General features: G+C 34.0%; 1 protein-coding gene across 2 annotated transcripts; it reads right to left on the reverse strand.

Moving 5' to 3' along the window:
- Positions 1–41349: 41349 nt before the first annotated feature.
- MESR3 (misexpression suppressor of ras 3) lies at positions 41350–116687 on the reverse strand. Of its 2 annotated transcripts, none has more exons than XM_035366588.2 (3): positions 116519–116687; positions 55760–56725; positions 41350–46185 (listed from the first exon to the last, which is right to left on the reverse strand). In XM_035366588.2, the coding sequence occupies exons 2-3, from the start codon at positions 56558–56560 to the stop codon at positions 46051–46053; spliced, it is 936 nt and encodes a 311-aa protein (XP_035222479.1). In that variant the 5' UTR covers positions 56561–56725; positions 116519–116687; the 3' UTR covers positions 41350–46050. The 2 variants fall into 2 exon arrangements, with proteins under 2 accessions (XP_035222479.1, XP_035222478.1); XM_035366587.2 differs by lacking the exon at positions 116519–116687 and adding an exon at positions 92994–93233.
- Between the last annotated feature and the right edge of the window lie 27492 nt (positions 116688–144179).

Genomic DNA, 144179 nt, shown 5'->3' on the forward strand with positions numbered 1-144179 from the left:
CCAAGAATAATTCACTTGGCGAACTTCTTAATTTATAGCAACCTATTTTTCTTTCTTTCTTTCTTTTCTTTTTTTTTTCTTTTTTTTTTCATTGTACACGAGCGGAAAAAAGGTCATCGTTCATACTTTCAAATAATTTTTAACAAAATGCGTAAACACATTTTCGTTATTATTGCTTATAACAAACATCCCAAATTTCAAAACGCGCCATTTTAATAATTCACACATATCTTAGCAAATTTTGAATAAAAACTGCAAATTTTGGTAGTTAGGCTTAGAAATACATCTACTTTAAGATGATAGTAAAAATTTTATAGGTTAAATTTCAAAATTATTTTCGAAAAATTTATAAAAATTATTTTAAAATACAAATTTTAAAAATAAATCGTAAAAAATGGTTGAATTTTATTTGGAATGAACCTGATGTGAAAGGAAGAATCAAAAAAGTTTAATAAAAAAATGACATATTAATAAATATATACCAAATTCAATTAACACGGAAGAGCTAAAATTTGAGAGCTAATTTTTTAAAAACGACGCGTGCGATTTTTGCAAAACTTAGTTTGGCGTAATTTGAGTCGTAGAATCGAAATATGGAAAAAAATGGCATGTTATCTTAGAAAAAGTCCGATTTTGTGCCAAAATCGCTATCTTAGTACAACGCTATAGTATATAAATCTAATTTATATCTTAAGTCGTGCTTTCGATACATGGAAAACTAAAGTTAAATTTCGACAATTGGTCCAATAGAACAGGAGATAGCGAACTGTCCCCCCCCCTTTTTTTTTTCGTGTGTGTGTGTGTGCAAGGTGTGTCTGTTGTAATTTAGAGAAGCATACAAAGTAGATGCTGTAATAGGAAAATGAAAATTATTGCCTTGAGTGCACTGTTTATTAGTAAACACAATGCTTGAGAATAAATCAGTTGAGTATGAGTATGTTATATGAATTGTTTCCCATAATTGGATCTGAAAGTGTAATATATAATTTTTGTTAATTTGTTTAATTCTATGATAATGCTGATATTCAGGAAATGAAGTGGATCAATTCGATCTGACATGCAATATCATGTCTGATATGATCAGTCATAAAAACATCATATCAGACGAAATCTGCAAACATTTTCACCTTTCGTTTACTCTTAAATATCATAATCCTTCCTTTACCCAGCTATCTGGTAGTTTTCTAAAGCTTTTCATGCAAATTTTATTTTAATTTCAATATACACAATGTTTTTAAGCAGTGGCGATAGGGGTTGCCTATCATGTCTCATTACAAGGCTTAAAAATATTACTATTTGACAAGAAACTTACTAACTGAAAGTTAGTAACTTATTCTAATACCAAATCAGAAGGCAAATAACAAAAATCAGCGTTTTATTTTCAAATTTTCACAGGACTAGTTTCGATGGTTTTACCGAACCACCATCGTTAGCTGCAAAAGGGCAAATGAACGAGATAGGATATAATGATCAGATAAGAAAGCCTGGACAGAAAATAAGCTAGTGGCGCCATCTGTTGGTGAAACCAGAACTAAAACATAATTCCTTTAAAGGCCGAAGGCAAAGATGGATTGGAATTAGGATCTTAACTAGAACAGAAAGAGTTGAGTGTAAAATGCCTCTAGAAAATCCAGTTCTCCAATGGAAGATGGTTTTTGAATAATTTTGGCTGCAGAAAAAATGAAAGTCTGATTTTCGAACCAACAGTGCTGGGCAACAGAAGACTTCTGTGTTTCCTTTTTTCTAGCATATGCCTCATGTTCGTTGACGCGAAATTTTAAGGCTCTCTTAGTTTCGCCAATGTAAATTAAACCACACTGGCAAGGAATCCTATAAATACCCCAGGAATTCATATCCGGAATGGGGTCCTTGAGTATGGAACTCGGAATTTTATTGATGGGAGAATAAACGACCCGAAAATTCATTTGTGCTTTTGCAGCTGACGATGGTGGTTCGGTAAAACCATCGAAACTAGTCCTGTGAAAATTTGAAAATATAACGCTGATTTTTTTTTGTTTGCCTTCTGGATTAGTATTTGTTAGGCCTGTTATTGTGTCTTAATTAGTAACTTATTGTTACTATTATTATTATTATTACTACTATTATTACTATTATTATTATTACTACTATTATTACTATTATTATTATTATTATTATTATTATTATTATTATTATTACTATTAATATTATTTATTATTACTGTTATTATTGTTGTTAGTCCAAAGGGATTTGAGTCCCGAAGGACTATTACTTTCGTTTTGGCATTTTGCGTCGGACTCCTATAAATGTCGGTTCACTTTTCAAACTGTTGCCACAAAATCTTAGAATCCTGCATTATATTTAAAGAAAAATCTGCATAAATGTATGTATATTTCTCGCATTGTGATACAACAACGGTATCTAGAGCCATCCAGTTTTGAATGAGGTAATCCTACTGCAAATATGGGCATCTGAAATTCTAAATTTGAAATTTGGAATTTGTTTTATGATCGATTTCATATTTTGTAAAATTTTAACGAATTTTTGAGTAACGAACTCGACGATTTAAAAGCGAGCGATGGCAACACAAAAAAAACCTTTTTATCTCCAGCGCGTCGAACTCTGTATCGGAAATTCTAAAGATATGTTAATTTTAAAATTATTTTGCGACATTGCTATTGAACTGAATTCTATGGTTCAAGTGCAAAGAACATGATATTCAATAAATAAAGGTAACACACAAAATGTTAAAAAAAAGGCTCTTTGGACGTAATTTAAAATCTGAAAAAAAACATTTCAGAATTTTTGTTGTTGTTGTTGTTATTATTATTATATTTCCAGTTCCTTTCTATGGTTAATGTCGCTGCGTATGGCTTCCTTTACACGTACTACGAAGTGAAAGGCACTGAAGCTGTACCTCCATACTTCATGGCTACAAGTAGAGAAACGTATTTCTTAATGGTTAATTATCACTCTTTAATAGCAACTGTGAGTTTGATATGTGCTGCTACCATAAGTCCCACAAACAATGCAGCACTCTTGGGGAGCCTATTTGTAAGTAACTTTTTTTTTTTTTTTCTTTTTTTAAATTTCTGTCTTTCCCCAACTTATTGAAATTTCATGCACTAGTTTGTAGAATCCAGGTGGGTTATCTTCTATCTGTATACTGGAGTAGCAGGAAACTACACAGAAGAAGGGTTCAAACCCTTTATTAACTCTTTAAAATTGACAATGAGTCAACTCGACGCTAACAAACTTCGCCTCTGCTTGGGTGGTAACTGAAAGTCAGATAATTGAAATTAAAAGTTGAAATGCTTAACAAGTGATAAACTAGCCTACAGGGCTCAGCGAGATCCCGAACTTCATCAACCCCCTTCTAAGTGGCAGCAAAGCAATGCAATTAAGCCACTTGAACCAGCAATGAGCAAACGTACCTACGGCAGAGACGGGCAGCTACAGCCTAACTCTCTCTTTTACCTACCGAAACTCGGCTTTTAACTACTTCCTTCAACGTAGAAAATTTGCTTGCGTTCACGCCCGATACAACATTTAACTATTCTGACAATTAGGGGATTGAAGGCTTATAGGAAAGTTTCAAATAAAACTTTAAATTATTAGTTAAAATAAATATAAGTCCCTACAAGGTCATTAAATAGTTAAACGTCATTATTTAATTAATTGAATGATGTTTAATTAATTAATCAATTCAGTAATTAATTAAATGTAGTTCGATTCATTAAATAATGGCGTTTAATTTGCTAAGCGTCATTATTTAATTAATTGAATGATATTTAATTCTTTAATTAATTAAATGTGATTATTTAATTAAATTCTTAATTAATATACAAAATTTTAATTAACAATTTAATAAAGATCGAAAATATAATATTATGGATTGATACGCCAACAGTATGGTGTTTCATTAATGTAAGTTCCAAAGGATATAAGTTTAAAAAGTTTTTAATTTTTTTTTTTAACTGAGGGCGGGGGAGGTTTAAAAACAAAGAAATTATTATGTATGTTCGATAAAAATGGGATTTATATTCAGTGAAACCTCCTTTATCCGAACTAATCAGAGCGCAGTCATAAATGTTTTTACCTGATAATCCGCAGTGACCACTTTCGGCAGTCAAAGGGATGCTAATAAGAGTTAAGTATAATAGCTAGCTTCCGATTCACGGAGGTTGGATTAACCGGACCCTGTCTAAAAAAAATATTAATTTATTGAAATTTATTGAGAAAGCAGGAAAAAAACACTGTCACGAAACCATCAGTGTAAAACTAAGCCTCCCACAGAAAATACGGAAAAGAAAAGAAAAATCTGGGGTAACGGCTATGATAGCAGATAATGTCACAGTGTCTGGGAATCCTATTTATCCGCAACAGTACGTAATTTAATCGTACTTAAGTATTGTATTGCAGCAGTGTACTATAAAGTATTATATTGAAGTTGTGTTGATGTAAGAGTATTACTATTGATGAAGAACATATGAATATTGTAGAATAATAAATTAAAAGTTGTAAATTACTTTTTACTCGATTTTGAACTCGGGTTATGGTTCTTTAATGCCATTTACAATTTAATTTATTCATTTCCTAATGATGTTGTTCCGTTATTTTTGGCGTCCCCAATACCAATTTAATTTAGGTAACCAATTGAAGTTATTTCCCAGATTAAACTGACTGAAAATACAAGCAAATTGTCAACAATAATTTTCTGTTAATTATAATATGGGGTATTCCTCTTCCGCATGTTTCTTTTTAACTGCGATTGGTTTAAACGTGATTTCGAGTTAAATATGGACGTCGTTCCCAGTGTTACTTCAATTCCTCGGAAGTTAAATGTGGATTATATTTACACATCTACACTACAAAGCAATCAGATATCTTTCATTTAAAACGATGAAAAAGCATTCAGTAACAACTACGTAGCTGCATCATTTTATGAGTAGCATATCAACTGATGAAGATTCGTATCTGCAACAAAATATGACTGCAAATTGGAAAAGTAATTTTTTTATTGTTGCATTATTTTAGCCTATTACGTTTTTACGTAAAATGTTAGGTTATTTTTCATTTTTAAATGATTTTTATTATTGCTTTTATTAAAATATTTGCTAAAAAATGTACTCTTTAGTATACTCCAAAATCATAACTTTAAACCTTAAACTACCCTTCAAGCATCCTTTTCACATGTACTCTGCTAAAGATGTATATGCGGTGGATATTTATAACTGCCACTTCCTTATGTTTAGTAACGAACTTGTCGACTTGATGTCTTATGTTGTCAACAGCATTAGTAGTTCTAACGGGAAAATATAACTCACACGTGGATATGAAAGCGTTTATATATATTGAGCCCAGCATTACATCAAAGTAAAATGTATCTGTAATATGAAGTAGTGAAAATTTTCATGCAGTGAAAAATCTGTAGTGTTAGAGTAGATCTTTCTCACTAAATTATTAGTATAAATTTCCTGCCGTCAAATTTGTTGAATTATCTTTCGACCTCTCAGATTGCTATCTTTTATTAGTGATTAAATAAAAAAGGAACTAATTCCTTAGACATTTTAAAAAATTATGAAAATGAACCAGTTGTCACATGAGAATGCGATCTGAATAAAAATTCCTGTCATGAATTTGGACCTTTTTTCCGAAGGGAGGAAGCAATAAAAAATTTTAATTCCTGATTTCGCCGATAGGCGCAATGCATTGTCACTGAACTTCCCTCCTTTATGCCTTACAAATCTTTCATTACACAGCGTTTACTTTCAATATAACCCCCCAGCACTAGAGCGAAAAAGCTTTTGTTTTGGCTGATCGTTGTTCGTAGTGGCAGATCGTCGTTGGCGAGTCCCGTGCAAACCGTGTGACAGCACTTATGGGAACTCTCTTAACATAATCAACAAATGGTGTCAGCAATGCTCCAGAAATTTCAAGAATAATCTACCAACGATTCTAGCCCTTGTTTACCTCAAATTCATCTATGCTGCAGATTTTGCATGATGTGTTGCATTTATATCCGTTATAAGCTACAACCAAGTGTACCCATAAGCTGGAGGCATTATGAACACTTTAAAAGTCTATGATGAACTTCAATGAATTTTAAGCATCTTCTGTCCAGATAAAGCATACTCTCCATGACCCAAAAGTGTTAATCCCCACAACTATCCAATATGGGGAAAGAACATTTGACAAGAGTGCACAGACAACCTTTCGAGTCCATGTGATACTGTCTCAAGACATTCGACATCCATTGGCTTATTCTTTTTTTACCATTCATATGCTACTAATGTCTGAGAAATTTGCCCTGCAACAACACAGCGCTACACAGAAATGCTACCCGAAAATCATACTGTCATGTTTGAAAGAACAAGATCTAATTAGGGCCCACTCATGTAGCAGTCCTTGTGATGCAGTTTCTTGTGAAAAGTTTCCTCCTAAGCTAATTATTAAGAATATCTTACTGTCTGACCTCCTCGACCGACGGACTTGATGTCCTTTTGATGGACTTTTCTAATTGTGAGGTTATCTGAAGCCTTGGTATAAAACAATCGCCAACTATTCTTAAGCATAACTTAAAGATGTTATTCATCGCCAAATCTCTTCCACAAGTCCGGATATGCTCAACGCATCGGTAATCGTGTGATCACACGCTTGAAAAATGTCATTTCTTGTGGTGAGGCACTACTCGTTAGTGAGAAACCTTGTGCAATGAAACAAACCTCATACGACAGCGGGTTCACGTTTTGTGAATTTTTAAAACTTCTAGTGACTTTTGGCGCGCTGTGTAAATAGAATATTTAAATGTGTAACCATTTCCATTCATGCTTTTGATCTTTTACAGCTATTCATTTTTGACATCATCCAGTTCATCTTTGTAACTTTGTCTGCCATCACTGTCATCTTGTTATACGAAGATCCGATATTTAAAACTACCTTTAAAGATGGATTAGCCATGAAGAAATTTCTAGGGGTGAGTTGTAAAATAATGAGGAAAAAAAGAATTACGTTGAAATTTTTCATTTGTTTTCCTGAAAATGGTCTTCGTATTACGTTTATGTTGTAAATTCTTAGTACGCCTACACAGAACATTTATCAAGTTTTGAAACTAATTTTTTTTCAAGCAATCTGCCAGTTATAATTTGGTTGTCTACCAAACTACAATTGGTGTAAATGCTTACCGGTTAGACTAGACTAGAAGAGAAATGCCCCGGTTGCTTACCGGTTGCTTTCTCTAAGATGTTGTCTACTCAGGGAAAAAAAGAACCCTTAAATCAAAGTTTTATAAGATTTCATTTTCTACACTTGAAATCTACTGTATTTCACAGACTTGATAAAAAAAATCTACGATCAGTTCAATTGAAATCGTTAGTAGTAATTACGATTTGCAAATAGTAATCTGAGGGAAGAATTCGTGTTTTGTTTATGATTAATTAAAGAAATAATAATCGTCTCCAGGGGTAAGCAAAATTTCGCTCTCACCGACAAGAACATCGGTTTCAAATGAGAGCAAGTACTTGCAAAATAACACGTTGTGAATCCCGTGTCGGTAATTATCACAGGGCACAAAAATTTATTTTATGATTAAAATATTGAGTAAAATCTGAAGCAGTCAACCGATCGCCATTAGTCAGGAATGGTTTTGGGCTGCCGTAGAAACTTTCTACTGTTTTGCATAAAATCTGAATTCAGAATTCCATTTTACAAACTCAAACCATAAAAATAATTTGTAATTTTAGTTATACCGATTATGTTCCTAACTTAAGCCTAATAAAAAATTAGCTTTAGGTCATTCTTATGAAAGCAAAATATATAGATGCTATAGCCCAAAATAAAAGTAATTATTAATCATTATAATTCTTAGTATGGCTTTGTACTTTTTATATTTAACGTATTTATTTGAAAAGAAGACCGCCTCGAATATAAGACTCTTGTTGTAACTTTAGAATAAATTTTAAGAAATCAAATTATCAGTAAAAATGAGTGCATGGTTCTCAATAGAATTCATTTAAGTCTGATTAGAATGATGCGTTATCTACCTCATTAAGTACAATATGTTACTGTGGTACAGAAATAAAAATTAAGAGAATTTAGTGTGGATATTGTTATTACTAATTTGTTTTTAGTGACCAGTATAGTAAATGAAGATGATATCGTCCAGCTAGGCACGACTATCAAAAATCGCGATAGTTATGTAGTTTAAATATATACGAAAATTACCTTCTAGAGTCTAACTAGTCTAGTCTTCTAGTAAACTACTCTTCAAAGTAGGAAACAAGAAAAATCAACTGTGTCCTCGAGGGATTCAAACCACGTATTTTCCGATTACTAGTCGAACATGCTACAACTGTACCTACATATGCTATAAACTAACTCAATGGTATACCACTTCGTGGTAGTTTTAATGGTATACCACTGTCTGTAGTACCACTGTCTTAATGTAGACTGTAGTACCACTGTCTTAATGGTATATCACGAAATGTTATACCATTAAGACATTCAGAGAAAAAGATGAAAATCCGTTATACTTTCCCCTACTGAAAGGCTGACTGGGGAGAGAGAACACCCAATCGCCACATCTAGATGGTGACCAGTTATCGACCACTACATTTCTTTTAATTGGACGCCGTTTGTAAAGCTCTTAGAAATTTTAAGGAGCCATAAAATATTGGAAATAATCTATGCTTTGTTTGACGATTAAAATCTTTCCTTTCATGCTGCAAACTGAGCTAAATCGCACCGCCACCTGAATGGTGCTCAAGGCTGTTGCCAATAGCGTTCCTTGCCACAAGGATTTTTGTGGGCTTGGGTTGACTACGTCAGACAAGTGAGCGGAAGCAACAACAACTACTATCATTTATTAAAATTCCCGTTTATAAGACCCTGCCAAATTTTAGAACTCAAATATAAGAAACAATGAAGGTTTCATTTTCAAGCAAGTTCGGTATTTTATTTTTACTTAAAAATAAATAAATAAAATAAATGCAAGCCGAAATAAAAGAAATATCAGTCTGCTTCTGCAGACTTTACTTTCGTAAAATATAAAGTTAAGCAGTTCAAACTTATACAGTTTTGTTTTGAGATTACATTTCTGCTAATAGAATCTACAATACAGTAATACCCATACCCTCAGAAGACGAGAAGAAGAGATAGAACTAAATCTTTAAGGGCTATATTCTGTGAATAATAAATGAAAGTTTTATCGAGTAACTTTTCAGCAAAATAAATTGATCAGATGGCCAGGAGAGCGTAATGGCAGGCCACACATTCAGTTGATCAATGTTAAACGAATTTTGCGTACTGCGCATGCTCAGAAGAGAATTTGGGGCTATTATGAACTCAGCCTTCATTACTGTACAGGTTTAGAAACTGCGGTATCTTAAGAGAACGTATGAGCAGTTTTACGGCTGAACAACGTCATTTCTAAAAGGCACAATTTTAAAAGAAGATAAATGCGGTGTATGGTTGATATTCTGTTATCTGAGCGTAAAACAGTTCAGGGTTTTAAAACATGTTACTCAGTAAGTAAGTTGCTTCATTAATTAAGGTGTAAATATCGATTGTAAACTACGCAAATTTTCGTTTAAGAAAGATTACAAAACAGGAAACATTACAAGATATATTTAGCTGAATGTATATTGATTATATTTCTGAGGGAAAAAAGTAACCGATTTACTATACGTTCCATTTGTTCTACTTTCACAAATTAAGGAATAAATCCAGTTTAAATTACTGAAAAAAAGTCAAAGAAATTATTATCATGGTTATGAGCAAAATAAACCACAATGAAATGAAAAAGAAGCAACAATTAAGCACAAACAAATTTCCGTAGTACTACAATGAGATACATTCCTCTGACTTCATAGATCACGTGACTTATGTATACCTTTTGTAAACAGACAATGCAGATGACCTCAGAGATCACGTGACTTATGTACAGCTAATGCAAACAAGCAATGTCATTCTTCCTCCTCTTCTCTTCCGGAATGTATCTCATTGTAAACAGTCGATAAGACCTACATGACGAACAGGCTTGTGTAGGGTTGCTTATGTTTAGTCGCCAGTATTTTCTTCCAAGCCAACGGTACAACACTGAGCATGCGCAGTAAGCGAAATTCGTTAACATTGATCAACTCAATGTGCGGTTTGCCATTACGCGTCCGGAGATATTCACAGGCCTGTTGACATTCAAATTTTTTCTTCTGAAAGACTCCTTGAAATTTTAGACATCATCAAGATAATTTGGACATCATCAAGGTAATTTGGAAACCTCGCATAAAAATAATATGCTTGATCAATAAATTATTAACGTAAAATTAAAAATCTATATATCATTCTATCCTCATAACTCCATCACATGTCTAGTTGAGGTGAAATTTTGCTTAGTAGCTCCTTATGTCTGAATGGAAAACATGAGCTACATAATTTGCGGTTATATTAATTAATTAAACAGAATTTAAATTGCATGTTCCTTTGTGAGTTTAAATCTGAATACCAAAGTACTTAAAACTTCACAGAAATTTTATAAAAAGCTCCACAGAAATCGTAGTGCGATGTTCACAGGTAACACAAGCTGTAGCCGCATGAGGAGATATTCTCACAGTACAAAGAAATCTTATTTTTAAAACTTTTTGCTAATTTCATTGCACACTTTGACAAAAATGAGAAGTTTAAAATATTTTCCAAGACTGTGCTAGACATTCGCAAGATATTTTTTGATTCTGTTTGCAACTGTGGAAAAAATATACAGGATTCTAGAAACTTTTAGCGGAATTAAGGTGATGAGGCGATCATAAAATTTATGCGCAATTTGATGATAACGAATGTTATTATCATTCATTACTCATCAAATTACATCAATCTTTTTTGGGGGGCCACCAGCGGCCGAGGGGTAACGTCGCTGAACACTGATAGATAGTTCGGTCTGGGATTCGAATTCTGCCGAACGGATTGACTGCATGGCGTTTTCGTAGTTTATAAGGTATTTCTCCCCGCCTTCTTAGAGGAGCCTTCGTGGTGTAGTGGTCTGCACGCTCAGCGCGCAATTGAGAGGTCTGTGGTTCGATTCCCGGCGAGGGCGTTGCTCATTGTCTCCTGCATTCAAAAAATACCTAATGTCTCTATAGTGGCGCCCGAATTAAAAGGGTGTTGGATGATGATTCTTCTCACGCAGGATTTGACGATTGGGTCCCCTAAAAGCCCCATGGGCCCTTTAAAAGGGGGAGCATATAAGGTATTTCTCCCGCCTTCTTGGCGTGCCTTCATGGTGTGGTGATCTGCACGCTCAACGCGTAATTGAGAGGCCCGCGATTCGACTTTCGGCGAAGGCGTTGCTAATTTTTCATCTTTCCTGTTTACAAAAAGTACCTAATGTCTGTATCTCTGCTTACAAAAAATACCTAATGTCTCTTCCCCTAAAAAGATAGCCCTCGAGTACTTTATCAACCAAACAAGCTGTTTTGGTCAACACCTATAAAAGCATGATGCAATTCTGAAAATGTACAGGACGATTCAGCTCACTTTTTTCCATATTCAGAGGAGGAATAGCCCCCCACAAAAACAAATCGGAATTATAGAGCAATACAAGATGTGAAATGTAATCTTCGTGCGGTAAATGACGTTGTTCAGCCGTAAAACTGCTCATACGTTCTCTTAAGATACCGCAGTTTCTAAACCTGCTCAGTAATGAAGGCTGAGTTCGTGAGCGTGGAAATGGCCAATGTAAAGTTCACAGCAGCGGCCTCGCGTACGAAGCAGCTGCCTACGAAGAACCAGTCTTTTGTGTGACAATACCAGAGAAAGTAGCTGACGAGAGGAGTATCAGACCACCAAATGTTTGCACGGTTGTAGAGGTTATATTACACTGGTTTTATTTAGCGGTTTGTCAGGAGTCGGGAACGATGGGCACACACTCTAGAAGAGAATGTGTCAGGGGTATATTACACTCCGAACACGTGAGGTTGGCCTTTCCAACCCTCCTTCGCTGCAAGATACCTACTTATGCTTGTGTAATATGTCCTTCTCAAAAGTTTGTACTCGCTAAGCTAAATAACCCTCTGTATTTTCCCATCGAATGTCATAGTAAAGTATCGCAAAATATACATACATAAACATTTATGCATTTTTTCCTCTTTTCGAAGAATCACCTCATCATTTTTTGAACGCGGTTTTGCCGTGCGCGCAAACCCTTTGTTCAGCAAGGATTTACTGTACGTATGCCCGGGGCTGGTAGACTCAACGCGAGACACGTCCTCGAGTTGGGACATGGTTAGCGCTTTCATCTGGTATTAGTTTTACGATTTTCGTAGGCTCAGTTCTCGTTTGGGATGGCTCTTTTTCGAATCCAGACGACGCTAATTCCTCAGAACTTTCTAACGATGAATCTTCTAATTCGAGAAGAATTCGAAATTTTCGAGTTCGCGATGAATCCTCCAATCAGCTCAGCAGCAATACAGAAAATTAAAATCACAATCGAATAGAGAAGAAGATGTTTTGCCAAATGTGTCAGCAGATGGCAGCATTTGCTTCATCAATTTTCGTCACATAATATATCATTTAAATTTATCGCCTTAGATTTGAACCAACTGGAGAAGCTCCATCTTTGAGCTTCTACATACGCCAGGACCCTAAGGGAAACTCATTTAGGAATCTGAAAAGAGCAGGAGCAGTGCATCTCCCGCTGCATGCCAGAATAGCCAACAAAGTATCAAAGTATCATAGAATTCCATGATTTGGGATGAAAAATTTAAGGGCTAAACGCCAAGAGAAGATCCAGCGCACGTTCTCCCCGGATAATAACAATGTTCGCGTAAATTTTATGAGTTTTTAATTTATTTAAAATATGACTATACAAATTATCGAATACATAATAATAATAGAAATAATATTAAGTAATGATACCAACGAATTGGATTTTTCAAATTTAAAATTCTTGCGATTCTTGCGAAATACAGTGCGATTATTTTGCTGCTCTTCTCGGCCATACATTGAACGGCCGATAGGTTTTGTAGAATTATTTAACTTTTCACTGCCTGAACAATTTTCTTCTTTCATTTTTAATACACAAAAATTAACTTCAGCAGTCTCTTATAAAATAAATATAGCTCTTATGCTAGATTTTAAAAAGCTTTATTTACTTCATAACTTCATGTTCCATTGCAGAATAAAAATTTATGAGCCCCATTTTAATAAATCAAAATTTTTTTTCTTATATTTTGACAAAAAGGGGCTTCTCGAAATGGGATGTTGCGTTAGACAGCTAATGGCTGATCACTTTTCATAGTGTTACCATCAAATATCATTTTAAAGAAAGTAAATACTGAAGAATCTGCATGTATGCATGTACGTTCCTCACATAGTGAAAAAACGATGGTACATAGAGCCATCCAGTTTTGATAAACGTAGTCTTGCATGCGTGCATGTGCACTTGGAAGCTCGAATTTGTTTTATTATTTATTTCAGATTTTGTTAAACTTTAATTAATTTTTGATTAATAAATTCAACGATTTTAGAGCGAACAGTGATAATATTGTACGGAATAAAATATTTTTATCTCCAGGACGCGAGACTGTATTTTATATTTATTAGTCCAAAGGGATTTGAATCCCGAAGGACTATTAGTTTCGTTTTGGCATTTTGCGTCGGACTCATAAATGTCGGTTCACTTTTCAAACTGTTGCCACAAAATGTTAGAGTCCTGCATTATATTTGAAGAAATTAAATAATGAAAAATCTGCATAAATGTATGTATATTTCTCGTATTGTGATAAAACAACGGTACATAGAGTCATCGAATTTTGAATAACGTAATCCTCCAACGAATATGAGCATGTGGAAGACCAAATTTGAAATTTGAAATTTGTTTTAGGATCGATTTCCTATTTTTTAAAACTTTGACGAATTTTTGATTAACAAACTCAAGGATTTCAAAGCGAGCAATGGCAACGTTGTGCAGAAAAAACATTTTTATCTCCAGCGCGTGAGTCTCTGTATCGGAAATTCTAAAGATATGCTCGTTTTAAAACTATTTTGCGATATTGCTGTTGCACTGAATCTTATGGTTTAAGTGCGAGGAACATGATATTTAATAAAGAAAGGTAACACACAAAATATTAAAAAACGCGCCTTTGGACGTAACTTAAAATCTGAAACATTTCAGATTTTTTTCTTTCAATTTTAATTAATAGACTCCAGTTCTATGAAACGAAGGTTACTGAGTAATAAACTAAGCGATTTAAAAGCAACAAACGCAGTCCTAAGAACTTTTTTTTCTACTTTTTAACGTGATTGATTTAAATAAATATGCCTAATTAGAAGTACCGATGAGATGTCTAATTAGAAGTACGCAATATTTTTATGAAATTATACTAATTGACTCATTAACATCATTATATACTTTTCTTTTTTATGATTACTATTTTATGCCTCTGGCTGCGCCAGGGGCTACTTTTTAGAAATAATATAGCGAATATAAAAATATGTATGGCAACCACTAACACACTATCGGGAATTCCAAAGGTATGCTCTTTTTAAAAATTTTGTTATTTTACTGTTGTTTGTGGCGTAATTTCGAAGAAAACGATGCTATAATAAAAATAAAAAAATAAGGGGGCAGGTTTAGCAGGAGTAAGTGCAAGAGCAGAGCGGTAGGCTGCGAGCTCAGCAAGAACGTAGAAAACCTTAACAAACGCGATCGTTAAAATCTGAAACTTTTCAGATTGTATTTTATTTTTTAAGTTATGCTTAAAATCCTTTGTTCTAAGTCTTTTTTTTTTTTTTTTTTCCCTCCTTTTTCTTCTTTAGGTATGCGGGATTATCCTTGGCTGTTTACATGTAGTTAGTGCAATTTATGACATTGCTGTTTTCTTATATGTGAGAAAACAAAATAAGTTATCTGCTTTAAATAGCTGATAACTTCTCTAAGAGAATTTCCTTTCTCACGTATAGCAAAGACTGCACGATAAAACGCCAAAAAAATTTTCTCCTTCAGTGAGGTAGGAGCGAATTATGTTTAAATAAAGATAATTTTTTTACTTACATGTGTTATTAATCAATTGTGTAGACTGAAATAAAAATTACTGGATATAAATATAAATTCTTTGCATGATTAATATGCAATATAGCTTCAAATTTTCAGGCTAAATGTGACCACTTAGAAAAGTTAGAATCAATCGGTTATCTCTACCGCCTTTTTTTTTCCTCAATGTGCCGTCTGGATAAATTTATCTCTATTAACTAAAAAATGAATAATCTGCATGTGAGTTCATTGCTCTGTAAAATGACAGTGACAAACTAGAGCCATCAAATTTTGAACTTCCGTAGTTCTGCACCCGAACTTGTGCACATCTAAGGCTTAATTTAGAATTTCAAATTCCTATTTTCTTGATGTTATATTTTGTACGAACTGAGTTTGTTATCCAACTCAGCAATTTAAAAGTGATGTGTTGCCACTGCCTGCAATAAAATACTTTTGTCTTCCACGCAACAGTGTGTTGTCATTTGGCGAAGCGTAAAATATTTAATTTTGTCCCTCTTAATATGTTTATTATTAGTAAACTAAGCAATTTAAGAACAATAAAAGTAATTCTTAACTTTTTGTTTAATTTTTATGCTCTGTGACTTAAATAAAAATGAATTTAATTAACGATAATCTAATTAATTTTTATCAAAAGTTTTGAAGAATTGGTTAAAACTTTTACAATTAGTAGAGTGAAAGGAACTAAAAGTTATAGGAACTTATTTAAAATAAATGATAATATAGATTTTTTTCATCATTTCAACGGAAATGATGAAATATAAGTAAGCAAAGCTGAGATCGGATTTGTGTTTAACAAATTACTGTCTAGATGGCAGCACTAAATTCGTTCCTGGGAAACGATGTACAATAACCGCCCTTGTTGAACACACTAGTTAATGAAATCAGCCTCATATTATGCTCAGTTTTCTTGAAACCAAAACAAATGCATTCAGTCGACAGAAAAGCTGCTAATTCATATTCGCAGCTAATAAAACTTATACTAAAAAAAATTTTAGTTCATAATACACAAAATCACCACTAGATGACAGCACTAGTCTTCTGCTTACCTGCGCGATTCAATGATTTTATATTAGGTTTAGCGATAGTTTATTCATTTCATAGTAATAATGAATACTGATTGGACGTTTAGAAAGGCAGAAACGTGTATTCGAACTTACTGGTAAGCACGTAAGCGGCAGTTTTTAGTAACAGTTATTTCAGGTACTTCATAATCAGACCTTTTTCCCAGATAAGAAACAGATGTTTTCATAAAAGCGTATTCTAATTTTGAATTCATTTAAGGTAACAAAAACTTTCACATTTTCGTTTTAAACTATATTTTAATTAAATACGTAAAAGAAATAATATGCATCTAAAAACAGTTAAAATTACACGGAAGATCTCAGATAAACCTCACTTTGCTGCTTCTTTTCTTTTATCTCCGATAAAAAAAATTTTAAAAAAAGTACCATTTCTTGCGTAACGCTAATGACACAGGCACTTACATAAAGACTTTAGCCAATAAAAACTTCAATTTGAGAACCGAACCTTTTATTAGCCAATGGGGATTAAATGTGAACCAAACCCAAATCATTCTGCACCAAGCTTTCATCTTAGACACGTCGCATTCCTGCTTTTACTTACTCCATTACCTTACGCTCATCAATTGCATTGCATAATCATAACGATGTAATAAGGTGTAAATATGATCTAAACTGAGGGCACAGATTGCACCCATTATGATGTGTAGTTCGTGTTATGAATGTGCTTCCCAAAGTTATTTTAGGTTCAGTCTGGGACGGTACAGTAAATCATCACAGGTAAGTTATTTTAGGTTAATTGAATATGGCAAAGCTCAAGAACGGCTACGCCTAAGGAAAGAGATGGCTTCATAGAGAATTTCGCAAAAGTCGCCTAACGAAGCTGGATCGTATTTGTATAACATATGGGGAAAAGTTGGATCGTATTGACATTACATATGGGAAAAGTTACAAAAAACCAAACAAGCAGACAACCCGTCTACCTGGGATCCAACCCGGCTTGAACTTCCAGGATTCAGCGGTTTTAACCGCTGGTGGGGCCGTGTTTCTCGAGAGTAAAAAATAAATAAATAACAAATGAAATCGGCCAAAACTGCAGCTATGTCTTGAATTATTACATCTTTTACAAACCAGTAGAAATAAATAGGCGCAGTAAGCACGCGTTAAAAATTATAGCGGTACCATAAACATTTAAGAAAGGAGCAGCAGCATTCGTTAGCAAGTTTGCTGCAGCAAGGAGTGAGAGGGAATGCGACACGTCTAACATGAAAGTCGTTTCAGAATTATTTAGTTTTGGTTTAGCTTTATTTTGTATGGTTAATAATAACGTTCTAAAATTATTATTGGCTGAAACCTTGTGTAAGTATTTATAATGACATGGTTATGAGAGAATCGCATGACATGAATTCATTTCGTAAAACTGCAGTTTAGAGAGATTGTTGCAAACAATTATTATTTTTAGAACAGAAAGAGGAAATAACCAATCTAAAATACAGAGTTAAGGAATTATTGTAAATTAAATTAGAATTTTATTTTAATTAGTTTTATCTTACTTTCATACATACGGTTTCTTCACTATTTATTAAAGATATATTACGAGATAAAGATATTTAATAACATAACCCTCAACTCGACAAAACTTAATTTCATGTTCGTATTGTATCATATGTTTTTCATAATTTTCTGTTTAAATTACATTTCATGAGTTGAATTTTTTTTAAATATTGTTTGAGACCGTAGGAGTTTATAATGTGAAGCCTCTGCTAACAAACCCACCCCATTAACAGATAACTTCTCAATCTCCGGGCTTTCAAAGTAGGACATCAGTGTCCTTCAGTTTAGTAGACACTTCCTAATAGGATTCTTGGTATCCGCTAACAGAAGATTCGACTATAATTGATGTGTTTATTGATTTTTATTTATACGTAATGATTGCCTTTAATTTTTTAATCGCTGGGACCAGTGGATTGCAATCATGAATAGCGTTTAACTGTAAAATGCTTGTATGTTCATAGACAGCAATGCCGAATGTAATCTCCCTACTGTTGCAAACTACGTATTCATAGATGTCTCTTTAAATCAGCGGTCGTCAACCCTTAGAACTTCATGGGCCACTACATATATAATTTTATATTTGGCGGACCACTAATATGAATTTTAAGAAAAGGTAAATACATTTATACAAAAATAATCAGCAAACTACACATATTTCGTTCACATAGAAAAAAATTACATGAAAAGTAAAAAAATTTTACCTCCTTGTACAGGAAGCTTCACATTTCCATATCACCGAAAAGGAACTTCACAAAAAGCAAGAACAAACGGCAAAAGCAAAGCAATATCAATAAACTGATAGTGTTATGCCGCTAATTTTTAATTATTGCAAACCGTATGTGTAAAATGTAATCTCCCTACTGTTGCAAACTACGTATTCATAGATGTCTCTTTAAATCAGCGGTCGTCAACCCTTAGAACTTCATGGGCCACTACATATATAATTTTATATTTGGCGGACCACTAATATGAATTTTAAGAAAAGGTAAATACATTTATACAAAAATAATCAGCAAACTACACATATTTCGTTCACATAGAAAAAAATTACATGAAAAGTAAAAAAATTTTACCTCCTTGTACAGGAAGCTTCACATTTCCATATCACCGAAAAGGAACTTCACAAAAAGCAAGAACAAACGGCAAAAGCAAAGCAATATCAATAAACTGATAGTGTTATGCCGCTAATTTTTAATTATTGCAAACCGAATAATCATCCCTTACTCAGCAATGGCGCCATCCATCAACAGTTAAACAAAACAAAAGTGGAAATTTCCAGTGATGCAATTATAAACAAAAACGCAGAGAGTTCTCAAAAATCCATCAAGTTTGCCCATTGATACGGAGAAAAACTGTGTTATTAACGACTACAATAGCATATGTTTGTAATTCAAAAAGAAAGAGAATTCCAGTTCGCGCTAATAGTGATAACAGCAGCATATCCATGAATGCCAACTCTCACTTTCAAATGTCGCTAGATACACCTGCAAGTCGCTAGATTCAGAAGGAATTTCGCTAAAAGTAGTAGCTAAAATTTTTAAAAAATGTATAATCCATATTCCATAACGGGTTTTGTAACTCGTCATTTTTTAAACTGAATCTTTATAGAAATATAAATAATGTCCCAAATTTTTGCGAACCAAACGTTATCACGTACCACTAGTGGTCCGTGCAACAATTAAAAAAATAACTTAATAAAACAATACACCATATTATAACAATATGCAAAAACGACAATGCAATGAAATAAATTTAAATGTTGCAGAAATTTATATCAATATTTATTTCTAATGTTTACTTCCGTGTACGAAGTAAAGGAAGTATGTTAATCGTGAAAATTTTTCGGGTATCATATTTCGGTGGAAATATCCATTTTGATCGCTCCGGATTCCATTTTGAACATTGTTTTGCGGGACATCTGTACCTACGGACAGAATAAAGGACTCTTTTTCTAAAATGGATTAAAAATGCATTCAAAAGAGATTTAACGATTAGTCGTAGAACGCTCCATCTTCTTACCCCGGGCTTTCTTTTTTTTTTTTTTTTTTTTCTTTTTGAATGATTGGGTCGTAGTTATATATTTCCAGTTATAGAAGTGTTTTAAACGATTAAAATATTCATGTTTTGCAATGTCAAATTAAAAACAAAAATTAATGTTGTACAAATAAAGAAATCTAACATTTGATGCAGTCTCCCGTTTCCTATACCTATATTTGAGGAAGTTTTATACTCATTATCAAAAAATAAAATTAGAAGATAAGTTAACTCGGGTTATTTAATTTCCAAAATTTGGCAACTTTTTATGTCATTTTCATTTTGTTTTACAGAATGGGTTGACTGAGTTAAAATAATTACAGAAAAGTAGTTTAAATGAAGTACAGCAAAAAATGTGTATAATTTAATAGGCAGTACAAGGAAGTCATGTGGTGTCTGCAAAGGATTTTTTTTAAATGTATTTATAAATATTAAGAACACGATAGGAGGCTAAAAAAGAGAAAGGGGTTCATTTAGTTTTTTTTTTTTTTTTTTTTTTTTTTTTTTTTTTTTTTTTTTTTTTCATCCTACTTTTCATCACGGTGAAGACAAAAATGCATTTTTATGTAAAATAACATAGTGAGGTGGAAGAAAATAAAGTCAATCATTAAAATGTCGCTGAAATATCACTAGAATTGTCCCACATTTTGTACACGGTGGCGCAATTTTAATTTCAATATCTGCGAAGCGCTTTTGCAAGTAAATTTGTTTTGCTAAAGGTGAAATTTTGAATCTTACTCTCATTTTAATAGAATGTTTCATTTGTAAAAATCCAAGCTGCTGATATCTAGATGCAGAAAGGTTTAAAAGGTAAATTAAGATCAAATACACAATTTTCATAAAATCAAAAACTGCTTTAAAGTGCTTAAAACAAATTAAATCCTGATGTGTAGCATCGTATTGCTAGAAGACGATGCAATATAATTTTTGGGAGCGGGGAAAAAAAGAAGAAAATGGTTGCTATTGTTCCTTTTGACACCAGATGGCAGCACCAATAAAACAACAGTTTAAAATGCTAAATTGCAAAAAATACAAAAATTAAAACTGTAATGGTAAAAAACTGTCACAGTAAATTGTAAAATTGTTAGGAATAGTTCAGTGTTCAAATGTTACCTCAAACCATACAGATATAATTCCTGCCGTCCGATGCGGCCGCATCATGTTGTACTGTACTATGCACGTCTAACATCCAGTGCCACCAGAGCTCGGCTCCTGTACTTTTCAATTTTTAAGATAAATTACAGTTCTAGCCGGAGCACACCGAAGCCCTAAATAAGATGAGCTCCGGTACTTCCTTTTATAAAACTGAACCATAATTTAGAGGAGAAAAAATTTAGAACTCCTACCGTTTTAGTTTAACAATAAGCAGACTTTGCAATACTCTATTTCCCTAGAAATAAGAACTCATGAGAACATGAGACGTTCTAGTAAAATCCCCTCACTCACCTGCGGAAACCTTTCCCTTTAAGAAGGGCAATAAATTTGGGGGAGTTTGTTTAGGAACGCGTGAATTTCTCGCCATGCCATCGTAGCTACTGTAGTGTTGTCGATGCTTACAGTTAGTTATCCTCGCAGGAAGGAAAATTTGTGTTCTTTAAATGTGCGTTAAGTGACAGCGAGTACAATAAGAGTGTTTACTGAGATAAACTCCTCAAGCACGTCCTATACATCGTCTTCCCAGAGTATCCATTAATGGGGGGGGGGAAGCGTAACCACCTACTTTACATTCATCCTTAAGAATCAGATTTAGGACTCATTTTACCCCTGACACACATCTGCTTGATGGCTATAATTATATCAGCAGAGATCCGCGGTCAAAGAGAACGTTCTCTCTCACCAAGATTCCCCTCATTTTTTGTTTCCACCCACTCATACCCTCATTCTGTTTCGCCCTGGAATTTTCATCAGCTATACTTTAAATATATTTAATTTTTTTATGATATTTAATTTTTGTTATGTTAAAAGAACTTCCCCCCCCTCTATGATCAGAGCTTAAATTGGGCCGGAGCCCACCGGATCTTAGTTTTTGTTATAAATCATAATTCTAACCGGAACGCACCGGAGCCCTGAATAAGAAGGCTGCGGCACATTTTTTTATGTAATTGAATAACAATTTCAGCAGATATTTTATATCGAAAATTTTATTTTAACAATAAAATTATATTAAAAATTGCTTATTAAAGTTCAATTTATCTCTTTACATTTTATTTAATTTTAATTATTTAATTATTTCAATCTTTAATTATTTCAATGAGTAATAATTAATTATCTAATAATTATCAATTAAATTATGATTAATTAATTATATAATACATATTGATTAAATAACAATTTATAAGCATTAATTAAATAGCTATTAATTAAAGCCCTAAATAAGATGAGCTCCGGTACTTCTTTTTATAAAACTGAAAATAGCCCTAAATAAGATGAGCTCCAAACCAAAAATTGATTTTAATTAATTACTATTTAATTTTTAAATTATTAATGAGTTTAATAGTCATTTTATTTATTTATTTACTCTTGTTCCTCTATGCTGACGGTCTTCCATAGGGCCCGGCACTTCTAATCTTAGAAATTAAGCCCTGCTAACATCTGATAGAATTCCGAAAATTAAACTAATAATTCACAAATATTATGAACTTGCAATATGTATTTTATCAGTGCAGAATCACTTCTTGCATTTAAAAATATCAAAATCTTAGGAATAAGGAAAAAAAATCTGATGTGGACACCACATGACTTCCTTGTACGGCCTATCAAATTATACACATTTTTTGCTGCATATCATTTAAACTTATTCCCCCGAATTTCATTAGAGACATATTTCTCATTCAATTAATTCAGTTCTCACTTCGCGGTAAAGGGAAAATACATAAAAACCCAAAACATCTTAACAATTTAAAAATTTAAAAATTGTAAAAAACAGAAAAATCATAAAACACCACATACAGTTAAAACAGTTTTAAAAAATTTTTTACAGCTAAAATTATAGTTTCTATGCAAAAAAAAAAAAAAAAAAAAAAAAGCAATGCGGCCAGCTTACAAGAAGGCAGATTTTTCGGTGTACAAAACTGAAAGTTTACTTTGTTCCTACTCGGCAAAAAAACATTGAAGGTGTAGAAACTGACTTAATTCACTATTCTACAAAAGCGTTTCAGATATAAACAAATAATGGCTACGTTAGGCTTAATAGCACTTAAACAACTTTTTTATCGTTGATAATTCTGCAACTATTGCATGCAGATTAACTAAAGGCATAAAAACCTTACTCAGAACATAAGAACAACGTAATTCAATCACTTTTAAAGCAAAAAATACACTATTTACCAATAAATAAGAATAAAATAAGAAAATAACTGAGCTCACCGAACCGGGTAACAGAGGGGATATATATATATATATGTGTGTATTTTTCATGCGACCGGTTGCAACCAAAAATTGAGGCGCTCAACTACATGTTATAGCAGTCCCATATACAAAATTTCAACGTTCTGAGACTACATACGTACGTACCTACAGACATCAGAAAAAAATCTGTTCTGAATGCATTTTAAATCAATTTTGTAGTCCGTTTTTGATAAAAAGAATCCGTTATTCTGTTCGTTCATGCAGATGTCACGCAAAAACCTTCAAATGAATTCGAGAGCGGTTAAAATGAATATTTTCGTTGAAATATGATACCCGAAATTTTTCGCGATTAAACTACTTCCTTTACTTCGTTAAGAGAGGCCGTAATTGGTTGCCGATTAAATGTGACGTTCACGTTAGTGTTTCAAAATGGTAGTTCTCTCGTAGTGGCGTAGCTAGCATAACCGGCGCGCGGGATACTATACCTTTCTGGCGGCCCTTCCCAGAAAAACATATACTAATGTAATATATAGAATATACTCGTAATAAGAATATAATACAAAAATAAAAGATTACAGTACCTAGCTTAAAATATTCTAAAATATATTACGAATAGTCACTGCAAGTACTCTTCTACAAAATACTGTACTGTTTTTCGAGATATCTAGGGACACAGGCTCTGGTTAGACTTTAAATTTGAGACAAAAGAATCTTGTTAAAAAATTAAGACTGGAATTGGATTCGGAAATCTGTCTGTCAGTAGAAAAATCGAACATACGGTCATCTAGAATAAGTTAAATATGTTATTTATTTTACATACTTATTTAATTTTTTTTAAAGTACAATTTTCAAACAATTTAAAAGTTAATATATACAGTGGTTGGACAAAAATATGGAAACACCTTTAAAAAAAACATGTTTCTTTGCTTAGGATGGTGTAGGAAACCCGTTGGCATCCAAAACAACTTGCAGTCTTCTCGGAATGGATAAATACAGCTCCTGTATGTTTGCCAAGGGAATATTATACCATTCTTCCTACAAAACGGTGGCAAGTTCAGATAACGATGTTGGCGGTGGATAACGAGAACGCACTTTCCGTTCCAATGTAGACCACAAAGGTTCGATAATATTCAGGTCTAGTGACTGTGGTGGCCAGGGGAGATGGGACAACTCATCATCGTGCTCAGAAAACCAGTCCTGGACAATGTGAGCTGTGTGAACAGGGGCTTTGTCGTCTTGGAAGACACCATCACCATCGGGGAACAAAGTTTGTACCATGGGATGAACTTGATCGGCCAAAATGTTCACATAAGTCTTGGCAGTCATGTGCCCTGACACAGTTATCATGGGGCTAGCAGAGAACCACGATATGGCTGCCCAAACCATAACAGAACCCCGCCATGTTTCCCTCTTGGCAACAAGCAGTCTGTATTATAGGCTTGAGATGGCATTCTCCAGACGTAAACTCGGCCAGAAGTGGGAAACAATGTGAAAGAAGACTCGTCAGACCATATTACTCGCTTCCACTGCTCTATAGTCCAGGCTTTATGACTTAAACACCACCATTTCCTGTTACGGGCATTAGCATCACTGATGAGTGGCTTCTCAATTGCAGCACGGCCAGCAATTCCCTGTTTATCAAGCTCCCTTCTAATTGTTTTGGTACTCACAGGGTTCGGTAACACAACATTCATTTCAGCAGTAACTTTTGCAGCTGTGGTCTTCTTATTTTTCGTCACAATTGCCCTTAATGATCGTCTGTCACGATCACTCAGGACACACTTTCGTCCGCGCTGTGATTTAGCAGATTATGTTTTCCCGCTTTTCAAATATGCGGAATAAATCTTCGATACAGTACCTCTTGAAACACTAAACACCTCGGCTACCTTGCTTACGGAAGCACCTACCATACGTGCTCCAACAATTTGCCCACGTTCGAAGTCTGTTAACTCTGACATAATGCAATGACAACCTCACATAACAGTACTCCGACAACAACTGAACTGTTTAGCACATTTACGAAGTTGTATAAGTGGCGTCAGTAGTCAAAAACGCCAGCGCCACCTACATATTTCATTAAAATCAATCTTTCTTTTCAAACATGCATTTCACAAGGTGTTTCCATATTTTTGTCCATCCACAGTATAACGTCGTTATATTTAATAAAAATATAATATTATATTATAATAAATGAATACAATTAATTACTATGTATATATTTTTCTTGCCTTTGATGAAGCAAATTTATCAATTACTTCATCAAAGTCGATCATTTCAAATTTTTCTCTTTTTATACTTAAAAATGCTAGGTCACTTTGGCCAGTGGTCGGCAAACTTATTAGCCAAAGAGCCAAATATGAACATTACAATAATTTTTTAAAAAATTGGGAGCCAAATCTGCTTGTTTAATAAACATTTATTACGCTAAATAAAACTAAATTTAATACTTAATAAATATTTATTAATGCGAACAATGTGCTTGCATCTCCCTGGAAAGTTTGAGTAAGTCAGGTTTGTATGTTGTTGTTTATAATTTTAGGCATGATTCCAAGTTCTCATCAATAAGACGACTTCTCAGTTTACTCTTGATAATGTTCATGCTTGAAAAAGATTGTTCACATATATATGTAGAACCAAACATAAAGAGTTGCTGAGTATAACATAATATAAATGTAAGATTATACAGAAGAAGTCAATATATGCCTAAGTGCATAATAATGAAGAAAACTTAGCGAAGGGGTATAATGCTATCGTTATTGTCCAGCTTACTGAAAAAAACATGGCTGACACTTTTAGTAGCGAGATTGAAATTAATTAGAAAATAATATTTAAACCGCGCTACACCTTGAAGAAAGGTAGTTAGGACAGAAATAAAAGTAAATGAGAGTACTAAATAAGCCTAGCGTGGTCTTCGTCCGAACAGAATTGAAGCACTGGGTATTTTTAAACTGAAAGTCAACAATAACAATTTCTGGACTTAATAAAGATTCCCATGCATTCTTCGGTCTCTTTCATAAACACACTAACAGCAACACCACGTCATCACGTGATTTGCTGCGGTGGAGTATCCGTCGACGGGAGCTGTGAGAAAAAAGGGCACGGAACTTTGACGGAACGTGGTTATCACATAACAATTTCAGACGCATTACACTGTTCACTGAATAATGGAATCGTCAAGTTAATGTTAAAAAGTAAAAAGCATATCAAAGATTTATATAGCTATAATTTCAGCCTCCGAATAAATCAAGGTCGAAGGGTTATAATATGAGACTGTACTGTTTGTTATTGTTTTAAAATAAAAAGCGGGAGCTATACATGCATTTCGTTTAAAAAAAAAATTTCTCTATTTTAGAAGAATAAAGTGGTTAGAAAGAACGCTTTGTATATGGAGATATTTTATTGATGTTCTGCAAGCATAAACATTCATTACACATTTTATCAGACAAATCAAGAAAATAAATAATTAATTATATTACAATAATTATTAATTTAAAATACATTTTCCAGAAATCGATCAAAATAAAAGCTGAAATTTTCCGGAAAATCTTGTTTGGAGACAATTTGGCGCGCCTCTGCGAACGGCGCTCGGGGCATCATACACCCCTTGCCCCCCGTCGCTACGCCACTGCCTGCATGCAATAATTGTGGAATTATTAACAATTTAAAACTTTTTTAAGTGCGTTTAAGCCTAATTTTTGATTATCATGGCCGCCATGTTTGTTTACATTTGAAACTTATGGAATAGTGGATTTGTTGCCAATTTAGAGAAATTAAAATTTACAACAAAGTAACGTCCTCTTTTATTATTGCGAATTAATTATGATTAATTCACTGTGAAATTAAGTTATTAACTTGTTTTTGCGTTGAAACTGTAATTTTAATTGTAAAAATTGTTTTTTTAATCGTTTTAACTGTACTTGTTGTTTTATATGTCTTTCAAATTTTAATGAAAATATTTTGAATTTCTATCTATTTTTGCCTTGCCGCGAAGTGAATTAATTAGTAGCGCATGCGCGTTACGTAAGTGGCACTGAATCGTCTGTGAAAAACTTTCCTTTTTATTTGTTTAATTTCTTTTATATATCGTTTTAGATTTATTATAGTATTTGAACAGAACTTGTGGTTATTCTTCAGATGATATAATTTTTGTGCACTCTGAGTTGAGCACTCTGAGTTGTGCACTCTGAGAATGAGATGTAATACTGTTAAGTGAACCTAGCGCCGAAGTGTCGCTATGGTAAAAAAATATAGTGAACTTTAAAGAGCGCATTTATTCTATTGTCGTTTATGCGCTATCGACGATGTAGATTTAATTCAAAATTCGTTAACTGTTAATTCAATATGTTTAAATGAAATGCAGGAAAATTGCGTATAATTTAATATTCCATACAAGGAAGTCATGTGGTGTACACATCATATTTTTTTTTAGTGCCTGACATGGCGTATACCTCATAATTTGCATGATTATACAACCATTTTCTTTGCCAATTACTGTATACATCACTAGTAAGAGTTACATAAAGTATTTCATTAAATAATTTAAATATGTTTTATTTCCATAGTCCCCGTTTGTTATCTTTCGAATGAAATATAAGTTAAACCAGGTTCTTGAATCTTCCCCTTCGCTGAAAAAAAGTAAAATTAAACAGAAGAATCTAAAGAATTCTCACTGGTTTTATAACAAATCTTAATTAAAACCAAACTAACGCAATTAAATTGTTTATCGATTTCTATAATGTACAAGAGGAAAAAATTAGACAGTTCTATATTGATCGATTGACGAAATTGCGTTTTTCATGTCTCGAAAGCGCGACTTAGGATATATATTTGATTTATATGTGCACTATCCTAATATAGGTATTTTGACACAAAATCGGACGTTTTTTGAAATGGCATGCCAATTTTTTTCCATATTTCGATTCTACTAATCAAATTATGCCAAAGTTTCATGTTTTGTAAAAATCGCACCAGTAGTTCTTAAAAAATTAGCTCTCAAAAATTTAGCTCCTCGATGTTAATTGAATTTGATATATATTGTTGCGTGCGTACGGGTTTGTTATGAAATGAATGCACAAGTCCGATGAAAAATGAACAAAAATTTATTATTATCACAACAAAAATGCTTAAATTTTCTCAAATTATCATGCAGTATTACAATATCTCACAGTAGTTTTCTTTTAACTACTCAAATGTCCAATAGAACGTAATTCAAAACAGCTAAAGAACGCTAATCCGCGAATTCGCTACAATCAACAACAGTAGTTTTCTAAACAACAACAAACTAAGCAACTACTACAAACTGAGATGTTTTCCTCCTTTTATAAGCTTTTAAAATCACGCGCTAGAATTTTCCAGTACTTTCTCGAAATCAAAAAGAGATATTTATTTATTTAACGCACGCGCTCTTGTATTTTTAATTTTTCCGGCTTAGCTTTCTTTTAATATTCGTCACGCGCTGCACTGCGCGAGAAATAAAACCATTTAATTTATAATTGAACTAACATTAGCTTTTTAAATACCAAATTCGTAACACTGCCCCCTTCCCAAGGACTGCACGTCCCGGGCAGTACAATCCCTGGACAGGAAGCTAAACTTACAACTGTGGCATAAATGAATAATAAGCATTTCATTACAATAATAAACAACATGAACAATAAATGCAATACAAAAAAACAAATCAAATGCTATCAAATACAAATCAAATACACATTTAAAAACAAAATGGACCATGGTCTTATACTATTTACAATTATTTACATTATGTACTATGGCCATAGTAATGAGCTAACCTGTCGTAATGAACGACTTTAGGTTTAGAGTTCGAAGACTTACGAATCCGAACCACGACGTCATTCAGCCTGTTTAGGACTGTGTACGGCCCATCCCAAGGTGACTGTAATAAAGTCCTTTCCGTCGAGTCGGATTCCACAACCACACCTTGTCTCCTTCGTGGAATTGATGTTCAGTAGCTCTTGTGTCGTATCGGGTCTTCATCTTCTCGTCGCCAAGTTGACTCGCTCTCGTGCAAAATTGTGCATCACTTCAAATCGGCCCTGGAGATCTTGAATATATTCCTCAGACGATGAAGGAGCATCCGGAGAGCGGCCAAACAATAGATCACAAGGCAGACGAAGGTCACGGCCGAAGAGCATCTGTGATGGAGAATAGCTGGTAGTCTTGAGTTTCTTTTCGACCCTGGTATGATTTCGGCTGTTTCTCGAGCTGGTTCTTTCGGACAAAGCGTCGGCATTTCCAGGTGAGGATCCCTTCTTAGGATGGATAGTCATGTCTTCAGATCCTGAAAGCAGTTTGTTGTTTTTCAAGTCTAAGGAAAAATTGTATTTCCTTAAAAAGTCCAATCCGAGTATGCATGGATCTGTAATATCCGCCACATATGCCGTGTGATGGTAGGCGGCACTTCCAAACGTGATGTTTACGTTTAACTTCCCAGTTATGTCGATCTTGTCACCAGACGCAGTCTGAAGGGTAACACAGGATGGCGTCCAAATAAGTTTATCTTTAAACTGTTCAGCTAAATCTTTCCTAATGATGGTAACATTAGCTCCTGTGTCAATGATCATACTGCAAGGAACTCCATCGATATTCCCATTGATGGACAGTCCGTTATTGTTGCCACTCACTGTATAAATTTTAAGAGCTTTAAAACAAGGTTTTTCACTATCTGGCAACCTCCGTTCCTCGATATGGTCACTAATTTGTTTACTGCGTTGTTGCTGGGAAATGGTCTTATTTTCCGTACCTCGGGGTCTGCACTTTCTTCGTATGTGGCCTTCAACTCCGCAGTTCCAGCACTTTAGAATTAGTTTCTTTTCACTTCTGTTCCGTCTCAAGCCACTGACTTGTCTGGTAAAATCATCTGCTTTATATTCCGTACCCTGGGGTGTTCTGCAATTCCGTCTTAGGTGACCTTCACTACCACATCTCCAACACCTTAGAGCCACTTTCTTCTCGCTCCTACTCCGTATCAAATCTTCGACTTGTCTGGCTAAATCATCTAAACGAGCCATCAGTTGATCCACTGGCTCATGGACTCGCACAGCTCTAACTGGGTAGCGGTCTCGACGAGTGGCTTGCTGGGCTGCCTCAAATTTCATGGCGTACACTAGAGCACTTTTTAAATCTTTTACATCCGCCATTCGTAGAGCTTTCTGTATTTCAGTATCTCGAATGCCGTCGATAAAGTATTGCAAGGACAGGATTTCCCTTGTTTCTGTCGGGCATTCCGAAAAGGCGAGATGGGACAGCCTTTCAACATCCGCGGCGAGCTCCTGAAGTGTTTCGGTAGGCTTCTGTTGACGAGATTTTAATTGGAGCCTGCTGTAGTCTTTTAAACACTTCTCCCCAAAGCGCAACTCCAAGGCGCCGGACAGAGCTTCGAAATCTAACCTTTTGTTTTCGGGAAGAGTCTGAAGGATATCCGCTGCGTCAGCTCTTAGAGAAGCGGCGAGATGACAGGCCTTAGCTTGGGAATCCCATCCATTCGCATCCGCCACGATAGAAAATTGTGTCTTATACACCTGCCAGGAGGTCTTCCCATCATATGTGGATAGCTTCAGAGGTGGACGAGCAGGCATTGGTAAGAATTTAAAATCATCACTCCTGCTCCCTGCCGACGCTACGAATTTCTTTAAAGTATCCATTTCTTTGGCAACTGCAGAAACTCTCTCATCAATTTGTTCTTTTACAGAAGAAACTCTTTCTTCTATTTCTTCTTTCACCGAAGAAACTCTTTCTTCAATATGTCCAACTTTATTTTCAACTGCGTCAATTCTGCCTTCCATAGCTTCAAATTTATTTTCTATTATGCAAGTAATTTCTCTTTTCATTTCTTCTTGACCAGCTTGAACGGCTTTCATTTCGTCCTTAACGGATTCCTGGCCCAATTTCATTTCTTCCTTAACGGATTCCTGGCCCAATTTAATTTCTTCCTTAAATGATGCTTGGCCAGCTTCCATCTTTTCTTGGAATGCAGCAAAAGCACTAATGAGCTGTGTCAATTGTTCTTCCATCGCTCTTGTTATTGGCATTCAAACCCCACTCCTGACACCAAAAATTGTTGCGTGCGTACGGGTTTGTTATGAAATGAATGCACAAGTCCGATGAAAAATGAACAAAAATTTATTATTATCACAACAAAAATGCTTAAATTTTCTCAAATTATCATGCAGTATTACAATATCTCACAGTAGTTTTCTTTTAACTACTCAAATGTCCAATAGAACGTAATTCAAAACAGCTAAAGAACGCTAATCCGCGAATTCGCTACAATCAACAACAGTAGTTTTCTAAACAACAACAAACTAAGCAACTACTACAAACTGAGATGTTTTCCTCCTTTTATAAGCTTTTAAAATCACGCGCTAGAATTTTCCAGTACTTTCTCGAAATCAAAAAGAGATATTTATTTATTTAACGCACGCGCTCTTGTATTTTTAATTTTTCCGGCTTAGCTTTCTTTTAATATTCGTCACGCGCTGCACTGCGCGAGAAATAAAACCATTTAATTTATAATTGAACTAACATTAGCTTTTTAAATACCAAATTCGTAACAATATTTATTAATTTCTGTTTTTTTTTTTTTTTTTTTTTTTTAAGCTTGCTTGATTCCTTTTTGCAGAATTCGAAATTTAGACTTAATTCAAATATAATTCGCAGATTTTTTATGATTTTGTTTTAAAATATTTTGCATAAATTTTTGGAAAAACCTTTTTGTATTATAACCTATAAAACTTTTAACATCATCTTAGAGTACATGTATTTGTAGGCACACCTGCAAAAAATAGAGATTTTATTCAAAATTTTTAAAGATATATACATGAATTTACATGTTGAAGTTTTTGAAATTTGGCATCTTGTTTTTGAGCGATAATCAGGACAATGTGTTTACGCAGTTTGTTCCTTTTTCTCCCGTTCGTCTGCAATGAAAATAAGAAAAGGAAAATAGGTTGCTATAAATTAAGAAGTTCGCCGAGTAAATTATTTTTGGCAAAAACTGAAAAAAGTAAGCCAAGATAAATGTTTAAAAATTTCTCCGCAAATTTCGCACCAAATTTTACAAAATTTGATATTTAGGTATGAATTGAGTCGTAAAATCGAAATATGGAAAAAACGTGGCATGTTATTTCAGGAAAAGTACGATTTTTTTGTCAGAATACCTATGTTAGAATCATGCTATATATAAATCTAATATACATCCTAACTCGCGCTTTCGAGACATGAAAAACGCAATTTGTATTTCGTCAATTAGCCGAGTAGAACGGAGGTTTAGAACTGTCTCCTCCTCCTTTTTTTTCGCAGTGTGGTCATGCTGAAGATAATTAAAAATGCCTCATATTCACGTGACAGCGTAAGTTTTAAATAAAGTGATCATATCATAACAGACATTTGCTAAATGAAAGTGCAAGACAATGATCCAGTGAGTGACTTTTAAAAAAGACATAAAATCTAAAATTTAAAGTTAAAAATTTTCAAATTTTAGTTCTGATTTTAGTTCCTGCTTCTGATTTTATATTTTTAAGAAAGCAGAGCTAAAAATAAATAAATAAAAATTTACGCATTTTAAGTATTACAGTTTTGATTAACAAACTCAACGATTTCTAAGCGAGCAATGGCGACACTGCACAGAAAAAAAAAAAAAAAAAAAAAAAAAAAAAAATTATCTCCAGCGCTCGAGACTGTGTATCGGAAGTTGTAAAGATATGCTCCTTTTAAAGTTATTTTGCGATATTGCTGTTGAATTGAATTTTATGGTTTAAGTGCGAAGAACATAATATTTCATAAATAAAGGTAACCCACAAAACGTTAAAAAGCCGCTCCTTTCGACGTAATGTAAAAAGTTTTCTTTTTTTTTTTTTTAATAATGTATTCATTTTAATTTTTTTTATAATTTTCAATGAACTTTTTTTTTTAATTGGTGGCATTTTAGATTTTTTTATAATTTTCAATGAATTTTTTTTTTTTTTTTTTTTTTTTTTTTAAGTGTCAGACTCTCTTTGATTGCCCACCTCTCGTTTGAAACAGAAAGTGGGAGAAAATGTTCATTTTACTGTCTCTTCTCCCCGTTGCTAAAGCTAAGCATTTTCCCTCTTTTCTTTTTCTGCGTAACTTTTCCCGCCAAAAATGCATTTGACTGGGATTCTAAGCTTGACACACGTGTTATAAGGGGGTGGAAGAATGATGACAACAGACGCCCGGAAACGCGCTTCGTAAGTCGCGTGAGAAACTCGTGAATCCTTTTGACGAAAACGGAAATTTCCGGCCCAACTGCTGCCGCATAAGTAAGACAACAAAGAGTAGGGTGGCAAGGAAACAGATGGGGAATATATATAGTTTTTTTTAAGTGGGGAAAATGAAGCAGTTGGCTTCTGAAATCATGATGCGGAAAGTTAGTGCGTTTTTTAAAGTTGATATTATATATCTGTTAGTTTTAAAGCATTAGGGTAAGATAATATAATATACAGACACTCATGCCTCCATCCACTGGGTTAAGTGGTCCACACGGCACAAGTGTACTATCGAACCAAGGGCGCTTAGGTATAGAGTACGCAGGAAGGGCGGGAAGGTGTTCTTTCCTCAATTTTAAAAGCAAAATTTTTCATTAATAAAAAACATCGTCGAAGTTAAATGCTAATGTTTTAATAAACAAAAAATTGGCGATATTTTATATAGGTAACTGAATGAATCACTGATAATTATTTTTGAATCTTAATCAACTGCTCCAAGGAATTTTTAAATAATTAGTTAAATAATTTTTATAATATATATTTTATAATAACCAAGAGTCTGTGTCCTAAAAATTTGAGAAGGTAGAATGATAGCAATAATTGTATGGAATCCATGCAAAAAGAATTCAGATTTGAGTAACTTTTCTTGTATAATAAACACTCTAACGATTAAAAGACTTGTAGACAGGCATGGCCGAATTGAATATAACTTTTATTGGTGGCTACGAATTAATCGCATGTCACATTTTAGATATTGGCATCGTTAGCATCACGACAAAGTGAAAGGAGCGAAGTAGCATCTTGACTGCAGAAGAGCTGAAGGTAAAAGTAGACAGTTATCCAATATGGAGGCTCAGCAAGAGGAAGATTTGGTTTAGGTTACAATGGTTTCAGTTGTCGAAATTTTGAGTTTAGGTTCCGAGTGAGTCACGTCATCAGCCTTACGTAAGCCATGTGACATACTTAAATCGAGAAATGGTGCAGTCAGAAAAGTTATTACTAATTTTAGAATACAGAGAGGAAATACCCAAATTAAAAATGAGGAATAAAGAAGCTATTACTAAATTAAATTATGAAGCTGATTTACGTATTTGTTATTTTACATTCATACATACTATATACCGCTATCAAAATAAGCTGAATATATTCTAAAAACAACAATAACTGAGCTACAAATCAAATACTCATTTACCAGTATATCAACAGTTTCTCAGTACTATAATATTTCAGCATTATATTCCCAGTACTACAATATTTGAGCACTGCTGGCGTAAACTGTAATATTGGAAAAACACTTTTCCCTTTGAAAGTGATTAAAAGTTATTATAGTTAAATATCTGAAAGTGATTAAAAGTTATTAAAGTAATCTTTGTTAAAATTACTTAAATTATAGAAAATCTAGCTCTAAAATACACTGACTACCAATAAGTATTTTGGACACCTGTGATAAAAAAGAAAAACTAACTTTATTCAAAATCAATAGTTGGTAGAGCCTCTACAAGAGGTAATTACAGCGTGGACCCTCCGGAGCATACTTTTCACACGTCTTTGTATGACAGCTAGTGGTATTTTCTTCCACTCGGCTTGAAGAAGACATAGAAGTTCTTTCACCGATTTTGCACGGGTAGTGCACCCCTGAATTCGGCGATACAACTCGTCCCAGAGGTTCTCGATAGGGTTCAGGTCTGGACTCTGGGCAGGCCAGTCCATTCGATGAACTCCATTGGCACCATACCAAGCCTTGGTTAACGTCGAAACATAACAACTGGCATTGTCGTCCTGAAAGTAACACGGGTCCAACCCGTAAAACTGCCATAACGTAGGAAGCACATTGCCATCCAAAATAGTGCAGTAGGTCCCAGCCCATACCAGGAGAAACACCCTCAGACCATAATTCCACCTCCGCCGAACTTGACTGTTGCACAATGCATGCTGGCAGGAGACGTTCTCCAGGTAGACGCCAGACCCAGACCCTGCCATCCGAACGGTAAAGGGTGAACCTTGATTCGTCACTCCAAAGAACCCGTTTCCACTGATCTACGGTCCAATTTCGATGTGCTTTGCACCACATTAACCGAGCAGTGCGGTTGGACTTTGTGATCAACGGCTTATGGGCAGCAGCACGACCATGAAAACCAAGCAGATGTGCTTCCTTACGGATGGTATTCATTGAAACAATACTGCCTGTTGCATCCTCTCTTGCCTGTTGATGCTTGTTGATACTTCTCGCGGATGAGGGCCATCGGTTGGGTCATCTCTGGACAGCACTCGTCGGTCTGTATCTCCCAGTTTCGTTAGTCTGCCGACTCGGGGAACATTCCGACAATAACCGCTCACCTTACACTTCTTAATCACATAGGCCACTGTCGATTTTGGGTACTTCAGATCACTAGATATGTCCCTTAAGGATCGGCCACATTTGTGATACCCGATAATTATACCTTTCTCGAAACCAGAGAGTCCCGAACTGCGAAGCATCTTGCATGCGACTAAAGCCGTTGCTGTTTCTTACACGATATATACCGGCGGAGTCCGTGACGTACCTTAGGACCGCAGATATCGTCATTTGCATAGGTGTCCAAATACTTATTGGCAGTCAGTGTACAATACATTAGGAAAAATAGATCTAAGTGACATTATAAATATATTGGTGGAATATAAATGCCATAATAAATAATAAGAAGAAGAATTTAGTTAAACTTTTTCTGGTTGTTCGTTATTTTTAAATTCCAATTAATTATCTTGACTACATTATAAACGTTTCTGAATTAAATGAAATTGTAAAAAGACAGTATTATGTTAAGTTTTAATATCTTTAAATTCGTTCTAGTTAAGTATATTTCCTTTAATTTTTTAAGCCATGAATTTCGAGATGCTAGAAATTTTTCAGAAAGCAAAATTATATCTACTCCTCTGAATTTCAGTTTTAGGTGTAACATTTTAATCAATAGCTACAGTAATAAAAAGTACGAAACTAAAATATCTTCTTTTTCCTCTTTAATTAATCGTATTATTCAGGTTATTTAAAGTTTCTGTTCCAGTTGTTCAAAACGTTCAAGATTTACATCATAGTGCTATTAATTAAGTCAACGAATAAGAAAATGCAAGCATGTTTTAAAAGGGAAGGAGATGAACAAATAAATCAAAAGGTATTATTTTATCATATGGTGTATATGTGAACGTGCAGCGAAGCATGATGTGTGTTGTATTTAAAAACAACCCACACTTTAGAGTTCCGTATCTAATAAGTTTCCCTTAAAAAGTAACCCATAAAGAAATTCCTTCTACTTCTTCGACAGGAAACCCTCGCGTACACTGCGTTGAAGTCGACCAGCCAATTAACTGCCAAATGTTGACAAACTTAATTTTATATCGAATTTTGCCCAGATTTAAAGAACTCCTTTGAATAACTTTGAAGCGTACGGGTTCTTGAATATTTTAAATATCACTTCTGATTTTTGACCCACAGATGTCTGAGACTTGGTTTATTTGATTATAGCAAAGAACGCTAGGGTTATCTAAGAAGAGGGATATCTTCATAGAGAATTTTCTAAGGGAAACTGGCTCGTATCCATTTTACATATGGAAAAAACCACGAAAATGTCCACGCAGACTGGCAATTTATGAGGGTCTCAAGGAACAATCGGCAGTCATCTTATAAGATTATACATCATAACAAGACGATGAAGAATAAGATTATTACTTAATTTTGGCCGAGGAAATGTGAAGGTCCAGAGTTCGAATCCCAGCAAGGAACTGCACATTTTTCACGTCTCAAACATGAAAAAAAGAAAAAAAAAGAAAAAGAAAAAGAAAGAAAATGACTCTAAGTGACACCTGAACTAAAAAGTAGGTGAACGATAATTCGTCACCTCCAGGATTTGGTGACTACGTCCCATCATCCCTAGTCTCCCTTTAAAAGGGGAAAAATATAAAGTATTTTATCCCTCTTTTCCGCATCCTTTCGTTGTGTAACTGGAAGCACACTCGACGAGTATTCGGAAGGTCTGGAGTTCGAATCTCGGTGATGGCATTGCACATGTCTCCAGCATTAAAAAAAAAAAAAAAAAAAAAAAAAAAAACTAATGACTCTAGCAGATAAAAATATTTATTGCGAAAAAATTAATACGCTAGTACATCAAATAGTGAAACGCGAAAGTATTGAATGAGTTTTAAATCGTAGATCTTGCATATTCACAGTGTGGTTACAATTATAGTGACCCTACTCAGACCCCTCTAGAACCTGCTCTACTTATTGAATTTTGACTAAATTTGGTATATATGTTATATGGATGATGGGGAAACTATTTTTGCAATAAAAAAATTTCATAATCATCTTCTTTAAACCATTCTTCGACATGGACGCTTCTTGCAATCTCTTTAAAAGACGATATTCAGGCAATGCAACTAAGCTATAGCTGCCGTTCTGATAAAAGTTTTATCAAAAATTCTCGATCTTTCTTCTGTAAGGGAATGATAAACGATGACAAAGGCACACATGATGATTTTATGGCTCTAACTGCAAGTCTCTTTATAGGTTTGAATGATTTGCATAAGGAATTTTTGAATATTGCCATGCCATCTGGTGGTCAAAATTTGAACTATTTTTATTGCAGAAATCTTTTCCCCATAGTCCATATAACGTATATACCAAGTTTCACCAAAATCCCATAGGCAGAACGGGTTCTACAGGGGTCTGTTTAGGGTCACTTTAATTATAACCACCCTATACCTGTAATTAAAAAGCTTATTCTGCAGTTTTGTGGAGGTTTTTCCCTCGTGTAACGTGGATAGAAGGCAGTTCCTCTAAGAAATTCCTCTATGAAGTCATCCCTTCTCTTTTAGTCCATAAGCAAATAAATCAATAATAACTTTTACCATAAAAAAATCGTGCCTCATTTTAAAAAGATGTCAGAAGTTCTGTAGAATATTTACAGAATATTTTACTAGAATATTTTACAGTCAATATATCCCTCGAATGGAGGAACGTTTCAAATAAACCAATATGATTTACAGCATTTTCATTTAATTGCCAAATTATTAATAATTTGCATTTGGCTTGGAATTTTATCCTATGAATTTTCTTTTTACAAGTAAAGTAATGCTGTATGTGTGCGGAGCGTCATATAAGCTTGTGATATCTTCCCACGGATGTCACAAAACTGCTTCTATTTCCCCCCCCCCGTTTTATTTTTCCTCCGAAAAAAAAAAAAAACGCAGATTCAGTGGTTGGTGTAAACAAGGATAAATGTGTCTTTTGCATTTATTTCCTACGTAGTATGATATTACAGTTTCATAATCAACAATCCGTGAACAATGAAAAAGGTTGTTTTCCTCTTTCTGTAATTCTTAGGCAAGATGATGCGAGGGATTACATATCATTTATTTCATGTTCAGCTACAGATTTATTGCTCAATCTGTATGCATTGTTAACTGACTCGCATTCTAAATTCAACAAGCTATCGAACCTATAAAACTTAGCATTAATTAAATATAAACCTCATCGAAGACTGCTTATGAAATTAAAAAGAATTGTAAAGACCTTTATTTTGTACTAATCAATTAATTTTATTTTAAGAAACTTTCCTTTCCCTTCTGGTTTCAATTTCTTGACAGAATTCAGACTTAAATAATATATATGCAAAATATCAATGAGTTCGAAAAATAGTATTTAACTAGCAGAATTGAAGCCGTTAGTAGTAGAAGTGTAGTAGGCGGGTTTACGTCGAGAACGAGTTTATGCCGCGAGTTTGCATGTAGCTCTGTAGTTGAAATATTTGTGCTAACCACTTACTTTTAAATTAATTGATATTTTAGACTCGGCTTAGCTGTGTGCATTCGATAATTGTGATTTAGATTGAAGTAGGAGTCAGTCGTGTAGTTGAAATTTCATTCATTCTTGATTGTACATACTGTTTTGTGTTTAAGTTACTTCCACGCATGTGGTGGTTACTTTCTGTGCACTGAATGTGCGCAAGCTCTGTTCAGTTTAGTTAAAATTAAAAGGATTTTCGTCGGTAGTTATCTGCTTTTCAAGATATAGCGAGAATTCGCTATCTCGTCTTCAGTAGGATCTACATTTTATACTCCCTAAAAGAATAAGACTCTACAGAATAAATTGACATTTACCAAGAAAAGACTACACGGTACATTTAGCCAAAAAAAGAAATCTATATCTTCGGTTCTACTGGGCCTACCAGCGGCCGAGCGGTAAAGTCGCTGAACACTGGTAGTTCGGTCCGAGATTCGAATCCCGCGAACGGGCTGGCTGCATGGACTTTTTGTAGCTTTCCCCGTGTGTAACGTGCATACGAGTCAGTTTCCCTTAGAAAGTCCTTCCCTTAGGCAGATAGCCCTAGTGTACTTTGCCATAATCTTAATAAACCAAACCAAACAAACTACTAGGCCGATTGACGAAATTCAAATTGCGTTTTTGATGTCTAGAAAGCGCGACTTAGGATATGTATTAGATTTATACATAGCATTGTTCTAACGTAGGTATTTTGACACAAAATTGGACTTTTTCTGAAATAACATACAATTTGTTTTTCATATTTCGATTTTAAGACTCAAATTATGCCTGAATATTGAATTTTGTAAAATTTGGTGCGAAATTTACGGAGAAATTCAAAACTTTATCTTGGCGAATTTTTTTTTCACTTTGTGTGAAGAATAATTCATTTGGCGAACTAATTAAACGAATTTCACTTGGAATAATTCACTTGGCGAACTAATTAAACGAATTTCACTTGGAATAATTCACTTGGCGAACTAATTAAACTAATTTCACTTGGAATAATTCACTTAAAGATCTAATTAAACTAATTTCACTTGAAATAATTCACTTGGAGAACTAATTAAACTAATTCCATGCTTAGAAATACATTTACTTTAAGATGATGGTAAACATTTTATAGATATAATTCAAACTTTTTTCGAAAAATTTATAAAAATTATTTAAAAATACAAATTTTTTTAAATAAATCATCAAAAATGGACGAGTTTTATTTGGAATGAACTTAAATTTTGAAATGTGAAAGGAAAAATAAAATACGTTTAATAAAAAAGAGATATTAATAATTATATACCAAACTCAATTAACACTGAGGAGCTAAAATTTTGAAAGCTAATTTTTTTAAAAACTACTTGTGCAATTATTAGAAAACTTTGGCATAATTTGAATCGTAAAATCGAAATATGGGGAAAAAAATTGTTATTTCAGAAAAAGTTGGATTTTGTGTCAGAATATCTTTATTAGACATATCCTAAGTCGCGCTTTCCAGACATCAAAAATGCAAGTGGAATTTCGTCAATCGGCCGAGTAGAACGGGAGATCCATGGAACTTCCCCTTTTCTTTTTTGGCGCACTCTACTTACCTTCTTTAGGTGGTGGTGTATTTAATTATGGCAAAGCACACTAGGTCTATCTGCCTAAGGGGAGGGATGCCTTCGTGGAGGACTTTCTAAGGGAAAATGGCTCGTATACACGTTACACATGGGGAAAACCACGAAAACGCCCATGCAGCCAGCCCGTTCGCGGGATTCGAACCTCGGACCGAACTACCAGTGTTCAGCGACTTTACAGCTCGGCCGCTGGTGGGCCTTTTAGGCTTCAAAAAGAACTGCAGTTATATTATATATATATATAATATGTAACTGCAGTTCTTTTTGAACGTGAAAAATCAATTTGCCTTCACATAGATTCGAAAACGGATTTTGCAGTGAGATGACTGTGATATCCTTACACTTACCCCTATTTACAGGCGGACTGGGCAGAGAGACACACAGTCGACGAAATGTCGTCAACAACGAATTCCAGTCCATCACATTTTAGTTCGGGCGGCACTGTGCAAACTATTATTCTTTTCGCATGATGAAGCATAAAAAAATCATCAACGACATCTATGGGATTATTAAATGGACGTGCTAACCATTTGCATTATAAATGTATGCGAGGTGGAATGCAATAATTCGTTTCAAAATAAAATGATGATGATTTCTTGAAACTATTCAAACATCTGCCCTGTTTGCTGAGTTTTATATTTGTTTCAATCTATATAGTATATGTTAGATCGTTTTAAGCAATAAAAAAGAGACATGTTTATCGAATTACGAAATAAAAACATTCAAATAATATACAAATTCTTTATTATAAAGAAACTATTTACAATAGACAACAGACTCACAGCTGATAATTCTAGACCAATGGTAACTTGAATATTTCAAGTTATGGCGCATCAGGCATACGGCTTGAAATCTGAATCACCACATTCTATAAAATAAATGTAAATACAATATATTTTCTCTCAGGAAAAACTGAGTTTAAATATCACATTCCTTAACAAATGTTAACGTCAAAGCATCGGAATGTAATCTTAGCACCATGTCATAAAAACATAGAACCTATTTTCATTATTCAACAGTCAGTCATATTTCAGTCTTACACAATTTGATACATGATTATTCGCATGAAACATTTATTTGTCTCTGCGAATAGGTATTGCCATTCAATTCTAATTCACAAATAAAATTCTTCAGCAGACGATATATATAAAAACACGGGTAGTTTTACATACATTGCTACATTAGTTCCAAGCTTCGCTTTGTAAAAAACATCCGTTCCGTGAAATTTGAGGCTACATATTTTAGAATTAAATTCTTTTTCACACTTTATTCTAAAAATGTATTGTTAACGTTTATTAAAGCAGGATTAATTACATTTCAACTTGCCATTTTTATAAGTAAAAGAATTTTTTGAAAGAAGATATCGGTTTGGTAATGTTCACAAGCTTATATTTTTTTAATTTACAATTACTTCTAGCACCATTTGACTTAGCACATTCTAAATTTAGAAACGCTGTTTACCAATGTTAAATTTAATAACACTACATTCAGCATTTCATTAAAAAATGTAATACTTTTTCCCTAATCACTATTCTATCATAGTATTAAGATCTCGGAGCCTAGCATTCATATGTACGAAAATATATGATACTAATAATAGTATTTAGAAATGGGATTACTGAACATTTCACGATTATATAAAGTAGGAATAGTGTTATATACAGAATTACGCAAAGGAAGCTATTGGAAATGTTTTCAGATATTTATTTTCAGGGGGGTGAATATACAATCAGTTTTATGATTCTAGAATAATGATAATGTAAAATTAGTTTGTTACTAAATAAATAAAAATAAAATAGAAATATGAATAAAATAACTATTTAACTACCAATATAAAATAACTTGAATAGGAATGGCCATAAAAATTGGCTAAGTATAAAGTACAATTTTGAATGGTTTTTCACTCTAATACCACAGACTATACTTTTCAGACACTTTATTAATTACCATAAATACAAAATCACAAGACACTCTTACATAATATTCTGAATTATTTCAAGATTATCTCACACATCAAAGACAATTCGAGAATATCTCAGTTTTATTTCAAAATTCGAAAAAGCAACTTTTGATTATTTAAAATTTTTACGAGCAATTCTTAATACTTTTTACATTTTTCAGGATGTTCTCGAAATTTAACTTTACAACATCTCACTGCTCTAATGTAAAAAATCGCAAAATAAATAAAATTTCTATTGAGAAAGGAGAAATATGAAATTATCATTATAATGTTTACTAGTGTTCAAGATTATTAAATTAATTATTTAACACTAGCAAATCAATTATTTCCATTGAAAACTTCAATTCCAAAAATACCATTTAGCCCTTCTATTACGTCTTTTTTTTTTTTAGAAATTCGTTTAAAGGCACGAAAATTTAAAACACAAACACTGTTGAGAGAAAATAGCTCTGTTTCAATTGTATATACATCTCTGTATACAGAGAATCACATTCAAGATAACCATACAGCGCTTTCTATATGGGCCTTAGAAAATTTAATTTTTTTTTTGGGGGGGGGGGTCTTTGTTGAAAGCAAACGAAATTTATGACTAAACATCACGCTTTTTCAAAGTTCAACAATATGAATGGTTACAAGTTTCCAGCCACACAGTAACCTTAGCTTGCAAAATAGTGTATGGTAAAAATTCTCATACTAATGCTGAAGATGATGCCATTACATTAGGGTCAATACAATCACGAGTGGAGCAAGAGGTGAGAAACTCCTTTCCCTACAAAATTACGATATACGAGCAGAAATATTATGCAGCTTCGTATTATCAATAAAGAATACAAAAAGTTACTGTCTGACTTTGGCTGATATTAATGATCGTATGAGTTAAAAAAAAAAAAAAGAAAAGAAAAAGAAAGAAGAAGAGTTTCTGTTAGAGATTTAAGGTATAATTTACTTTAGAAGATGCACTGAAAACGAGCAAAGGTCAAAACTAGCTTGAAATCCGTAGTAGTATAATGGGTTTTATCGTTTAATGTTTCTTTGTTCGTATGGCAACGCTCCTTTCTTCATAGAATACCTAAACGAGTTTCTTTTGCTTCCCAATGGAAAGCAACTTTTGTCTCATCCACCTATTCTCTGACGGTTTTGTAAATGAATTTATTTAAAAAAAATATCGATAAATGTATAAAATCAATTAGTATAGGCTAAAACTAACTTCCATTTTTCAAAATTATTTTGCTTTAAAACTTTTATTCATGCTTATATATTATGACAGGCTTTCAAATTTTGTCTCCCATTAATATATTTCAGAATTTTCGTTCATTAAGAAGATCTAATAATTGCCTGTGCCCACAACGCCCCGATCTAGGGCCTCAGATTTTAGTAAGCCACCACATCACCCTAAACCTCTTTATAATCTAGATCAGCGGTTCTCAACCTTTAGAATAACGCGTACTATCCAAATAAAAAATTGAAAAACTTTAATACCATCACTACATTTTACAATGATTATTTTTCAATTTCTCAATAGAAATTAAATATATATATATATATATTGTCATTTGCACAACCTATTGGCTATTTGTATTAAATACGCACACAGAAAAAAGTATTAAGATTAAAAGTTGGTTACCATTTTAATTACGAAAATTTAAGTTATAATAGGTTAATTCTAAAATTTAGTATGAAATGTGGACTTGTTTAAGAGAGATCAATTCCTTTATGTCTGGTCTTATTTCACTTAGCTTTAACCGTAAATTAGGCTCCACTTTTAATTTTGTTCTGTACTTATTTTTGAAATACAACATGGAAGAAAATCCTTGTTCACACAAACAGGTTGTGCGAAAAGCCAATAAAAATTCAATAGCTTTATTTGAAATGCCTTTAAATTCTCTTTTTTGGTTCGGCCAGAAGTTAACAAGTGTGTTATTTTTGAAATCTTCAGTAAGAGTTCGATCACATTTTTATCAATTGTTCTTTTTCTTCAGAAGATTTTTGGATATATAGTTAAAAATACTTTGTTTCTTTGCATACTACCTACTTTTCTCTTGCGTACCACCAATGGTACGCGTACCACCGGTTGAGAATCACTAATCTAAATCTTCTCACAGTGAGACAAAAGAAAATGAGAGCTAACGCTCCTTGAAAGAGCGCTGCGGTTAACATCCTATGCTGCAGGCGCCATTTAATAAATGCAAAAAAAAAAAAAAAAAAAAAAAAAAAAAAAGAGAGAGTGAGAGAGAGAGAGAGAGAGAACTATATTGTCGCTGTTAATGCAATATATGGCATATGAAATAAAGCTGCTTTACACGAGGCAAAGGAAAAGAACATATCTGTTATGTATTATAAACATAACGGATTATCACTGCGCATGCTGGAATTCACGCTCACATTTCTCTTTTACATATGACGTGTTAGAGGCTAGATTATATCAATTTCCATTAAATGCCGCCGTTAACTCTTCAAGTCACGTGCCCTGTTCGGATAACTTGCAAACAGGAAACTTACGGGAATATGTGCTTCCAGCATCTCAAATATTTTCATACTGCTACAACAAGACTTATTAAAAATTTTCAGTATTTTCAGTTTTAAAAAAGTGATTATCCTAGACCCTTTTTCTTGAAATAAAACAAAAATTAATTTTTTTTAAACATAAAAATTGGCAATTTTCGACCTATCGCAGTATTTTACTCATAGCAATGATGCGTTAAGCGAAACTTCCACAAAATACTTATGGCCATGGAACCTAAAAAACATACGTTTCCAAGAAACACTCATATAAAAGCTGCTATTATTATTGCACTTCATGGCATTTTAGCCTGTTTCTCATATTTTCAATGTTTAATAATCAGAAAATATTTGAGTAAATAATATTTTATACTAATATCATTTTATTTCGAATTCATTTAAAAGCATGATTGCGTAAATGATATATCACATACTGTCTGCATAAAATTTTATTATAAAAATTTTAAAATGCTTTCCTTAAATTAGATTTACTTATCTGTACAGCAAATACTATTTAAAAGAACACGGAAATATTTAAAAAAATACTATCATAAAAGCATTACTTCTTTTCTTACTCTTTAATAGCCAAATTTGGAACACGACTTAATGTTTTTCACAAATTACAAAAAAAAAATGACCAGAGGAGCAATGACTTAATCAAATTAGTCCCAGTAAGTTCAAGAAAGTTCAACTTTCTGCGAATCGTACAAGGCTGAGAACCGTCTCGCTTCAAAAAGATTTATTTTCAGAAAGTTTCCCTTAAAGAAATAATTAACTCTTGATATCTACACTTCAGCTACTCTATCAATAGATTTTCCAGATGCACAAGTTTTGGCGAATCTGCTTGCAAGAGTAAAACTACCGAAGCATAAAAATCCACAGTTTCGCCACAAGTTAAATGCATATTGACTGGCCATTATGTCTTGACGTTCAGTCTCGTTTCAGAAACATCAAATGGCCCGTCGCTTATTACGAACTGACACGCTCACCAGGAGACACAAGAGTTGCTATTGAGAAGAGCTTTTTCTTATCGTCCAGAGCAACACTGGTAACGTGCTGGAAACAGCATGGCGTGGAAATGTCACATTTTCTAGGTTGTTTCACCTGAAAAAAAAAAAAAAAAAAACGCACATATTAGATGGAAGAAATAACACGTCAGTTTTCGAGAGAAGTAGCACTAAGCTTTGAAGTTTGACATTAAGCAAAATTTAACCTCGTACAGCAGTTGGTTTCATAGAAAAGGTGTATGCACAGTGTTAAATAGAGTTTGGCATGAATCCACTCTTTTTCATACAGTTAAAATATCCAAAGAATTTTTTTTACATGTAATGTTTGAAACTGCGATATTATATTTATGAAAGTACTCTCTGTAATATGTTTTCTCCTTAAAAAAGAAGGGTTCTCAATTTTTTACATCATCAACAACAATCTAATGTTAAATTAAAACAAACATATTGCATGATAAATACTCAAAAGCATGCAGCAAAAACAGTTAAGCTATGTCTCTTATATACACGTAGATAGTAGTTATACACAGACTGGTCAAAATATCGAGTGACCAGTTATTTTTTTAACATAATCCAGTCTTGACATAACAGCTAGGAATTGTTTGTACAAGGTACTGTGATCTTGAGAAGAATAGTTATTGCCGGAGTTAGTGTGAAAATGGATAAAATCTGAACGACTCAGAACCGTGCATGATCGAAGGTGCAAGAAGACCCGGTTCGAAAACTCTGAAATGGCTAATTCCACGCTTTCCTCGTGTAACAGTATTTTGGATGTTTAGAAAATGGTAGCTAAAGAAAAAACTTCAAGCAATAAGGACAATTCTGGCTAGGAATGCAGGCGAAGGAAAGAGGTGAAAGTCGGGTTGTTACAAACCGTTCCCAGTGATAGGAATCTAGCAACACCATAAACTGCAGTCAAATATATTTCACGCGTACCATAAAGCATATCCGAACGCACAACGCGATGAACTTTGCAATAGAAAGGTGTTAACAGCAAGAAATCCTCAAGGATGGCTATGTTTTCATAGATAAACAGAAAATCACGATGCTCTAGTATTTGAATAGGTGTTACTGTGGGCCCAACAGCACTAAAACTGGACTCTTGAAGACTGGTAAAAAGTTGCTTGGTCCGATGCTTGGTTTCCTATTCCATCGTGCAGAGATTTCAAAGTCCAAATATGGCGTAAACAGGACAAATTCACAAACTCCTCTTCTAATGAAAATTCTTCACGCTGGTGGCCGTTGAATTATAGTTAGATCAATATTTTCCTGAAATACGGCCAGTCTGTTTATATATCTTAAAACAGCTGTCAGGGTCACAGTTTACCTCAATACTGTTGCCAACCACCTACACTCATTTATAACTAAGACGTTCCTTTTCCCCGGCGTTCGACTTGAAGTGGACAAACCTTGGCGTTCTGTCTAAGACCTGTACTTAGACTCGGCTCCCTGGGGTACATAAATTATCTTCACAGAATAAGTGCCACCAATTCTTCGGCAGTCCGTTCAGGTTTGGAAGTCTGTTTCAAGTCTACCTAGTCTAGTCTGTTTCAAGCTGTGTGATCAATACATATTCGATTCTGTAAAGATTATCCTTGAAAGTTCACATCCGTTAGTCAACTCAGGAGGACTGACGTTGTCTTTGTTTTTTGGTGACCAGAGAGTGCCTGGTCGCCCTGTCTTGTGCTCACAAACCTGACTTTTTCGTTGTCTCCCGAAGTTGATCTTCCGTAGAGGTTGAGGAGTCACTCCATATAAAAGACTATTTTAAAGCCTAGATCAATGCACTGTGATGCGAGTCCTGATGCACTGATGTGAGTGCACCCCTAGTGCACTGTGATGTCCACTTTCAGCAGAAAATGAGTTTTGCCACCATGGACGACTGATTTCTCATTGGTTTGAAGAACATGACTCGGATTTCATATAAATTCCATCCCCAGCTCAGTTCTTTGACATTTATAGAAAAATGTAAAAGCACTTCAAAACTTGAAAACGCAACCATCCGATATGAGATTAGAGCTCCTATTGTATAAGAATAAAATAATATTCCTAAGCAACGATTTCAGTGTGTTCCTGAGTCCATGATTAGACAAATGTCGATTGTGATCAAAACTTAAGTTGCACCTTTGTGTTACTAGGAGGTATCTCAGTGTACCTCCTACTATAATTTCCATACCTATATGAGACCAAAATTAATTGCTCACTTAAAGGAAAAAGGGGTTCGAGGAAACAATATCAGAACAGCTGAAAAAATTTTTTCAAGAGTGAAGTAACGAAAAAAAATACATGTCTTACCTACCGCACTTTCAGAAGCTGTTCAACACGCGCATGAATATGTAATTTATGTTTCTATTTTGTTTGTAAAATTGTAAACATTGTAAAGTTCCATTATGCTAATCTAACCAGTTATTCTGATTTAGATCTTTACTGCCACTTCTCCTGTCCGCTTTCTACCAGGATGTAAATATATAACTATATTGAGAGTATTTAATGTGCGGTTTTCGGATCGTAAGAGCATGTTTCTGCCTTTCGAGATCACGTTAGTAGGTTTCTGCTACTCAGATAAGATTATTCGGCTTTGCGTTATAGCTGCCATCATTTTTAATCGTTATGCCGGTGAGATATTTTTTAGATAACTTCAGGTTAAATCGAATGTATATAGTCTTGCACTACTAGGTTTAGTTTATATTTGAATTTTGACTGTTACTTTAAGTTATATCGCCACAAGTGGTATTTGATTTATAAGCACGAGAAGTGGTTTTTGTTCAAGTTCTGATTTAATAAGAAGTTTGTTTTTAAACTTTTTTTTTTTTTTTTTTTGAATTTTTTTTTCAGACACAACGGCCATTCGCTCTAAGTCTGTTAGAAATTTCGATAATTTATGCTACCAAAAAACACCAAATTCGGTAATATACTATATGCATATCATTATTGTGACTTATAATTTTGTAGAGTTGACATTTAAAAATATTATGGCAAATATGAAATTACACTTTAGCTTAATATATTTCCTAATCTGCATTTACCTATTCTCGAACAATTAACGTAAGTTCAAACTGTTACTTACTGTAAACGTTTGGCCCTGTAAAACGTCTGTTTTTGACATTCTCAGTTTCTAGAAATCATCTATTATATAAGAAATCATACAAACAACTATTTCGAAAAAGCAAATTTCAAATCCATATACAAAAAAAAAAAAAAAAAAAAAAAAAAAAAAAAAAAGCACTAACACATGAGACTATCATCGTTTTTTCTTTATCTTTCTTCATTTTACTTCTTAATATTTCTCATTTGTGCGTTTACTCGTCTGTTATTTATTTCTCAGCGTGGTACAAGAAAAAACAGTGGAAAGACACTTTTAACCTCCTTTTTTTCCACTTGAAGGCTTCTATTGTTCTTATATTAATGTACAAATAAAGTTTATACCCGGTTGAACAGTTACAACTAGCTGTAATTATTCCTGTACGCGGAAAATTAATGACTTTAGACATTTTCAAGTACTGTGGGCTATCAAAATTTCAAAAGCTTTCTTATTTGCTGAAAATAAAAAAATGCATTTCTGGGAAGACCTTTCAATCTAACAGGGGAGTGGCACGAAAGGTTGGAAGTAAAACGCGAATGTATTTTATTAACGGACTAAGAAAGCACACAAAAGAATAGAATCTAAATCGGTATTTCTTCAATAATTGAAAAGCACACTCTTTCTCTTGAACAAATATTTAACATTCAAAATCTCTACCTTGACATTTCTCTGCCATACAGTGAAATGAATCATTTTTATGAAACTATTAATAAATCTTAACGTTAATAATTACTAACTTACACAATGCAACTCCCCAATCTGCTATATAAATATTCTCTTTTAATTTATACTTAACCCAAGCAATCTTCATCGTGCAGATGTCACCGCAGATCACATTTGTTGCTTCAAACGGTCAAATGTGTTCGGACATGAGAAGTCTGGATGTCAGGATAATATACACTGAAGAGCCAAAACATTATAACACCTATTCAGTGACGCGTTGCGCGACCTTTGGCCTGCAAAACAGCTGCAACTCGCCTTAGTATGGATGCCACAAGTTCTTGGTAGAAGAATGGAGACAGGTTGTACAAAATGTGTAAGCATCGGTTACGCAAAGTCGAGATATTCCGACTTGGTGGAGGTGTTTGAGCTCTGAAGCTGCCGCTCCATTGACATCCCAAATGTGCTCTATCGGGTTGAGATCCGGCGAGTTAGGTGTCCAGAACATTAATTTGAATTCATTCTTATGCTCTTCGAACCACTCCAACACAATTCGAGCCTTGTGTCATAGGGTGTTGTCTGTGGGAAGATTCCATTTCCAGTTGGGAAGAGAGACGCAATGTAAGGATGCAATTGATCTGCAATTAAGTTCAGATAGTCCTCTGCTTTCATGGTCTGTTCTACTATAACTAAGGTCCCAGAGCTGCCTATGTGAACGTCCTCCAACGCATAATACCACCAGCAGCAGCCTATGTATGACATGCTGTTACAGGGGTGGAGCAACTGTTCGCCTGGAAGTCAGCGTATCTTGACACGACCATCGACTGATGAATGAGAATTCGCGATTCATCTGATCAAGCAACTGTCTTCCACTTATCCATGGTCCATTCTCGATGTTCTCGAGCTCACTGTAGGCGTAGTTGACAATGACGGTTGGTCAATAGAGGAACACGAAGGGGACGTTTGCTGCGCAGTCCCATATCTAACGCTGTCCGCTGAACTGTGCGTTCCGTAACACTTGCACTTTGTCATACATTGTATTGGGCTGTCAGCTGAACCACTGTCTGGCGCCGATTTTGCTGTATCAAGCGGGACAGTCTCCGACGTCTTTTTTCTTTGATGATACGTGGACGTCCAACATCTTGCTTCTACTGCTGGTTTAACCGCCATTTATCCACTTTGCACAAATACTAACAACGGCAGATTGTGAACAACTTACCAGTCGTGCAGTTACGGAGATATTTGTTCCTAGTCTTCGGGCTATTACAGTCTGCCCTCTATAAAATTCGCTAATGTCAGCAGCCTTTCCCATCACTCGCAAAAGTAAGTGCAAGAATAATTCCTTACCTTCTCCAGCAGCAGTTAAATATCATTCCCACTTAATCATGTGTCCTCCACATTATCAAGACGAGTGAAAAATGTGGGGATGGTCATAATGTTCTGGCTCGACAGTGTACTTGATTCTTTATGCTCCTTAAATTATTCTTGAAAAACTTATGCGATGTGGCAGAACGCGTTATCTTCTAAATTTACTTCCACTAACAAATTATTTCGAATGTACATAATCCATACCACAGTCCGAAGTTTCATATTAACGTCTACACTTATTACTGTGCTTAAGTTTCTCCAATACAACACACCTAGAGCATCAGGAGCTCTTTGTTAGTTTACATTCTTCTCATGCAGCAACATAATAGCATTCGTTCCTCATATACATCGTGCATAATATTCCATGGCTGTCCAGATATATGTGTACAAAGTAACTCTTTAATATTTACATAGGTATTGGCGTTTACGACAACTGACAAGAGTTGCCGTGGGCACTCAGGTACTGTGTCTTTCGACTTCCAAACAAAGCCTTATGCGGCTTTTATTTTCGAAACGTTGGTCGTAGGAATATACAGTTACAAAAATGTTTTAAATAAAATAAAATGTTATGAATTATGAAATCTAACTATTTATACGCCTCTCCCCGTAATGCGTGCAGTTATATTAACTGACAAAATTATTTAAAAGTTGAGGACATATTCGGAATTCGTACACAGATTGAAGAGTGAAATGTTTGCGTTTATATTTAACCTAAAAATTAAATATCAGTTTAGAGAAAAGTTTCTGAGGTAAATGACGAGCATTGCTATGCATATTGTAGTAAAATTATTAATCAATAATATTTGTTTTTTCAAAAGAGAGTGACACTCACAGAATCTTAAAGAACTCAAGTTCTAAAAAGTAGCGGCAGGTTTCAGTACTGTCACTTAGCCAACTTGAAACATTATTTTTATACATTAAAAATAAAACATACAGTGGAGCCTCGAGAGACGAGCACCTCTATATACGAGTAGTTCGAGATACGAGGAAAGTATGAGCGAAAATCTTTTCTCTAAATACAAGCATTGACTCGAGTAACGAACAATGAACCAGGCTGTTGGTGTGCGTGGCGGTGATCTTTGATCTACATGTTTGTGCGCTGGTGAGTCAATTGTTTATTGCATTTAACGTGAAAACAATTACTTCAGGATGCCTCCCAAGAAGATTGTTGCCGCAGATAGTCCATGATCGTTGAAATTAAGAAAGAAATCATAGATAAACAAGCGTGGTCTAAGAATGACGGAATCGGCGAAGACTTACGGCCTTTCGATATCGACGATTTGCACTATTCTGAAGAAGCAGGAAGAAATTAAGACACTTGATGTAGCCAAAGGAACTACCGTTACTTCCAAGCACCGTCCAAAACTCTTAGATGACGTTAAGAAGCTGTTGGTGTGGATTAACGAGAAGCAGTTAAAAGGTCGGTGTCGGAAGCTTTCATTTGTTGGAAGCTATCATAAAGGTAAACTACAGTTATATTATTTACCAGTATAATTTATTAGAAAAACTGATTTTTATGTTGATATTTTTGGGTGTGCGGAACGGATTAACTGGATTTTCATTATTTTCAGTGGGGAAGTTTGTTTCTAGATACGAGAAATTAGCTATACGAGCTCAATGCTGGAACGAATTAAACTCGGATCACGAGGTTCCACTGTATTTCTAGTTTAAAGAATTTTTGTATGACTTTTAGATTAGGATTCTAAAGTTATAAAACTGAATGAGAATATTAATAACATATTGCTAGCATTTGTATACTCAGAACCTACCAGGAAAATGAACCACAAAAATTTTAATTAATTTATTAATTACAACCTCCCACGGTAAACTGAAAATGATATCAAAATCCCAAATTTCAAAAATAATTTTTTGTCGCACAAGAGTCAAACTTTTTGTGACTTAGTTCTTATAACGAGTTTAAAACTTTCCTAAATATAAGGACCGTCTAAAAGGTTACTACTCGTAATTTTTTAAAAATTGATTTTTTTATATTTAAGAATGCCGATATATGAATATATGCGTAATTTAAAACACTCATGTAAATGAAAATACACTCTTTTGCAAAAAAATCGAAGCACAATGAAGGAAGTGATTGTTTCTGACGAAATTGAATATGTGTATAGCTCATACACACATAATAAAGTGATTAAAAAATCAAGGTCATAGTACCTATTCACGGCTCACAATCACCCATTGAGTGTTCAAATCAGTAGCTGGTCGAACCAACGGCGGCGGCATTGCATGCTTGAATTCCTCGAGGCAAGGAGTGGTAGAGGTTCCTAATGTCATCCTGCGACATATTCTGCCAGGCATTCATCAGTTGTCGCTCCATATCTGCGATATTTTGTGGTGCCCGAATCTGGCGGCCTACCATGTCCCAGACATGCTGGATTGGTGAAAGGTCTGGTGACCTTGCTGGCCAATGAAGAGTATCAACCACACGGAGGCAATCCAGAGGTATGCGAGCGGTATGTGACCTGGCATTATCTTCTTGGAAAATGACCCCAGGATGCGTGCCATGAAGGGTAATGCAACCGGCCGCTAGATGGTATGAACATATCGTTGAGCTGTTAAAGATGTACCAGAGAATGACCAAAAATGACTTATTGTCATAAGAAATAGCGCTACACACCACCACACTAGGGGTTATGGCTGTATGCCTTTGTACAACAAAGGCTGATTGTGACCGTTGGCCTCGTCCTCTCCAGACGCGAACACGGTGGTCATCTGCTTCAAGAGTGAAGCGGGATTCATCGCTAAACGCTATACGATGCCAGTCTGATGCCAGCCATGATGATCGGCTGCGATACCACTCCAGACGACTCCGCCGATGTTGGAGTCAAAGGCAAACATCTTGAAGAATTCTGTAAGCGTAACTCCGCCTCAGACAAGCGTCATGAGATGGTGGACGTAGTACGTTGAATAGTCGACAATGATACCGTTGCAGCGGTTTGGGCCTGACGAACAAGCATCCTATCTTGCCTCGCATGTGCTCCTTGGTCTTCCAGAGCCTTCATTTCGTCGGCAATTTCCTTGTAGCAACCATTGCTGCCAACATCTTTGCACAGCAGTGTCTGTACGCTGCAGGTGGTGGCCTATTGCTCGGTATGACCACCCAACTTCACGCAACCATACAATGCGACTACGTTCGAAGTCGTTTAGTTGTCTGTAAGGTCTTCGATATCGTCGTAATAGCACCTTTATTTGTTTCTTTAACGGAATTACAATGGCAGCAACAAAAAAAGATAAACTTTCCGCCTCTGTTACTGGTTTTATACTTCGCGAATGGCGCACTAGAAATTCGCGCTATATGGCAATTCCTGTTCATTTGCCTTCAAACTTTGTTCTTTTGCATGTTCGATCAAGATGTTTTTGCATACCAAATTTCGTCACGATCGCAAAAGTCCTTCATGGTGCTTCGATTTTTTTGCAAAAGAGTATATATGTCTAGGAACAACGGTTGTGAAAATAACTGCTGCATAAGACCTTTTGTGAACGCGGTGCATAGCCTCTTAATCAGATGGATTTCTTATACTCTGCATTGCCATATATTTTGCGCAGGATCCACCGTTACAATTATCCGCACGATTTAGGGAACAACAGGCCTTTTCGTTTCTTTCGTATTAGATATGAGATACCTATAACTGAGATCACACAAATGAATCCTGGTTGCCTAAAAGCGTGATAGTTATTTATGATTTTTCCTCTTTCAAATCAGTGTTGGTAGGTTTTTGCCAGGGTTAATTTTAAGCTTCCCATAAGCTTTCCCATTTAGTAAATGCTCAAGAGCAAAATAGTAGGTTTACTTGGTTCTTGTAATAAATATATTACTGATTCCATCCATAACTTCTGCAACCAAACTGACAAACATATATACTCATGACCTTGAAAAAGTTGTTTAAATAATTAATAACGCATTCCCTTTTATCTGGAAAGACTAACAATGCTTTGATTCTTCCAAGCAAACTGCATGCCATCCATATGAAAATTATGATTATACGAATCGCATAGCAATTTCTTCAAGAAAATTTAAGCATGATTTCATGAACCTCCCCTCCCCCAATGCAGCTTTCTGGATTTAGGTATGGGTATATGACATTCTGTTCATAGTTCTATGTGATTTATGGGAATCAGTACTGAAATTTTCATCAGAAACTGTACATCCTAAGAAACTTTCGTCCACTGAGCTTCTGCCCTGAAGATCTGAAGAGGTTCGTAATAAGTGTGAATATATTCCTGCAATCTATGGCACACATTCTACCGACATTTATGAAATTTCTTGGGCTATAAACTAAAAACATAATAACAATCTTCAGAACAAATAGGACACGAAAAAAAAAAAAAGAAAAAGAAAGAGAGAGGGAGAGAGAATTATCTGGTTAGAAATACTCTAATTGAATAAATTGCTTTGATTTACGTCATTTTTACACCTTCTTGTTCATAATTAACTTCACTTTTGCAAATTTACGTAAATGTAAAGAGAAATGGTTTCCCCTCTTTCATTAACAGAATTTAGACTGCTTAAACCCCAAAATCTCAAATTAATGTTTTCTGTACTTACTTTTTCTTTTTTCTTCACAGACTTCTGCTTCTTCTTTTTTTGTTTTGGAACAGAAAGGCAGATATTCAAAGGATCCGCCGTTAGCTGTTCTATTTCGTGTAGGAACTTCTCGGCTGCCTCTAAGACGTCAAAACTAAGTCCAGCCATTTTCCTGTGGTCGCTGGATAGGTACATGGTGTGGAACGTGCTACTTTCCTCAGCTTTGTAGTTCGAAAGATTATCTATAACGTCTTTCCACAACACAAAACCAGAACCTTTTTCTGCCAACACAATTTGAAGCATTCTCTTGTTTCGGGCGCGGGTATCACCTTTGTCCAAGAGGAGAACTGGAATTCCAGTCCTTGCTAATTCCCATTCTTTAGGTTTCTGGTTGCTGTCCGCGGATGTGAAATATAAATTAGCCAGACAGCGGCACACAGAGACATGAGTCTTATGGCTACGAAAAAATACCTCGACTTGCATAATGTCTTGCTCCGATAATTCTCCGCTCTCGAAAACACAACTGTTTTCATCGTAATCTTCATATTCTTCATTTGCATCTTCTAGTCGGCCATCAAAGGAACCCTTCGTTACGGAATCTCCCGATTCCGATGAAATGTGAAAGTTATCAATTTGGCTGTTGAGACATCGCAAGGAATCGTATTTTTCCATAATGAATTTCACGGCATATTTTTCGTTGTTTGAGTTCTTAGTCACGATCTGTGGGTCGGAGTAGATCTGTTCCGGTTTTTCTTGGTAGTTTTTGACGTTCCCGTTTTTGCAAGTTTGGTAAATGACTTCATTTGTTTTGTAGTGTTCCATTCCTGACAGAAATTAAGATATAATGAGATATCTGTAAAAACACACAAAGAAGTTAGAGAACACTGCTTAGCATCTCAGCTGCTTTTCTATCCAGTAATATAATTTGGAAAGTCTTAAGACACATGCGCACATCTTTCGAACGTTTGCCTTGAGATATTAAAAAATCTGCAAGAAAAAACAAAACAAGAGGTTACTCAAAAATTTACATTACATAACTTTAATAAGTATAATATTGTAAAAAAAAATAATCTGCATTTTAAGCGAAAATAATGAAGTAAAACACATCACCAACACGTTATACATAAAAAAGTTCAGCAAACATAGTTTATGCAAAATACAAACTTATTCACAAGCCTATTAATGTATTAACACATTAAGTTGAAATTTCAGCTTTTAGTTTGATTATGTAACAGCAAACTATAGAGTAGATCAAGTTTTTAACAGCATATCGAAAAATTTGATATTACAGATTCCTGTACGACATAACTGTTTATAAGACTTTTCTCTAATGAACCATCTGATGTGCATACCACATAATTTCCTTGTATGGCGTATTAAATTATACTTTTTGGGGGGGGGGGGGGCTGTACTTCATTTCAATTTATTTCCTCTAATTTCATTAAAGATATATTTCTCATTCAATCAATTCAGTTCTCACTTCGCGGCAAGGAAAATATACATGAAATCTAAAAACCTCTTCATTAAAAATTGTACAATACAAGAAAAACCTAAAACACCAAATAGTTAAAAGCAGTTAAAAAAAAAAAAAAAACATTCTTACAATTAAAATTAAGAGTTTTATACGTAAAAAATAAGCAGTTCGGCCAACGGACAGAAAAACAAAAATTCACAAAATTGAAAGTTAACTTTTCGTCCCACTGTGACGCTGAAGTTGGTGCACCAACTGACTTAATTCACTATTCTACTAAGAGTTTCAAATGTAAACAAATGACAGCTTCTTATGTTCTTTCCATTTAAACTTATAAACTGTTGATAATGCTACAACTATTGCATGCAGATTAACTAAAGGCATAAAAATGTTAACCGGAACATAAGAACAACATAATTCAACCACTTTTAAGGCAAAAAATGCACAATCTACAAACATATATGAATAAAAAAAACTGAGCTTACGGAGTCGGGTAACAGATTTGGAATATATACGTTTGGTGCGGCGGATTGCAACGAAAAAGAAGTGCACAACTAGATGTTATAGCACTCCCATGTACAAAATTTTAAGGTTCTACGGCTATTCGTTTTTGAGTTATGCGAGATACGTACAAATATCTCTCTTTCGCAGGTAAAAATTTCAAATTTCATTTTCTTTTTAAAAAACTAGCAGAAATACAAATGTAATTTGGCATTAAGGTTGAATTTCGGCTATTCGCGCGAATGTGTTTAAAATCAATGGCGAAGTAAACTTGAACCTAATTGCTTTTAAAGCTTAAACTGGCGTTTGTGGCTTGCATCTTAGTTCTATAACAAAAACAAAGTGTTTTGTTTATAAAGGGCGTCCCATAAAGAAGACAACTTTTGAAATGCACACTAATACTGTTCTAGTAAGTTGCCAGTACTGATCGTTACACGATTTTCATCTGTTACCTTTGTACTTAGTAGTCATAAAACGCCGAACATAGAATGGTTGTCACTCGCTTCACGATGGAACAGTGTGTTATCATAGTGGAAAACTTCTTACAAATGTTGTGAAGTTGTGCAGAGACAGTTCGCAATCTCCGTGGAATGTTTGGTCAACGTAATGCAGCGAAGAAGTCTATTGTTATCAAACTGATAGCTAAATCTGAGAAAAACCCGTTCGGTTGTGGACATTAAACCCTCAGAATATCCTGGTTTTAGTCGTCTTGCGGAAAACATCACCATCGTGAGTGATAATGTTGCTGTAAGTACGTTGACTAGTTACGAGAAAAGTTGCCTGGCCAGCTGATTCCTCGCAAGAGTGACGTGAATTGCCCACCCAGATCTTGTGATTTGACATCATGTGATTTCTTTCCGTGAGGGTATTTGAAATCTCGTGCATACGCCAGAAGATCACTTCCAGAGATCAAGGCCGAGATTCAACATATAATTTCAAAACTACAGGTACAAAGTACGCCGGAAAGTTACAGCAAATTTCATCGGAAAAGCGAGAATGTGCCTGTAGAGTTGTAGAGTCATTAGAGTAATATCAAATTCCATACATAATCACAGGTATCATACACTGCTAAACTATGTAAATTACTTAATTCCATCGCACTCAAAGTTGCGTTTTTTTATGAAACGCTCAATCGCTTCGAGTTATTCCTTTTTATGGCCGTTTAAAAGAGAGTCTTCTTTAGTCATCATCAAAAATGGCTCGAAAGCCAATACATTCGCATAAAATTTAATAAGTAAAATGTATTAAATAAATTTCCGCCAGCGCTTGGTGCAGCTACATAAATTTAACCTTCGTGACCAAGCACTTTCGCATTCATCGGATAACAATATCCTTTCCACGTGTGGCAAAAAAAAAAAAAAAAAAAAAAAAAAAAAAAAAGAAAAGAGCTCCATTCCGGTTTTGCAAATGAAACCCATTTCATGAGAGATTAAATTTGCACAGCATTGTTGCGTACACCTAGAAATTACAATGCAGAACAGGCCGGTCAGCCGTCATGACCATTGTTCACCACCGACTCCCTTGAAGAACTATTTGCTTTTCGCGGGACCACGCCCAGATGGGAGCAGTTCGAGACCGGTGGTGGAAGACATGTTATTTGCATTTAAAAAATTCTTTTTATTTCTCTTCTGCAGACAGTGCACTTTTTTAAGATAAATGGCAGGGGATAATGAAATGCAAATTTTTGTACTGTTACTTTAACGAAAAAGTGTTCCTTTTTTGTATCTTGTTCATGAGGTGTAAATATTCTTAAAATGCAAAGATACTGTAAAGCATGGGTTCTCAACCGATGGTAGGCGTATCACTGGTGGTACGCAAGAGAAAACAGGTGGTACGCAAAGAAGGAAAGTATTTTTAACTATTAAATTCAAAAATTAAAGCCCCAACACTCTGATTGAGTTTTTTCTCTAACACTCGTAAATTTATGCGATCTGAGCTTTGTTCAAGAGTGGTGGTGGTAGTGGCATTTTAAAATGGTGGTACTGAAGGTTTTCATTCTTTTTTTAGATGGTACGCGTTAGTCAAAAGGTTGAGAAAAACCGCTATAATATATTTTCTCCCTCCTTTCGGCATGCCTTCGTGGTGTAACAGTAGCCCACTCGCCGCGTATTCTACAGGTCCAGGTTCGAGTTCCGGCGAGGGCAATGGTCATTTTTCCCGTTTCCTCTTTCAGAAACTCCTAATGGCTTTGCAGTGTCGTCTGAACAAAAACGTGGTGGATAATAATTCGCCACCACCAGGATCTGTTGACTGGGTCTCCTAATCCCCAGTCGCCCTTCAAAAGAGGGTGTATATAGGGTATTTCATCCTTCCTTCCAACACGCTTTCGCGGTGCAACGGTACCACACTCTTCGCGTATTCGAGAGGTCCAGGTTCGTGTCCCGCGACGATATTGCATATTTCTCTCCCCCTCCCCTCCTGCTTAAAAAAAAAAAAAAAAAAAAAACTAACGCCTCTGCTGTACAATAGATATGATCTTTCCCGTTATAATATATACCAGAAAATTTTCTTTAGACTGTTCATCAACTTCATACTTCGAGCCAGAAAACGTACGTCCATCATCAGCTCATTTCTAAATTTTTTTTAAAATAAGAAATGCATGTTTTAACGTCAGTTTATTTTAGATCAGAAAGAAGGAAATAGAATAACACATTTATTATATATAGAATAACATTTTTATTGATAAGTTCATCATTTAAAAGCTTTTTATTGGCAAGAGCACCGTTGTACGAGATAAGAACGATACATTTAGTTTAACGTTAACCAACTTGGAAACGGTGACTTTTTTATACAAAACTGTTCGGAGCAAGTTGTTTTATAACGAAAAAATTCAAAAGTTGACTTAAACTTATGTTATTTGAGCATATATTTCGAAAATTCTTAATTTAAGTTCGGTGCGACTATAAATCGCTAAATGTCAGCTACCATAGTTACGAAGTTTCAGCATTTAAAATTAGATTGAATATCATTTTAAGAAAATCTGAATATATTGACAACATTTAACCTCAACCCGACGGTATTTCATAAAAATCATGCTTTTAGAAGAGACAGAAATCGCTTCTTGAAGACGAAAGGATGCATGTAAATCTCCGTAGTATGCTGTTCGAAGAAGATGGGTCATAAGCCAATCTCTTATGAAATGCATGCAGTTTTTCTGTAAAACCATTACCAATCTAAGTCTAAATGTTGCCTAATTATTTAAATCTGAAATTAAGGTCCTTCGTAATCATGCATTTATAAAAATAAATCCTTTTCGTCAGTGACTCGTGATTTCTTTCCTTCCAGGAGCAGAAATATCCGAATACTATGCCAACTTCGCTTGAAATGCAAACAATTTTCTGTGCAACTATCGTTAATATGAACTCGAATTTGCGTCTGAGGTGCTTATATTAAAAAAAGGGGGGCAGGGACAATTATTTCAGTTGACGCAATTTTTAACTCTTTTCTTCTTTTATGTCACTTTTCAAGAATTCACCTGAGAACCTATGAGAGTTCTTAAAAATTACGCAGACTTTTGTTAAACGACATAGCTTTGCGGTGTTTATCATTTTCAGTTTGAGGATTTCGTGTTCTGGTAAAGTATCAAACGTCGTAAGCAAGCAATTTAAGAAAATAAATGCACAATTCGATCTTCAAAAATTAATCCTCCCCCCCCTTTTTTTTTTTTTTTTTTGAATAAATTCCTAGTTCTGCAGACGGAGTTAATTTAATATAAAATAATGTCACATCAAATTTTTCTATGACTTTGCAATTTTGAACAGGCCGTTTTTTAACATGAAAGTTTTATGATTGATATGTATTTTTTGACGATTCACTTTTTAAACTAGTAGATTTACTGTAATTGTTTCGTAGGTTAAACTAATTTTTAATCCAAAGGGACAATTTGCCCAGAAGGACTATTAATTTCGTTTTGGCATTTTTTGTCGATTCACGATAAGCGTTGTTTCACATTTCAAATTGTTACAACCAAATATTATCACCCTGTATTATATTTGAAGCAATTAAATAATGAAGAATCTGCATCAATGTGTGTATTTTTCTCGCATTGTGATAAAACAAAGGTACCTAAAGCCATCAAAATTTGAATAACGTAATCTTCCATAGAATATAGGCATGTGGAAGCCCTAATTTGAATTTGAAATTTGTTTTATTATCAATTTCATATTTTGAAACACTTCAACGAATTTTTGATTCAATAACTAAACGATTTCAAAGCGAGCAATGGCAACACAGTACGGAAAAAAAATTGTTTATCTCCAGCGCGCGAGACTGTATCCAAGATTCTAAAAATAGGCTCATTTATAAATTATTTTGCGGTATTGCTGTTGAACTGAAGTTTATGGCTTAAGTGCAAAGAACATGATATTTAATAAATAAAGGTAACACACAAAAACGCCCCTTTGGACGTAATTTAAAATCTGAAACCTTTCAGATTTCTTTATTTTTTATTTTACTTATTTATTTACTACTGATTAAAGGGTCTAGCGTTTCACCAAATTTCGAACGCAGGACAAACAATCATAAACTATGCTTTTTGCCTTACAAATTTTAAGGTTTAATCGTTAAAACTTTCAGCTCGAAGGAAGATAAACTAAACACTGTTGCGCAAAATAAATAAATTAAATAAAAGGATGGACAGGCAAAGACAATAAAAGAACGAAACACCTTTAATATTTCTTTCTATTTTAGAAGAAAACCAAAAAAAAAAAAAAAAGAAAAGAAAAGAAAAGAAAAGAAAGAAACAGAAAGAGAAGGAAAATTTTATAAGAAAAAGTATTGAAAAAGAATTTACAAACAAGTAATTTTTGATGCCTCATGTAAGTAAGGTATAAATTATAAGTACACCAAACTTGTCGAATGCGAAGTTTTAAAATTTGGGATCACATCAGAGTTCTTCGTTCCAGTTTGGAACATTTCTGCGATAATTCCTTACTTTTTTCGCCATATTTACGAATTGTTCGGTTAATGAAGGGAAAGAGGCACATTACAGAGATTCATCTTTCCGTTTCTTGCCGTGGGAATGAGGTTCATTGCGTGCTGCATGCCAAAGATTTTACGGAAAGGAAGAGCACAAAACATGCAATCCAAACGTTATTAATGAATGTCAACAACCGCGGGAAGTTTACAGTTTATCATTCTCGTTATGCGCTGCTTATTCCTGAGAAATTTACTAAGAAGAATAACATGAAACGTACATTTTCCTTCTTCGCAACGCTCCAATGTTCAAGTATATAAACCCAAGATTTTTTTTCCAGCGAAATACGTTATAAATTTATCAAGATATTTTTGCCTCAAAATATAAACTGAAGAATTTGCATTTATTAATTTCACCAGTAAATTTTATATGTATAATTCTGCTTCTTCAGACACTACAACATGTACAGAGGATTACAATGAAATGGCAAGATTAATTAATGCGAAGACATACTATAATAAGACGTAATGTTAATTTTGAAGTCAAGTTTAACTTCTAAATTAATATTTGTTCAGCATGTTATTATATCTTAACCCGTAATGTCTTATTTAGTATCAAACTACATTTAATGTTAACTAAGGATGAATTATGAAAGTTAATATCCGAATGTTAATATTTCTTTCTATTTTAGAAGATGTCTAAATTTGCTATAGTTGTAAAGATTATTTTAGCTAACACGTTTTTGCTTATATTAAAATCTGTCCTGTTTTTCTACCCTTATGCGCGCTTCCACCAGAGTATGTAAACGACAGAAGCTTTAAACTGGAGTAAAAATCAAAGTTCAGAGAATAATTGCTAGCACTTTAAAGAAAACTATTTTTTAAACTATTATTTAAAGAAATTTATTTATTTTAGGTGTGCTCATTCAGTGCTCTGAGACTTTAGCAGAAGCCGGGAGACAAAACGTCGTCTGTCAGGCTTGAAATTTAGGCTAGTTTTAGTTTAAGGAGAAATCAGTTTAGTCTTACGCAATTACAATGGTTAAGTTGTAAAGGATTACTTCAAGGTGAATAATTATATAAGTAACTAGCGTAAACTTTACTCGTAAGAAACGATTAAACAGTTTGGTTATGCCAATCAATTTCACATCTCAATTTATCTTTATGAATTAAACTTATTATTTTTATGCATTCATGAAAATAAGATATGGCTATATTTAAAAAGAACGTTTGCCCCAGATGAACATTACCACAGAATAAAATCTAAAATTTGTAAATGTTTAATTAAAATCAATTTTAAATAAAATTACTGCACCAGGCGAAAAGGAAAACATGCAAATGCAACCTGATATGAAAATAGGATCTTTTCGGCTATAAGACAACAAACACCAAACAATTTCCTATGGAATGATATCCCCAATATTGCCTGTTGGCTGCCGTTACATTAAATTTGTTTTTCTTCCTGCCTATCTTATAACAGTTTTCTTGTTTACATAGTAATAATATAGTAAAGAACAGAAGGGCATCTTCCAAAGGAAAGGGATGCCTTTGTGTAACACTTCCTAAGGGAAACTGGCACATATTGATATAACACACAGGAGAACCATGAAGCCTAGGAGAACCATGAAACCTAACTATGTAGCTAACCCATCTTCCTGGGTTTGAACCCAGGTCGAACTACCAGTACTCAGCAATCATATTTAGTCAACCATTTTTCGAAGTATCAAGCTGGCGGATATACATTTAAAAAAAAAAAATGTTTGGTGCATGCTGCCCTATTATGGAAGCTTCCAAATCTTTCATAAACATGAATTTTGAACATTTAAACCAATGTTATAAAACAACGCTGTTCCAAAACAAAATAAATAAAACATATAAAATTAATAAATAAAAAAAACTGAAAGGTTTCAGATTTTAAATTACGTCCAAAGAGGCATTTTTTTAACGTTTTGCGTGTTACCTTTATTTATTTACTATCATGCTCTTTGCACTTAAACCATAAAACTCAGTTCAACAGCAACGTCGCAAAATAAAATTTTAAAATGAGCGTATCTTAAGAATTTCCCATACACAGTTCCGTGCGCTTTTGGAGTTAAAAAGGTTTTTTCCCCTCCCGTAGAGTGTTTCCATTACTCGTTATTAAATCGCTGAGTTCATTAATCAAAAATTAGTTAAAGTTTTACAAAATATGAAACCGATAAAACAAATTCCAAATTTCAAATTTGGTCTTCCAGATGCCCATATTCGCAGTAGGGTTACGTCATTCAAAATTGGATGGCTCTAGGTACCGTCGTTTTATCACAATGGAAGAAACATGCATGCATACATTTATGCAGATTCTTCATTATTTAATTTCTTCCAATATAATACAGGGGGATAGTATTTGGTGGCAACAGTTTGAAAAGTGAAACGGACATTCAGAGCAATTCAACGCAAAATCCCAAAACGAAAACAATAGTCCTTCAGGGACAAAGCCCCTTTGGTCTTTTTTAAAAAATCATAATTTTAAACTTCTTTCATTTCTAATTTAATCCTTTTACAAATACATCAATAATTCTTTAACAACTGTAACAAAAAGAATTATTCTTGACCCCAAAACAAATGACCACAAATGCTGCATGACTAAGCTATACGTCGGTGGTAAGACTGACTCAGTTGAAACAACAAAAGGTAAACAAACTCTTTAGTGCAGAAATGCTGCAATTTTCAGCGAACACGAAAATTTTTATTAGATATTATTCGACACTATAACCTAATTCTTTAATTTTTTTTTTTTTTTTTTTTTTTTTTTTTTTTTTAAGAAAACACCCAAAGAAAATCTTTGAGTCCAATTACATCAGATTAGCTTCCACGAAATTCGATTGATTACTTTCACCTTCACCACAGCAATACTTTAAAATGAATGTCTACAAACTTTGAAGTCAAAAGCGAATGATCGACACAATTTATTAGTATTCAAAGAAAGTTTTCACTGTGAATCTTCATTTTAAAGTCTTATACAGTGGATAACAAACTAAACCTTACATTAAACCAATTTAAATCAAAGTAAAATACATTTTTGTTGCAATTTTAAAATAAACTTGACTATAGGCAAAAGTTTATGTTCTATTTATTAATTTACACATGGGTATTTCAAGTTTATTTATTTACACGGGTGTATCAAATGGTGAAACACAGCCGATAAACCAATACTGCTGGTAATTACGGAAGATAATAATCACTACCTTTCTGAATAAACAGCTTTTTTTTTTCCCCCAGCTTAAAAGGGCGTTAGTCCAGATGAATTATTTGTCTCGAAAAGGGATTTTGTGTCGTCCACTATAAACGCCTGTATCGCTTTTCAAACTGTTGCCACTAAATATTATCGCCCTGCATTATTTTTAAAAAAGAAATTAAATAATGAAGAATCTGCATGTGTGTATGTATGTATGTTCCTCGCACTATAAAAAAAGGTAGTATCTAGGGCCCTAAAATTTTGAATAGCGTAGTCCTCCACCCAAACATGTCCACCTGGACTTACTAAGAAAATTGAACAGTGATGCGATTAACTGAGAAAAAACTGAAAAGGATAAAATAATATATGCCTACACTTAACGCGGCATCGGGAATTCTAAACATATACTGCTTAATTTTGTAATTTCGCTGCATGGCATAAAAGCGAAGGAAATGATGATTAATAATAAAGCCAAAAAATAAAACAAAGGGTTAGTGTAGGCATAACAACAGACTGGTGATTTTGCGACCTCAAGCGAGAGCGTAAAACCTTTCACATTTTTAGCCCAAAGGACGTTAGCCCAGAAGGGCTATTAATTTCGTTTTGGAATTTTGCGTCGATTGATTTTTTGCGTTGATTCACTTTTCAAATACTCGCCACCAACTATTACATCCCTTGTATTATATTTAAAGAAATTAAATAATGAAGATTCTGCATAAATGTATCTTTGTTTTTCGCATTGTGATAAAACAACGGTACCTACAGCCACCCAATTTTGAATAATGTACTTTTCCATCCGAATATGGGCATCTGGAAACCCAAATTTGAAATTTGGAATTTGTTTTATGATCGATTTCATATTTTGTAAAACTTTAACAAATTTTTGATTAACAAACTCAACTATTTCAAAGCGAGAAATGGCAACACTGTGCGGGGAAAAAAAACCTTTTTTATCTTCAACGCGCGAAACTGTGTATCGGAGATTCTAAAGATATGCTCATTTTAAAATTATTTTGCGATATTGCTGTTGAACTGAATTTTATGTTTAAGAGCGAAGAACAGGATATTTAATAAATAACGGTAACACACAAAACGTTAAAAAAACTCCCTTAGGGCGTAATATAAAATCTGACAGCAATCAGTTTTTTTTTTTTTTTTTTTTTTTTTTTTTTTGTAGCTATTGGTATAATCATCCACTTGACCAAGAGACACATGAACCCCTTTAACACGGTTTCCATAACGATATATGACACTGTTATGTGCTCTAGAAAGCAGGACTGACTACTAAATTACGCTGCCTTGGATTCAGCATACTGGTTGGGAGTATGCACAGAATAAAAAATAACCATTTTTCCACGACTGTGATAAGAAATGATAATACAGTCAATACATCGTTATCCGCGTGGGTTAGGTTGTTTCAGTGTTCCACAGATGATGAGATGACATGGATACACAAAATGACGAGTTCGGTAAAAAATTTGTCATTTATGCACAAACTGACTACTTTCAAATGAAATAACAATAATAGAAATATGGCAGCAGAAATCATTTAATTAAGTATGCTACTGGGTTAAATAATGAAAATAAACGTAAATATATGGACGGCTACAAAAGCGACAAAATTAACGTCGTTTTTTTCTTTTTTCCCCAAAATCTTAGCACAACTATTCGTACAGCTCCAGTAAATTTTATACACCTCACTCTGTTCCCATGAGAAACCACAGAAAGCAATAAGTTAACTATCCCACGAGAGAAAAAATTTCATATAAAGCTTTTTTTTAATTGAGATAATAATTGGGGAGGATTTCATATTTTCAGGAAGGGGGAGGGAATACGGACAGCATTTTACTTAGCTGTTAATTATTTAGTTTCAGCTATGAATATAGAAAATACGCTTAATCAGGTTTTGGTACTTACTAACGTTTTCTTTATCTTTTCGTTGCTTAATTTATAAGAAACATATAACATAATTAATATATATTTAAACATATATTATCATATATATGTTTAATTACATTAAACATATTATTATTATAGAAACATATTATTAAAAAATATGTTAAATCGAAATAAATGTATATGGTTTTTTTTTTCCCCCTTAATTTGAGAAAATAAGGTGGCAAAATGATCTTCTAACGATGAAAGTGCATCCATGGAGCAAAAAAGTTTGAGAACATTGCTCTAACGTTTATCCTTCGTTCGGAATCACAATCAGCTCTCTCCTAGTTCCTCCGCAGTCAACTCTTGATCATGGCATAAGATCATTTCTTCAATATTTCTTTATTCACTACTTCAAAATCTACATTTCCATACTGCAAATATGAGCTACTACCGTGTTCATATTTCAAATCCCATGTCTGATGGCCATGACTTGCATTAAAACACCTCAAATACGAAAGGCTCCACTATTCAAAGCACAGAATCTACGAAACAGATGAACCGCCACATTTTTAATTGGCACATGGCCATTTTGCAGATTTCGATACCCGTGCCCAGGAGCATTCTGCCCCGAGCTCTAAAATACAAGCGAAGAATGGAAGTCAGGCAGTAAACAAACGCATGTGTCAGCTATAAATATACGAAAATAAAACGATAAATAAGCGAGTAAAAATAAGTTACACAAAATTTTAGTATCAGCGGCGAAAAGAGCAAAATTTTAGAGCTAAATTTTGTAATTTATTTCAGTTTTTCTTAAACGCCGATAAGTAGGTATTACTGTATTATGTCTAAATGTAAAAACTCCACTGGATTAAACCACCAGCTGATCAGATGTTTAGGACTACGGACCGCTTGAAGTCTAACTGACTTCGGAAGAATAACTTCGCACAGAATATCTCCTAGAAAATGGCTCCTAATTACGTTAGACGCGATGGTGACCAACGCTTTTAGTAGTAAAGAATAAACAAGGCGAACTTTCTGATTTTTCGACTTGAACTCCTTGCTTCCTTGAATGGAAAGCTCCTAATATTGACGATTTCAAAGATATACGATATCCACCGCACACACATACATACTTATACTTTTTGCCCATAATGCTAAAAATATTTAAGATAATGCATGGAGCCCTAGTCCAAAAATATTATGTCTACAGATATATCATTCTTATCAGTAAACAGCAGCGATACTATCATTAGCCGTGCTGCTTCGAGTAAACATTTTTTTTCGGTAGATCTGTTTACTTTGTCCAAAGAATAAGCATAAAATGCAACTCCGTTCTTTCGTTTACAAAACATCGCCTTACTGTTCATCTGCCCACTTTGCCTCTATTGAGTGATGAGTCAATTAAATATCGACAGATTAGATCTAAGATAGCAGTTTCACTCAAAAAGAATCAGTCTTCAAAAGAACACAGGCCGTTAATTATTCGACTCGGAAAAAAAAAAATATCGAATAGTCCATTTCTGTATTTAAAAATGCTTACACTGTTTTAAGATGTTTTTATTAATTTAAAATATACTTGCAAGAAAGACTGTGAAAGTTAGAAAATGATACAATAAAAAATAAAAATGAAAGTGACAAATCACTTATAACTTTCTAGTTTTAATGTCACTGCTATAATATAAAAGTTTTCTCGAATTTTCTCATAATGCAAGAATCTCGAAATAATTTTCAGAATTCGTTACGAATTATTAAAGCTCACGACATTTTAATCAGTTACTTATATCACGCATTTAATAATTCAAAAATAACCATTACTGCTGTTTTCTGCATGGTATACTGATATTTCCTCGCATTTATACTTCTGCATTTATACTGATATTAATAGATTCTCCTATTAATTTCGCAGAATTTCGTCTACGTTTTCACAACAGTTCTTCATTTGCATGGAAAATATTAGTTACGCTATTCAGCAAAAAAGACTACAATTTGTTTTCCGAATTTCTAGCTTTACTCTCAGCAGCTAGATTATGTATCTATATATGTCTGTAATGAAAACAAATTTTAATAAAGTACTGATGTAAGAGCACTGAGACGTAAAAAAGCATAAATACTGATGGCGAAGCACGTAGATAGCGTATTGAAGAGGAATAATTCTGATTGAGTAGAATGCTAAAATATTGAATCTGAAATGACTAAGAAACTTGGCAGCAGAGTAAAATTAAATATTCACTTTGATTTCAATTGATATTTGTGGCAACAATTCACCTGGCACTCTAATTGCACCTATCCAAGAACATTCAAATGTTTGATAAAATTGCGACAGAAGATATAAATTAAAGTTACATAATTTATATTATAAAACTCTTAAGAAAGTCCAAAAAGAATTCTTAAAATTAAGTCTAAAAAGCAGAGACAAATAAATTGTAATTTCGTCTTAATGAAAGCCCTAACCAATTCTTTCTCCAGGAAAGGCGTAACCGAAAGCAATTTACATGTACTCCTTTTTTTGGAGAAAGAATTCGTTAGGGACTTCATTAAAAAAAATTATAATTTTTCATTTTAGTTCCGACTTTTTCTTTTTAATGCATACAGGCCGAATACTTTTGGCACTACTTGCCGGTGCATTCGATTCAAATGGAAGTACGACATGCAATAATTAGCATTAGTTTTTCTTTCGACAAGCGATTAAAATGGAAATACGACATGCGATAATTTTTTTTTCTCTCTCATTTAAACTGAAAGTGATTTCTTCTTAATTTTTAGTTTTAACTCAAAGGAGTTTTCAACTCGAAGTAATAATTATATAGACTCATAGTAATAATTTCTTTCAAATCATTCTTTGTTTTTTTTTCCTATTAAAATTAGAAAATGATTTCTTAGTTAATTTTTGAAGAGAATAACTGATTGTACCTTGTTTTGTTTCAAATCGTTTTCTCTTTGCTTTTCATGAATTTTTCATAAATTTTAAAGGATAACTAAATTTTATTACCTCGTCTATGCTAGACAGTCTACAAGTTTCCTCGGTAGCCACATCCCCCCCAAAAAAAAACTATATTTTTACCCGTGGAAGTCCAAAGACTGCAGAACCTTTAGCACTGAAACAGAAAGAAAACAAAAGGGGATGCAGGAGGCAAAAAGAAAAAGACGAAAAAAAAAAAAGAAAAGAGAGGAAGAAAAATTCTGAAACTGCAATGAACGAAGAATTAATTGTCAGAAAAAGAGTGCAGATAAGGTAAAATTTCAACATCCATCCCATGGATTTTCCAAGGTATGCTTGCGATATACAGCCTGGCATTGTAGAATTACAACCCTTTATTGTGTAATGCTAGCTTTTCAGCATGCAATATTAGATGAACAATTACTAATTAACTATCAAGCGAATCAGAGGTAAAAGATGAGCCACGTCTCAGAGAGCTGCAATGAACTAAATCGACCGCAGACCGCCAAATTGACAACATAATCTTCTTCGGGTGGAGATCAAATTTCGGAAAGGATGAAGAAGGTTCACCCATGTCTAGCTATTGGCGCTGACCTTCTTCCGTTGTCATATAAAATGCCTTTTGCTTGATACAAAACGATCCGGTTTAAAAATAGGTCACTGTTACAACGGGAGCGGCGATGAACACACTTTAGAATATTTCTACATTAAGCTGCTGTGTTTAACTCGTTATATATTTAATCTTTTGAGCTATTTTTTAGCTATATTTTTACCCGTGGAATTTCAAAGACCCTAACGTTTTTCACAAAGATAGTTCCAGACAACTGTGTGTGACATTTCAAGCTCCTTGGCTAAATCTAGATGGTTACTTTTCGGATTATCTAGAACAAGTTTCTTTCAATGACTGTTATCAAGATTCGATAGCAATTGATTAAATGAGGCAATTTCAAGATTATATCTTCAATTGTAAGCTTCAGATATAAACCATCTTTGCATTATTCGCTCTTAAGATGCAATGTCATCAAACACTATGAATATATTGGCCTATGATTGGAATATATTGGCAACTATGAATAACTGGCTTAGGCTTCAATTTTAACACCAGAAAGGCAAAAAATCAAAAGTTGTGTTCCTTTTATTTTGAAAATTTTTTCATAGTAAGTGTGAGGAAACGAAGCAAAGAAATCAACATTTTAGGAAAAACTTCGGCAAAATCGAGCAGTGATGAGATGAAACCTGATTATGAAAATCTGCAAAATGATACAAATTGTGATTAAAAAAATCCAAGCATCGCAGAAACTACGAAAACATTCTTAATGATAGTATGCATATTCTGTTAACGTGCATTACAAATTTATTCCTACAATGAAAAATTTCGGTAGTAGATACCACTGTTTGAAATGACCACTTAGTACCCCCATTTGTGTCAAACAATGAAAATTAACTTTATGCATGTCTTAACTAGAGTAACACCGACTTGGGAAACCACCAGTATGCTCGATGGGCTTATTATAACAAGGGGCAATACTTAAAAAAAATATATATGAATGCAAAATGAGAATATGTCGCTCTCATTAATCCAAGGAAATTTTACCACTATTACATCAATAAGATTATTATGTAATAGGGAGGAGAATTACTAATAAGGGAAAGGAAAAAATATAGTATAACGAATACAAGCGCAATCTCGAAGCACGTTTCTAAAACATGCATATGCTTAAGGTTATACAGATATATATTCTGCATCTTTTTTTTGCCCGAAGAAGAGTCTAATTAAATACAGTTGTAGCAAAAATACGTTTTCCAGGAAAATCCTGAATAATAAATTTTCATATAATTCCAGTGAATGTAAATTTTATATTTCAATAACTGCACAGATTTCTTGAAATTTTCTTTTGAATGAGTGAAAAAAAATGATTCGGTTTATTATGATGGACTGAATAATATCAATAAAAATTAGATTTGCTGCTTTTAAATTTTTCAGCATTTTCCAAAATCGATGCAAACAAATCCAGAATTTTTCTGACTAATGGTAACAGAAGAAACAGTTGATAGAAGTAAACATTTATTCCTACCAAATGAGTTACCCGATTCCAATAATCAGTTATGCTGAACCTAGGCTTCGCTTACTGAGAATTTCTTAGACATTACGCTATCTGAAGCCAAAAAAAGTTCTTTTGGGTCTCGGATTTATTTGCTATGAACAATTACTATTAACAATTCAGTTATCTACGGCTGATAACTAGCTTAGGATTATTTTAACCATAAATCGTGTGATCTGACACTGAGTGTGCGCGTGACTGAGAACTTGTCTTAATATTTCAAACACAATTTGTCCCGAAGAAGTGAAATGACATGAAAGCCTAAGGCTGGTATCACATATCCATTTATTTCTGACGAAAAAATGTTTCATATAATATTTCTACCTGTTTTTACCACTAAAAGAAAGACACAAAGGAAAGTTTTTCCTCTTTGCGAAGGACAAAAAATTGCAAGTTGTTCGTTTTCAACGACAAATCAGCTATCAGCATCGAATCCCTCGTCATCTATATTGGAGAAGCAATTTCCCTTTTACGTTGGAACCCCAAAACGATATGCGGGAATTGGATGTTTCATATCGTGTGACAAAACAGCTGCCAATTAGTAATAATGTTAGTAATGTTATCACCGTTCTAAAGAGTCGTTCTTCCGAAATGTTTTGAACGTGTAATATAACCTTAAACGATCCAAGAGTTCTACTGACAACTACTATGAAGTCTGACGTATTTCTTCTTTTATTGTAAGATTTCATCTGTCTAAATAGAACAAGTTTGATGCAGCTACGTAACAAAACGGAAATAATTATTGATAACTGAACACTTGACTCCCTTTCATAAATCCCATACTGAAATTTACGTCATTATATTTCATGATAGTTTTATTTAACGACAAAACTTGGTCCAGTTGCATAAAAATGTACAAGTTCAATAACAGGATAAGCCACGAGATTCCTATTTAGTCTCGTCTAAAACAATCCATTAGTACAAAACATTTGGGAATGCTGAACTACCAGATTTTCGATATCAATGGACCGTAGTATAATACAGTACAAAAATCCTCCAATACAATTAAAATACAAAAGCAAACCCTTAAGGCTCTTTCTAAACATGTAGAAGCAATCAATTAGTTAATTAAATAATACCAGAAAAATTCTTAACCTGATAACACATGTTTCTAGAAATAAAAGCAGTCAATATATCCAGAACCTTTTTTTTTTTTTTTTTTTTTTTTTTTTTTTTTTTTTGTTTCGTGTTCGAATGCCGATGAAAGCGTGGATATTTTTAAGTATATAGTGTTTTTGTGGCATGTGGAAACCTAAAATACTGTTTAGTTGAAAGCCTTGTTGAGAATATAGTTATATGGAAAGAGGGAATGAGATCGTGCTAAAATATTTTCCATCATACCGTGCATGAAAGTAGGCACATTCGTACTGCCATCTACAACGTGCCCAAAGCCTATGCCAACGAAAGGCAAAACCCTTGGCCACGTCTGAAATTCGTCGATCTGATCCGATATGGCTGAGTTTCAGATCAGGAGGATTAGAAATAACAAAAAAAAATTTTTTTTTTTTCCTGTTCGTGTTTTTAAAATTATAATTTTCGCCAACATCGATAACAACTATCTAAACTAATATTCCTTTAACTTCGATAATTGGAAATATTTCCTGTCATTTTAATCATAGCGATTAAGAATTTTTTTTTTTTTTTTTTTTTTCTTCTTTTATAAATGCAGTTGAAATGGCAATAAAAAATGATTCAGGAAATGTAATGGAAACAGAGCTTAATTCGACATATTTAATATGCATTAAAAAAAAGGAATGGAAATAACAATGCCGCATTTTTCAACGCGTTTGCCTTAGTTCGAGTTTCTTTTGTCCAGTTCCTTCAACTTGCCATTGCCTTCCTCCAGCCCCTAGCAACGGAATAGTGACCACTAACAAAAGCTGCAAACCTCAGGCGTTGGACTTGTATCACAAATCGAGGCCATTACACAATGCACCGAAATGTCCTTAACATCTCTTTACGCTGGATTGCACGCTTCACTGTCTTTCTATTATTGGTTTACGGAATTGACTTTTCATTAAAAAGTGTTTTTTTCCATTTTTCCCATTCGCGACAGATCACGTATTATCTTACTGTTAACATTTAAAAAATACAGGCACTGTGAAATAATGGCTTAGATTCTGAGACTGGATTAAATGCTTATGCGGAAAATTCTACTGGAAGTTTAGGTAGGATTTTCCGAAAACTATGAATAGCAAAGGTATGAGCAATTGTTTAGTTGGTTAGTGCTGAATTCGGTGTCTAACAAGCACCGTCTGGCAAGAATACTGAATGTGATGGTGGTGCCATCAATTTTCTTATAAAGTGCTGCGAATAAACACAGAACCCGCAGCCACAAGTAAACGCTCTTACCAGTTATGCCATCCAAAAGCAGTTTTGTTGAACTTAGAATTCATATCCGTTAACAGATACCAGCGCAAACTCATGTATCTGAAGACCTGTCGTGCTGGACCTAAGATTCACTTGCTGTAAACAGATGCTATTACCAACTGAACTTCCCAAACTAGTTCATCAGAAGCCAGTATTCGCTTGAAGTAAACAGTTGTTCCTACCAACTGAGATACCCGAGGCCAATAATCTGTCATGCTGAACCTAGAGTTCGCTTTACCAAGACTTACCAAGAAGCTGCCAGACATTCATTACGCTAACTGACGACAAAAAATAGTTCTGTTGAATCTAGGATTTATCTGCCATGAATAATTATTCTTATCAGGAGTTATCCACGGAGTGTCCGCTATGACTGAAAACTCGTTCCTGTTATTTTAACAGAATTTGTCCCAACATATGAAATGACATGAAAGCCGAATACGATCTAAGAATTCTTCTGACAACCACCATGAAGTCTAATAACATCTTTCTTATACTTTTTTTTATTGAATGATTTCTTCCGTCTAAATAGGGCAAGTCTGATGCAGCTAAGTAACAAAATTGAACTAATTATTCATAATTTAGTCAGTTAGTCGGCAAAAAAGTTTGTGTGAGTTTGCTGAATACCGATTCAAATGATTTACAGGAAACTAAAATACCGACGTTATAAATGCGACTTCTGGAGAAACTACGAGTACAAACTTTGCAGCTTGTGTGAATCATCCATAGGACCACCTTTAAGTGCGCGAATCATTTTCTGTTGCTAGAATAGCGCGAGTTTCGAGTCATCTATCAAACGAAAACTAAGAGGTTAACGCAAACTGCATTTGCATTTAAAAGCTAGAAATAAATTAAAGGGAAAATAGAAAGCGATACTGAAATTCATTACAAACAGAAAATCCGAGGTGAAAGTAAACACCACTGTTCTTCTACCACAGTCATGCAAGATTATACTCCAAAGATCTGTAGAACAAGACGCCAGGTGCATTAACCTGCAACGCTTCTGTCGAGTCTTTTCTGACGGGAAATGGCCATACTTCAAAACATGTTCATCAAGCCGTGAGTTAAAAATCCTCTTCCTGAAAGCGGTTTGTTGCTCATGCTTGTTAAGTACCAGACGGATCTTGTCTGGGCAGAGTACTTCAGGTTGATAATTCATACGAAGAACGAGGATCATTTTGTACGTAACAAAAATAGTTTTAGGTGACTAAGATAATACAAGATAGTTACAAGAAATTACAGCAAGGAATACAGTGGGCTACGTGCATTGTTAAGAAGTATAAGAAAGAATTCATCACCTTTATGAACATTAACAATTCGTAAAGCGGGAATTCTTAAAATATAATTATTAATTCGATTTTTGCCTTCAAAATGGCACTGCCTCACAAGAATATGTATGCTAAAGACGACGGTTTCTGCGTTGGTAGGAAAAAAAATCTATGCAAATCACAATATTCCTTTAACTTATTTTTTATTTATTTATTTTAGAGAGATTAATTCGTAATTCTGAGATCTGGTATTGAAAGAGTTCGTAAAGTATGAGTGTAGTTAATTCGGTAGAGCATTCATCTGCAGACGCAAGCAAAAGATTCACCTTCTGAGCAAAGAAAAACAGGGTTCAGGGTGACTGCATATGGGGTGAGTACTTTTTAAGCGAAAACTGAGTACGGATTATTTTCATATATAAAATTTGTTATTTTATTATTAGAACGGTCGAAAAATATTTCCAGAGTATTTATTTCAACACAGATTTTATAATTATACAGCGTGCTCACATATCAGCCATTGCACGGCCTTTACTTTAGTTTAGGGGTAGTTCTGACTGCTATACCGAAAGGCCCGGGTTCGAATCCCGGAGAAGGCATGGTTGTAACGGTTTGTCCCTTCATAGGAGGTAACGTTGGCCGCCTGTTAGGTGTCTCCGTAATAAAATGGCCACCACTTCTGACCTTAGGAGTGGCCAATGCAGTTATAGACAAGTGCCCGCCATTGAAGAAAAATGTCGCGAGGTTCATTTCCCCCCCCCCGCCCATTTAATGCCATTCAGTGATATTCCTTTGCGATTTACTAATGTGTAACATTCCTCAATATATAACTTTGTTACATTTGGTATGCAGAAAATATTTTTACCCTAGTAATTTATAAATTTTCAAATGTTAAAAATATTTTAATAATACTTACATGTAGTTTAAGATCATAAACTAAAAGCCATACAAAAAAAAAAAAAAAAAAAAATATTTGGACTGGAAATACTTTTAATTTATGTAAATAACGTATGCCATTACAGTACGCCACTGTTTTCCAGAACACAAATTCTGTAAGATACTATGAATAATAAATACTTTTTGAAAACATTTTTCACTAATCAAAACTTTTCACAAGCTACATCACAGTACACAAGAGTCAATCTATTAACATCAGAAGCATTTTCCTAGATTGATATTTAATTTTTAGTTACGTACAACTTTAAATATTTCGTCCTTCAGTTTGTATACTACACTTAAATTTTCAGAACATAATCTCAAACTTTAAAATTTAATATTTTGGTCAATTTTCGTCGTATAGAAGTCCAACACCTTATTTTATTTTTTGGAATCAGCATAAACCTTTAAAAAGCAAAACTACAAAGATCGTAAGATTGTGTAAGCCAGATTTATTAATTTTTACAGAATTGTCTGTTTAATTAAAAAAAAAATTCAAAACATGATTATTTTTGCTACTTTAAACGTTTTGGTAATCGGAAGTATATGTCTCTGATCAAAAGGTTGAGATAATAATATAGCTGCTTAAGGACTTAACACAGTGAACAAGCAAGTAGATAAAAGTACATAAATACGACTAGTTTTTTTGGAACACATCTAACAGAAGCATGACAGTCGTCATTTCTGAAAGTAAGCAAACACTTTGATGGCGTTAATTTCTGATTAAAATTCTCTGTGTTTCGTGGGAACGAATCTCTATCTTTAAGACAGAAAAGTATTCAGCAGTATTTCTAGATACCTGAATTTAATAGTTATCGAAGTACCACCAGTAAATACTCTTGCTTCAAATGCAGCAAGCTCGCATGCAAAGTTCTTTTCTTATCAAATAAAATAAATAATAATAAACGCTCTTTCAATTACTGAAAGATTTGCTGTTTCAGTTCCTGAAAGGTCTCTGAAATAATACAAATTTAACATAGAAGAACTAACAGAAAATAACTGATGAAGAAATGCCAGGTATTAAATGAAATACAATGTATATATAGATCTTTTTTTTAAACCTATAACAGCCGGATACTTACTTCTCAGGAACTGGTCAGAAGTGGTCCAGCTTATCTCTCACTTACTCGTCGTATTATTGAGAACGTTGCCCAAGTGCACCACAGAAAAAAAAACGATATTGCATTCACAAAAAGGGGAAATATACAACTACAAACTTCCAACCCTTCTCCGGGATTCCAGCCCGGGCCCAATTTTATGGCAACCCGCTCGCTTAACCGCCACACCTACCAGGGCAGTACACACTGAAGGTAAAATGTAGATATATCAAATCCAATAGCAAAAAATACAAACAAGAAAGCTATAAAGTTATCACGTATACTTGCAACTCAGAATGTTTTCAGTACTGACGAAGGCTTGAAGTCAAAATTCCTTTTTTAAAACCCAATTTTTAAAGCGTCTTTCAGCAACTTAAATGCAAAACAAAGGAACATGCAGAGCAGTATATTAAACAAAACAGAACAGAAAAGAAAATGACGGGAAGGACGAATGCGACATACACGATCCATCCATAGCTAAATGTATAAAATCACTAAACATTCCGCTCCAAGTGCGATTTTATACTTAGCAAGTCAAACGGGCTGGCACTCTCATGATTTTCCTTGCGTGTAACGCGATTACGATCTAATTTCCCTTACAAAGTCCTACATAACGGTATCCCTATCAAGGCAAATATACGATCTATGATCATTATATTTAGCAACAGTTCCTCAAAAATGCTGCATTACACTCTGTGTGAATGTACACCCGACAAACAATTAAAAAGAATGATTTCGCAGGTTTCCGACATCGACAATTTTTGCAAAACTCCGTTCGCAATACCGAAAATAGCTGATGCATGGCGGAAATGCGAATTCACAGAATAACTTTCTACAAACAAAAGGACATAAAATTAGCAAGAATATGAACGGTAACTATTTTTTCTCGTTTCGTCACTATATACCACATTATTAGCATAAAAAAAAACCACAATTCATATCCGGTAAATTCATGATGCTGACAATATTTGTGGAACAAAACGTCTCTGTTTGAGTAAAATGAGTTTTGACGAAACGGCTAAAAGGTGTCGCTCGTGTCGGGCGCACTTTTACGTCGTCATTTTCCAATTCTCTTTGAGTCACGTCCAAAATGAATGAAAGCGATCACGTCCGATAATGACGTCACCAAACATGTAAACAAAGTGCTGATGTAATCATAACGGAAACAATTTTTCCTTTTATGAGCAGATATTTCGCATCAGCGACTACAGTTACTCGAAAACAGGATACAGGATTACAGTTTCCTTTTAAAATTATAATTCTCAGTTTTGCTTTTGGATAATTGTATAACCGTAATTTTATTTATTAATTTTAATGATAGAAAAGGTTTCTATAACTATGAATTCCTTTCACAACAAACATGACAGCTACATTTTCATTAATTCAGGAATTTTCAAACCAAGTTTCATACAACCAGTTACAAGTAACCATCTCATAATACCCTACAACCTAATACGACAAAAGTAATTTTAAAATGGAATTTACTTGTGTATTATATTTCGTCGCACATTATTTTCATTAATCATATGTTTGCTCGTTTTAATACAGAGCCAAACGATTTTGTAGCAAATTACGTTCAATATGCAAATTAGAAATTCCTTTAATAATTGAATGAAGCTGCAAATTATCAGAAAAATTTTCGTTTGAATTAAATCAAACATATTTGTTTTATAAAAGGTGAAAAAAATAGTGAGAAAAAATTCACTGCTTTTAAAGCGCTCAGTTTGTAAAGGAATTTGTTATAATTTGAAAGCTAAATTATACAAAACATTTATGTCACACTTATTACCTTCCTCTTCATGAATTTAAAGACCATCAACACATAATGAATTCAAAACAAATATCAGCGTAATCTAACGTACAGGTAGAAAACCGACGGCAATTATGAAAATGAAAAATAAAGAAATAACCATACCCTTTAACATTAAGATTGTAGTACCCAGTGTAAAATACGAGTACTTTCAAAGGCACCATAAAATAAAATTTAGCTTAAGAATTATTCTGTATTATTATGATACGCAACTACATCTAATGGGCAAAATTTTCTATTTCAAAATTATCCAATCTCAACATTACAAAAATCTTATGCCATATCCAACTGATGTTTCCGGACCCCCTAGTTCTCCTTGCAGATTAAAAATTTTTAATTGGCTCTTTTAACTGAATGCGTCTATGCTCGGCGGCTTATCTGGTAAACTTTCATTCACTTCCAGGCCAACAAGAAGCTATTTTTAAAGTACAGTAAAACTGTTTCGATAGTAAAAAATACAAATATTGTCATTTTATATTAACTGACTATTACTAAGTAATTAGTCTTTACTTAAAATACTATGTTTACAGAAAATTATAAAAGCAAAATTTACAACTGAAAAGAAAATGTATAAAAACGTTTCAGTATGAATGAAATCAGTTCATTCTTTTTAAACAACCAATTCGTAAATAATTTGTTTATTGCCAAACTAGGAAACAGAAACTTTTGACACTTCAGTTAGTACGCATACGTATGGCGTCATGATTTAAATTTAATGTGATATACAACTTATTCTTAATATCGATAAAAGAATTAACGTGTCAATAACATATCGTGTCAGTTATTCTAACCTGAAACAAAAAAGTTACCAACAGCAAGTATTGATATAAAATGCTGATATTAACGAAATATTTTCGACATACAATGACGTCACATGCAAAGTTTCTTCAACGTCAGAATGTGATCTTATATAATAATAATATGCTTAATGTTTGGTAGTGTGATTTTTATTTAATATTTTATAAAACTTACAAATTTTTGATTAATAGATTCTGCGAGCAGTGGCAAGATTTTCCGAAATAAAGCATTTTTATCTCCAGCGCGCGAGACTGTTGCCACTCGGAAAAATGAGAGCGAGAATTAGCGTGTTCATAGTTTTTAATTAAATTCTCGATTGATTAAAGTCATACCAAAATGAGAATGGTCGAAATGGCTCCTCACGAGTTTTTGGTATCCGGGAGGTACCTCTCTAGAAACTCAGCACCTCGGTGTTCCAGTGGAGATATTTTTACAAACAGACGCGCTCAGATTTTAATAGTACAGATTATTATTGTATTTATGTAAAGATTCACTTTATTTTCCTATATTATATTTTAACAATCGAAAAATATCTATGCGCTGAAAGACAATCAAAAAAAGTGTTTTGAAAGAGGAAACTTTCGATACATATTCAAATATAGGTGTACAAAATAATTTTTTTTCTGAAATACTTTCGACTTTCCAAATATATTTATACAAAACATTCAAAAATTTTATTATGTGTCGAACTTTTATTATAGTATGCGTAGCATAAAATCCTGGAAAAGTATCGAATGCAGCGCAGTTTAAAATCTATAAATAAATAATAGGATATTTTAAAACTAAATCAGTAACTATTTGTACTTAAAGATAAATTCAAATTGATTCGCTAAATATCTTAAGGTATAAAACTTGCATTTTTCCTACATTTCCTTTAAACTTATTTCCTCGAATTTCATTACAGGTACATTTCTCATTTAATTAATTCAGTTCTCACTTCGCGGCAAGGCAAAAATACATAAAACCTCAAAAAATTTTAATTAAATATTATTGTAAAATACAGAAAAATATAAACCATCAGACACAGCTAAAAGTTAAAAAATAATTTTTTGAATAAAAATTAGAGTTTCTACGGGGAAAAAAAGGAATTCGGCCAGTGGGCAGGAAGACAGATTTTTCGGTGCATAAAATCGGAAGTTTACTGGTCGCACGCGGCAAAAAGACACTGAAACTGGTGTACAAGCTGACTTAATTCACTATTCTACTAAGAGTTTAAAATGTAAACAGATGGCAGCTTCATTAGGCATTGTACCACTTAAACAACTTTTTAAATTGTTTATAATTCTACAACTACTGCATGCGTATTAACTAAAGGCATAAAAACTTTAACCGAACATAGGGACAACATAATTCAATCACTTTTAAAGCAAAAAATGCACAATTTACCAACATATAAGAACAAAAAAACTGAGTTCACCGAGTCGGGCAAGAGATTGGGTATACATATATATTCGATTGATGCAGTCGTGTTCAACCGAAAAAGAAGGTGCACAACTACATGTTATAGCAGTCCCATATACAAAATTTCAACGTTCCGAGGATACTCATTTTTGAGGTATGCGAGATATACGTACGTACGAACAGACATAACGAAAAAAAATTTTCTGAATCATTTTAAATCCATTTTACAATCCTTTTTTTCAAAATGAGTCCTTCATTCTGTCCGTACATACAGATCTCACGTAAAAACATCTTTAAATTGGATTCGAGAATCAAAAATGGATATTTTCGTTGAAATATGATACCCGAAATTTTTCGTTATTACAGTACTTTCTTTACTTCGCACAAGGAAATAAAGAAGGATGCAGCTTTGTTAATTTACGTCTTACTGGCTGAATTTACCAGTATTTACGACTTCAAACCTACAGTCTTGAAAATCAGTTCATAAATTCATTCTACTTATTTATTTTTTAATCAAGGTTGGAAAATCAGTGTTTAGAAAAAAATAAGTTTTTATCTTATAGACAGAACGAAAGATATACAAAATAAAAAATTACTAATAAATATTCAAAGCAAATGACATCATTAGGAAGCAGAAATACCCATCCACATTGACTGCCGAATCTTAAAATAAAGCAAAAATTTTTTAAACCTGTCTAGTACGAGACATGATGATTATGGAAAATATACCACAGGATAAATAACAGTTTCCGAACCTGTCAAATTAATCTTATCCATGTACCTCGAAGCGGTGATACCAGACAGCTACGGGTGTTTCGAACTTTTTACTAGTTTATCTAAGTACAGGCTGCAGAATCTAATCAATAACAAGAATTTCCAATTCAACATATGCCGGAAATATAGCTTTTAAACGTTATGCATATCAACTGAATCATTTTTTAATCCCTGTTGAACTAAGTACGGTTATTTGTTATGGCCTATCCACACACAAGCCAGAAAATAATCATGGGTTTTTATGCCGTTGTTGGTAGTTTATGTTAGATTAACTGATTAAGGCAAAGCACACAAAGGTTTAATTAAGGGAAAGCACACATGTCTAAGGAAATCCAAACGGCTGATAGATACCCTAGTAGATCTGTTTATGAAAACTGTCAAAGTGAAAGGGACTATCATGCACGCTACATGCAGGGAAAACCATACATAAAATTTCTACTCATCCAGCCCATTCGCTTTGATCTGAACACGAGATTCAGACCATTAGTATTATGTGACTAATATTCTTGATATCCAGATCAAGCCCATGAACTCATCGTGGCCATATGACAAAATGTTGCGAATGTCTTGGGCATTTTATAAATTGGAATACCAGTAAGTCCATTCAATCTTGATGGACAGTCTATTTCGGAAGACAAATCCAAGGGTCTCACTGTAGACTCATTAGGTTTTTTTGAAGCAGAAGACGTGAAAAATGTGCAATGCCCTAGGCGGGACTCGAACCTGGGCCTCTCGAATACGCGCCGAGTGTGCTTCCGTTACACTATGCAAAGCATACTGGAAGGAGGAAGAAAATACTTTACATCCCTTGTTCCTCCATCATCAACTTCTCGAAAGGACTTTCGACAGCATTTTAAGCGCCCAGCGTCACAAATATATATTTGTTAGTCATTCTATTGCGTTAACACCAATGTTATAAACAGTAGCGTTAAAATTTTACCTCACTGCTTTGTATTGTATTCATCAATTATGAAAGCTTTTAAAAAAACATTAATTTCTATTTTTAAACGTTTAAAATGCGTAGTTTGACTTGCTCAGACACAGAGCGAAGTATCGCTGTGACTGAAACCACTACAGTGACTTGAAAAGGTTCAAAACAACGTTTTTATTTAACAGAACTAAAAAGCAAATGCGTTTCTCGTCCTCAAAGTCTTCTCGCCTCTCGTCCAATAACCACTTATAGCGATGTAACTAAAATGACAATCGAATTATAATTAAAACGTGGTAGTCATAACCACACAATTAAGTTTAAATCAAAGTTGGCTCAAAACTCTTAACTAAATTACAGTTACAGCAATAACGCAAAGCCGAATAATTACAGATTTACCGGAGATGGCAAAACTTAACCCTTTAACTGTCAAGTTATTTTGATGATTTGGGTACACAAATTGTCAAATTTTTTTATTGCAAAAACCAAATGTTTAGTACAAAATAAAATATACTTAAGTAGTTAAAAATTGATATTTTGACGTACATGGGTAAAATTTTTAAAGTTTTGTAGCCACTGCATATTTGCTTTGAGGCGGCTGCCACTCAACATGGCAGTTGCAAAGTTCGCTTCTAGTGGAGCATTATTTTCTAAAAAAAAAAAAAAAAAAAAAAAAAATTAATTATTTTCTAAAACATAAATAAATATAAGTGAATACCTATTAGTAGTTCAGTAATTCAGTCTTGTGTGGTACAACTGGAAACACTTTTCCAAGCACAAACCAACTCCACAATCACTACACCAGAATCGTGATTCCTTCCTTATCTTTTCCCCATTTTTATCCTTTTTCGAACAACACACTTTGCACTGTCTTGTAGGCTCACGTTTCGCAGGAGTAAGAGGAAAATGGGATATAAAATGTCGTTCAGTAAGACGGGCAGGGTTATCTATTGTAGGTGGTCTGCCAACATTCTTTTGTTCAGAAGCTGCATCATCATATTTATGTAAAAGCTCTTCTACAACTTGGATTCGAAATTCTAAAAATGTAATACGTTTCCCAACTACAATTTTATAGAGCAAATATGAGTTTCAGAGTACCTTGTCTAGTAAATGTAAAAATATCTTTTTTATAATATTTTTTCTGACGTTTTCGGATTGTTGGATGAAAGGATATTTCCTGATCACAGTCATCTACACCACCCATAGTTAGACCGTAATTAGAAACAATCTTCGGCTTGAGTATATCTCCATTTTTTTATTTTTGAGGCTGACCATGGAAGTATCATGAATACTGCTCATCAAACACACATCCTTCACCTTCGGTTGAAGAATCTAAATCATCTATACAACGTTTCAAAGAACTGGAGGCTATTTTACAACAAAAAGACCCCATGCACCTTGAACCAAATAACCTCTAACCTTTGAAATCTTCAGTAAAGTGCTGTCATCTATTGAACTGAGCGCACATTAACTTTTCCCGAGATACAGATGGGTTTGACAAAGAGATGAAGCCGAAATAAACGTCTCCCGATATATATTCGGGTATAACAATACGATGCACTCAAAATAAAAAATACCCCGAGTAATACTCGGGCGTGACATTTTCGAACACCAGTGCTGTACCCGAGATTATCTCGGGCATGACAGTTAAAAGGTTAAGTGGCCTCGAGAGGCAGAAATACGCTACAAAATCCTCCGCTTAAATACTGTCTAAATCATTTACATTTCTGGCGAAGAAACGGAAAAGAGAATTTATGGTAAAGGCTGAAATTATAAATAACTGGTTAATGCAAAATAGCAGTAACCTTATAAGCGACATTTTATTTATTTTACTACTATTTAAATAAATAACTTTAGCATTATTTTACAACTATAACGCAGGAATGCCTTTTCTAAAGAAATTTTACATACAAAACAAATTTCTTATTAAAAAAAAAAAAAGTCTTCTTTGGAGAATTACAGAAAAATAAACCAATGTCACATTAGATAGTATTATTATCAAAACAATCCTTCCATGAAATATTAAAACAATAGACATTCCCATATGCAAAAAAAAAAAAGGGGAGGATACCTGTGTGCAAATGCGTACGAGAAATAAATAAATAAAAAGAATATTTAACAAAAGGCTTGAGAGAGACATGCACAATAACACTATAAAAACACCATGATTACAATTCTCGTCACTTAATTTGTTCGCCGCACGAAAGATAATTGGTCATTAGTATTCCCGTTTCATTACTCTACTACAACTTTTCCCCAGGCTAATCTCGGACGTCATAAGACAGAAATGTTTTTAATAGTCTTCAGGCTGATGGGAAAGGCGAGCCACTGCGCTAAGCAAACGATAATACATTTTATTATTATCTCGGCTGTTTTATCATGTAATTCAGTACGCAGCTTAATACATAATGCACGCGCTTTCGATATAAATAACTTGGTGTTTACATAACAAACGCTGCAAAGCCGCATCTGTATTTTTCGCGCGTCATTTCGTCAGAGTGCCATGGTTAAGAATTATCTTACAATTTCATTAATAAACATTGGACAAAAGAGCTGCGACCTAGGATTCTCGTCTCATACTTGAAAGGATTTTTTTTAATTACTTAAAAATGGATGCATGTTTTTTATTTACTTCCACCGGTGGTTTAAATTCTGCCATATAATTGCACGTAGTCCCGGAAATGCCATATTTTATAACAACTATTCTCGTGAGTTTAATGCCTAAATACATATTAAAAATCATATTGCCCTACGGCGTGCAGCGTATTTGACTGTAGCTCCGAGGCATGCACCCGATGACACTGAGACTGGAGTCGAGTCATCCCACTCCAGTTTCATTGTCATCGAGTGCATGATACAGTACGATCGTAGCATGGCTTGGGATTCTATTGATTCCCAAAATCTATACCAATTGTTCTACACAAGTTTTTTTTTCGGGGGGGGGGGGAATTTCAATTACCACTCTTTCTCACCCCTAGTTTTAATGGGAGGTTTCTAGCAGCAGCTTTTGGCAAACAGTTGCGCTCAGTGAACTGTTTCACATACGCAGTTCTCAATATTTTATGAAGCTGGGGAACAAAATTGAGCTGGTAGCTCTGTTTTGCGTTGGACAGAAAGAAAAAGAAACCAATCAGACGAACGTTCTGCCTTTGCAAAACATATTTCTGGAAGATCTGCCGCCCAGACGGGAAAATTGTTAGTGACTCTGCTGCCGTACTGAAGGACCCGGGTTCGAATCCCATAGAAGGCATGGATGTAAAAGCGTCTGTCCTTTCATAAGAGAAAACAGTGGCCGCCTATTAGTTGCCTCCAGAATTAAATGTCCATCGCTTCTTGGTGGTGGCCAAAGCCTAAAACGGCTAGTGCCCATTAAAAAAAAAAAAAAAACTTCTGGAAGATCTTTTGTATTTCTATGAAGAGCGAGTTTGTCGGAAAAATTTCTTACTCCGTTTCATGTCGATAGATCTTGATCAGGTATTAAAACTTTTTTGATTCAAATGGTGTATTCTGAACACTGTCAAGTCGTTGCCATTTGTAGTTTACAGAATATCCGGTTCCGGAGTCCAGTAATTCATGTTAATTTTTCTTGTTCTATACCCTCTTCTCTCGCAATCACCTTTTTTTTTATCAGATTCGTATGTTTGAATCTTGATAATTTTTACAAGATTCTCTTCCTAGATTCTTCATGTTTATCGCTTGTCCACTTCTGTGGCAACTCTGCACTGATTTGCATAAAACTGACATTTACGAAGTAAGTATATTATCAGTAAATCTTGTAACTGCAGAAGAATATGAAAATGCTCTAAATAAAAATATTATTTTCAAATGGTTCATTTAACTGCACTGATAAGAAATGTACTGTATTATTCTGGAAGATAAATGAAAGATGTTATGTCACATGCATGGATTACGTGTGATTTCTTTCATTCAGATGAGATTTTATACCATCCTGAAAATGACTCTTTCTTTTGTTAATAATAATAATTGTCAATGAAATGGTTTACTTTGTTAACTCCTATTTACCCTGGGTTATAAACTTACACGATATCAGAGTCATATCATTTACTATGATACCATTGGTATGATATCATAGTAATAAATCTTGTCCATTATCGTTTGGCAGATTCACAGGAATTTGCTTCAAAATAATAATAATAGTCCTAAAACTTTGTAAACGCGCTGTGTTAATAAGCTGTCATAACTTTAGCATATAATGACACAGATTCGAATACATAGTAGATGACTGTGTTAAGGACTGCGTTTACTAAAGGTCAATTCTTTTTTTTTTCCCTTTCACATGCAAAAAAATGAGCTAAGCGCGCGTTTTTTTCACATAGACGGAAATACAGCAGAATTCCTTAATTAAGCAGTTCTTGAAGACAAGTCTATAAAAAGAAAAGAAATTAGCTGAATCAATGAATCATGTCGTTTTTCTTCCTCTTCCGCCTCGTGCCGCTATCAGGACCACACTTGAATGCTGAGAAATCGTAGAGAGATAGTATCAACGCCACTATGTCAACACACCGTGATCAGCTTTTATCAATGCACCGAACAGATGCAAAATATGATAAAAATTGGTCGAACACAAAACTGTGCCACTGCTTCGGAATCAGATGGAACTGTCATCACGATCGAACAATGCTTCAATGATGATGATTCTAAATTGCCATCTACGCCGGAACAAGACACTAGACACCTTAACGACATTTAATAAATGAGCATTTTTATGATCCCAGCACTCTGACCCTCTTTTCTTCTTTAAAGGAATGAACCATTTACGAGCTTTTAAACTCTACTCTCTCAACAAGTCTGGCCTTAATAACAGTTGCGCTATGTTAAACTGTAAAATAATTCATTTCTCTATGAAACTCGTTTTACTTCGCATTCGCTTTATTCTAATATATTTTATGCCCAACAGCGCCCACGTCGCAGAGCCAGTGAACACTGGTAGTTCGACTTGGAATCAAATCCAACAGAAAACACTAAGGCGTGGATTTTTCATCATTTTTAACACGAATCCTTAGAAACTCTCGCAGAACTTCCATATCTAACATGAGCCAGTTTCCCTTAGGAAGTTTTCTACAAAGGCTTCCCTCTCCATAGGCGTATGGTTCTCGTGAACTTTGGCATTGTCAAAACACTCTTCTAGTTTCATACAAAATTTTAGTGATTATCATTCATGCTTTGCACGGGAGCGAATTCCTCGATTTATGACATTCAGATAAACAACCTCGCAACAATGCAACATCAAGTTTTTGCATATAAGGAATGAGCGCCATATGAATACTCAAATTCCACAGTTCTTTAAAAAAAAATGGGGGGAAGCGCCAGTCTTCCAGCTTTTTTTTTTTTTTTTTTTTTTTCATCACTCGAACGTTTCGAACCCTAATCTAAAACATCTGAGTATAAAAAGTTGTGGTCTGAGGTATAAAGACACTACTCTCAGAGCATCTGCGCTATTTTACAAAAACCTGGCCTTTATTGAAAAGTTCAAAGAAAAGTTTGATAAAAAGCATCAAAATCGGCATATACTATAAAAATATTTGACGCATTCTCTTAGAAAAATGAATGATGTTACCTCCGGATTATAACACCTCTTGACAAACGAGCAACATGCACTAAAATTCGTAATAACACCGGAAGAGTGTGCCTTCATAACACTGGCCATTTATCAATGGAAGCGTAGGCAAAACAGCAATTTAAGATTGGTGTAGATTTTGAATAAAATTCTGTCGACATCAAAAGTGATCGATCCCTCTTCTTCAGCAGAAGATTAAAATTTTTCTTTCGTGCGTTTTCTCTTTCAGTTACACTTTAAAAGTTATTAGTAACGGCCATCGTAAAGAAAAGATTATGAAAGAATTACTCCATAAAGTTCGTGTCTCTTAGTTCAAATCCCAACCGAAATTGTTACAATTTAATTTTCACTTAGATTATATAAAAGGCCTTAAAATCAGCTTATGAAAGAATTATTTAAAGGAAAAAACAAAAAAGAAAATTGTTTCATAGAAAGATTTGATCGTTCAGCGAAATAATTTACAGATGTTCCGTGTGGTGATATAATTACTGTCTAGTTAGGTGATATGCTATTCAGTTTACTACTTATCTCCTACCTACAGACCACGATGCCGCTGAGTTAAAAACCGTTTTGATACAGACATGGAAGACAGCAAATTTTTACCAACTCTATGAATCTTTTCTCCTCAAAATGTACTGATCAAAGTTTATTTCTGGGAGTGGTTTCAATAAAAGAAACTCCAGGACAGCAGTCTTTAACTAAAACTGCCCGCCGGCCACATGTATGATCTGAAAACAGCTGACGGGCCAGAACATTTCTTAACAAAATTATAAAATTTTTATAAATAAAATTTTAAACTTCGTTTGCTACCCATTTTTCACAACATATGTAAAGAACAATAATAATATCGTAAAGGAAAAATAAAAATTAAAACTTTTATTTTATTTTGTTTTATATCTGAAATCTAAACTTGGTTACACTTTTTAATTTATATGTATTGACTGCTAACTCCATTTATAAATTTTCAGATGCGTTATTCACGTTACTTTTTAATTATGATGAAACCAATGTAAATTCCGAGTTTAAGTAATTAAAATCTTGAAATACCGAAGGGCCCGGGTTCGAATACCGCAGAAGGCATGAACATTTGTGAATTTATAGTGTCTGCGCAGCATGGGGCACTCCATAGCCATCGAGCCGGATTCTCCTCTCCAGCTGGTGGAGGTAGGGAAAGAGAGCTGGGAGACTCTCGGAACTGCCTTCCCCCCTCGGAACTCGGTTTGAGAGACCCTTGGAACTCGGCTTTCTCTCTAAACTAGGGGGAAACTGAGCTAAAGTCGAGCTGTCTCCTATATGGTGATAATGGCTCTTGCCAACGACAGGCGGATTTGATTTCTTGCCACGATGAAAGTCGTAACAAGTATTTCTAACACTGTATTTGCAACAAATTCATAATTAAAATGTCCGTCAATTTGCCTAGACCACTGCTCTAGGGCATGTTTAGATGATTCCTTTCAGATTATATCCGATAAAATTCTTGCGTTTTATTTTTTCAGTTCTAATAATGTTCCGATAATGTTTCATACATGTAAACAAATGATAAATAAGACATCACCACACAGTTACTATCATAATTTAGGCTCCTCAGATAACGAATTTCTTTCATAATGGCTCCGACGAAATAAAAAAACGTTAGTCTATTTTGAAGTCTTCGGTAGTTGATTTGAAGTCAGAAACCGCGGAATAGAAACTAACGGATCAAAAACAAGAAATAGCGAAGAAAAAACCTTACATAGAAAAATGTTTTGCGATGGCTTTAGAAATAAGCAAAATTTTATATCACATAAATAAACATAGTATGTGATTAATGTCTTTTATATGCTATTTTATTTTATTTTATTTTATTTTTCGGCTGGGTGGAGAGAAAATTAAATGTTCATTTTATGTCCTAGTGCACATTATTAGTGTTCAGCTGTAATATTATACATAGTCATAAATGCGTTACAAATAAGTTGCATTCTCTACGTTGCAAATAAGTTGCGTTCTCTATGTTGCAAATAAATTGCGGATTACAGCTATGAAAAAAAAACCTTTTTTCCTACCTTAAAATTAAAAAGAGTCGATATAGTACACAGTTCCAATTCTCTGAATAAAGCATTCAAAAGTTAATGAACTCCTATAAATTTTTCAGAATGATTCTATTAATATATTTCCACCCAAACGGGATATTGGTTGGTGACGTTGACTGCCGCACCGATACGCTCGAGCTCGAACAGAGAAGGCATGAATGTTTGCAAGCGTATAGTGTCTATGCGGCAAGGATGCAGTCAAAATACAATACGAGTCGAAAGTCCTCTGGATAAGTTGGTGGTAGGGAAAAAGGAGTTTGGGGGCCCTGAAACCGTCCCTCCACACCGAGCCTTCAAAACGGGGGCCAAAGCTTAACAATTAGCTAGGTTCAGCAATACCTCAATCACTTGAAGTACTGAGATCACCTGAAGTACTGGATACTCAATCACTAGAAGTAATTGTAGAAGTACTGGGTGACTAAGTATACTAATAACATGTTTCAAGAGAAACAATTTCATTTTGATTCTTTTATATTTATCTCGAAATACTTTTCAATTAATAATGAATTAACTGAGAAAGAGGTACGATTATATAAATATTACTCCATTCGGAAATGTAATACGATTACATTTATTTTTTTGATATTTCCTCAGTGCTGTAAAAGAGATACCATAATTATTCTCAAATCCTCGCCTTTTTGTTTTTACTAATTTCGCCTCTTAATAATCGAGAGATGAAAGCTGAAAAATGAAAAATACATAATTCTATAATAATATTAAATGTTTTAATTAGTTATATCATGAATAAAATACATTTTGATTTTAGTCAATCAGAATTTTTTTTTTTTTTTTTTTTTTTTTTTAATATTCTTAAGAGCTGTATCTATTGGTTTTAAATAGCTTAGTTTGCTAATCAATCACAGACAAATTAAATTTCAAAGATAAATACTTTACATATTTCCGAATGGCAACAGTCTCGCATGAGAAATTAAACAACACAAACACGTGTTTCCGAGATAACCGTTTAAGGCTAGCTAATGAGTAAAACGTATTAAAACTCACGCTAAGAAAACTTTTGCGGCTCATTCTTTTCGCTACCGCAACTCTCTAACAGTCTTTATAACTAATTTCGCACCCATAACAAAATAGAATAAAATAAAAATTAATCTACCAAATATTTGTGACAAGTAACAACACTTTTAAACGTAAAATAATATGGTAAAAACTAATTTGAATACATAAATTTTTAGAAAAAATGTGTTTTACTCTACCTGTAGAAGCAGAAAAAAAGAAAATCTCCACGGGATTTACAGTTATCCAATGGTGTAAAAATTAAAAACAATCCAGTATTCCAAAATTAGCTGTTAATCCGTAACTTCAAAACCTCAAGTTCAATCATAATCCAGAGATCACAAAAAGAAATAAAAATATCTCCACGTTTAATCAACGCAACAACGCGAGTTGTACGAAAAACAACCACTTCCTTCAGCGTCCGACGCTTATTTGAAAACTGCGTAGGGTTGCTGCGATATTCGGAAACTGTTTGGCGAGGTAACTCGAAGTAGCCAATCAGAATTTGTCGCAGAAACGGAGATTCCTACTGTCTTTTACCGAATTTTTATCGGAGGAGTAGAAACGTAAAACACTAGTTATCCGGATTAAATCGTATACCAGACTGTCGGAAAAATTTTTTTTTTTAATGATGCTGCTGTCTTTTCTCTTGCTTTATTTAAACAAAAATTACACAAATGAAAGGAACAGACGTATTTTAATACAGATTCCATTTTTTTTCTTTATACCCGAAATCGCTAATATCCCAACTCCACTTACCGATAAGTTTGGTTTCCGCTTTACTATCATATCAGTATGTTAACCATATTAGTTTTGCCCTTCATTCTCATAACAATGCAACAACAATCCTTTTCGGATGTATAATAATATTATGCTTCATCCTTACTGAAGGTAATGCGAGAATAAAAATCATGCACACTCACAACCAAATCCCTCCCCCACCCCCAAAAAAAATCTGAAAAGATTTAGATTTTAACTTCGCACCAGAGGATTTGTTAAGGCTTTTTATGCTCTCATTGAGTTCGCAGTTTATGTATCCGCTCCTGAACTCACTCCTACTGACGCGACTTCTTTTGTCTTTTTAACTTTATTATTAAACTTTTTTTTTTTTTTCATTTTCTTCTCATTTACGCCACATTATTCAAGTGGAAAATAACATTGTTAGAAATAGAATATCTTTAGAATTCCTGGTATAGAGTTATGTTTTGCTTCACATTCTTTTTTCCAGAAAGGCTATTACTTTCGGATTTCAGTTTTGAGTAGAATCACATTTATTGCCTGTTTCACTTTTCAAATAACTAGCCGCTTTATAACTATAAAAAGAGAACTATATATATAACTTTTTAATAAATTCAACTCAGTTTCTCAGTTGTAATTTCGCAGCCAGTAATTAATAAATGAGATAAAGAACTAGATTTATTTCTTTGAAATCGCTCAGTTTGTTAACCAGTAACAGGCAGATTAAATTTAAAAGCAAAATTAAAGCTCTTTCGCTTCGCCACATGGCAACGAACTGTTGCATAGAAATTACAAATATTTTATATCGAATATCTTTTGAATATTCGATAGTGTTTAATTTATTTGTTTCTTTTAATACTTTTTTTTTTTTTTTTTAACTTCCTTATTCGAAGTAAAGGAAGTATTGTAATCGTGAGAGCACCATATTTCAACGGAAATATATTTGACTGTTACCGAATCCGTTTGGACTATTGTTTTGTGTGACGTATATGACTACGGAGAGAATAAAGGACACTTTTTTCCAAAACGGACTGTAAAATGGATTTAAAATAGATTTAAAAAAAGATTTTTTTCCTGACGTCTGTACGCGCATATATGTGTATATGTCTCGCATAACTCAAAAATGATTAGTTCTCTTCGATTATTGATGTTTTAATGTTTCACATTATTACCTCTTTAAAATAGATTCAGAAAGGATTTTTAGTCCGAAAGGGTAATTTGCCCAGAAGGACTATTAATTTCATTTTGGCATTTTGCGTCGATTCACTATAAACGGAGAACCACTTTTCAAATTGTTACCACCAAATATTAGAGCCCTGTATTATATTTAAAGAAATTGAATAATGAAGAATCTGTATAAATATATTTCTGTTTCTCGTATTCTGATAAAACAACGGTAACTAGAGCCATCAAATTTTCAATAACATAATCCTGCTGGGAATATGAGCATCTGGAAGCCCAAATTTGGAATTTGGGTAACATAGAAAAAAATGCCCCTTTGGCCGTAATGTAAAATCTGAAAACTTTCAGATTTTTTAAGGTATTCTAATAATTAATTATTGCGAATAATCTATAATATATCATGAATTCTAATATCTCCATTTTGAATTATAACAAATTTTCAAAAATAGTCTTATATGTGGGTAAACTGTGCATATTTTTCTTTAAAATTGATTGAATTTTGTTGTCTTTAAGTTCTGGTTAAGGTTTTTATGCCTTTCATAAACGTCCATGCTGTATTGTAGAATTATCAAGAATTTAAAAAGTGGCCTAAGCCTAGCTATTTGTTTGTATTTGAAAGTAGTATAGTGGATTAAGCCAGCAGAGCACCGACTTCAGCGTCTTTTTGCCCATTGAAACTACAAGTTAACTTTTAAATTTGCGCACCGAAAATTTATCTTTTTGCCGTAGGCCAAATTACTTGTTTTAGCATAGGCCAAACGAGCCATTAGACCATTTGCTTACATTTGAAACTTTTAGTAGAACAGAGAATGACGTCACTTGTTGCAGCAGCTTCAGTGCTTTTTTTGCTGAATGCGACAATAAATTAACTTTACATTTTGTGCACCGAAAATTTTGTCTTGCTGCTCCCTGGCCAAATTGCCTGTTTTGAGTAGAAACCCTAATTTTAATTATAAATTTTTTTTTAACTGCGTTTAACTGAATTTGGTGTTTTAGGTTTTTCTGTATTTTACAATTTTTTATGAAGATGTTTAGAGTGTTTATGTATTTCTGCTTGCCGCGAAGTGAGAACTGAATTGATTGAATGAGAACTAATGAAATTCGACGAAATGTGTTTAAATGAAGAGAAGCAAAAAATGTGTATAATTAACAGGCTGTGCAAGGTAATCATGTCTTGTCCACATCAGACTTTTTTTTTTTTTTTTTCTTTTTTTAAAACAAGGAATATATGTACTGGGCGATAACAAAAGACAGCTGCTTTCCATAGAAACCGTACCTGTTTCGACCTGGTTCCAGTCCAACATGGCGAATTTACTTGAAAAAGAAATCAGTCATTTTGTACGAATACCATAATGAACTAACTCTAACAACTGGATTCGTAAATTAAACGTCGAATTGCCCGTATTTAGAACACTGATATTTAAAAACGCCCGCAAATTAAAAATGTTTCAGTGTTTATTAAATTAGTTTTGTATTTGTTAGTAAAAATATTATAAAAGTGTAGGAAAATCAAAATATTGGTTAAAAGGGAGTGGAACAAGTGAAATCAATCGGTTTGAATACTACTTTTTGCCGATTCTGCGTAAAAGAACAAAATTTACCCAGAGATGATTTTCTCCCGGAATGGGCGATAGTTTGCCAATGCATGGCAGCCTTATTATCCAATCGCGAAGGGTAGGAAAGGAGGGGGAAGGAAAAGCGAAAAAGCCATAGATGCGTAATAAGAGGAAAAAGAAAATCGCACGGAGGGGGTTATGAGTCACCACCGGTTGCTCGTTTTGAAGCAATCAACCAAATCGCCGGTAGTACGATGAGTTATTGGGCGCGAAGCTAGTAGCCGGCACTCGAACCTGCCGTAACATAAAAATATGAGGATAGATTTCTATTTAAGTCATTCGATTTTCCAAACACGGTACATTTGCCACATGAGGCATTCCGCTCTAGGTACTTCTTGCATTTTTTAAATATCAATAATAAATATTCGTAAGTTATCAACGTCAAAGTTCAAATATCAAAATTATTAATTGATGCAACATGTTTTCATTACCATTTATCTTGTCTTCAGCGGCAGAACTAATGTCTTTATCCACCTGCATTACTTCTTTTGTAGACATTATTGCATAGCTTATGAAACTGAAGTCCGTGGAACGTACGTTGAACGTCCGCAACGCTTTAAAGAAATCTTAAGATTTTATTACATTTTTAATTAACACCGCCGTTAAATATTTTTTATACATACATTTTCATTATGTTCCTTTGAGTTCACTTAAAAAAAAAAAAAATCTGAACTGTTTCAGATTTTAAATTACGTCCAAACGGGCGTTTTTTAAACGTTTTGTGTGTTACCTTTATTTATTAAATATCACGTTCTTTGCATTTAAACCATAAAATTCAGTTCAACAGCAATATCGCAAAATAGTTTTAAATTGAGCATATCTTTAGAATTTCCAATACACAGTCTCACGCGCTCTAGATAAAAATGTTTTTTCTGTACAACGTTGCCATGGCTCGCTTTGAAATCCTTGAGTTTGTTAATCAATAATTCGTTAAAGTTTTACAAAATATGAAATCGATCATAAAACAAATTCCAAATTTCAAATTTGGACTTCCAGGTGCCCATATTCGCAGTAGGATTAAGTCATTCAAAATTGGATGGCTCTAGATACCGTTTTTTTATCCCAATGAGAGAAATATACATACATTTATGCAGATTTTTCATTACTTAATTTCTTCAAATATAATGTAAGACTCTAACATTTTGTGGCAACAGTTTGAAAAGTGAACCGACATTTATAGGAGTCCGACGCAAAATGCCAAAACGAATGTAATAGTCCTTCGGGACTCAAATTCCTTTGGACTAAAATTATGAATAATTTTAACTTGTTGTTGTTGTCGTGTCTTTGATAAAGCCTATTCAAATCGCCATGGCCGGAGATAATAGCCCTGGCAATCTGCAAAATATTGTAATTATAGAGATTCGTTTTCTTACACATGACCCAAATTTTTAGCAATTCAGCACGGATGGTCGGACAGTCAAAAATGTGTGTAGTTATCAGGTCTGCGTCCGAGCAATGATTACAGTTCCTGTAGGTTTTCCTACCCTCTTTGTAAATTTTCAATCTTCTGCGATGGCCAGTTCTAGGTCTGACAATTTTAGTTTTAGTAATAAAAGTCGATCTCCATTGATGTTATGGATTTGGTATTTCATTGGAATTGAAAGTTCCTTCAAGCTGTATTTGGCCATGCCATTCGCGTCCGAAAGGTTGACATTTACGTTATTATTGTTAGTACAGGATTTACGTATAAGCTGCACACGCTATAGCTTAGGGACCCCGCTTTCTTGGGGGTGTCCCTAAAAAAATTAAAATATTGTGTGAATGTAGTATTAAAATGTAGTATAATAGTGTGATAAGGTGGCATAAAGGTTCTTTGTTTAGGATAAGTTTTCATATCAGTTGTGAAATCCTGTGCCTTTGTTGATAATTCCTGTTGCAGCCTCGAAGGTCACTCCAGTGGACAAAGAGGTAAAAGAAGTCTTTTCATCAGGATCAGGAGATGAACACTATGTATGAGTGAAAGAATCATCCCCCCCCGGGAGTTCAGCGCAAGTAAACACAGGAAGATATATAAGGTGGTTTCCTGAGAACAGCGGACAATGTTCCCTGTGTCAAACAAGTCCCTTATCTTGGGGTGATCCTCAATGAGTCACTTACATGGTCCCCGCACATTACATCTATTATCCAGAAGTTTCGAGTTCGTAAAGCCAAACTATACCCCTTAATTGGTCGAAACGGTATTTTATTTATTGACAACAAGTTACTCATTTACAAGTTTATTCTGCTTCCACTTTTGTGTTATGCAAGTGCGGTTTGGGCATATACCAAGAAAACTAATAGGAAAAGATTGCAAGTCTGCCAAAATACTGTTCTACGACAAATTGTAAATCCTGAATGGCATGTAAGGAATAATAGAATACATGAAGAGTTAGGCATTGAGTTATTGCGCACTCATTATTATAACTTAACCAAAATATGTCATGCAGCAAAATATTGATAATCCCAGTATTTAAATCTGCGATTACGAGTATAACAGTTTGGAAACTATGGATAGGCCTATGGCCCAACTAAATGTATGGATCATGTAATATGCATCTCTAATAATTTGACATATGTGCTTATTTATGTATTTATTTTCATTCCTCTTATCTGCTACACTTCATATTTTCTGTCTGCATTCACTTTTGTGTATGTTATAGATATATGAATATAATTATTCCATGTCTTAATATTTGATGTTGTGTATTTGATAATTTCTTAACAGATTCAATTTGCTTATGTTTGCAATACCTCATTCTTGTCACAGTCACCAATTTCTCGACTTTTCTGCTCGCACTAATTTAGACAGCAACTCCATTGTTATTAATACGTTAACAATATTCTTATCTGACCTTAACAAAATTATTTAAAAAAAAACTATTCGACTTATCTTTCGGTTATTCTATACCATCTTTCGAAATGATCAAACTGTTCTACAAGGAGTAGAGCCTTAGCTTAGGCGCCCTGGTGTCCCAAACACCGTTCTACAGAGAGAGAAAGAGAGGACAACTTTCCTGTTTAGAGCTATGGGCCTGCTAAGAACGATCTTTTGCCAGTTTATCTGCGTTCTCGTTACCTGTGATGTTGACATGCCGTGGCAAACACTAAAGAACGCAGACCTTATTTAATTTTTCAAGCTCGTTTAAGCAAAAGTGGATCCTGCTAGTGATCCAGGAGTTTCCATCCAGGATTACCGGCAGAGCTGCCTTTAAAGTCACAGAAGACAAATCAATCTGCGATGATCAGATCATTATCTAGATCAAAATCATCTTCTATGATGATTTTAACTGGTACTTACGCATTAACACAATCACCTTAGTAGAAGGGGCCATATTATCAGAATGGGCCAAACTCTGGCAAATAAGGAAGAATCTGCATAAATGTATGCATGTTTCTCGCATTGTGATAAAACGACGAGCCGTCCAATTTTGAATAACGTACGTTTCCACCCGAATATGGACATCTGGAAGCCGAAATTTGAAATTTGTTTTATTATCTATGTCATATTTTGTAAAATTTTAACGAATTAATAAACTCAACGATTTCAAAGCAAGCAATGACAACACTGTACGGTAAAAAACCTTTTTATCTCCAACGCGCCGAGACTGTGTATCGGAAATTCTAAACATATGCTCATTTTAAAATTATTTTGCGATATTGCTGTTTTTATGAACTGAATTTTATGGTTTAAGTGCGAACAACGTGATATTTAATAAATAAAGGTAACACACAAAACGTTAAAGAAACGCCCCTTTGTGCGTAATGTAAAATCTGATAGCTTTCAGATTATTATTATTATTTTAAGTTTACCACCAGTCGTTTATTTTCTATTCGAAAAGCAGAAGAACCCATTTTAGAATAATAATAATAACGAGGGACAAAAACTATATGTAATTTAAACCACTATCTCTGAAGAGTCAACTGACATAATTTGGATGATTCTCATGTTGTTATAACTAATCTCCTTGATGTGAATTGATAGCCAGGTCAGATCCACGAATTTATCGTGGCCAAGAAATAAAGATTACGATTGCCGTAATCCTATGCCTCGTTTAAATGTTTGTTTTAAACACGATCACAAAGCAGTCAAATTTTCCAGGCTTGCTCTTATCTCCCCCGTCCCCTTTTACTGCTTTGCCGACCAGCAACTACCGCCTAGAATTCAGTTTGTACGTTGGGAAAGTTATAGGAATTCTTTAGTTCTGCAAAACACTACGAGGGCCTGCCAGCGTGTGATTTAAACCTAACCTCAAGGCTTTGCATGTTTGAAATTCCTACCATTATACAGGGGGTGACCTCTCTAGTAGCTACTATCAGGTTGGACTATTTTCATTAAAAGAGGAATTTTCTCTAGCCTTCTTCTAAAATGTCTGGATCTATTTGATCCAATTATTATTCTAGTGGGTTAAATACATTCTTAAGCTGTTTATTAATTTTTTATCGCATTTTGCCATTCATTATTGACTTAATTTTGCTTTTAAATTTTTTTTTTTTCTTAAACTCATATATTAAAATAAAGTTCAGTTAAACCAAAAAGAAATTTTTGTTGATTTTTTGGAATAAAATGAAGATAATTTACAAATCAACAACTAAGTTAAATTAATGAAAAAATTAATTATTTGAAACATAGTTTCATTGAAGCTGAGGCTGAACTACAGTTTCATTCAGACTGGGAGCAGGGTCCATCTAAGATTTGTATACTAGCATAGTTTCTCTTTTTGGAATTTCTGAGCAGTAAACTGCTTTAACTTATCTTCTTTCACAGGTCATCTGTCAGTCTTTCTTCATTCCAATGTATTTCAAGTCCACTAGTCAGTCGTAGATTAACTAACACCGCAAATAAGACAAATGTCTAGAGCTCGTAATTCGGAAGGCTTGGCTTTAGTACACGGGGAAAAAATAATAAATAAACAATTAAATAAAAGACATTTGAAAGTTTCAGATTTTATATAGCGGCCAAAGGGGCCTTTTTTTTTTTTTTTTTAATTTTTATTTACACATACATACACGTTTCGAGAGCATTTTGGCTAAAAATATTTTAAAAAAACATATCTTTAGAATTACCGACAGTCTCGCACGCTGGATATTAAAAATATTTTATTCCGCACAGGATGTTGCCACTGCGCATTCTGAAATCGTTGAGTTTCTTAATCAAAAATTCGTTAAAGTTTAAAAAATATGAAATAGATAATAAAACAAATTCTAAATTCAAGATTCGGGCTTCCAGATGCTCATATTCGGGTGAAAGACTACGTTATTTAAAATTTGGTTACTCTAGGTATCGTTCTTTTTGCACAATGCGAGAAACGTACATACATATATGCAGATTCTTCATTATTTAATTTCTTCAAATATAATACAGGGTGATAAATATTTGGCGGCAACAATTTGAAAAGTGATTCAGAATTTTAAAGTTTTCGACGCAAAATGGCAAAACGAAATTAATAGCCCTGCTGGGCTAATGCCCTTTGGCCTAAAAAAAAGATTGGGTCTCGCAGACTTTTTTTTTTTTTTTTTTTTTTTTTGGCTCCTGTTGAAGAGGGACCTGTACCTATTTGCCCACGAAATCATTTGAGTTCTTGACCAGCAATAACACAAAACAAAAGAAAAATCTGAAAGACTTTAGATTTTACATTACGCCCAGCTTTTTTTTAACGTTTTGTGGGTTACTTTTATTTATTAAACATCATGTTCTTCGCACTTAATTCATAAAATTCAGTTCAACAGCAATATCGCAAAATAATTTTAAAACGAATATATGTTTAGAATTTCCGATACACAATCTCGCGCGCTGGATATAAAAAAATTTTTTTTTTTTTTTTTTCCCTCCCGTCTAGTGTTGCCATTCTCGCTTTGAAATCGTTGAGTTTGTTAATCAAAAATTCTTTAATGTTTGACAAAATATGAAATAGGTAATAAAACGTATTCAAAATTTCAAGATTCGGGCTTCTATGTGCCCATATTCGGTTGGAGGACTACGTTATTCAAAATTTGATGATTCTAGGTACCATTCTTTTTGCAGAATGCGAGGAACATGCATATATTCACAGATTCATCATTATTTAATTTCCTTAAATATAATACAGAGCATATTTGGTGGCAACAATTTAAAAGTGATTCAGCCGTTTATAGTGATTCGACGCCAAATGAACTAATAGCCCTTTTGGGCTAACGCTCCTTTTTGGGGTAAAAATAAATAAATAATAATTAATTTAAAAGATAAAAACATATTACATTAAATATTTACGAATATAGAAAATTTTTGCTATTATTTTGAAATAGAAGTAAATTCTGTTATAATAATTGATAAAGTAATAAAATTTGATTCGGTGCTACCTGTTACCGCCAGTGTGCAGTGTGTGTGAGCTACTTCAAAACTTGAAAAATTGTTGTATTTAGTCCAAAGGGGCTTTGTCCCTGAAGGACTATTGTTTCGTTTTGCGATTTTGTGTTGCATCACTATAAATGTCCGTTTCACTTTTCAAACTGTTGCCACCCAATGTTAGAGTCCTGCATTATATTTGAAGAAATTCAATGATGAAAAATCTGCATAAATGTATGTATATTTCTCGGATTGATAAAAACAACGGTACATAGAGCCATCCAATTTTGAATGACGTCATCCTCCTACGAATATGGGCATGTGGAAGACGAAATGTGAAATTTAGAATTTGCTTTATTATCGATTTCATATTTTGTAAAACTTTAATGAATTTTTGAGGAAGGAACTCAACGATTTAAAAGCGAGCCATGGCAACACTCAGCGGGGGGGGGGGGAACCTTTTCGTTTCCAGCGCGCGGAACTGTGTATCGGAAATCCTAAAGATATGCTCATTTTAAAATTATTTTGCGACATTGCTGTTGAACTGAATTTTATGGTTTAAGTGCAAACATGATATTTAATAATTAAAGGTAACACACAAAACGTTAAAAAAACGTCCGTTTGGACTTCATTTAAACCTTTCGCATTTTTTATTATTATTTATTTATTTTTTTTTTTTTTCATATTTATTCAGTGTTCCGTCAATGTCCCTTTGTAATTGTAGCAAGTCATAGTGTATGTCCCCCTCGAGAATATAGTAGTTAGCAAGGGCTTTCTGGCAGGGGAGGCTGCTGTGAGCCCTCAGGACATGGCTTCGAATTCCGCATAAAGCTTGCTGGTATGCGTGTCCTTTCTTTCTCGTGTATGCAGGTCTACTCTCTGTTGTGCACCTGTGCAGCGCTATCGGTGATAAGACTACTCCCCTATAAATTCGTCAGCAGCAAACTATTTCAAGCATTTTTACAGAATTCGAAGATTTAAAGAGTGTACAGTAAGACCCCGCTTAACGCGGGGGATACGTTCCATCAAAGTAGAGCGTAATGCGAAACAGCGCTAAACGAGGCTATCTTTACATGTAAATATTGGGGTTAGGGGAAGATGGCTAGGAAATTGGTTAGGTATTAAATTTAAAAAGTATGTTTTTTTAATAAAAATAAAACCAAACATTTATTTCTTAAAGCCCAAATTAATACTACATTATTATTTCTTGCAAAAATAAAAACAAAATATAAATAACAAAACGAATATTCTTAAAAAAAAAAAAAATAAATAAATAAAATTCTCAGTCATATTTAGTTAGCCTTCCGCGTTTTCAGTGTTCTGTCTTTTTGTGATAAAAGAATCTAATGTTGTTTGCCTTTTTCTTTTGCGTTGTTCTCTTAAAAGTTCTTCATGAACGGATAGAGCATCTCTAACACCACGCCTTACTTTTGAGCTCCTGTCAAAATTCGGATCATTTTCAATGAATTGATCCATTATTTCAGTTATGGTAGACAAACTCCTTTTTACAAACGCCATCGAAAGTTCTTTTTGCTCTGCTTCTGAATCACTGCTGTCAACATTTTTGTTTTCTTCTTGTTCAGTTAATTCCTTGAGCTCATCATTAGAAAGACTAGCCGCTGCTTCTTGAATTATTTCTTCGACATCTTCCACATTTACCCCTTCAAAATATGTCTGTACAATACCGCACCAAACAAGAAATACAAGTACACTCTTTCGGATATGTATTTGAAACCTATCGCTGCATAATATTTCGGGGAATCCCCGTATGCTGCGAGCGAGTTCGTGGAATCCCCGGGTTGAAATAAAAGAGCGCTAAACCGAAACAGCGCTAAACGAAACAGCGTTAAGCGGGGTCTTACTGTATCTAATTGTGCAAGTGAAATAGAAAAAATTACGTCACTGACAGTCATGTTGAAGAATTAGACGATGAACTTATCAAGTTTAATCACTACTTGTCTGTTATAGCAGTCTTTGCGAGAAAACAAAATTTGTGGTCCGAACGATATCTACCAGTTCAATAAAAAAATAATAACATTGCATCTTATTTTTCTAATACCGAAATATTGTCAAGCAATTACTTAACTACACTTGTAAGTAATACAACAGGAGAATGTTCATTCTTTTATTTGAAACGACTTAGAATTTATCTAAGAAATTGAATAGAACAGGGAGGGTCTAAGGCAATGCTTGCTACAGACTGTTCTACAGCTACATTACAAGATATAACTCTCAATTGTCGAAAACGAATATATAATTAATAATAATAATACTATAATTATATATAATTATATATCTTTACACTTTACACTATATCAAAAATGTGTCTTTATAATTCTTATTGCATTAACGTTTGTAATATCTGTTATTAGTAAAAATTTTAAATAACTCTATATCAGATTTCATTAGAAGCAAATTATATAGATGAAATCCCTATTTAAATTTGGTTTAGAACCTGCTGGAAGCTTAATCGGATCCTGTCGCTAGCGACCGAGTGGATCAATTTGCTGAGCAAATGGGAATTCGAAGCGGGTTCAAATACCGGCAAACAGCCTGGGTACATGAGCCTTTTCATAGTCTTCTCCGTGATTAACATGAATGCGGCTCTTCTCCATTGGCGCAACAGATCAGGGTGGGCCCTAGTCTTCTCCAGGGATGTTTGCTTTGGCAAATGTTGTCCAGATTTTGATCTTTAGAATGTGTAGGGATTATTTTAATTTTATTATAGTTATTTTTAATTTTGAAACCCTTTCCTTTAAATTCTTCCACCTACAACTCTCTGCCAGAATGAGATTTCAATATCGCGTTTTATGTAAATGAAGTAGAACAGGTATTGAATGGAAAGGTTTAGTCACTTCCGTAGACTCAGCGGGCCGCGTCGTTACTTTAAGCCTACTTTCGACCGTAGTCTTAAGCGCCTGCTAGTGTTCTCCGGTGAGGTTTAACTAACGGGCCAATTCTGTTAGATATTTTTGTCCAGCTTCGGCTAAAGTTTAGATAGTCAGAATTACAGAACTCCAATTATCCGAATCAATTGGAACCGAAACCTATTCGGATAATCAAAAATTCGGATAAATGGATTTTTTTCTCGAAGAAAGGACCTACGTACACTTGAAAATGAGAGAAAAACACAATTTTTAAAGAAAAAGAGGTTTTAATTAATTAAAATGAAAAGGCAACACTTTTACGTGCATACGTACTTTTTTACGTACTTACAAGTGCTGAAAGTCACTGCTCGCCGAAAATCTCGGTCAAAGTGAGCTGTTTGACTGTCTTAATCCGTTTTCGGGCAGCCAGGTCGCGCATCCACTTGATAATGACAAGTTGCATGTGACCACACTCGGGCCGACGCTCCATCCACTTCAAGGCCGGCAAACGCTTCGCTAGCTCATGTCCCGTGTCTGCTTCAACTTCGACATTAAGGTCATCTTCTTCCTCGACACTTTCTTTTCTCACACTTTCAATATGTTCATCATCATTTACAATTTGAAACGAATCACACACCATCCATTCTGCTGTATCCTCAGCGCTAATTTCTAAACATCCAGGCATTTTGAAAAGAATATTCCTTAATTCCTCAAGTGACATGACATCCTTATCTTCTCTCTCTTCCTTTTCCTTTTCTTGAGCTTCTTTTTCCTTCTCTTCTTCAGATGATTCTGAAAAATTCTGAAATTCTGAAAGCGATTCGGATACTCAGAGTTCGGATAATTGGAGTTGTACTGTAGTTTACTTCCTTATTTTCTATCTTAAGTCAAGTCCCAAGTGGAGGCTTTCCTGTAAGTCCGAGAGGGGCCAACTGTATTTATATGAATAAAAGGGATATTTTAACTCTTCTTTGGACTTATCTTTATAGTTGTAAGAACACCAGCGAATAGTCCCTAGACTCTTCACTGAAGTTCTAGTAGCCAAGGACACGTAAATAAACTAGATTTTTATAAATGTTTAAGTCACTTGCAACATAATCGATACACCTCACTGGGGATCTACCTCGAGGTCTGATTTTTTTCCAGTTATTACTCAAGAAGGGAATTTACGTGCTACGAATTTGTTCTTTTACGTTCCACAATTAATTTTCTTTCTAGAAAAACCATTTAACTTCCAAAACCTACTCACCCGGAAAGTATCGACAAGATAAGACACAATTAAACAATATGAAAACTCGAGTCTTTTATTCGTTTCCTTCTCCTTTTAGAATTCCTTAATGTCCAGGTGATTCTATTTTATGTTCTTTTCCCTAAAATATCCCAAATAATTTTAAAAACAGGCTTGGCGTTTGCAATAACGTAAAAATAATGATTTTTTTTTAACTCCTCGAATATAGTTTTGTTGTTTCCACTGCACGAATTTCCTGCCCTGGCAAAACAGAACTGTTGCACGTCACTTGTTAGAAGAATGTAGTGCAAGCTTGCGCGAAAGCAGGGCTTGTTTAAGATTGTCCGAATTCCTGGGCACAACGTTCTTTCAAGATACCTCAAACCCAGACTGAACTATCAGCATTCAGCGATATTAACGATCGGCTACTGGTGGGCTCGAGGTGTTAAGACTGTAATCAATAACTTTAGATTTACAAGTCATTTTCTAAACCAATCAATCGAAATCTGTTTAGGTGTTCATTGTTCTCATTTGGGGATCAAACTTCCAGCCAAAAATAAAGCATTGCAATTCACAGAAAACATTTGTTACACATCTCATGCTCAAGTGATACAATTAAATAAATGAACTGCTACATGTCGCTTTTCTTTATTAAATAAATGAGTATGTTTTCAAGCTTTAGTATTTGTGGTGTTAATTTACGATCGTGCTATTTTACGATGTGGTGTTAATTTACTACGTGTTACAATTTACAATTAAAGGCAATGGTAAGTTAACACCATAAACGTAAATTACCAAAATGGTGTTAATTTACCATGAAATAGTCATATAGCAAATTTTCTATCATTGTTTTGAATTTGGCAATTTTGAAGAGCTAATTTGAAATGTAAGATTTTATGTTCCCCATTTTCAATTTTTTGAACGATTATTCTTAAGCTAAAAGGACTATCGTAATTGCTTATCTTAATTTTGTTTTTTAAGATATTGAATTAAACTCTGCATGTCAAGATCAGTCTACATTTTTTTTTCAGTTTTTCTAAAAATTGTGTTTGCGCTTTCTGTTACTTTTTTTAAAACTGTTTTTTTTTAAGCGTTTGTTTTAAAACTTTGAAACATTAACAGGAAAACTCTTCGAGGTATTCGATCGTAATCTGTTGTTTTCAGATTTTTTTTTTTCATTTTGAGTATCACTTACCCGAATGGCGGTCAAGTCTGCAATTCATCTAAGTCAGTATCGAATGACAGATAAAACAATCACAACTAACAGATACTTACAAATGAAAAATGGAGTAAGTTTTGTTGAAACTTAAATGCCTGAAGCCAAGCCACTGTCAACAGGCAGATCAGTTCGTTGACCGGCAGCTATGTTGCGAAAACTTCAATCGCATTCTAAGAACAAGTTAAAAATACACTTTAGAAAAACAGAACGGAAAAAGAAATTCCATTCCGACCTGGAAAAAAAACAAGCAGACCCGAGTCAATGAGCGACTCTAGAAAATTTTAATTATCTCTCTTTGCCATTTTCAAACTTGATTTGAAGTGCCTTGGAATCAGTGCATACATCTGTCAAGACAACATATGCTTCTGATATGAAATGTACATAAATGACATAATCTAAATTGTGCATTACGTATAATTCTGGAATTGAGTTATTTACAGCATATTTTACCTATTTTAGGAAAATTATTTTCGAAAAACGAGGGTAAAACCAGAATTTTAATTACCTCCCTTTACTGTTATCATCCAAAATATGATTCTGTTCCCCCGAGGCCAAGGCAGCTTTGGAATATAAATAGCAATGACATTAATATCTATAATTAATAATGAATAGAAGACATTGCACAGAAATCGCTCCTCAGATAGTAAACAGTTTATTAATAAATTCACAGAAATATCAAGTTAGACTTTCGAATAAAATTCAAAGCTGAAAGTCTTAAAAATACGAATTAACTTATTGTTAGACTAATTTGAAGCCATCAAAAAAAAGTGTTTAAAAAAAAAATCCGAAAGCTTTCGCATTTTAAATTACACCCGAAGGGGCGCTTTTTAACGTTTTGTGTGTTATCGTTAATTATTAAATATCATGTTCTTTGCCCTTAACCATAAAATTCGATTCAAGAGCAATATCGCAAAATAATTTTAAAATGAGCATATCTTTAGAACTTCCAATACAGTGTTGCCATTGCTCGCTTTGAAATCCTTCAGTTTGTTAATCAAAAATTCTTTAATGTCTGACAAAATAAGAAATTGATATTAAAACAAATTCCAAATTCCAAATTAATTACAGGTTCCAGATGCCCATATTCGGGTGGAAGATTACGTTATTCAAAGCTGGATGGCTTGTTTGGTACCGTCGTTTTATCACAATGAGAGAAATATACATACATTTATTCAGATTTTTCATTATTTAATTTCTTTAAATATAACACAAGGCGACAATATTTGGTGGCAACAATCTGAAAAGTAAAACGGACATTTAAAGTTTTCAAAAATGTTTAAAGTTTTTGAAAACTAAAATGCCAAAACGAAATTTATAGGCCTTCTGGGCTAAAGCCCTTTGGGCTAAAAAAAGAGGAAATTTTACTTGGAACTAATAACAGTTTCTTTATGACTGGTATGGGTCAAAATCTATTTTGACGTTAGTAATAAATGACTCATTTCATACAATATTATGCTATAAAGGGTTAAGAAACAATCTCAATGAAACTCTTGCAGTAGTAATAATCTATTGTTACATTTTTAAAGACACATTAAAAATGCCTCGTATTGGGTAATAATTCATCGATTTCCGTGGCCATCTATTTTTCTCCTTCTTCCATGGAGGAAAAGTTATCGCAACTAATTTAAGCAAAGTATTTTTACACAGGGAGAGTCAGCAGATGCAAAGATTCGGCTTGCAAAGAGGTAGAAAGCTTCTTTTTTGTTGCAGAGAAAATAGGTAACATAAAACTGCTGTGGTTGAGGCTCGAACTTGGCAGAAACAATGGATGTCAAGCTTTGTATTCAAAAGCATTAGAATTTGATAAATTTCCATGGCTAGGCAAAAAATTACAAAAAACTAAATTCTTATAAACAGAGGTTACAAACAATGGAACTAAAAACAAAAAGGTCGAAGCCATTGCCTAAGAAACTTTCTTGCCTCCCAGTATGTTGACTCTTCTTTAAGACCACGAAGATCCCCACATCGAAGAAGGTAGTCCCCGTCCATTTCTTCTCCAGAATCACAAAAGTGGGTAAATACGATCGCTTGAAATGTCTATGCGAAGCAGGTAGGCGTCGAGTCGAGGCAATAATGTCCTTTAGACAGACGGAAAGCCGCAACTGCATTGCGTCTTGGACTATGGGGAATAAGAGGACTTATCCTTCTCCAACTTTTTAAGGCTGTACGTAGTTTGAAGATCTTAAACGCAAATCATTTTTTAAAAAACGGTTTGATTCTCCAATAGAAATGGCTGTGTTAGGATGTTGTAGTAAGCTGGCACCTCTTTTTGCAAAGAAATCCGCTTGGTCATTGCCCCAAAGGCCACAATGGTCAGGCCAGTGGATACTGGAGAACAATTTGTTTCCCCTTTAAAGAGAGAGTTCTCAGGAATTCTTGACATTGCAAAATTTTAAGTATTAATGGGTGTTCAAAAGAGCTAATTGATTGAATGGCTGCCTGAGAATCAGAAAAAATGACTGTTTTTGGAAACTTGGTAATGGATAGTTAACAATTGCTTTAAGGCTATACATATGGCTACTACTTCATCATCAAAAGAGGTATCAATGTATCCTGCGGGGACGTAAAAAGGAAAAAGATTCGAAAACATATCAGCCCCAACTTTAAAATGACAATCAAACTGAGAACCATTAGTAAAAATGGGCAGGTGGATATCTAACCGCAATGGTCTACACAGCGAGACATTTCAAAACATTTGGTGCAACATATCCTGAAGATATAATCATAGTTCTGTACTGTTTATGGAATCTCATATTCGGAGTGACAAAGATACCCAAAGGCTCGCTACTTTCATATATACTGTTTACAAAGCACTTACATTGTATAATTATAAAATTTTTGATAATTCTATTATAAGTAGTAGTTTCATTGGAAAGATGTTTTTGCATGCTGACATGTTTAAGTCAAGAGAAGTATGGGGCTGGAAAGAAAGTAATTTCGGGGTTGCACAAGTAGATAGCGTTATCTTCGTTTCCTCATTCTCCTTTCAATCTTATATATATATTGAGATCTAGCAGCTGACGCTTTTAGGTTGCTATAGAAACAAATTCCGTGTATTGTTTACAACTGTTAGTTTACGATCAATATTAACATGGGGGTATAAAAATAAGCACTTTCGACATATTTTACTGTTTTAATTTCAAAAACGCAAGAATGCCTCTGAGGCTCGCAAAGAGATATGTGAAGTTAATGGTGTTGGTTGCTTAACCGAACGCATGCCCCAGAAGGCCAGAAATCCTCTTCCACTACCCGACAATGCGAGGCCTCGCACATCTTTCGTATATCATCATCATTTTTTGTACATCATCAACATGTACAAAATCATTGGAGCTTGGATGGGAAGTGACGTCGCATCTCCCATATAGTTCCAATCTTGCACCATTGAATTCTATTTTTAAAAGTCTGCAAAACTACTAAAATGGCAAATATTTGAGTATTAACAATGATCTCAAATCGCGCTTGTTTGAGTTTTTTGCTGATAAAAACCAGAAGTTCTATGACCACGAAATCATGAAGTTACCAGAAGGATGGCTAAAGGTCATCGAACAGAGTGAAAAATATTTGACTGATTAAAAATAATTGTTTTATGTAGAAAAAAGTTGAGTTTCATTTCATACTAAAAAAGCGAAATTACTTTCTTCCCAATCCGATAGAATTCCGTTACATTTCTAACTGCCGGAAATGATATTGCTCAAGAATTCTGTAAGATAACATCCTCGAAGATTATACCTTACAAAATAGATTTATAACAGTTTGCATTAATAATAGATTACAGATGTTGAAAAAATTATAATTTTAATTAAATAAACAAATGTATATAACGATTTGATATATTAATATGTTTAACTTATACGCGGCTATAACTGCACTGATCACCTACGGTGTCTAAAATGCTAGAGACGGGGGTTGAGTGTAACCTATAAAAGAGTTTCGAAATATTAAAAAGACTTTTACAGTGATAAAAATAAGAGAAAATTTCGAGCATTTTACATTTAGTTTACGATATGCATCTTGAGTTGAATCATAAATATGCAGTTAAATTAAGTTATTCAAACGTTATTCTAATTAGGTCTTAATAATAAAAGACATGGTTTAGTAAGAATTGTGGATATAAGTAGGATTACTTTAACGCAGTTAAATCACAGCAACAGAAAATTAGGTTTGCTAATTCCCGGAATGAGTTGCGCTTAAATATATGTATGAGTTTTTTAGATTGACGATTAATTTTTCCTTCTACGAGAGAGAAAGAGGCCGGGACTTACACCAACGCTACTCTTTTAAATAAAAATCGGAATCGGCGTCTTTGAAAAAAACCTAAGAAATGACCTATAACTTTCAAAATATAACACAAAACCGAAACTCTTTCTATATTGTTGCTGTTAACAGTTTCACTTGTCTGACAAAGGTTCGCACAAGCTCACAACATTCCTCGTGGCAAGGAGTCAAATGCGCCTATCGATGGCAAGAACCTTCAGCACCATATAAGGTGACAGCTCGACTTTAGCTAAGTTTTGAGCCCCCAATTTGGAGAAAGAGCGGGTCCGAGGCTCTCCCATCCCTCTTCCCTTACCACAACCTTTCGAGAGGACTTTCGCCTCGCCGCATATTTAGTGTGCCCACCGTGCCCTACAGGCACTATACATTTATAAGCATCCATACTTTTTTCGAAATTCGAACACGAGCTCTTCGACACGGCAGTCAGCGTCGTGCTGCTACTACTGCTTGTTGGGCTACGGCTGCTACTTACTACTGGTTGGGCGGTACTCCTTGTATGTATACAACTATTGCGTTGCACATCATAGCTCTTATCCTTTTTGCAGCATAGCATTTTATTGCCATTCTGACTTGTAGGATAAAACGATTGCAATATATGCCTTAAATGTAATTGAACCTTTTGAAGTGAAATGCAAGCTTTAAATGTTTTGAAAATATGCTTTATAAATGAGAGTTAACATTATTATATTTACATTTAACAGTGTTTTTAGTAAGATACATATTGCCTACAATAGTCCACCTTATGTATTCCACACTCAAAACATGTACTCTCTTCAAGATCCTTCTATGCTCATGTTATTTCACTATAGGTATCATATCAGGAATTACTGTGTTTATCAGTAGAACAACTCAGTAAGCGTCTCTTCGCATAAAACTGTACCTTCTTCAAGAGCCTTGTTTGACCATGTTATTAGTCCAAAGGGGCTTTGTCCCTGAAGAACTATTGTTTTCGTTTTGCGATTTTGCGTTGAATCACTATAAATGTCCGTTTCACTTTTCAAACTGTTGCCACCGAATGTTAGAGTCCTGCATTATATTTGAAGAAATTAAATAATGAAAAATCTGCATATATGTATGTCTATTTCTCGCATTGTGATAAAACAACGGTATACCTAGAGCCATGGAATTTTGAATGACGTAATCCTTGAATGACGTAATCCTCCTACGAATAATGGGCATGTGGAAGACCAAATTTGAAATTTAGAATTTGCTTTATGATCGATTTCATATTTTGTAAAACTTTAACGAATTTTTGAGTAACAAACTCAACCATTTCAAAGCGAGAAATGGCAACACTCTACGGGGGGAAAAAAACCTTTTTATCTCCAGCGCGCGGAACTGTTTACGGAAATTCTAAAGATATTCTCATTTTTAAATTATTTTGCGGCATTACTATTGAACTGAATTTTATGGTTTAAGTGCGAAGATGATATTTAATAAATAAATGCCCGTTTCACACAAAACTTTAAAAAAAAAACGCCCCTTTGGACTTCATTTAAAATCTGAAACCCTTCAGATTTTTTTTTTTTTTTTTTTTACTATTTTTTTTACCCTTTAAAAACACATCTCATCCTAGCCCTTGACTGGGGTTTGGCTGGAATTAGTTGGAATTAGTTTAACTCCTATGAATGGGTGAAAATCACGTGTGGTTCCCTGGTCGGGATTGGTAGTTCCACCAGGGTTCGATTTCAGGCGAATGGACTGCCTGCATGGGTATTTTCGTGAATTTCTCCAAGTGTGACGTGGATATAAGCCGGTTTCCCTTAAAAAGTCCTACACTAAGGCTACCCTCTCCTGAGGCATATACCACTCTCTTGCTTCGTTGTAATAAAAATAAATCGAAAACTCTGAGCGTAGGATCATCCATAGTTATTTGAAGCCTCAAAATCGAATTCGGGGCCCCCAGAGACAGAAGTAACTCAGATGTTGAAGAAATGAGTGACAATGAGTTACTGTGAGTTTACCATGAGTTACCGTTATCCATACCGTGAACTTATGGATAATTTTTTAATTTTACATTTTATCATTTATCGTCCGTGGTGAGTATATATGGGTGTAATACAGAGAAGTGGTGACAGAACACTGTACCACTTCTCTAAAACATCTTTATGATGCCAAGATTTTCGAATTTTGAATGTATCATAGTGCTTGTCTGGAAAACACGAATAGCCTTAAAATGCAATTTTTAGTTGCTTTTCATATCTGACAATGCTCCTTTTTATCAAGTCTCTGTTCTAGAATACAGAACAAGCACGTTGCGTATTAAGGCGCCATAAACAACAGAGCGCTTTGCAAGCCAGTGCGAAGTGCGACGTAAAAGTGCTATTGCGATACTTATCTTGGAGCCTGTCATGAAAAAAGTGAATTTATAGCGTCGGTTTGTTCATGATTTATAGACATTGTTCCACTTTCCGCTGCGATGTACCGTGAAATTGAAACTCATATTTTAACCTTATTCACCTGGGTATTAGGGATAAGTGATGCAACTTATTTGCTACTCAAGTTTGAGCAATGAAATGCTAAATAGCTAGACATCATTTCTCTACTCGTTGCTTAAAAAAAGTAGAAGTTTCTTGCACGACTTACAAGTTCTAAATTCATAAAAAATAAAATGTAAGGACTGTTGATTAAAAGTTACTAATGAATAATTCATCGAGAATATGTTTTCCATTTTTAAATAGGACGTAGAAGAAACTGGAAATTATTTGGAATTGGAATCAATTAGCAGTGATCTTATGTATTTCGAGAAGTTATAAGTCAGCTCGATGTTTCTTTTCAAAAAAAGACGCCGTTTTAAATAAACCCAGATTGAGAATTCCGATGCTATAATTTTAAATTATTCTACCCTTTTCTCTCATTCACATAATGCTTTTAGGAAATGCACAGATCCAATTAGTATAAAAGTAAAAGAGATCGTAAATAAAAGTTATAGCGGATATTGTCGAATCTGAATGTCTTGCCTTATGAATGCCTTACGAAAAAAAAAAAAAAAAAAAAAAAAAAAAAAAATCTAAAAGCTTTCAGATTTTATATTACGCCCAAAGAGGCGTTTTTTAACGTTTTGTGTGTTACCTTTTTTTTTATTAATATCATGTTCTTTGCCCTTAAACCATAAAATTCAATTCAAAAGCAACATCGCAAAATAATTTTAAAATGAGCAATCTTTAGAGCTTCCGATACACAGTCTCGCGGCAATGGAGATAATTTTTTTTTTCCCTCCGTGCAGTGTTGCCGTTGCTCGCTTTGAAATCCTTGAGTTTGTTAATCAAAAATTCTTTAATGTCTGACAAAATAAGAAATAGATATTAAAACATGTAGATTCATGACCTAGCAAAAATAAATAAAGAAAGAAAGAAAAAAATCTGAAAGGTTTCAGATTTTAAATTACGTCCAAAGGGACGTTTTTTAACATTTTGTATGTTACCTTTATTTATTAAATATCATGTCTTCGCACTTAAACCATAAAATTCAATTCAACAGCAACATCACAAAAAAATTTAAAAAGAGCATATCTTTAGAATTTCGGGTCACAAACTTAGAAATCTAAAGAATCGGATCTAAACCTAAAGAACCACAGTCCAGCGCGTGGAACTGAGTATCGGAAATTCTACAGATAGGCTCATTTTAAAATTATTTTGCGACATTGCTCTTGAACTGAAATTTATGGTTTAAGTGCGAAGAACATGATATAACACAAAACATTAAAAAAACGCCCCTTTGGACGTAATTTAAAATCTGAACCCTTTTCAGATTTTTTTATTAATTATTATTTCATTTTATTTTATTTTTTGACAGTTTTATCCACCTTATCCACTGATGCAGTCCTCCTGAAGAGTCCTATTAATTTCTAGTAATCCTTACAGCCGGACAGGCTATGTTCAGTTTGTGACGACAAGCGGTGACATCGAAGCAGTGTATTTTAAGTGGCTCATAGTAAAAATTTTAACAGGAATACCTTTTATGTTTAAAACATTTGCTATAAAATTTTCTCAAAACTGATGAAGAATACATTTTTTAAGGCCAGATTCAAAGTAAGCGGAAAACACAGTCTCTTACAGTGAATTTTGCTGCGAACAGAGCAATGTAGAGCGGTAAAATTTTGCAATATGCAACTTGTCAGTTTTGCAAAAGTAAACGTTTACAACACTTAAAAAGAAAGGAATAATAAATAAATAAAAATATTGAGCAAGTAACCCTTTACAATACTTTGAAAAAAAAAAAAAAAAGAATAATAATTAAATAAATAAAACAAACTCTTCTTCGTCATCTAAGTTTTGGAAAAAATTAAATTTTACTTACTGAAAGAATGACAGAATTATAATCAGTCAAATTTAATCCAAAATCCACGCATTCTAGATCACTTCTATTAGAAATTCAGGGAAGACGGCAGACATTCAATCCTAAATCCCAAAGCATTGTCGCACTATTACATTAAGGGTAAAACTAATAATAGCATTTACTATTTTCTACATGTCGCTAATGCTCTACTGCTATTTCTTACAAGTAAGCTGATTTTCCCATTCTGCAGCGAATGCACATACATCAGAGGTGAAAAAGTCACATGATCAGAGACTAGATAAGAAGGATAGATAAACTAAAACCATAACCGGTTAGTTAATATTCAAATAAAACATCTTGATAGATATTTTTCGGTTTTAAACAGCGTAAAAAGTGTGCAGCATTTTTCGCTTGTTTTAAGTTTTCGTAAGGTTCAAATAGAAAATATACATAGTTTAATCGGATTTCATTTATTTCTCTGTATTTTATTTTGAATTAACTGAGGAGATAGCTTGTTAAAAGCCAGATAAGGCTAAAAAGGTAGTTAGGAAAAATATGATACACTTAAATGCTGTTTTTACTTCCTTGTAAGAAGTACTATAATGACGAAAAATTGCGGGTCCGTTTTGACCGTTATCGAATGCAATTTAACGATGTTTGTGCGTGACATCTGTACGTAAGGACAATGTAAAGCATTCTTTTTCCCAAACGAATTATAAAATTTATTTAAAATGGATTCAGAAGAGATTTTTTTCGTGGCGTTACGAACGTACTTAAGTATGTATCTCGCATAGCTCAAAAACGAGCAACCTCAGAAAGTTGAAATTTTGTATATAGGACTGCTATAACACGTAGTTGTGTACCTCTCTTTTTTGTTGCAATCGGCCACACGAAAGGTATTGCATATAGGCCCACTCTGTTCGCCATACTGCTCGGTGAGCTCAGTTTTTTTTTTTTTTTTTTTTTTTTTTTTCTTATATGATGATAAATAGTGAATTTTTTGCTTTAAAAATGATTGAATTATGTTGTTCTGATCTTCCGGTTAAGGTTTTTATGTCTTTAATTAATCTGCTTGCGACAGTTATAGAATTATCAACAATTTAAAAGTTGTTTAAGAGCGGTTAAGCCTAATTATTTCTACCATAGCAGCTATATTTATTTACATTTGAAACTTAGCAGAATAGTGAATTAAGTCAGTTTCTCCACCTTAAATGTTTTTTTGCGGCGTAGGACCAAAAGTAAACTTTTAGTTTCGTGCAGCAAAAAATCTGCCTTCTTTCCCGCTGGCCGAATTGCTTGTTTTCCCATAGAAACTGTAATTTTAATTGTAATAATAATAATAATAATAATAATAAAATAAATAAAAATAAATAAATAAAAAATGTTTAATCTTTTTAATTGTATTTGGTGTTTTATGTTTTCCTATATTTTTGAGTTTTTAATGGAGATGTTTTGAGGTTTTATGTATTTTTTCCTTGCCGCGAAGTGAGAACTGAATTAGCTGAGCGTCAGATTTTTTTATTATCTTTATCTAAGCCTCAGGAAAGATTCAGAATGAAAGCAAATAACTAACCAAATGTTCTTGTAAGCTTAAAAACATATTTTATAATAGATACTCATTCATTTATAGAAAGCTATCATTGAAATATGATACCTGAATTTTTTCCGATTAAAATACTTAAAGGATAAAAGATGAAAAAATTCGTTTCAGCATTCAGTTTTGCGTAATGATTGCAGAAGATGTCAGTTTTAGAGCAAGTTTTATAGGATGCTTTGATTACCTTCGAAAAACTGAAAGCTAGGGGTTAAATGCATCAGTTCCGTATACAGATCTTTTTGGTATTTAAAATATTTTATAAAATAGCCTAAATTTATCTCTGTCTAATCTAAGTCAACAGCAGATTTCAGTCAGCATTAATCATTTTCAAAGCCAAATCGAATTTAAATAAATTTTAATCTCGGTTTTATACTTTCCTGTAATTATTTCCGTGCATAGTGATCATTTAATAACAATTTAAGGAAATCGGTATTAGAATTAGAGGCCGTTGAAGAATTCTGTCTGCCAGTCTTAATTTCCTAAAAGTTAACTTGAATTTTCGCTTACTCGAAATTTTTTTCGCAGTCCTTTTCACTCTGACTGATCAAAATTCGAATAGTTTAAACAAATTATTTAATGCAAACTTCGGGAAAAGATAGCTGTTGTTAGTCGCAGAGCTTCTTTCATAGATGTGCACACAAAGAAGAAGCAATTTTGTTCATCTCTGATGTGAGCCTCGAGCTGCTAAGCAATTATAATGCTTCCTTAAGCTTTATGACTACTCCGGAAGATCTATCACAGGCTTTTTTCAATATCACAAGGTCATGCATCGACTAGAGTAAGTAATGTTTTTCAAAGATTGATGAGGGTGATGATTCTTTCAATAGATTTAAGAACGCTCAGATGCCTCAACAAAGGTTATTTGCAATCATTTTGTTTCCTCAACCTGAACAAAATTTCATTCTTGATACAGACAAAGCTTAATTTCTAAAATTAGAAGTACTGTTGGAACCGTGTTGGAAAAATAAAATAAAAGAAATAAATAAATAAAAGAAAATCTGAAATGTTTCAGATTTTAAATTACGTCCAAAAAGGCGGTTTTTTTTTTTTTTTTTTTTTTTTTTTTTTTTTTTTTTTTTTTTTTAATATTTTGTATGTTACATTTATTTATTAAATATCACGTTCTTCGCACTTAAACCATAAAATTCAGTTCAACAGCAATATCGCAAAATAGTTTTAAAATGAGCCTATCTTTAGAATTTCCGATACAGAGACTCACGCGCTTGAGATAAAAATGTTTTTTTCTGTATAATGTTGGTATTGTTCGCTTTGAAATCCTTGAATTTGTTAATCAAAAATTCGTTAAAGTTTTACAAAATATGAAATCGATAATAAAACAAATTCCAAATTTCAAATTGGGTCTTCCTCATGCACATATTAGTAGGAGGATTACGTCATTAAAAATTAAAAACTGTTGTTTTATCACTCTACAGTGGCGCCCGAACTAAAAGGGTGGTGGATGATGATTCTCCCCACCCAGGATTTGGCGATTGGGTGCTCTAAAAACCCCAGTCGGCCTTTAAAAGGGAGAGTATATAAGGTATTTCTCCCGCCTTTTTTGCATGCCTTCGTGGTATGGTGGTCTGCACGCTAGGCGCGTATTCCAGAAGTCCGCGGTTCGATTCCCGGCAAAGGCGTTTTAAATTTTTCATCTTGCCTGCTTCCAAAAATACCTAATGTCCGTACAGTCCATTTAGTCGATCTGTCGCTTCATGATTACAAGCACGACCAATGCTTTCTTTTCTTTTTCTTTAGCCCACAGTTATCACGTTCTTTACATTTAAACACTGTTAATTTACAGTAATGCTGAGAAGCATTTCATGAACTTCTTTATCACTCTTTGTGAACATAACATACCTATATCGCAAAAAGAAGGTTTTGAATGTGGAAAACATTAAAGATAGGAAACAAATGTTGCACTTCCCTCTCCTAGTAGCTGGTATTCGGAAAGGAACTCTTATTCATTTACAGTGCCTTTCGAGAATTGTTTTCATTAATCTTAAAATAAGGAAGTTCTAGCTCTTTGAAGCTCATTACAAAGAATTATTAAAATAATATTTCGTAGGCACAGGGACCAAGGGTAGGAAAATTACGGTCAAACCCGTTTTATTGAAACACTTTTTGCCTGAATGATAAAGCTACGTCCGCAATACATAAAATGCATAAACTATGGAAAGCTTTAATAGATAATAGGTACAAGTAGGACATATTGGCACTGCAGAATCAATCTTTTGCGAATCTAAGTTTTAGAAGTAGTAGAGTTGAGTTTGAAAAAAGGCTTTTTATTGTTTTGTGTTTGTTTTGGTTCCTGGAAATATAAACGCATTTAAGCCGTTGAGTTTATTAACCAGTCAGTTTAATAAGCGGCGGGCGTTATAATAATGGTTTGTTCATCTTTCCTTCGTCAGTAACAGGCAATTTTTCTTATAGTTATTCAATAACATTTGTTTTCGGATTTTCTGTTTTTGGTAACATAATCGAGAAATCTGAAACTTTGCATATTTCTCTGGACAGATCTCAACTAATCATAAGGAGAAACTCAGATATTGGTAATGCACTTTAAACTCAGTTGTGCAACTACACGCTAGACGCGTTGAATATCTGAAAATCACTTTGCGGAGTACTTTTTCAGTTGCCATGGCAACTGCCCATTGTGACTCTTCTTCTTAGTATATTTCCACCATTTAATCTTGAAAGTCTCATCTGTTTACGCGGAGCAAGAATAGAAAAATTCTTACCAACTCAATTATGATAAAAGTTTAGAATTGAAGAAGAAAAGGCAATAATGTTAAAGGAAACAGCAGCATTTACTGCTCAAACTACAGTCTCCAGGAGACCGATTGTATGATCGTGAATAGCATTAGTTTCAATAAAAAGCAAAATGGAGAAATGAAACCACTCCCATCCTTTTCTAATAAAATAACTTCAGCCAGAAAGTACCCTATTAAATATACCCGGATGGACTGATGTCCTTTATGCGAGAGGCTAGAAAGCAATGACACATTATTGCCTATTTACAGACGGAGGCGCCCTCTTTCCCGCATGACGACGACCATGTCTCATTCTAACGATGACCCCATTCACAAAGAAACGCTCCGACAATGTCAGTGCAGGGTCGTGATATCTTACCAATTCGTGTGCATCGCACATTCATTGGCTGTGGTAGATGTTTATGTCGACAAACAGTGTTAGTTTTTATTTGGGTATAGTCATTCACCCCCGTGCTTTTTTTCCAAGAAATGTCTGTTCATCGATGATTTCTGGGCTTTTTACCTTAATCTTATCTTTTGCAAATACGGCTTATCTTAATAATACAAATTGTGAAAGGACTTTTATGTTCCAATTTAATTTCGCGAAATACAGACAAACACGAGCAGGCGTTTGATGTTTTCCTTTTAACTAGCAACATGAAGTTTTATATAAAGCATTCAGTAACACCTTTAAACAAGTACCTTTAAAACGAAATACTACATACACACATTTAAAAAAATCTGATGTGCACACCACATGACTTCCTTGTACGGACTATTAAATTAAGCGCATTTTCTTTTCATTTTATTTAAACTTATTGGATTGAATTAAATCTACTTCGCCGATAGCGCATAAACCCCAATAAAACAAATGCACTCTTTACAATTCAACATATTTGTTTACCATAGCGATACTCTGGCGCTACGTTCACTTAACAGCGTTATATTTCGTTCATATTATAACTCAGAATGCGCAAAATTTATATCATTTGAAGAATTATCTAATCGTTGCCATATGTTCTCTTCAAATACTATAATAAATCTAGAACGATGTATAAAAGAAATTAAGAAACAAAACAAAAAAGAAACAGTTTTTCACAGACGACTGAATATTTCTCATTCAATTAAGTCAGTTCTCACTTCGCGACGGCAAAAATACATAAAAACTCAAAATATCTGTACTAAAAATTACGAAGTAAATCTTAAACACTTATTTCCTCGAATAAATTATAGAATGAATTAAGCACGATTTGATTCACAGTAATAAAAGAAGGCGTTATCTTTGTTGTTGAGAAGCTTAGTTTCCGTAGATTGGCAACAAATCCACTATTCTTCTAAGTTTCAAATGTAAACACATATGGCTGCTATGGTAAACAAAACTTAGGCTTAGTCGCACTTAGACAACTTTTAAATTGTTGGTAACTCTAAAAATATTGCATGCAGATTTACTAAAGGCATAAAAACCTTAACCGGAAAATAAGAAAAACATAATTCAATCATTTTTAAAGCAAAAAATGCACAATTTACAAACATAATAAGAGTAAAGAAACTGAGACCACTGAGCAGAGTAATAGAGCGGATATATATATATATATATTTATATACGCTTGGTGTGGCAGATTGCAACCAAAATACGAGGTGCACATCTACATGTTTATAGCAGTCCTATATACAAAATTTCGACCTTCTGAGGCAACTCGCTTTTGAGATATGAAAAACTTTGAATTATTACGAAAAATTCTCTTCAGAATTCATTTGAAAGCAGTTTTATAATTTTTTTGTAGGAAAAGTCTTTTATTCTGTCCTTACGTACAGATGTCACGCAAAAACACCGTTAAATTGCATTCGATAGCGGTGAAAATGGATATTTTCGTTGAAATATGCTGCCTGGAACTTTTCGCGATTACAATACTTCCTTTTTACTTCGTACAAGGAAGTAAAAATAAAAGGTTTCAGATTTTAACAGTCACCCAAAAGAATTTATTAATCAGTCTGCTGTTACATTCACTTCTACTAACTTTTTTTTTTTTTCCCTTTTATGGGTGTCTTAACGCCATATAAAGTTCAACAACAAAATCACAATATTTTTAAAAATTGCATAGCATGTTTAGAATTCCCAATGCAGTGTTAACTGTTGGCTTATATTTTTCATTTTTTTCAGACTTTTCTCAGTTTGTCGAATCAATATTCAGTTTTCGTAGTTAAATGGTTAACAAAGAAAATTTTTTATCTTTTTGCAATTAACTTTTTATATATTGACTTTATTTATTAAATATCACGTTCTTCATGCCACATAAAATTCAATTCAGCAGCAAAATCACAAAATATTTGAAAACGGCATATCTTTAGAATTCCCTATAGAACAGAGTTAAAATTAAAAGATAAATATGTTACATTTTTCCGAATGGCAACACTCTCGCAGGCTGAGATAAAAGTGTTTTATTTCGAATAATGTTGGCACTGATTGCTTTCAAATCTTTGAATTTGTTGCTCAAAAAGTCATTAAAGTTTTATAAATTATGAAATAAATAATAAAATAATTTCGATATTCAAAATTCGGCTTTCCAAGAGCACATCTTCGGGTGGAAGACTACGTCATTCAGAATTTGATGACTCTAGGTACCGTCGTTTTTTCACAATACGAGGAACATACATACACACATGCTGATTCTTCATCCTTTAATTTCTTTAAAAATAATACCGTTCGGTAATATTTAGTGGAAATCATTTGGAAAAGGATATGTTGTTTATAGTGAACCGAAGTAAAATCCCATTTCGGGACTGATAGCCCCTTTTGGGCTAAGAATACGACAGCTAAATATGGTACAATGCTGAAAGAATACCAAGTTTATCATCTACGACGATTATTAAGCGCCACCTTGATCAGTACAGTGGTTAGCGCTGCTGGCTGCGAGCTCGAATCTTCGTAAAGCCTCGGGTTTTTGTAAGTGTCTGTACGGCGACTGGGATACTTAAATACTTGCAGATGGAAAATTCTGTCGAGAGGCTTAGCAGTAGGAAAAGAGGATGATCGGCCAAAATAGCCTTATCCCAAAATAACTTTGAGGATTTTATTCCCGATTTAGCTCCAAGAAATAGCTTCTGACCATCATTCCCATAGCCTTCGTTTTTCACCCCCTCATGTAAACCATGGAGGTAGGAAAGGAAGGAGGGGCCAATCGACACTAGAAGTGAAGCACTGCTTTGAAGCTTGGATCACCAGATGGGGTGTTCTTTGTTTACATTCAGAAGCTCGCTTGACAGGATTATGATAGTATTTCGACACACGACAGTTCCATAGAAATCGAAAAAGGGACACTTTCGCATGAAAGAAACATTCATAGTGTGATGGATAATAGCAATTTGTATGGTTTAGTGACATTTACGCAAAAATCACATTTTGGTTATTTTTCGATAACTAACAACAGCGATTTTGATTATGAATTTGTTTTATAAAATTATAAGCTGTTGCACTACAAAAATATACATTTTAAGAAAAATGTTATGCTTAAATAATGAAAAATACCTTACGGTACATTTAAAATTGTATACGTCTTTCGATACCCTTGATAGAGTATTCGCTACTTTTATTTTATTTTCCAAACGTCAAAATGTTTTAAATAAAACAAATTTTTTCACATCCATATATTATTGTAACATGTACCTTTTAAAATTTTTTAGAGGAGAGGCTTTACTGCTGCTCATTTTAAACCCATCGTTTTAATTTTATATATCTGAAAAATAATCACTTGGCTTACACGTTTTATAAATATAAAATTATATATGTTAAAATATTTGTAATTAGGCACATAGGTCAGATTAAGTTTTTATTAAATAGAGTAACGCATGCAAGGGCTATCTGCCTAAAGAGAGAGATGCCATCGTGGAGGAATTTTGAAGAAAAACTGACCTTTGAGTGGGTATTAAAAATAATACTTATAATTTTCATTCAAATTATATTCATATATTTTTTTTATGTAAAACTTTCGGGTGTATGCTAAATTAGTGTAAATTACTTTACACGAAAATATAGTGAATGCACAGAAATGAAAGATTTGCACATGCCGGAAATGAAATATAGGAAATATGTATGGGTATTTATGCATGTGCTTGCAAAAAGCATGTATCTGCCTTTGACAAAATACTTAAATATTCATTAAATTATTTATAAATGTATTTGAAATGAAGAATTTATTCACTTATAAACAACTGTGAAAGTACTGTGAAGAAATCTAATTATTAAATGCATCTAATTTATAATGATTATAAATGTTATCTAAATATATAATAACCTTAATACTGAATTGTAAACATAAATTGAAATCCTGTTGACAAATACGTTATAAAACTATTTAAGCAAGAATTGTTCGTATTGGAAAGCAATCTGTTAAAAGGTATTGTAAAGCAAATGCTATGAGATGCTCACTTAAGAAAGCAATAAAGAGTTTTGGAATATGTATTGTTGAAATGAAGGGTAAAAAAAAATCAGATAAGTATAATTAAAAGAATTATTCCCTTACATTTTATAATAACTCAGTTACAAGTTTTAAATAATACTTAAAAAAAAAAAAAAAAAAAAAAAAAAAAAACTTATTTTATTCCCTTTCAGAAATGTTCAGAGAAAGTCAAATACTATTTAATACCTATTTCATTATTAGGAATTAGCGAAATACTTATTTAAAGTATTTCGCTAATTCCTAATAATTCTCTAATTTAAAATGAACCGAATAGAGCATTAATTATAAATTGACTTACATTTTTCGATTTAAAAGAAGCCAAAAAATCATGTCATATTTAAGAAAGTATTTTAGGAAGAAGCTCTATAAATAGAAAAGAAATAATGCATAATTTTAATATTAATAATACAATAAACTTTGATCTTAATTTTTGTACCTTAACCGAATAAAATCGAATTACCTTAATTTTTTTTTCTAATGTAATTAACGAAAACTTGTGAAAATATTTCATTCAAATTAAACCATTCTGAGAAAACTGTCCTGTGAAAAGTATAGCATTTAATTCCGTTCAGAATGAAATGTTGTTTAAAAATATGTTGTTTTCACATACTTAGGACTCTGAAGTGTTGTAGAAAAAGAAAATATATACATTTATATGTATATTTACGACGTAATTACAAAATATTTACATCCGAACGCCTCAAATCCCATAGAACTCAATGGTAAATGACCCAATGTTTTGGTCACCACATAGGGATCGCCGGTGCTTCAGAGCAGGGTACGGGAGAAACTTGTTTAGGGCGACTCCATCTTACTTCCTACCTCCATGTGTAAACCATGGGGGTACCTCCTACCTCCATAATGTAAACATTAAGGAGGGTAAGCTTATCGCACGTTCATTCGTTATACCAAAAGAATCACGGGGTTCGTATTAGCCTATTTTTGCATTTGATCTTTTTTAAAAAAGCAGTTTCTAGTACCAGGTTTATTTCCACTTCTTTTTTCTTTTGTCAGCTTGTCACACTGATTATGCTAATAATATCGTACTGGTTTATGTTAGGAGTTCTTTGAACAAGGTCTTAGAAAAAAAAGGGGCCCAAAAGCCCAATTTTATAGTGCTAGGTATTTCAGACTGAAACAAATATTATAAAAGTGAAGATAAGCATCGGGTTTAATAATTGCAATGAGACAATTCTTTTAAGCACTGAGGAGTACTTTTAAGTACTTTTAAGTACTGGGGAGAAAGTCATTTACTAGAAACTTCATGCATACCCCAAGCGATTAAGCAAAAACTGAAGTATAGAAACATAATGTGTTGTTTTAGAAGATGTTGGGAAGAATTAACAGCCATTCCGATGTACGTATAAAAAAAGGTATATCCATCCATTCGTATAAAAATTAAAAATGATGGAAATGTGTAAAAGGAAGTTTAAAGTTCTCATTAAAAAGTACAAAATAAAACTAAAATCGTAATATTTATGCTACGTTGTTTTCGTACATAATCATATCCCATATGACAAATCACGATAAAAATACATTATGACGTTGAAAGTAACGACCTGACCTTCCCTCAATGGTAGTCTACCAAGCCCGTGAAATTTAATTGAAGAGGGCCTCATCTATGTGCCAACTCAGCTACACCAAAGAATAATCGTCAGCTTTCCATGTCCCACGTTAACCATCTGAAGGCCAAAACGCCCGAAACGACCGAATTTCAGTCAAACGACCACGATTGCCCGAGATTGCGATGTTATTTTCTTCCGTCCCCCTAAGGCTGCTATCACACGTCGGTTTGTTTCGAAAGAACAACTGTTTGGAACAATTTTTCTGCTTTGTCACAACAGCCAATCACCACAGGTCGCTTTGGGGTTAACACAGGGAAAACTGGTTCTCCATTACAAACAAGCTAACAGCATTCGGCGCTGATAGCTGATTGGTTGAAAACGAACAACTTGCAACTTTTTTCGAAAGGAAGAAAAAAGTCGCACGTCTTTCTTTCAATAGTAAACCAGGCAGAAAAATTGTCCCAAACAGTTGTTCGTGTGAAACAAACGCCGTGTGATATGGGCCTAAGAGATGCAGCAGCAGGAGCAGTTTCCCCAAATGCATTATATCCTTTTCTTGCAGACAGCTTGTCCTAAAAGCGAATGGAAGATTCTTTGTTAGGGAATAAAAAGGGTGTTATCTGAAGTCTTTACACATTTTTGTGCATTAATGGACGGAGAGAGAAAGAAACGGACGGGTAAAGGACAGGACGGACGTTTCAGTATTTTAAGCATGCGGGTAGCGGCAGCTTCGGTTTTCTAAGGGCTAAGATAAGAAAGGTGAACAGAATAAAAAAAACCTCGAAGTGTGTGATTTTTTTCCTCTTCCCCCTTTCTAAGAACTTGAACCCCCAAAACATGGCTGCTACAAAAAGAAATTTATCCTTATAAATGGATAAACGGTGTGATTGAAACTACAAACCTCTATTTTCATTTTTGAGATACTGTGAAAATTGCGCATGCACAAAAAATATTAAAGCAAAATCTGATTTGTGCTAAAATAAAAACGAAAATCTTTTACACTCAGATTATAGTTCTATAATGCTTAAAAGAATAATGAGCCCAAATTTGTTTATGCTCCACAGAATTAAAAAATTTCCAAGTCGTAGCTTTTAGCTGCTGATATAATTAAATCACTTAGGACATGCACAAAATTGATAGATTAATGACGTATATAAAACTTATACATGTGTGTGTGTGTGTGTTCATAAAATCAACCTATCAAACATCGAATTTGAGGGAAGATACTAATATTAATTTGTAGCACAGCTTAAATTACTTTTCTTGTCTAGATAAATATTGTTGTGTTCTACGGATTCGCGGATTTAGAGTAATTGATGATAATATTTACTTGATTACTTGATTAGACTTGATGAAGAATCAAAACATAATTTATTCGCCAATATTACACAGGACAGTTCCAAAGACAAATTTACAGTCGTCGAAAAGCTACAATAAAAACACTGAAACAATCAGCAACGCAGCCTTCAGGCTACAACGGTGAAGACACCTCCACGGCAAAGCACTAAAGTACAGCTCCCGACTCGGTTTTGACCTGCCTTTGAGAACACTCTCGGGAAAACCGGTAAGAATTCGTTCTAGAATATTCTAGTTCCGTCTATGGCATATCTCCAAATTTGTCACCAATATCGCCAGATGGAAGATTTCGTGCCAAATCTGGCAACTCTGCCTTTCCCTGCCACTTTCTGACAACCCTAAAGTTGCTTTGGGGGGAAACTATCTTATCGCAGCTGGGAATTTCCCAACAATATTAGCAAATGTTCTTAAAGGGTAGAATGGTTTTAACTTTCAAATTTACCGTGTTAGATAAATAGTTATAATTTAATTTTAAAAATTCTCTTTATTAAATCTGAAGACCTGGTTTGTTAAACGGTTTTAAATATACACCAATATTATTATATGTCTTATTATGATAATAAAAAATTAGGAGTATCTGCAACATTTTCATAATTAATAAAAAAATTGTATTCATATTTCAGGATTTTCAATTTTCTCTTCATTCGTTCTGTTTAATTCCTCCGCCATTTATATGTTTCTATTGTATGTATTGTTAAACTGAATTCAAGTTTTCATGTACACAGAATTTGTGCATTGTTGTATTGTATTTATGCTAACTCATATTTAAACGATAATTTTTATGAACTTTTGCATCATAATTCAAGTTAACAGAAGATGTTCCGAATGGCCTTGGTACGGATTAATTTTCAATTTGCATTTTATTTTTCAATCAACAAAAGTGTTTTAAGCTCAAAAATTTCTTAAAAAAAGAATTTCTGGGCAAGTTTTATTTAATACTACATTGGTATATTATTCATTAAGGATGTATCGTTTTCGAAAAAGGCATTGCTGCTATATTAGGCGACCAATATTTCGACCATTCTTAGAAAGAAAGTATGACTTCCGTTCAGTATAGCACTTGACGCTTCACATTTTTTTGTTAAAACTGATCTTGCTCCATGTAAAACAAATGTTGGATTCAAATCACTCGATCCATAACATGGTTCATTCAAATCTTTCCCGTAGTTAAATAGTCATGATAAGAGAAATAAACAGTCAGAATAAGAGGAATAAATAGTCAGAATAAGAGGAATAAATAGTCAGAATAAGAGGAATGCCAATATAAGAGGAATATAAGAATAAGAGGAATATATAGGAATAAGAGGAACTTTGTCTTTTCAACAGTACCACGAGCATATATTTTCCAAGTACATAGAGTTGTTGAAATTTGAAGTCCAGAAGTAATGTGATTATAAAGAGTCTAGCAACGTACTATGTGACAACTCTGGACCATCTCGTATACTCTTTGAAATTGTCTTACATAAAATACAAGATGGAAGTACAGCAGCTCACAGACTTTTAACATCTTTGCTATAAAAACGATCTTGAGAAAGTATCCAAGAATTGTTTTCGGGAAAGTGACACCACCTTTGTGGAAGTTTGCAAAAAGAATGTAGCCCCCAAAATCGATTAATTTGAAGAAACTAGATTATAAACTCTATTTACTGTTTTCTTAAAGTAATGAAATTCACGGAATTTAAATTTTGCATGAATAATATTGCAGCGTTTTAAATTTTTAGGAATTATAGCTGTGTTAGATGTTAGACATGCAAGTAGGGCTTAAGATTAATTTTACATAGTATGCTGTTATAGATTTTTATAAATGAATAAATGGTAATGCTGTGTTCCAGAGTGAATAAGCGTTTTCGAAATCTGGCGTGTCGAATGAATTATGAGAATCGGATTCTATGGCAGGGACGCCGTCGAGCATGGAGGCATTGATCTGCCGACATACGATTTTTGAACGCCCTCCGTCTTCAGTTCTTTCGTCACGGATTTGCTTGGCAATCAGAGACTCGCCGACCACATATCCGGTTTTGGAAAGCAAAAGGTTAACTATAACAATAAATAAATAAACAAAATGGGCGATCGGCCGAGATACGACGCGGACCCCGTGCATGGTCGAGCGATCTCGGGAGGCAGGTGTGACCGCTCTCGCTACACTCACTCCCACGCAAATTGTCCAACTCTGCGGTCACGGTCGTCTGTTGCTCCTGCCGTTCGTTGAACGATTTTCGCTAGAGTTATTGGATTACGTCCTATTATAATGTGTTCGGGATCATTAAATAGGGTGAATACAAAGGAAGCGGCACGTGGTGCACCTTCGCACCATTTCTGTAAAATCAAAAGGCTCTATACTGAGAAATAATTTGAATCGTCTTATTGTTCGCATTGTTGAGCAGTAAATTCATCTCTGCCTCTTGAAATTGAAGCCTAATTGCGAATTTGCTTTTATATATATTTCTGCCAATATAACGAAAGTCACCTCGCAGAAGTTCGAGTTGAAAATGTAGCAGTTTCGGAAACAAAGATTCGCTACCTCTGATTTAGCAATATATACACGATCCTCGACGTTTGATGGGATTGTGTTCTAATAAAATCACCAAAGGTTGAAGATATTTTAAGTTGAAAATGAACGTAACACATCTTTTATCTCATCGCCACATGCATGTATGTTCTCGTGGTGTAAGAATTAGCAGGTCAAGCCGGCAAGCGAAAGATCCATGGTCAGAACGATGGCGAGGACATAATGTTTTAGGTTTCTTGTTTCGAATCATTTATTGAATATCCTAATGAATCGTAAAAATATTACACTGATATGCGGAAATTCACTTTTAAAAACTGTACGCAACTAAGCGCTTCATTGGATCTAAAGAATGCTTGAAGATTGAACTTCAACTAATTTGTGGTTGGCGGTTTTCTATAGCAAGAAGATGATCAGTTTCTTTCTCTTGTCATGAGGCTGGGAAATAATAGAAAACCGGTCTCTAGGTTTGAAAACATTTGGTGCGGACACTTGTGGGCATATTGTTTTTCACGAAGCCCAGAAACGACGTTAGTTCCGAATAGGGTATTTGTCTTGAAACGACATTTTATGTTGAATCACTATAAACGACGTATCACTTTTTAGATTGTTGCAACCAAATATTATCGCCCTGTACCATATTTAAAGAAATTACATAATGAAGAATCTGCATGAATGAATGCACATTTCTCGCATTGTGAAAAAACAGCGGTACCTAATGTTATCAAATTTTGAATAACGTAGTCCTCTACCCGAACATGGGCACCTGGTAGCCTAAAATTTTGAATTTCCATTTTTTTATTATCTGTTTCATATTTTGTAAAACTTTAACGAATTTTGATTATTTTCCATGATTTCAAACCAAAGTGGTGGCAATACTAAAGGAAGAAAAAAATTATGTCCAGCGGTAGACTGTCTATCGGGAATTGTAGAGATATGCTGCCTTTAAATATTTTGTGATTTTTGCCGTTGAATCGAATTTTATGTGGCGTCAGCGCTAAGAACGTGATATTTAATAAATAAAATAAACTCACAAAATGTTAATAATAAAACACAAGGAAAGGTTTTATAAAGCCATCTTAATACAAAAACTGGACATTGATATGACGAACTGAGGAAAGAATTTAAAAAAATAAATAAATAAAAAAGAACAGAAAGATATTATGCCAACACTTAACGCTGCATCGGGAATTCTATAAACGTACACTGCTATGCTGCTTTTAAAAATTTAAAATAATTTTGCTGTTGAATTGCATTTGGCGTAAGTGCGAAGAAAATAATGCTTAATAATAAAGCTAAAAAGACAAAAAAAGAAAAAAAGGGGTTAGTAGGAGTGAATGTAACACCAGAATGGCAGACTGATAGCTCAGCGAGAGTGTAAAAAACCTTAACAAACCCTTTTGGGCGACCGTTAAAATATTAAACATTTCAGATTTTGTTATTATTATTATTCATTTCTTTACAAAGATATTTTAGACTTGTCGGTTTTCCAGTATGTGTTATATGTGTAATGCAACCTAATGCAAACTACTAGCCCAAGAATTGTTTATAATTCAAGATTCGGAGAACAAAACGCCTACTAAATATGTATCGCATTCTCCCACTTTTCATTTTCTGCTAATAATTTCTGCTAGCCGACAAAGTGCTAAATCGAACTATAACGGCTGTGAATAGATATCAAGTTTTTACTTCATATTTCTGACTCACTTTATCATATGTTATGAGTTAAATACAGTGGAATATTAGGACATGTTTAACAATTTTCGGAAAAAATAAATAAATAAATAAATGGGAAAAGATTTCAGGCTCACGCAACCATCGTTGCTCACATATATCACACTTGCCATTGTTGCTGATATCAGCATCATTGTTGCCACTCGGGAAAAGTGAGGGCGATAATTCTGTGCAGTTTTTAAATTTAAAGTTTCTTCTGGATACTGGACGTATGTCGAGAGGAGGCAATGGGAAGTTGATTAATTTATTTAATAGGATAATTAATATTTGTATTAAGGGATATTGCTTATTTCATTGTAATCTCTTTTACATGTAATACATTTTTTATTAATTTTTTTTAATGAAGTTGTTGTGCAGAGTAAAATTTTTTTGCAGTTTTTAAATTTAATGTTTAGTATTCCCTTTAGGCAATTTTCCCGTACAATTAAAATTCAGACGAAGGCTGGCCGCGTAGCCGCTAGTTAAATATAAATTAAATAAATCTTTTATGTTAAGAATTTTTTAAACTTGTAGGGTTTATATTTATTTTAACTAACATTTATTTTAAGTTTAAGCTATCTTTCCTGTCAAGCCTTACTTTCCCCTGGAAGTGCCAATGCCAGAGTATGTAAATTTTAGTAGAACACGCAAAGTATTCAAATTTTAAGCAGAAGTAATTTGAGTTAAATAGAAAGGAAACGAGTTTGTAGGTGTGCTTCTTGATTCACGAGTGTGAAGGTTGCTAGGTAGAAATTTAAGAACCGTGCGTTTCGGCCTGTGAGCCTACTTCGGCAGTTAGTTGAATCTTTCAATTTCTTATTAAGAAAGTTTGCTGAAATCTCAGCTGTATCTTAGAACGCGGTTAATTTAGTCACGTTTATAGAGCCTCGTAGGTAGTGACTTGTTATTTATTCATTTTTAGTTGTACTTTCTTATTTTTATTTAACCGCCGGGTCGGCGTAGTTGTGAGCGTTAAGTGAACGCATCTGTAACTTCTAAAGTGGAATAAAAAGGGAGTTAAACCCTTCTCAAGAGTTTGTGTAATTCCAGTTCACAGCAGTCGCTACTATTGTTGCGGGCAAGTTGGGGCCACGCAACATCACAAACTGATATCACAATATTTATGATAATTATAAACTAATACCTGCTAATTACTTCGTTAAAAATTAATTGCAATTTACTCACACAATTGATTCGTTATTGCACAAGATAACAAACTTTACGGTATAATTCCGGCCTTGGGCTTAGGCATTAAAAAGAATATATATGAACTTTTAACATACTGATTTTAGCTATTTACCGTTTTGTTTTTTTCAGCTGAAGAATTACAAATAAAATACCAAGGAATTTTAAATAGCTGCAAATGCAGAGGAAATAAAATAATTTTTTTTACAAGAGGAACGCATGAATATACTGTAGATTCCTGAATAATTAGAATTTATAAAATGAAATAATTATTTTTTGTTTGGTGATTATAAAGATATTAAATTAGAAAATGAAACACTAATAAGAGAGCAGAAAATTTTAGATATTTTTTTTTAAATCTTTACATCATTTGTGAAAAATTTTAAATCCTTTTAGCGTGATGTCTTATTGCAGAACTTTTGTGCTTTTGCATACAACACGCAGTCACTCCGTATTTTGACATCACTCAATCCACACTCGTTTGAGTTGGATACTACCTTATATTTTAACATTATTTTAAATATATATACTCTACTCGTCAATAATAAATTAATGTAAATTCTCTGAAAACGTCTATGCAACAAATTAGCATCATATAGTATGTAGTGACTGAATTTAGGAGACACACACACACAAACAAAAAGAAAAAAAAAAGTGATATGAAATACATTAGGTACTAATTCAGAAGTCAAACAACAAAACAACCATGAGTTCCATGGTAGCCTGACCATGATGTTTGATGAACTCATGGTTGTTTTCCATATCTGTAAATATTAACCGCTTTTTCTTAAAAAGGTCATCGGTGAAATTTTTATGGTTTATCTGATTACTGCGAAGCACTCGAGGGCTATGTCGCCGAAGGGGAGGAATGCCTTTGTGGAGGACGTTCTAAGGGAAACTGTCTCGTATACACGTTACACATGGAGAAAACCATGAAAACGCCCACGCAGCCAGCTCATTCGCGGAATTCGAACCTTGGACCGAACTAAGAAACGATGAAGAAAAACTTTAAAAGCAGACAACTTTGGCAGATAAGGGACATTGCAATGCTCTGCTGGCTTATTTTGAAGATAATATACATTTCAAGGTCATCATCGAACTGAAAATTATATAACATTATATAACATTTTGTTAAATTGCTGAAGGTAGATGGAATTCAAAGTACTGTTTGTAGCTAATACATATTACGCGTTAGTAAAATTGTAAACTCTGATAAACTTCATTACAAAGCGATAAACTTTGCATGTGTATAATATTTCAGCGACCATAAAACTGATAAAGTGTCTTACAAAGATAAATACAGAACACTGTGGAGAGCGAAAACTGTTTTTCATTTCCATTGTGGTATATTTTTGCGGATTTAAGCAGTTTTAAAGCAATAAAAAATCTGCGTGCTAAATTTACTGCTGTGATAATTGTTTTTGAGAGATAGTTGCCTTATCTTTCGAGAAATGAGCCGCTTAAAACAAACGTGCAGAGAATCTGAAGAACTCAAAACTTTCTGTAAAGTATGAGAAGATTAGATTGCGCCATATTTAGAGTTCCGCTCCTTTCTGGGGAAGAAGAGGAGTAGTTTTTTCCTTGCTACAGTGGTTTAAAGATAATACTGCACTAATACTACGAAAAGAAGTATTCTTATTTTTAAAAGCAACACAATGAAAAATATTCAGAACATTACTGACTTAACGATTTACTGTTAGAATGTGGTTTGCGGTTTTGCTTCATTCAGTGATCTATTTATCAAAATTTTTTTGAGTAATTTCTTTTGCTATATCCTCTGTACCGATATAAACTTAAGTTTAGCATTTCTTACCTTTTAAAGTGCAAATGATAAACTAAAAATGATCCTAGTTGTAAGGTTATTATTTAAATTATCCAGTTATTTATAATTTCAACTTTACTGTAACTTCACCTTTCCGTTTCTTCACCAGAATGTAAACGAGTTAGAGATTATTTAAACTGAGGTTTTTCGAGTTTAAGACAGAGTAGGTTAACGGCCTGCTTGTGCCATTAACAGTAACTATGTTTACTACTTGCCAGCTGTAATAGGTTGCAATTATTCGGCTTTGTGTTATATCGCTGCAGGCATTTGAAATTGATCCATCGGTAGAGTTGTACAGACATTAGGTTATTTCAGAAGCAGGAGAGATGAAAATTGAGCAACGCCTTCGCCGGGAATCGAACCGCTGACCTCTGGAATACGCGCCCAGCGTGCAGACCACCACACTACGAAGGCGGTAGAAATACTTTATATACTTCTCTTTTTAAAGGACGACTGAGGTTTTTAGGGGATCCAATCGCCAAATCCTGGGTGTGGAGATTTATCATCCACCACCCTTTTGGTTCGGGCGCCACTGTAGAGACATTAGGACTTTTTGGAAGCATGAAAGGTGAAAAATGAGCAACGCCTTTGCCGGAAATCGAACCACTAACCTCTGGAATACGTGCCCAGCGTGCAGACCACCACACTACGAAGACATGCTAAGAAGACGGGAGAAATACCTTATAGAGTTATTAATCCAGTTCAGAGTAAAGTTCAGTTGTGCAGTCTTTCATTACGTCACGTTTAAACTGAAAGTGGCTCTTTCTTATTTAGTTGCATCACAACCAGTTATGGTTGATTTTGTTAGCGCAAGAGCATGCATTTATGTTCTAAAAGTCTGTTTAAATAAAAAGGTTTGTTTATACTTTTCCCTGACTCTGTAGTTATTTTCAGACAAAGCGATAATTTGCTTCACGACTGTTAGGGATTTTGGATTGATTAAGTTTTACCGGTTTAAAGAAAACCTCGAAAGAGGTTTCGGAGCTATATAGAAAATGAATAGAAAACTGACTTATAATTTCATTTTTCTTCCTTGATTTTAAACTGAAAAAATCTGATGTGTACACCACATGACTTCCTTGTACGGAATATTAAATTATACGCATTTTTTCTTGCATTTCAGTTAAACTTATTGGATTGAATTAAATCTATTTCGTCGATAGCGCATAAACCACTATAGAATAAATGCACTTTTTAAAATTTACTATATTCGTTTACCATAGAGGCACTATGGCGGTAGGTTCACTTAATAGCGTTATATTTCGTTCATATTATAACTCAGAATGCACAGAAGAATTATCTAATCGTTGTCACGTGGTCTATTCAAATACTATAATAAATCTAGAACGATGTCTAAAAGAAATTAAGCAAAGAAAACAAAAAAGGAACAGATTTTCACAGACGATTCAGTATTTCTCATTCAATTAACTCAGTTCTCACTTCGCGACAAGGCAAAAATACATAAAAACTCAAAATGTGTATATATAAAATTTATGAAGTAAACCTTAAAAACTTATTTCCTCGAAAAAAATTCCAGAAAGGATTAAGCACGATTTAATTCACAACAATAAATGAAGGCGTTATCTTTGTTGTTGCGAAGCTTAGTCTCTCTAGATTGGCAACAAATCTAAATTCTGCTGTTTCAAATGTAAACAAACATGTCCGCCATGTTATTTAAATATTAGGCTTAACCATTTGTAGAATTATCAACAGCTTTTAAATTGTTGGTAACTCTAAAAATATTGCATGCAGATTTACTAAAGGCATGAAAACCTTAACCGGAAAATAAGAAAAACATAATTCAATCATTTTTAAAGCAAAAAATGCACAATTTACAAACATATAACAGTAAAGAAACTGAGATCACTGAGCCGGGTAACAGAGTGGATATATATATAAATATATTTATATACGCTTAGTGTGGCCGATTGTAACCAAATTACGAGGTGCACATCTACATGTTTATAGCAGTCCTATATACAAAATTTCGACGTTCTGAGGCTACTCGTTTTTGAGTTATGTGAGATACATACGTAGGTACAGACACCACGAAAAAGTCTCTTTAGAATTCATTTTAAAGCAGTTTTATACTTTTTTTGGAGGAAAAGAGTCTTTTATTCTGTCCTTACGTACAGATGTTACGCAAAAACATCGTTAAATTGCATTCGATAGAGGTCAAAATGGATATTTTCGTTGAAATATGCTGCCTGAAACTTTTCGCGATTACAATACTTCCTTTTTACTCCGTACAAGTAACTTCCTTGTACGAAGTACAAGTAAAAATGTAACACTGCTAGCTACTATTTAGTTAATAGAGACACATCTCAACATTTCTGTACACACTTTTCTTGAAAGGATAATCTTCAATAATATGTTAAAATTGAAGATGATCTCTAAATTATGTCTGCTGTCAAATATATTCTAATAATGTAAAAAATCCACAGGTGATTTACCAGCATTCATAAAGGTCAAACGCTACTGACATTTGTTTTCAATTTTTGAAAAAAGCATGTAATGTTGAATTCAAATTATTTGCGATGCAATGCTCTTAATACCCAGCAATTTTCAATTTCCATTATGATTACTAAATTTTAAATTTTAAGTGATTATGATTACTAATTTTTAAATTTTAAATGATTGTGTTTACTAAATTTTAAATGAAACAATCATTGCGTAAACCCAAAAATGTGGAACAATTTTAACAGCATTTTCCGCCGTATTAATCGTATTAAAAATTCTAGATACAGGAATACAATATCTTTCTTACTGGAAAGATTAGAATCTGTGTTATAGGAAGAATGTTTAACTATACAGAGATTTATCAGTTAAATTTTGTTTATTGAATACAATGGAACGACTTCCACATTATTTTTTAATGCAGCCACCTTCCACTAGAATACACTTGTTCCAGTGTAGATACATTAGGATTTTTTGGAAGCAGATGTGAAAAATGAGCAATGCCCTCGCCGAGACTTGAACCACGGACCTCTCGAATACGCATCGCACATGCTGTCCACTAAACTACGAAGGCATGCTAAGAAGACAAGAAAAATACCTTATATACTCCCCTCTTTTAAAGGGCGACTGGGGTTTTAGTGGACTTAGTCGACAAATCCTGGTGGTGAAGAATCATCTTCACAACCTTTTAGTTCGGGCGCCACTGTAGAGACATTAGGAATTTTTGGAAGCAAGAGATGTGGAAAATGAGCAATGTCCTCGACGAGATTCGAACCACAGACCTCTCGAATACGCGTCGAGCATGCTGACCACTACACTACGAAGGCATGCAAAGAAGGCGAGAGAAATATCTTATACCAGTGATTAGAAAGTTTCTTAACTGCGGAAGAATAAATAGATTTTTGGCTAATATGGACTCGTTCTTGCATTGTGGCAAAAACAGCTCTCATTAGACTTGAATTTTTTCCTCTCTTAAATTAAGTGATGAAAGTCCGGTGTTCCTGAATCAGTTCCTATACTTAAGTCTGGAATAAATCTGACGGATCAACACTTTTGTAATGTTTCGAAGCCAGGAAAGCGAAGAAATCCGCAGTACCTAGGCGGGATTCGAGCTCCGAGACCTCCGAATGCGCGTCAAGCGTGCTTCCAGTTACACCACGAAGGCTTGCAGAAAGGAGGGAGGAAAGAAACCTTATATACTCCTCCTCTTAAAGGGACCCTTTCGCCCAATCATGGTGGCGACCAATTATCGTCCACCACCTTTTAGTTCGCGCCACTTGTAGAGACCTTCTAGAATTTTTCGAAGCTAGGAAACTCAAGAAATCCGCAGTGCCCTCAACCGGATTCGAACTCTGGACTTCCCGAAAAGCGTCGAGTGTGCTTCCAATTATAACACAAAAGCACGCGAAAAAGACGGAGAAAATACCTCATACTTTCATTAATCAAAAATCTAATGACAAATTTAAATATCTACGTGTTTGGCGAATGAGTCATGATTACGCTGAACTCTTTACAGGAGCAAAGCACAAAAGTTAATGCTTATTTTGTAAAATGCAAACAATTTTATCGTTTCTGAAAATACAAAGAAGTCTCTGCTCTAGACTAGTGGTCTCAAAATGGCGGCAATTCGAAGCTGTTTTATGCGACCCGCGAAATCACTTCAGCTGTTTATTTGCTGTTAATATAGAGCGTACAGATTTCAAAGAAATCACTTCAGCTGTGTACTTGCTGTTCATATAGCGCGTACAGATTTCGATATAGCATAAACTTGAACAGTGGATTTAATGTAGTGTTTAATAGGAGAAAAGAAAATCACTAACAGTCATAATATTCGAACCGAGTTAAATCTAGAGTTAGCACACAGCCAAAAGTATATACGTAACGCACGTAAAAGCGCCCTGACAGGCGCGCAAAAGAAGCTAAGAGAGGAGGGAGGGACATCTTTGCATCTCAAGGAATGTCGGTTTAAAATATAAATGTAAACAACAATAAAGACAGAGAGGTATATCGCCTAAGAATAGGTTGGCATTATTGTTTTTCTCTCAAGTTTTTTTACAATCGGAATGTTTTCTTTGAAAATTTGCAAAAGTTTCGTAATTTGTTTACTTTTAGTTCGCATTAAAAGTAAGTTACTTAGTAATTAATTAAATATTAAAATTATTAGAAATAAATATCAGTCCGAAAATTTAATATTTAGCTGTTAGAACGCTTCAATTAAAAAGAGTAAGCAATAAAAATTTCTTACAATTTTTTTTTTTTTTTTACGTAAACTGTTCTTACTTTTATATTTAATTTCAACATATTTAAAAGAACTCAAAATCAGTTTTAAGGAAAAGAATATTTTTTGAGGGGAACAATTGCAGAATCACTTAAAATTTTTCCAAGCTAAGAAACCGAAAAATGTGGACTACACTTGCTGGGATTCGAACTATGGACTTCTTACTTCTTAGTGAGACGTGCCTTCCAATTACATCACAAGACACACAGTAAGGAGGGAGAAAAAAACTTAAAGAATTTTTATACCTTGAGGGATTTGTGCTCAGTTAACATGTAGAGTGATATCCTAGCGGAAAAAAAAAAAAAAAAAAAAAAAAGTTTCAGATTTTAAATTACGTCCAAAGGGGCGTTTTTTTTAACGTTTTGTTTGTTACCTTTATTTATTAAATGCTATAAATTTGAATATGAAATTTAAATATGAATGCTATAAATTTGAATGTTTTTCCTTTGCGTTGTTATTATTATTATTTATGTATGTTTTGATATATATTTAGTCAGCGAAGTCTTAAATTAAATTAAAATTTAGTTCGTTATTTGAAATTTAGTTTTATTTTGTTAAAAAAAAATTCCAGCCCATATTCTACTTTCAGGTCCTGCATTCGGCCGGCAATCAATTTGAGTGTGAGACCACTGCTGTAGAATAGGGTATAACTAACAGGGATTCGATTACGTACTGTCAGCTTCTGATTTTAGAACATCACTTCACATCTTTACCTCCTACTTCAGAAGAAGCAGTCTGGCATGCTAGGAGAGTACAAAATCAGAAAAATGTAATTTCACTTAAATATACAAGTAATGTTAATAATGTTTATTACATATAAAAATTTTACTATTTGTTATTGCACACAGCACAGTTGGCAATTTTAAGATAACACGAAAAATGCTTTAACATCATCCGTGCTGCCAGCGTTGAATTTCGCTTTACGCAAATTATGTTCCACTATTTAACAAGAATTAAAATACAGCTTCCAACCTTGGCCTAAATAAGATTACGTCATTCATATCATGACGTTAATTGTAGAAATTTATTCCTTTCTTAGTGTACCGCCTTGAAGCTGGAGATTCATTGGCAAGAGCATTGTCCGACAGTGGGGAATCCAACGGTTTCTGAGCAATTTAATACGGGCAATTATCTGCTAAGTTGATGGTCACAGTTAACTGACTGTTCCCGCCATCCGCTGTCAACGGAGTAATGAATGTCGTAAAGCAGATCTATCTCCTTTCAGATGAGGCGCCTTTACATAGGCATTTAAGTTAATAGCCACGTCTCCTCCATTTCAAAGCAAACGGAAAGATAAGAATGAAACACGTGTTCACACGCGTAATAAGCCAGTTTTGCTAATATGCTTCGTTCATAAATTTTAATGGCACCAAAAAGCTGTTGTGTTTCATACTCAACTCCACTTCGAAGATGCACGTGATTAACACGTTTCATGTTGTCGTTTTCAGCAAATGGGTTCTTAAAGACTATAAACTGATGCTTTGGACAATTAATGCTGTCATCTCTGGTCCTCGTTTTATTTTTATAAATGCGTTTGTTAAGAAAAATGTTACAAGCTTCAGCCCCTATTTTAATTGTTATCAGATGATAGAATTATTTATTGCGCGAGCTAGTGTTTTAAAACTATTTTTAAAGCAAAATCTTAAAACTGTTCTTACTTTTATTTACTTTATTTAAACATATTTAAAAGAACTCAAAATCAGTTCTAAGAAAAAGAATATTTTTTGAGGGGAACAACTGCAGAATCACTTAAAATTTTTCCAAGCTAAGAAACCAAAAAATGTGGACTACACTTGCTGGGATTCGAACTATGGACTTCTTAATTCTTAGTGAGACGTGCCCTCCAATTACATCGCAAGACACACAGTAAAAAGGGAGAAAATAGCTTAAAAAATTTTTATACCTTGAGGGATTTGTACTCAGTTAACATGTAGAATGATATCCTAGCAAAAAAAGAAAAAAAAAAAAAAAAAAAAAAAAAAAAAGAGAAAAAAGTTTCAGATTTTAAATTATGTCCAAAGGGGCGTTTTCTTTAACGTTTTGTTTGTTACCTTTATTTATTAAATATCCTGTTCTTTGCACTTAAACCATAAAATTCAGTTCAATAGCAATGTCGCAAAATAATTTTTAAATGAGCCTATCTTTAGAATTTCCGATACACAGTTCCGCGCTCTAGAGATAAAAAGGTCCCTCCCCCCGGTAGAGTGTTGCTCTTGCTCGCTTTTAAATCGTTGAGCTTGTTACTCAAAAGTTCGTTAAAGTTTTACAAAATATGAAATCGATCATAAAACAAATTCCAAATTTCAAATTTGCCAAATTCCACATGCCCATATTCGTAGGAGGATTACGTCATTCAAAATTCGATGGCTGTATGTACCGTTGTTTTATCACAATGCGAGAAATAGACATACATTTACGCAGATTCTTCATCATTTAATTTCTTCCAATATAATGCATTACTCTAACATTTGGTGGCAACAGCTTGAAAAGTGATTCGTCTTTTATTGTGATTCAACGCAAAATCGCAAAACGAAAACGATTGTCCTTCACGGACAAAGGCCCTTTGGACTAAAAAATAAATAAATAAATAAATAAATAAATAAAAATAAATAAATAAATACTCGCAGACACTATTATTCTCGGAAAGTAATAGAATATAGACGTGACTTTTTATTATCCATGCACTTTGGCAAGCGTTGCCAAATCAGTAGATATGCAACCTACACTGGTGTGCAAAAATTAAGGACGAAGTCGAAAAATTAGCATATCAGCTGAACGAAGAGGCAGAGCGGACAGAAAGACCAATCAGGAGATTAAGTAAGGTGATGTGCGGTAGCACATATTACGTATTTCCGGAGTCATTCTGACTAGAGGGCGCTGCGTTCGTCCTAATAGTCAGTGGCAGGCAGGATACGAAAGGTGTAAGACGTGGAAGGCAGAGATGCCTAATAATATATCTCTAATTGATTGAAATTTTCGTATATTTTCTTGTAAATAAATGTTGTTATTGTTAACAAAACCTCTTATTATCTCTTGGATGCACCTTTAGTCTCACAGAACCATTAGATGCAAAATTGGTGCATCTTGTCCGCGAATGTGGAATACCAGAAGTAATTAGTCATTATTACTGGATTATAGTTCTGAGAAGGTTGGATACTGTACGCACGCTTTTGGATACGTAACATTCATACTGGACTGTGGAGGTAAGACCTTTTGAACTCACAAATTCGGAGTTAATATGGATAAGCTTTCGAAAATAATTGAAAAAAGAAGTAACGTTCGCGCTAGTGTTGCTAAACTAGTTAAAAGAGTGCAGAAGCTTGATGAAGCCGTCGAAGACGTAAGTTCATTATCAGAACTACTGGAACTATTAGAAACGAAAGAGCAGATCTTGAAAAGCCGTGATTTAGAGGTGGAAGCACTCATAGACGATCCGGAAAAATTTAAAAGCGAATTAAAAGCTTCAGAAGAATACGAGGACAAAATATTGTTAGCTAAGATTAAACTAAAAAGCAAAAGCAAAGAATTAGCAGCAGAAAATGTTCAGCGGACTTCTTCAGTTCTTAACACATCTAGTGTTTCGGAAAACACCGTTACGGCTTTAAAATTACCAAAGTTGGAAATTTCGCGATTCTATGGTGATTCTGGCAAATTTATGGAATTCTTAAACTGTTTTGATAGCGCAATCGGTTCAAACAATTCACTTACGAAAATTGAAAAATTCCAATATTTAAAATCTCTTCTTTCTGGTCCTGCATATAACGTTGTTGCGGGTTTTGAATTAAATGAGAAAAACTATGACTCATGTCTTGAGCTTTTAAAACAAAGATATGGTAGAACTGATTCTATTATAAATTCTTACATGACTAAATTATTAAGCTTAGAACCCGTGAGAAGTTCGTCTAATGTTAAGGGTTTGCGTAAATTATACGATGAAATAGAAGTTAATATAAGAAATTTGCGTTCATTAAATGTAACGGAGATTCATATGGGCAT

Source organism: Stegodyphus dumicola, chromosome 1 (assembly GCF_044657685.1).
Source record: "Stegodyphus dumicola isolate Sdum_Otavi_A_Nest chromosome 1, ASM4465768v1".
In the NCBI taxonomy this organism is placed as follows: Eukaryota; Metazoa; Arthropoda; class Arachnida; order Araneae; family Eresidae; genus Stegodyphus; species Stegodyphus dumicola.

Coding starts and splice junctions, on each gene's coding strand:
- MESR3 (XM_035366588.2), bottom strand. CDS start 56,560: ATGGAACACTACAAAACAAATGAAGTCATTTACCAAACTTGCAAAAAC. Junction 46,186..55,759: donor CTGTGAAGAAAAAAGAAAAA/GTAAGTACAGAA, acceptor TTTTTTTTTCAG/GTGAAACAACCTAGAAAATG.